Source organism: Thalassophryne amazonica, chromosome 16 (genome assembly GCF_902500255.1).
Source record: "Thalassophryne amazonica chromosome 16, fThaAma1.1, whole genome shotgun sequence".
Classification (NCBI taxonomy): domain Eukaryota; kingdom Metazoa; phylum Chordata; class Actinopteri; order Batrachoidiformes; family Batrachoididae; genus Thalassophryne; species Thalassophryne amazonica.
In genome coordinates, this window is record NC_047118.1 from 33,395,797 (window position 1) to 33,517,692 (window position 121,896).

General features: G+C 42.7%; 3 protein-coding genes, 1 long non-coding RNA gene and 1 other non-coding gene across 7 annotated transcripts; 3 read left to right on the forward strand and 2 right to left on the reverse strand.

The window, feature by feature from the left end:
- The first annotated feature begins 32,075 nt into the window (after positions 1 to 32,075).
- Positions 32,076 to 37,447, forward strand: LOC117528636 (fas-binding factor 1-like). Of its 3 annotated transcripts, XM_034191263.1 has the most exons (13): positions 32,151 to 32,167; positions 32,306 to 32,329; positions 33,321 to 33,400; positions 33,565 to 33,771; positions 34,439 to 34,578; positions 35,122 to 35,198; positions 35,468 to 35,578; positions 35,683 to 35,814; positions 36,038 to 36,190; positions 36,280 to 36,396; positions 36,488 to 36,581; positions 36,687 to 36,781; positions 37,040 to 37,447. In XM_034191263.1, the coding sequence occupies exons 3-13, from the start codon at positions 33,327 to 33,329 to the stop codon at positions 37,070 to 37,072; spliced, it is 1,233 nt and encodes a 410-aa protein (XP_034047154.1). In that variant the 5' UTR covers positions 32,151 to 32,167; positions 32,306 to 32,329; positions 33,321 to 33,326; the 3' UTR covers positions 37,073 to 37,447. The 3 variants fall into 3 exon arrangements, with proteins under 3 accessions (XP_034047157.1, XP_034047154.1, XP_034047155.1); XM_034191266.1 differs by having other exon boundaries at positions 32,076 to 32,167; positions 32,306 to 33,400; positions 36,038 to 36,154; XM_034191264.1 differs by lacking the exon at positions 32,151 to 32,167 and having other exon boundaries at positions 32,203 to 32,329.
- A 787-nt stretch (positions 37,448 to 38,234) lies between these two features.
- On the reverse strand, positions 38,235 to 45,006 carry LOC117528084. Its single transcript, XR_004565672.1, has 4 exons — positions 44,843 to 45,006; positions 41,609 to 41,660; positions 38,742 to 38,799; positions 38,235 to 38,571 (listed from the first exon to the last, which is right to left on the reverse strand). It is a non-coding gene; the product is annotated as an uncharacterized LOC117528084 (long non-coding RNA).
- On the reverse strand, positions 38,888 to 38,958 carry LOC117528834. The gene has a single exon (XR_004565891.1). It is a non-coding gene; the product is annotated as a small nucleolar RNA SNORD49 (small nucleolar RNA).
- A 2,299-nt stretch (positions 45,007 to 47,305) lies between the features above and the next one.
- LOC117528433 (sphingosine kinase 1) lies at positions 47,306 to 101,699 on the forward strand. Its single transcript, XM_034191057.1, has 5 exons — positions 47,306 to 47,806; positions 74,596 to 74,745; positions 91,676 to 91,770; positions 94,545 to 94,660; positions 99,027 to 101,699. The coding sequence occupies exons 1-5, from the start codon at positions 47,380 to 47,382 to the stop codon at positions 99,913 to 99,915; spliced, it is 1,677 nt and encodes a 558-aa protein (XP_034046948.1). The 5' UTR covers positions 47,306 to 47,379; the 3' UTR covers positions 99,916 to 101,699.
- Positions 101,700 to 111,491: 9,792 nt separating this feature from the next.
- Positions 111,492 to 113,296, forward strand: aanat1 (arylalkylamine N-acetyltransferase 1). Its single transcript, XM_034190210.1, has 3 exons — positions 111,492 to 111,657; positions 112,060 to 112,214; positions 112,304 to 113,296. Exons 1-3 carry the CDS (start codon positions 111,507 to 111,509, stop codon positions 112,670 to 112,672), a joined length of 675 nt encoding a protein of 224 aa, XP_034046101.1. The 5' UTR covers positions 111,492 to 111,506; the 3' UTR covers positions 112,673 to 113,296.
- Positions 113,297 to 121,896: the final 8,600 nt, after the last annotated feature.

Genomic DNA, 121,896 nt, shown 5'->3' on the forward strand with positions numbered 1-121,896 from the left:
GCCTACAAGAGCGCCTGAGTTCACGAGTGTGCTCGTTTAGCCAAGGCTGTGCCATGGGCTTTAAGCGCTTCAGCCGTAAAGGAGCCACAGAGTCCAAAGCCTTTGTGCACGCACCATTAAAATAAGAAAGGAGTTCATCGGGAGTTGCGTTATCTGAGTCGTTTCTATACGTTTCATGAAAAGCATCAGAAAACAGGGCGGCTGACTCAGTATTGAATGTGCGCACCCGGCGCGCCATGGCGCACGGACTGACCACGCTCCGAGACAACGTTACAGAGAATAAAACAGCGAAGTGATCAGAGAAGTGGGTTTCACAAATCTCAGTTACATTAGGATTAAGACCAAAAGAAAGCACAATATCCAAAATATGCACCTTCTCATGCGTACAGCTTGACACAGACTGAGTCAAATTAAAAGAGTCAATCAAATCCAAGAAGTCTTTAACCATCGGCTTGGATTCGCAACAGACGTGGATATTAAAATCCCCAACAATCAGAAAGTGATCGTAATTCAATGATAAGCTGGCCACAAAGTCAGTAAAGTCCTGAATGAAGTCTTTATTTGGCTTTGGAGGTCGATACAGCAGCGCGCACAGGACTGGAATATCAGAGCTTATCACAAAAGTCTGCAGTTCAAAGCTGGAGAACAGATCTGCCGGTACCTGCCGACAGGTGTAGCTTTCTTAATATACAGTAGCGAGCCCATCGCCTCTGCCAGTCATCCAAGGCGTACTAAAGTAAGGGCATGCAGGGGGTAAAAGCTCGGAGAAAGGTGAAGACTCACCAACTTGGAGCCAGGTCTCTGTGAGCAGCATTATATCCAGTTTGCGCGATGTAAAGAAGTCTTTCAATAAAAACGTTTTGTTAGCTAGCGATCTAGCATTCAACAGGCCAAGGCGTAATGACACAGTTTCACAGACCCGCGAGGAGCAGCGGCACAGCGGCCGGAGGGCGCCAAAATCCACCCCGCGGCGATTCGCCCGGCGTTTGAGCTGAGGTGCTGCAAGCAGCAGATGACGCAGGCCGGTGTCCAAACGCGCAGGGAACACGGGCTGGATCCATCGTAACCCATACGATCTTCTAATTACTGGGAATCCAGGAGTCCGGAAGAGAGAGACTATTCCACGGTTGGACCTCCAGTGAGCCTTAATTTTCACAAGGACACCTCCGCGTTTCCCGCGCTTTGTGGGTCGCTTCCTCCGCGTGAAGACAGGTGAGTGCAGCAGGTAAGCAGGTACAGAGCTCAAGGGAGGAGGGAGTCTGGATGTTTGGTCCCCAAAACTGTTCCTTAAAACCAGCTCGTGAGAAAGTTTGAGATCAATGAGTGCCTGGCGATCATACACTAGCAATCCAGTGATGCTTTCACACAGAATAAATAACAATACAGCAATAGCCAACAGAAAACACAGAGTAAGTAGACAACTGCCGGTACACGCTGGCGCCATCTTGACCCAACATCTGTGTGTCTTATTACTTTCTGGATGGACTGTGAAACTATTTGATAAATGTGCACATCACAACTTGATCAAAATATGAATATGTTATAGAATGTTAAGTTACTATTTTTTATTTCAAAAAGCTTCCTGTGGAGACAAATATGTCTGTTTTGGGAAAGCCAGAGCATGTCTCCCACAAAAAGCAGGAAGGAAACAATAAGTCTATCCCCTCCAGTTTAGAAACACAATATCAAAAAACATATAGATACTGTCATCTTCAAAGTCACAACAAAAGGCATACAAGGTCTGTTAGAAAAGTAACGGACCTTTTTATTTTATGCAAAAAATATATGGATTTGATTCATATGTTTTTACGTCAGCCAAGCTTGAACCTTCGTGCGCATGCATGAGTTTTTTCACGCCTGTCGGTTGTGTCATTCGCCTGTGGGCAGGCTTTGAGTGAGCACTGGTCCACCCCTTGCGTCGTTTTTTCATTGCAAGGAAATGGCGGAATGATTTGGGCTTTGTTCCATCAGAATTTTTTCAGAAACTGTTAGAGACAGGCAGCTGGAAACCATTCGGAAAATTCAAATGGCTTTCGGTGAAAATTTTATGGGCTTCACAGAGATTAAGGAGTGTTACTACCGCTTTAAGGACGGCCCACAATGGCGCACGGCACCAGATCATTTCTAAACGGATGGCTGTGTGGAGCCGGGACCATCATGTGCAATTTCTCTGGTTATCACAAGAGCTGGACATCAGCCATTTTCCGGCAGATTTCACTTTTAACAAGAGATTTTGTCATGAAAAGACCCGCGGAGGCTTCGCGCGTCATGATGAAGCCGCTGATGGAGCGAGACAAAGAACACCTCCGTTTTGGAGTGTCAGAGGACAAGTTGGGACATGCCTATCTCGGCTTTCAGTGGCTTACCAGTCGAGTGAGTATAAGAGAAATTGTGGAGAGCTGGGCATGTCCCAACTTGTCCTCTGACACTCCAAAATGGAGGTGTTCTTTGTCTTGCTCCATCAGCGAATCCGTCATGACGCGCGAAGCCTCCGCACGGCTTTCTATGACAAAATCTCGTTAAAAGTGAAATCTGCCGGAAAATGGCTGATGTCCAGCTCTTGTGATAACCAGAGAAATTGCACACGATGGTCCCGGATCCATACAGCCATCCGTTTAGAAATGAAATTGTCGTTTCAGCCTGTCGATCGCGGCTCGGAGCACGGCGCACCCTCAGCCGCTGTGGGCCATCCTTAAAGCGGTAGTAACACTCCTTAATCTCTGTGAAGCCCATAAAATTTTCACCGAAAGCCATCTGAATTTATCGAATGGTTTCCACCTGGCTGTCTCACACGGTTCCTGAAAAAATTTTAATGCAACAAAACGGCAGTCGTTCAGACATTCTCCTGACAATGAAAAAACGAGGAGAGGGGTGGACCAGTGCTCACTCAAAGCCTGCCCACAGGCGAATAACGCAACCGACAGGCGTGAAAAAACTCACGCATGCGCACAAAGGTTCAAGCTTGGCTGACGTAAAAACATATGAATCAAATCCATATATTTTTTGCATAAAATAAAAAGGTCCGTTACTTTTCTAACAGACCTCGTATTGATGACAAGGAACTGATTAAACTTTATCTTATAACAAAAAGCAAGTGTGCTTTGCTTCTGTAACATCCCACACACACACATATAAATATATATATATATATATATATATATATACATATACACACACACACACACACAAGGTTGGGTAGGATTACTTTGAAATGTAGTCCAAAAGTAATCAGATTACAAGTAATCCAAATGTATGTACATACATACATGTAATCTACATGTATTCTTTCAAGGTAATCCTACCCAACTTTGTGTATATATATATATATATATATATATATATATATATATATATATATATATATATATATATATATATACGAGGTCTATTAGAAAAGTATCCTACCTTATTATTTTTTTCAAAAACCATATGGATTTGAATCACGTGTGATTACATCAGACATGCTTGAACCCTCGTGGGCATGCGAGAGTTTTTTCACGCCTGTCGGTTACGTCATTCGCCTGTGGGCAGTCTTTGAGTGAGGAGTCGCCCACCCTCTCTTCGATTTTTTCATTGTTTAGGAATGGCTCAGAGACTGCTGCTTTGTTTGATCAAAATTTTTTCAAAACTGTAAGGCACAACTGAGTGGACACCATTCGATAAATTCAGCTGGTTTTCGGTAAAAATTTTAACGGCTGATGAGAGATTTTGGTCTGGTAGTGTCGCCGTAAGGACGGCCCACGGCGCCTGACGGCGATCTGTGCTTCGAGGCGGCAGTGTCTCGCTGTTTCAAGTTGAAAACCTCCACATTTCAGGCTCTGTTGACCCAGGAAGTCGTCAGAGAACAGAGAACTTTCAGAAGAAGTCGGCATGAGGAGTTTATTCGGACATTCCATTGTTAACGGACATTTTGTAATGAAAGAATGTGCGGGCAGAGTCGCATGTCGGGCCGGACCCGACCGCGGGGGGTCGCGACAGGAAAAACACCTCCGTTGGAAACCTTAACAGGCAAGTTGGAACATGCCCAAGCTGTTAAACAATTTCTCAGTTACTCACTTGTTGAAAGCCATCAAAAGCCGGCTGAATTTTTCAAATGGTTTTCAACACGGAGGTGTTTTTCCTGTCACGGCGCACACACAGAAATGACTCGGCGAATTTGCGCGCACGTCTTTCATTAAAAAATGTCCTTAAACAGTGGAATGTCCGCATGCCGGCCTCTTCTGAATCTTCTCTGTTCTCTCACGACGTCCTGGGTGAATTAAGCCTTAAATTAGGATGTTTTCAGGTCAAAACAGGCCGACGACGGCGCCTGGAAGCGCTGCACGACGTCCCGCTCCGTGGGAAGTCCTTGCAGCGACAGAAACACCCCATAATCGCTCATCAGCCGTTAAACTTTTCACCGAAAACCAGCTTAATTTCTCGAATAGTGTCCACTCGAATATTCCTCACAGGTCCAGAAAAAATTTTGATAAAGTAACGCGCGCTGTCTCGAGCAGCGTGTGAAACAAAGGAATTCAGCCGAGAGGGTGGGACCACATCTCACTCAAGGCCTGCCCACAGGGAAATGACATCATTGACACGCGTGAAAAAACTCACGCATGCGCACGAGGGTTCAAGCATGATTGGTGTAATCGCACGTCATTCAAATCCATATAGTTTTTGAAAAAATAAAAAGGTTGGTTTATTATCTAATAGACCTCGTATATATATATATATATATATATATATATATATATATATATATATGTATGTATGTATGTATGTATGTATGTGTGTACGTGTGTGTGTGTGTGTGTGTGTGTGTGTCCCCTGCTGGACAAGGAATAATGTTACCATCACACAGATAATGGAAATTGAGAGCAAATCTCATGGAAGATACTTTACAGTTTGAATGGAGCTTTGTCATTTTCTTTCATTTCAAAATCTGCACCGATTCTTCTAAACAAAATTGACATTCTTTTGTTTTTTCTTCTTTTCTTTTCATTTATTTATATGTTGACTTTTGAGACTCTAATCGTGGTCTTCAGCTCCACACTGACAGGATGTAAGGGTTGGACACAAATGCAAGGCTCAGTCAGGCAGCTCTGGTTGGAAGACTTTAGTGAGGATAAAAGCAAAGGTCGGTACACGGGAAGGCAGTCCAAGAAACACAGCAAAAGTACAAAAAACATCAGGCTAAGACATGGTCGGATTACACAGTCTGGAGGTCGAGAACACGATGAGGCTGGTAGTACAAGGGAACACTGGAATGAGAGCTGGAAAGAAGGCACAGGGCACATCAATCCAGTGAAGGAACAGAGCAAAATGAGCAGTATAAATACATCCCAGTAATTAACAGCAGGTTGACAGCAGGTGCACAAGGAGGAGCCCAAACCAAGGGCGTGGTCAGGAGAGGAGAGACACACCCACCACCACGAGAGACAGAGAAACCAATACAGGAAAAGATCACACAGAGGAACAGAAAAACCGGAGAGCAACCAAAACAAATAAAGACACAACCGAGCAAACTCACATCCTGACACACACAGATAAACAAAAACATGCTGCATATAGGTCCTGGAGGAATGTGGGAAATCTGGGATTTCAGTGGATTCATAAATAATATCAACATAGAAAAGATGCATTTCTTTAACAGAATATTATGTCACTGCTCAATTTGAGCATATACAGCTATTAATTTTAGTCTGTAGCTACACTAGCCTATGGACTAAGTAAACCACCACTAGGTGGTAGACTTGTTCTGCTGGGAAAAACATAACTCGTCCATATAAACACTGTATATTTTCTGTTTTCACAGAATGATAGGAAGACAACTGACAATATTGTAGCACATTACCTTTCCCCTCGTCCTGTTCCTCCTCACAAAATACAGACCCAGGGCCTGCAGAGCAAACAGTGTCCCACCAGGAATGCAGTTGAGAAAGGTAAGAAAGCACGACAGCCTTTACAGTAGGTACACTGTGCTTTTTAAAAAAATAAATTCACCACACCTTTTCATTTATCAGAACTAGTTACCAAAATCATGATGATAGTTGGTCTGATGGTAGCTTGTTTTCTGATGTGGAACCAGAGAAGAAGTAAGTGAAAAGCTTCTTCAGTGATTTTTATTTTCTTGATCCAGGGCATAAGGCAGTTACAAACCAAAGACGATCAGTTTAAGAATTTCTGTTTGTTCTCATGAAAGACCTTTCTCTTATTTTTCTACTTTGCTGTTGTTTTTCAAATATTGCAGTGGTTTTGTGTCTGTTTCTGTGATATGTATTTTATTGTGAACAAACAGCAGAGAATGTAAGTAAGGACAACGAGTGCACAAGAGTTCCATGATATTTACATTATATAACAGAGGAAAAAGTGGTGAATAACATTAACTTTAAATGTGTATTTTATATAATCTGCATAAAGTTAGATCTGCAATAGTCTGATAATGGTACAGGAGCAAAACAGCAAAAACACACGACAAATTACACATAATGTGCAGAATTCCACTGTTTAATGCAAGACATCACAACAGAACACAAAATCATACAGGAGAGTTTGTAGAGCAGAAAATATATAAGAAACAAGTCCTAAATGTGTAATCTATTCCTCAAATGTGTTTATAGGACCAAAGACCCTCTTCACTCATTAGCAAAGGAGACCTCAAGTGTGAAAAGTAAGAAAATGTTTTAGTTTGTGGCTTAAAGCCGGCTGTGTACCACACAACAATAAGACACGATGCTGCCGTATCATAAACATATCAATGTAACACAGCAGTGCACTGCAAATAGTTCAAAACAAAACAAAACAATGACACAGCAGTTTGCAGATGGCTGCCATCTTGGATTTTATTTTGTTTCATGAGCTGGACAGAGCAATCACACCTCAGTAGGATTTCAATGTGATTAAAAGTAGACACATTTTAATGTCAGGTGTAAATGTAATCAGATTTAAATCATATATGTAACCTGAATAACAGACATTTTAAAGTCAGGTGTAAATGGGGCCTTTAGTGTTATGGTTCGGGGTGGATGAAAGACGAACCCAAAAGCAGGGAGCAGAAAAGGTACGTTAGAAAAGAGATTTATTTACAATGAGTTCAAATACTCAATCAATCAATCAATTTTTTTATATAGCGCCAAATCACAACAAACAGTTGCCCCAAGGCGCTTTATATTGTAAGGCAAGGCCATACAATAATTATGTAAAACCCCAACGGTCAAAACGACCCCCTGTGAGCAAGCACTTGGCTACAGTGGGAAGGAAAAACTCCCTTTTAACAGGAAGAAACCTCCAGCAGAACCAGGCTCAGGGAGGGGCAGTCTTCTGCTGGGACTGGTTGGGGCTGACGGAGAGAACCAGGAAAAAGACATGCTGTGGAGGGGAGCAGAGATCGATCACTAATGATTAAATGCAGAGTGGTGCATACAGAGCAAAAAGAGAAAGAAACAGTGCATCATGGGAACCCCCCAGCAGTCTACGTCTATAGCAGCATAACTAAGGGATGAGGTTAATGAGTCAAGTGTGCGGCAATCTAGCCGCATGGAGACCGGCCCGCTCAGCGGTGGAACCAGGGGAACTGCAGCCCAGATGTCTTCAGTTCAGGTGGAAGGAACCCGAAGCCAGGTGGCCGCCTGCAAGCTGTCGACGTGACTGGGGAGGAGAGACAGGAATGAGTGCTGAGCCGATCACTTCCAGAAGTGATTCTCACAGTCACTCATTGACAAACTATCACAGCTGGTCCAGGAGTGCAGTTGTTAGACAGAGTGATACAGTTCAGATTCTTCAAGTTATATTTTATCATAAAAGTTCACAGTTCAGCTTGAATCAGTGATAACTGATTGCAGCTGGTCCAAATAAGCAGACGGCCAGAAAATCGTTCAGTTGCTTCTTAGTGTTTGTTATCAGGAAAAAGTTCACTGTTCAGTTGTATGATATTCCAAGCAGAGTTCAGTGTGAAGCGGCACGTGTGAGCAGAGGAGAACAACCACTTAGCTGGTAGAAGCAGAGTGTGTGAGCTCCGCGCACAGGCTGCAGGTCAAGCTGGTCTCGGTGCGGCAGCAACGAGGACGAAGTCAGCTCTAAGCTGAGGCTCAGACAGGTGGTGTATGGAAACACCCAAAAAGTCAGCAAAATTCTATTTCTGGAAAAAATAGAGAGGCCAAGCTTACCGTGGAAGATTAGCGGAGATTCTGGCGAAGATGGAATGAGGAGCCGGGGTTCTTATGCAGGTGCTGTATGCAGGTGCTGATTGGATGGAGATCAGGTGTGTCGATCAGCTTGCAGCGTACCACCTGTGCAGAGGGGGAAATAGGAGCAGCAGGAACAGAGCAGGCAGCCCACAACAGTACACCCCACCCCCACCCCCAATGGGAGCCTCCAGGCAACCTACCAGGACGACCAGGATGGTCCCGGTAGAAATCACGGATGAGGGAAGGGTCCAAGATGAGCCCCCGCCGGACCCAGGAGTGTTCTTCAGGGCCATAGCCCTCCCAGTCCACCAGGTACTGGAAGCCCCGCCCCCGACGGCATACATCCAAGATCTTCCGGACGGTCCATGCTGGATGACCATCCACCATCCTGGCAGGGGGTGGCGAAGGAGCAGGAGGACACAGAGGACTAGAGTGGACAGGCTTCAATCTGGAAACGTGGAAGACCGGGTGGATCCGCATGGAACTAGGAAGACGGAGCTGGACAGCCACTGGGTTGACCACCCGGTCTACAACAAAAGGTCCGATGAAGCGAGAAGCCAGCTTCGGAGAGTCCGTAGCCAGGGGAATGTCCCGCGATGAGAGCCACACCTCCTGCCCGGGATGATAAGCAGGGGCGGGAGTCCGATGCTGGTCCACATGGCCCTGTGTCCAGGTCCGGGTCTTCAGCAGGGCAGAGCGGGCCGTCTTCCACACCCGACGGCATCTCCTGAGGTGGAGCTGCATAACCCAAAGAGGCCTCAAAAGGTGAGAGTCCAGTGGCTGAGGATACCTGGGAGTTGTGTGCATACTCCATCCAGGGCAGGTGTTGACTCCAGTCAGTCGGGTGGGCGGCGGAGATGCACCGTAGGGTGGACTCCAGGTCTTGGTTCACCTGCTCTGCCTGCCTATTGGTCTGAGGATGGAACCCAGACAACAGGCTGACCGAGGACAACGAGAGTGGCACAGAAACGCTGCCAGACTTGCGAGGTGAACTGAGGACCACGGTCAGATACGATGTCCAGAGGTATGCCATGCAGCCAGACGATGTGGAGGACTAGAAGGTCCGCGGTCTCCTGGGCCGTTGGTAGCTTCGGCAGGGGCATGAAGTGGGCAGCCTTGGAGAACCAATCCATGATTGTGAGGACGACTGTGTTACCCTGGGATGGAGGTAATCCGGTGACAAGGTCCATCCCGAGGTGTGACCAAGGACGTCCAGGAACCGGGAGAGGTTGCAGGAGACCAGCGGGAGGTTGGTGTGAAGTTTTTCCACGAGCACAGACCGAGCAGGCTTGGACAAATTCTCTCACATCGACCTGTGCAGAGGGCCACCAGAAGCGGCGGCAGAGGAGGTACGGGGTACGGTGGACCCCGGAATGACAAGATAGGTTTGAGGAATGACAGAATTGGATGACTTGAGACCAGACCTCAGGTGGAACAAAAAGCCGACCGGGCGGCCCTCCCCCAGGGTCTGGATGGTGGGTGAGGGCTTCCTGGATGGCTCGCTCGACATCCCAGGTCAGTGCCCCCACAATCATGGATCGAGGAAGGATGGTCTCTGGAGTCTGAAGTGGTTCCTTGGTGGGAGAGAATTGCCGAGAGAGTGCATCAGGTTTGATGTTCTTGCTGCCGGGAAGGTAGGAAATGGAAAAGTTAAATTGTTCAAAGAACAATGACCACCTGGCTTGCCGGGAGTTCAAAGGTTTGGCAGACTGGATGTACTCAAGATTGTGGTGGTCTGTCCAAACGATGAACGGAACTGTGGCCCCCTCCAGCCAATGTCTCCACTTGGGTAGCACCTCCTTAACGGCCAAGATTTCCCGGTTACCGACGTCATAGTTTCTCTCAGTGGGGGTCAGACATCGCGAGAAATATGCGCACGGATGTACCCGATTGTCTGTGTCCAACCTCTGAGATAACATGGCTCCTAAAGCTGTGTCCGAGGCATCAACTTCAACGATGAGCTGGCGATCCAGGTCCAGCTGTGTGAGGATCAGTGCGGTGGCGAATTGTTCTTTTAGCAAAGAGAAGGCGGCGTCAGCCTGAGGTGTCCACTGAAAAATGTTTTTTGAGGACATGAGTGCAAAGAGAGGAGCTGCGATCTGACTAAAACCACGAATGAAGCATCGGTAGAAATTTGCGAAGCCCAGGAATTGCTGTAATTGTTTAATACTGGACGGAACTGGCCAGTCCACGACTGCTTTGACCTTGTCTAGGTCAGGTTTGACCTGATTGTGAGAAATGATGAAGCCCAAAAAAGACAGTGTCAAGGATAAACTCGCATTTTTCTGCCTTGACAAATAACCTGTTCTCTAAAGCTGCGTTCACACTGGGCACGACGCGAGCGACTGCACCAACAGGTTGCCATGTAATCCCTATGTAAGGACGTGTTTTGGCGCCAAACTGCGCAGCGCGACACGATGGACGCGAGTGAAGCGATGCGAGTGAAGCGATTTTGAGTGTTTTGTGCGTTTGTGGCGCGATATTGCGTTGCATCACGTCGCGTTGCCCTCCTCCCCAAGTTCAAAAATCTGAACTTTTTCGTCTCGTCGCGCCGCGATGACCAATCAGGGACTGAATATGTAGTGACGTGGAGATGTCTGGAGTTTGACTGAAGATGTGAACATGTCCTGTATCTGGTAGCAGCCTGTGAGCAGGACTTATGTCTCTTTTGTCCTTTATTTCACAATCATGACAGAGTTTTTGGAGTGAACAGCAGCACCACAGCAGCGGGGAGCAGAGTTTCTTTTTATTTTTATTTTATGTGCGCGCGCGCGAATCATCCTGGAGATTATTTTACTTATTAACTACACAGCTCTGTAATAAAGCAAATGGTGACTGGTTTCTAAACACAATTATGACAGAGTTTTTGGAGCGAGCAGCAGCCCTACTTTCAGCAGCGGGAGCGGAGCTTTTTCCTTTTCTTTTTTTTACGTGCACGCGCGCGAATCGTCTGTAGAGAATATTTTATTAATTAATTACACAGATGTATAATAAAACAAATGGTGACTGGTTTCTAAACACAATTATGACAGTTTTGGGGGGGAAGAGCCAGCTGCAGCAAGCAGCGGAGTTTCTTTTTTTTTTTTTTTTTTTTTTTTTATTGTTTACATGTGTGCACGTGAATGGGACAGTTGGTCCTCAAACTGGGTCCCGCAGAGGCGGAAGGACCGCTGAAAGCGGCCGTCACCCAGACACAGCTCCTGCAGCAAATAATGATACTAGCTTTCCACAGCAACTCGCTCCGTGTGATCAAGGTCCGTCATGTTAGCTTGACTGACAACTGGAGCCAGCGAGCGGAATGGAAGCTCCTCCTATTTGATGATGCACCGGGGCGAATTTTCACAGCGAAAGTTCACCCAAGCAGAGCGACACACCGGGCGAAGGAGGCGCGTCCGTCGCCTGGCGACCCACGTGAATTTGTAGCGTCTGATCGCGCCCAGTGTGAACGTGGCATAACAGTCGCTGGAGTACCAAGCGCACATGTTTAGTGTGGGCTTGAAGGTTCAGTGAAAAGATCAGGATGTTGTCCAGGTAAAAGGAAAATAAAACGATTTAGAAAATCATGCAGCACATCGTTGACGAGTGCTTGGAAGGTGGCAGGTGCATTGGTGAGACCAAAGGGCATGACCAGGTACTCAAAATGTCCCAAAGGCAGTTTTCCACTCGTCCCCCTCCTTGACACACACCAGGTGGTAAGCATTGCAGAGGTCCGATTTGGTGAATATGGTCGCCCCATGCAAGGAGCTAAATGCCGAATCAAGAAGTGGAAGTGGGTACCGATTGCGGACCGTGATGGCGTTTAGCCCCCGGAAGTCATTGCAGGGGCGAAGGGAGCCGACCTTCTTAACAACAAAGAAGAACCTGGCCCTAGGGGGGACAAAGAGGGTCGGATCAGCCCAGCGGCCAAGGAGTCCCGGATGTAGGTCTCCATTGACTCGCGTTCCCAGCGGGAGAGGTTATACAGCCTACCCAAAGGAAGCGGGGCACCAGGAAGCAAGTCAATGGCACAGTCATATGGACAGTGAGGAGGAAGTGAGAGAGCACGATCCTTACTGAACACTTCACCAAGGTCGTGGTACTCAGGAGGAACTAACGACAAATCGGGAGGTGGATGGACCTGGTCCTTGACCACAACGCTGGGGGATACCGAGGAACTAAGACACCCCCTATGACAGGATTCGTTCCATCGAGTGATAACACCGGACTGCCAATCAATTCCAGGATTGTGTTTGACGATCCAAGGGTGGCCTAGAACCAAGGGGGATGAAGATGGGATAACATAAAACTGTATATTCTCTCTGTGATTACCTGACACCACTAAAGTGACTGGAACAGTGCGGTAAGTAATGGTAGGAAGGGGCGTGCAATCTAAAGCATGCACAGACAGTGAGGAAGGAAGTGCTTCAAGTGGCACCTAGCCTTGGAAGCAAAACTAGCATCGATAAAATCACCTTCGGCTCCCATGTCAATGAGCGCAGGAACCGAAAGTGTTTCACCGCCAAAACAAAGAGTGGCTGGGATTTGAGTGCGGCCGGAACCCACACCCATGAATTTAGCTTGGCTCACTCACAGCCCGGATCCTACGGGTGAGCATTGGCTTTTGGCCAAACAGGGCATGTGCTAAGGCTGTGCCCCTTAGCACTACAATAGAGACACTCCCCAGCAGCCAGTCTCCGTTGTCGTTCTTCAAGGGGCAATTTAGCCCTGCCGAGTTGCATCGGCTCGCCGGCAGGGGGAGCTGTTGTGTCAGGGGAGGACTCGATGGAGCGTGGTAGAGGCGGTCCTGGTGTATGCCGAGGGGAGGGGCGAGCCCGATGGCCCTTATCCGGCGACGCTCCCTCATGCGGTTATCCAGCCTAATTCACTGTCACAGTTACTCCTCACATGCTGTAATACGTCACGTGTTTCTCTGAAATCTTGCTGTAACAAAGATTCGTATTGTGTCATGTAGTGCAAGTCCAGCTTTAGTAACACTGAGTGAGCACTTTTTAAAGTGTTTCTTTGTCACCATTTGCCAGAGCCAAGCATCAAAGACACAAAGGATATGGACAAAGACTTCATGTCATATAAGCCCTCTATGATATAATATGTTTTAGGTTTATATCTAAAGTTCACCCTGCTAGCTAGGTTATGGATTGCTACTATAGGAAGGCAAATTCCATATTCTACATGCTTTCTAATGGAAGCCCCAAACTTAGATACTATCTATTGATATCTATTAACCAGTCCTTTAAACTTGTAACTACTCTGGTCTGCTCAAAAGGACTTCACGCTCCTTACTGATGTCCACAGACATTTATTTCTTTTATTCAGCTCGTGAAACAACCATGGAACAGTCGTGGAACACCCGTGGACCACCGTGAAAACAGTGTTCAGTATCCAGCACACTATGGCCTCCACCTCTGGATCTCACATTAACAGTTCTGGCGTGCTTTGCTCTGTTACTATCTCTCTTTCCCATAAAAATTTGGGACCTGTATGCCAGTTTGAGCTGATAAGGTCAGCTACCTTTAGGCCACGTGAGGCATGGTCAGCTGGATTTTCTGCAGTGGCAACATAATACCACTGTTCTGGGTTTGTAGCTTGACAGATTCTCTGGACACGATTGGCTAGAAAGACATGGAATCTTTTGGCCTCATTGTTGATACAACCTAGAACTACCTGTGACTCTGTCCAAAAGTATTCCCTGTCAACTTTGAGCTCTAGTTCTCTTTCTAGCATACAGCACACAGCAGCTGAAGTTACGGCCGCTGTTAGTTCTAGTCTTGAGATAGTGACTATTCTGGTTGGTGCAACCCTTGCTTTGCCCATGACTAAAGTGCAGTGTACTTGTTGGTCACTCACCAACCTGAGGCAGAAGCACTGGCCATACCCTTGACTGCTTGCATCAGAGAAGTGATGAAGTTCAACTCTCAGGACTTCACCAAAGTTTGTGGGTTTGAAGCATGTGGGGATCTGGATCATTTTGAGATTTTCGAAATCTTTCATTCAACCCTCTCACCTTAGCTTCAGTTCAGTTGGTAGCGGATCGTCCCACCCAATGCCTTTCTGGCACATTTCTTCCAACACTCTCTTTCCTTCTAAAATGAAAGGGGCCAAGAACCCTAAGGGATTGTAAAGAGATGCTACAACAGAGAGAATACCGCGGCGTGTCAGTGGTTTCTTATCGAACGTCACCTGGAAGAAGAAGTTGTCATTTTCTACGTTCCATCTTATGCCTAGTACTAGTTGCACTGGAAAGTCATTGTAGTTGAGGTCCACATCCTTTATCTCAATTGCACATTCTGTTACATCGATTAAGTCTAGGACGTCTCTGCTGTTGGAAAGAAATTTGTGAAGGTGCAGCTTCACTTTGGCACATAAAGCTTGGGCCTCTTTTAGAAGCTCAATTGCCTCTCCAACATTTTCCACACTTATGAGGCCAACATCCACATAAAAATGCTTTTTGATTAAATTAGCTGCTAGTTGGTACTCTCTCATTTTCATTGTCCAGATGTTTCATACCGTAATTAGCACAAGTTGGGGATGAGGATCCTCCGAAGAGGTGGACTTTCATGCGGTATTCTGTGGGCTCTAAGTCTTTGTTCCCATTTTTGCACCAGAGAAACCTCAAATAGTTTCTGTCCTCTGAGCTGACATGGAACCTGTGAAACATCATCTCTACGTCACACATAAGTGCAATGGGGTGCTTATGAAAACAACACTGCTGTGAGGCCATTTATGAGATCAGGTCCTGTCGTTAAGTGGTCGTTTGAAGCTGTCCCTTCAAACTTTGCAGAGCAGTCAAATACCACCCTGATCTTGCCTGGCTTTCGCGGGTGATAAACGCCTTGGTGTGGTATATACCAGACATTTCCTGTCATCAGCTGTGAGTCTGCCTTTTCAGCATCGCCATCTCTGAAAACTCTTTCCATGAACTTCATATAGTCACTTTTAAACTTAGGATCTCTGTCCAGTTTCTTTTTGAGGTGCTTTAAATGGACTAGAGCCAGACTTTTGTTGTTTGGGAGTTGGGGGCGTGCCTTAAAGGGAAGGGGCATTTCAAGATGACCATGCTCATTTTGATGGATTCCTTCTTTTAGGATTTGGAGGAACTGGATATCTTCTTGTGATATATCACTCTAGTTTGGTTTGGTATCTGCAAAATCTGACTCGAGTACTTTAATGATGGCAGATGGGGCTACAGGGGGTATCTCTTTCACAGCCACACAATGACACATTTCATCCTGTGCATTTGCCAATTGTGGTGCCCCTTCTACGATGCTCCAACCTAGGTCTGTTCTAACAGCATAAGGCTCGTTGTCATCGCCAGTGATGTCCTCTCTGGGAGCTAAGGCTGTAGAACAGTCGTAGCCTATCAGCAATCCAACTGCACAGTCCATTAAAGGGGGAATCTCTTGAGCAATTTTTGTGAGATGTTTCCATCTGCTGGCTGTTTGACAAGTAGGAATGTGTGTGCGCTCAAGTGGAATGAAGTCTCTTGTATAAGCTGGAGGTAGGTCAATGCACGCATTGGAGAAGAATCCTCTGACTTTAAGTCCTTGTGCTCTTTGACTCTTCACAATAGTGTCCCTTTTGACCATGGTTGCAAGCTTTAGTTTTCCTGGCTCTGACACTGCCTGCAGCTTTTCACACACTTCCTAATCAACAAACGTGTGGGTGCTTTGTGTATCTAATAGAGCATACACCAAGGTTTCACTGCTAGGAGAATTAGTTGACGAAATCCACACTGGCACAATCATTGAGGTGCTTCCATTCTTACCTCCTTCCACTGAACAAGAGAGTGAGGCCATGTTTTCATCTGCTGTATTTTGTGCAGGTTTGTCTGCTAGAGAGCGACCTTCATGCAGAGGAGTTGGATGGCTTCTTTTGCATATTCTGCACATGGCTCTGTTTTTACAGTCTTCAGAGCTATGGCCTTTCCTCAAGCATGCAAAGCAGTTTGTTTTCATGAACATATTTTTTCTTATCATCCTTGGACATTTACGTATGGTGTGATTTTCTCCACAGCAAATGTACTTGGTTGTGCTGGAGTTTTGTGGTGGTATGTCTCTTTTCTTTTGCTTATCATTGTCTCTTGTCTTCATTTCCTCTGTTAGGCTTAGTTTTGAGGGTTGCGGTGTCTGAAGCCTTTATGCTGCATTCACACCGGATGCCACGCGAGTGATGGCGGTGAGAGGTTGCCATGTAATCCCTATGGAAGGACGCGATATCGCGCCACAAACGCGCCAATCACTCAGTCATTTTATTCGCGTCCATCGCGTCGACCTCTTCCTCAAGTTGAAAAATCTGAACTTTTTTGTCTTGTCGCGCCGCGATGACCAATCGGGGACTGGACATGTAGTGATGTGGAGATGTCTGGAGTTTATACTTGATGTGGACGTGTCCTGTTTCTGGCAATCAGCCTGTGAGCAGGATTTATATCCCTTTTGTCCTTTATTTATAACACAATTATGACAGAGTTTGAGGGGAGAGCGATGAACTGCAGCAGCAGCCAGTTTTTTTGTTGTTGTTGTTCACATGTGTGCGTGTGAACGAATCGTCCGTGAAGATAATTTTATTAACTACACAGATGTATAATAAAACAAATGGTGACTGGTTTATAGCACAACTAGAAGCACTCAGAGAGTGCAAACCTCTGCCAAGGCCATGGGGTCACTGACGCCATAACATCTACACGCCGTGGAATCATTGAACCTAAAAAAAAGTCTAACAATGATGTTTACTCAGTAGTAAAAAAAGTTTCATCTGCTGTGATTGGATAGCATGTATCCTTAGTGCTTGGTATCACAGTTTATTGCAACTTGCACCTTTCCCAGAAGCTACTGTCATCTGAGCACTGATATTGATATTGCATGTGCTTATAGACAAAAACAAATAAGAGACAAAAATTCAATTTATTATTCAACTAAGCTGCAAATATATGAATTTTTTAACATTTATGAAACACTTCTCTAAACAAGGCCATAGGGTCACTGACCCTAAAGAGATTCCCTCCTTGGCACAGTGATCTATTTCTTTTTGTCTCTTTCTCTAAAATTGTATATAATAATCATTAGATTGTTAATATATAAACAAAATAAATGTAAGAAATATTACAACTTGAAAACAAATGCACCCGAACGTGATGACAGCTGCAACTGCTTAATGCTAACTTTTAACATTGAAAATGCCATAGACATGCTAACACGTTAGCATCGGGATCCGGATCATGATCTGGATCACCACTAAAATTTAATCACTTGTTCCTCTTGTCATTTCCAACCTCCTTGGCGGAGGTAAAAATAAATTTAAGAAATATTACAATTTGAAAATAAATGCACCCGAACATGATGACAGCTGCAACTGCTTAATGCTAACTTTTAACATTGAAAATGCCATAGACTTGCGAACGCATTAGCATCGTGATCTGGATCGTGATCTGGATCACCACTAAAATTTAATCACTTGTTCCTCTTGTCATTTCCAACCACTCCACAAAATTTCATCAAAATCCGTTCAAAACCTTTTGAGTTATCCTGCTGACAAACAAACAGACAAACAAACAAACAAACGCGACCGAAAACATAACCTCCTTGGCGGAGGTAATTATGAGGAGAGAGCGAGGAACTGCACCGGCAGCCAGTTTGTTTTTTTTTCTTTGTTCACATGTGTGCGCGTGAACGGGACAGGAGGTCCTCAAACTGGGCCCTGTAGAGGCAGAAGCACCGCTGAAAGCGGCTGTCATCCACACGTAGCTCCTGCAGCAAATGATGAATTTGTGGCATCCGGTGTGAACACGGCTCAAGCAGAGTGACACACCGGCGATGGTGGCACGTCCATCGCCAGGCGTGGGACGCGAATTTGTGGCATCGCGTGGCGTCCAGTGTGAACACGGCATCACACTGGTAACAAAGGCATTTGCTTTGGTGCGTTTTGTTTCTCTCACTAGGATTTCTGCAGGTGGCTTTAAAGCATGTAGGGACGACACTGGGTTACAAGCTTTGCGTGCCTCCTTAGAGATAAAGGAAGCAAAGTCTTTAAAGCTTGGATAGTCCTTACGTTTATCCAGCTGTTCTGTTACATAGCGATTCCACCTGGACGTTATCCAATCTGGGAGTTTGACCAACAACTTCTGGTTCTCCTCACAATCATCTAGCACTTGTAGACATTTTATATGAGGCATTGCATTGCTACGTTTGCAGGAAATCACTGAATTCTCTCAGTTTGACATACTCTTTTCCACCAATTTTTGGCCATTTGTTGAGTTTCTCTCTGAAAGCGCGTTGCACAACAAATGAATGTCCATATCTTGCATTGAGCCTATCCCATGCTTGTTTATAGGCTTCTTCATCTTTACGGTAGAAACTGCCTTTGAGAGTAGATTTAGCTTCTCCTGCTATGTATTTTTGCTGATAAATAGTCTGTTTGCGGAATTTGAGCGTTGTCTATCTATTAGAGCCTTAAAGCTTGTGTTGTATTCTATGAACTTTAAAGGGTCACCGTAAAATACAGCAGGCTCTGGAACAGGTAACCGAGTGAGAGCTATTAACTCTTGAACTGCCTGCACAATGGCTGACTCATTTTTTGTGATTGGCTGATGATCACGTTCAATGTAAGAGGTGGACAACGTAGGGCTTACTTTGCTGTGTGCACCTCTCTCACTTTTTTCTTTAATCTCCTCTTCAGTGTAGACTTTCAGCTTTGCCTGCATTACTTCAGTGTCTCTTTGGTTTTCAAGTTTTTTCAGTTGTTGACGATGAGCTTCAATAGTTTATTCCATTTCGGCTTTCTTTGCAGCTAGTTGTGCGGCCGTCTCTGCTCTCTTGTTTGAGATGCTAGGTGACTCAGAGAGATGGTCAGAATGAAGGCTGTGTGCAGGGCGGTAGATCCATATACTGATCTGGCATATTCATTATCAAGGAGCATATGTAATCTTGCCTTTTCTGCTACAGCATCAAACCCATTTTCTTCTTCTATTAGTCATAGTCTCATTAACCACAACAAGTCCAAAGTTACAGCAGAGCATGCATCAACTTTCCTCTGAATTTCTTGACTTGGGGCTGTTTACCTTCGAATGTTGTCATAGGTTTCTTTCTATTCGGAATCAAGCATTTCAACATCATACATCATGTCACACAAGTCTTTTCCTGGGCATGCTTCCTTTAATCTTGTGTGAGTGTTTCTTACTTTAATTTTCCACTTGTCATACAGTGATTGCTGTTAGGTATTGAGCTGGGGTCTCATTATTAAGTTTGGCCCTATTAGGCTACTGTAACCTCCCGAGGCCCTCTGGGCTGATTTCCTGTATACTGTTCAGTTCAGCCTTCAGTAAACGAACAGCAAACACACTCCATGTAGGTCTCCTCATTACTGATTTAAACTTAAGGTCAGTACATAACAACTGGCAACGAGGATGCGTCTGATCTCACGTGAAGAAGTTTGAGAGTGTTCATTTTTGTAAATAGACGTTTTGTTTTCCAAGTTAGTCGCGTAGTTGATTAGTTCATTGCTTAATGAGCAGTGCATCGGCGACAAAAGCACGGGAGGTAGCATCGAAAGCTTACCTGGAAACAACACCGAACAGGAAAGTTCATCTGGAGGGCCAGACAACAGACAGTCGGACGAAGGACAGCGCAGGGAAAATCATCCTGCAATGGCTGCTGTATTGGGGAACATTGGACCGTTTGATGACACGGTGGAGCAATGGAGCGCATATACAGAGCGCTTCGAATTCTTCGTCTTGGCCAACGGAATCAGCGCAGAGAAAAAGGTAGCTACATTCCTAACAGTAATGGGCGCAAAGACTTTCAATCTGTTCCGAGCACTGGCACAGCCCAAGAAGCCAGGAGAGTTCACATATGACCAAATTGTTAAAACTCTAAGTGCACATTTCTCGCCTAAGCCCTTAATGATTGCTGAACGGTTCAGATTTTATAAACGGAATCAGGAGGAGGGGGAAACTGTGACTATGTTCGTTGCTGCGCTCAGAAAGTTAGCGGAGCACTGTGAATTTAAAGAGGACTCGCTTAATGATGCCATTCGTGACCGGCTGGTATGTGAACTGTGCAACGAGGCCACTCAGAGAAAACTGCTAACTGAGGACAAATTAACTCTGACCAAAGCAATTGAAGTAAGTGTGTCAATGGAAATGGCTGCAAAGGAGGCACAACAGTTGAGTGCAGCCACGGCTAAGGTGTTGAAGGTAGTTAGTACAGAGGACAGCTCGACAACGAGGCCATTTTATCGCTGTGGCCAACAAGGCCATCCAGCAGCAGAGTGCTGGTGTAAAGAATTGGAGTGCCATGCCTGTGGAAAAAAAGGTCACATTGAAAAGGACTGTCGTAATAAGAAAAAGGGAACTCAGTCAATGCAGAAAAACACTAACAAACAAAAGAGAGCTGCTGCACATAAGAAAATGGTGCATGTGATGGAAAAAGAAGCTAGTGCCAGTGAATCCACAGATGACGAGTTGCCCCTGCACATTCTTTCGCTGGACGACACCCTTGCTGGAGGGCAAACCAGTGCGGATGAAAATTGACACCGGGGCAGCAGTGTCACTTGTTTCAGAGACAGTGTATCAAGAACACTTACACCACTTGCCAATCCAACCAGCACGGGTGGTGCTGAAGACCTATACGGGGGAGACAGTGGCTGTCAAGGGCTGGGTCAAGGTCAAAGTGGAGCTAAATAGACAATGTGTAAAGCTGCCCTTATACGTTGTTCGAGGCAATTACCCGTCCCTGCTCGGCCGATCATGGATGGATAAAGTGCAGATGGACTGGCCTACCGTCCGCATGTTGAGCCAAGGAGTGACAGCTCTAGAAGCTGTATTAACGAAACACAGTGAACTCTTCGCAGAAGAACTAGGGCACATGAAGGGTATCACTGCAAAGCTGACCCTGAAAGCAGGGAGCAACCCCAATTCATTAAAGCAAGGCCGGTCCCATACGCACTGCAATCAAAAGTTGAAAAGGAGCTGGACAATCTGGTGAATAGTGGGGTGCTCGAACCGGTGCCTGTCAGTGACTGGGCTACCCAAATCGTGCCTGTCCTTAAGAAAAATGGAAGCCTACGAATTTCAGTGGACCCCGAGTCCAAAGAGCTACTGACAGTCAGCACGCATAAGGGCCTTTTTTGGTACTGCCGTTTGGCTTTTGGAATCACGTCAGCTCCCACACTCTTTCAAAAGGCCATGGATCACATTCTGGCTGGGCTACCAGGGGTACAGTGCTACTTGGATGATATCCTCATCACGGGGAGGGACAATGCCGACCACCTCCACAACCTGGACATGACACTACAGAGCCTGAGGGAATATGGACTGAAAGTCCGCAAGGAAAACGCACCACAACCAGCTGCAGTCCACCCATGGGAATGGCCAGCTGAGCCCTGGCAGCGCATACATATAGACATTGCTGGACCATTCAAGGAGAGAATGTTCCTGGTGGTCGTGGACGCGCACAGCAAATGGCCGGACGTGGCCATCATGAGGTCTACAACTACCAGGAAAACCATCAAGAGACTGGAGGAAATGTTCAGCTGGTATGGAATACCAGAACAGCTGGTGAGTGACAACGGACCCCAGTTTGTTGCCAAAGAGATGGAGGCTTTCCTCAGAATGAATGGAATTCAACACATTAGGTCAGCACCTTACCACCCGTCTACCAATGGTCTAGCTGAGAGATTTGTGCAAACTTTAAAGCACAGTCTAAAGGCATCATTGTCCCAAGGCTTCCTTCATCAGCGACTCCACAGTTTCCTGCTGACTTACCGAAACACGCCACACAGCACCACCAAGGCGTCCCCCGCTGAACTCCTCCTGAAAAGAGCGCTGCGCACCAAACTGGACTGCATACGTCCTCCAGTGAGGAGCCAAATCATGCTGAGCAGTCAGCAAGAACAGAGTCGACGTAGGTCAGTCACGCCACGGTCTTTCCATGTAGGAGACCCTGTTCTAACTGGTAATTACCTAGAGGGTCCCAATCAATCAATCAATTTTATTTATATAGCGCCATATCACAACAAACAGTTGCCCCAAGGCGCTTTATATTGTAAGGCAAGGCCATACAATAATTATGTAAAACCCCAATGGTCAAAACGACCCCCTGTGAGTAAGCACTTGGCTACAGTGGGAAGGAAAAACTCCCTTTTAACAGGAAGAAACCTCCAGCAGAACCAGGCTCAGCGAGGGGCAGTCTTCTGCTGGGACTGGTTGGGGCTGAGGGAGAGAACCAGGAAAAAGACATGCTGTGGAGGGGAGCAGAGATCGATCACTAATGATTAAATGCAGAGTGGTGCATACAGAGCAAAAAGAGAAAGAAACACTCAGTGCATCATGGAAACCCCCCAGCAGTCTAAGTCTATAGCAGCATAACTAAGGGATGGTTCAGGGTCACCTGATCCAGCCCTAACTATAAGCTTTAGCAAAAAGGAAAGTTTTAAGCCTAATCTTAAAAGTAGAGAGGGTGTCTGTCTCCCTGATCCGAATTGGGAGCTGGTTCCACAGGAGAGGAGCCTGAAAGCTGAAGGCTCTGCCTCCCATTCTACTCTTACAAACCCTAGGAACTACAAGTAAGCCTGCAGTCTGAGAGCGAAGCGCTCTATTGGGGTGATATGGTACTACGAGGTCCCTAAGATAAGATGGGACCTGATTATTCAAAACCTTATAAGTAAGAAGAAGAATTTTAAATTCTATTCTAGAATTAACAGGAAGCCAATGAAGAGAGGCCAATATGGGTGAGATATGCTCTCTCCTTCTAGTCCCCGTTAGTACTCTAGCTGCAGCATTTTGAATTAACTGAAGGCTTTTCAGGGAACTTTTAGGACAACCTGATAATAATGAATTACAATAGTCCAGCCTAGAGGAAATAAATGCATGAATTAGTTTTTCAGCATCACTCTGAGACAAGACCTTTCTAATTTTAGAGATATTGCGTAAATGCAAAAAAGCAGTCCTACATATTTGTTTAATATGCGCTTTGAATGACATATCCTGATCAAAAATGACTCCAAGATTTCTCACAGTATTACTAGAGGTCAGGGTAATGCCATCCAGAGTAAGGATCTGGTTAGACACCATGTTTCTAAGATTTGTGGGGCCAAGTACAATAACTTTAGTTTTATCTGAGTTTAAAAGCAGGAAATTAGAGGTCATCCATGTCTTTATGTCTGTAAGACAATCCTGCAGTTTAGCTAATTGGTGTGTGTCCTCTGGCTTCATGGATAGATAAAGCTGGGTATCATCTGCGTAACAATGAAAATTTAAGCAATACCGTCTAATAATACTGCCTAAGGGAAGCATGTATAAAGTGAATAAAATTGGTCCTAGCACAGAACCTTGTGGAACTCCATAATTAACCTTAGTCTGTGAAGAAGATTCCCCATTTACATGAACAAATTGTAATCTATTAGATAAATATGATTCAAACCACCGCAGCGCAGTGCCTTTAATACCTATGGCATGCTCTAATCTCTGTAATAAAATTTTATGGTCAACAGTATCAAAAGCAGCACTGAGGTCTAACAGAACAAGCACAGAGATGAGTCCACTGTCTGAGGCCATAAGAAGATCATTTGTAACCTTCACTAATGCTGTTTCTGTACTATGATGAATTCTAAAACCTGACTGAAACTCTTCAAATAGACCATTCCTCCGCAGATGATCAGTTAGCTGTTTTACAACTACCCTTTCAAGAATTTTTGAGAGAAAAGGAAGGTTGGAGATTGGCCTATAATTAGCTAAGATAGCTGGGTCAAGTGATGGCTTTTTAAGTAATGGTTTAATTACTGCCACCTTAAAAGCCTGTGGTACATAGCCAACTAACAAAGACAGATTGATCATATTTAAGATCGAAGCATTAAATAATGGTAGGGCTTCCTTGAGCAGCCTGGTAGGAATGGGGTCTAATAGACATGTTGATGGTTTGGCTGAAGTAACTAATGAAAATAACTCAGACAGAACAATCTGAGAGAACGAGTCTAACCAAATACCGGCATCACTGAAAGCAGCCAAAGATAACAATACGTCTTTGGGATGGTTATGAGTAATTTTTTCTCTAATAGTTAAAATTTTGTTAGCAAAGAAAGTCATGAAGTCATTACTAGTTAAAGTTAATGGAATACTCAGCTCAATAGAGCTCTGACTCTTTGTCAGCCTGGCTACAGTGCTGAAAAGAAACCTGGGGTTGTTCTTATTTTCTTCAATTAGTGATGAGTAATAAGATGTCCTAGCTTTACGGAGGGCTTTTTTTATAGAGCAACAGACTCTTTTTCCAGGCTAAATGAAGATATTCTAAATTAGTGAGACGCCATTTCCTCTCCAACTTACGGGTTATCTGCTTTAAGCTGTGAGTTTGTGAGTTATACCACGGAGTCAGGCACTTCTGATTTAAAGCTCTCTTTTTCAGAGGAGCTACAGCATCCAAAGTTGTCTTCAATGAGGATGTAAAACTATTGACGAGATACTCTATCTCACTTACAGGGTTTAGGTAGCTACTCTGCACTGTGTTGGTATATGGCATTAGAGAACATAAAGAAGGAATCATATCCTTAAACCTAGTTACAGCGCTTTCTGAAAGACTTCTAGTGTAATGAAACTTATTCCCCACTGCTGGGTAGTCCATCAGAGTAAATGTAAATATTATTAAGAAATGATCAGACAGAAGGGAGTTTTCAGGGAATACTGTTAAGTCTTCTATTTCCATACCATAAGTCAGAACAAGATCTAAGATATGATTAAAGTGGTGGGTGGACTCATTTACATTTTGAGCAAAGCCAATAGAGTCTAATAATAGATTAAATGCAGTGTTGAGGCTGTCATTCTCAGCATCTGTGTGGATGTTAAAATCGCCCACTATAATTATCTTATCTGAGCTAAGCACTAAGTCAGACAAAAGGTCTGAAAATTCACAGAGAAACTCACAGTAACGACCAGGTGGACGATAGATAATAACAAATAAAACTGGTTTTTGGGACTTCCAATTTGGATGGACAAGACTAAGAGCCAAGCTTTCAAATGAATTAAAGCTCTGTCTGGGTTTTTGATTAATTAATAAGCTGGAATGGAAGATTGCTGCTAATCCTCCGCCTCGGCCCGTGCTACGAACATTCTGACAGTTAGTGTGACTCGGGGGTGTTGACTCATTTAAACTAACATATTCATCCTGCTGTAACCAGGTTTCTGTAAGGCAGAATAAATCAATATGTTGATCAATTATTATATCATTTACCAACAGGGACTTAGAAGAGAGAGACCTAATGTTTAATAGACCACATTTAACTGTTTTAGTCTGTGGTGCAGTTGAAGGTGCTATATTATATTTCTTTTTGAATTTTTATGCTTAAATAGATTTTTACTGGTTATTGGTGGTCTGGGAGCAGGCACCGTCTCTACAGGGATGGGGTAATGAGGGGATGGCAGGGGGAGAGAAGCTGCAGAGAGGTGTGTAAGACTACAACTCTGCTTTCTGGTCCCAACCCTGGATAGTCACGGTTTGGAGGATCCAGATTTCTAGAAATGAGAGCTGCTCCATCCAAAGTGGGATGGATGCCGTCTCTCCTAACAAGACCAGGTTTTCCCCAGAAGCTTTGCCAATTATCTATGAAGCCCACCTCATTTTTTGGACACCACTCAGACAGACAGCAATTCAAGGAGAACATGCGGCTAAACATGTCACTCCCGGTCCCAAGTGGGTGCCAGTGGAGATAGTTGCCATCACCGGTCCGATGTCATACCAAGTACGCACCAGCAAAGATGCAGTGGTCGTCATACTGACCAGCTGTTGGCCAGCAAAGCCCCCCCCCATGGAGCTGATGGGCTCTCCAGCACTTGACATCGCAAGCCAGGCAGACAGAGTGGAGGGCCTGACTGCCTGCGAAAACCTGCCGGCCACACTTCAGGAGAATGACGCTACAGACCAGGTTCCCCAGGCTCCATCGATGGCGGAACCAGTGCCGCCGCCGCCGTCTCCGGTGACTTACCATCCTCGCCGGTACCCCACTCACGAGCGGTGGCCTCCAGACCGCTTGGACTTGTAATCCTCGCTGTAGAAATGTCATATCCTTTTTTGAATGCTATGTTGTGTTGTTATGTTATACATTCTAATTGTTATGTTATCTTCAGTGAACATTTGGGTTAGTCTTACAGAATAAGGGGGGAGGAAATGTTAGGTATTGAGCTGGGGTCTCGTTATTAAGTTTGGCCCTATTAGGCTACCGTAACCTCCCGACGCCCTCTGGGCTGATTTCCTGTACACTGTTCAGTTCAGCCATCAGTAAACGAACAGCAAACACACTCCATGTCAGTCTCCTCATTATTGATTTAAACTTAAAGTTAGTACATAACAATTGGAACTTTTCTTTCCTTTTGGGCTAACTCTTGTTCCTTGAGTTCTTGCAGTTTAGGTGTAAAATGTCTTTCACGGGAGGATTTTGTTGTTTCTCTTTCAGACTGATCAGTTACAGCATATTTTACATTTTCCTTTGGTCTTACATCTGCCTCTGTACGTACTTCCCCTTGTTCTTGAGGCTCATGGTCGATTTGGTTATCATTTTGTAACAAGGGATTATCACTGGAGTCATTTTGTATTTTTCTTGCTTTACCTTCTGTCCTTTTGTCATTCATTTGACTCTTTATTTATCCATCAGTAGCTGTGGCCATTTATAATTGCACAATTTGACCTTAAGATGCGCATTTGCACTTGGTCTTGCCTCACTTTGAACTCTGAAGCCTTGGCTTGCTGCAGGATGCGATGAACTCTAGCGCCACCTTGTGGGTGCAGGATGAAACAGCCTCAGTGCGATGGATAAGGTCACGTTTTCACTGTAACTACTCTGGTCTGCTCAAAAGGACTTCACGCTCCTTACTGACGTCCACAAGATCTTTTATTCAGCTCGTGGAACAGTCGTGGAACACCCGTGGAATATCGTGAAAACTAAAATGACAAAATGCTACATTTCAAACTCATGTTCATATCGACATTAAACCTAAATCACACATTTTGGTTGTAAGACAAAAACAGCACTATAAAATAACTCTTATCATGTGCGCCTGTTTGACCAGCAGTAGAATGATATCATAAGCAGATTTCGTGTCTTTATCTGAGTTTTACGTACTGCTCTGACTTTTCTCATCTTTTTCTCTCCCGCTCTAAGCACATGCACTTCCGGGTCTAATGTTTGTATATGGATGCATATCTTTTTGTGTGTGTGTGTGTGTGTGTGTGTGTGTGTGTGTGTGTGTGTGTGTGTGTGTGTGTGTGTGTGTGTGTGTGTGTGTGTGTGTGCGCTCTCTCTTCTTTTCTTCTTTTGTTAAATTACCAGTGCTTTGTAAACCGCACTAGAATGTTTCAAATTGTTAAATGCCAAGATGGTTTGTACATTTAATTCTTTAAAAAAAAAAAAAGAAAAAAGCGCCCGGCTTCAGTTACAACCAATCAAAATTTCGTATCATATTCCTGTTGTCGTGGTAACCTATATACAATTAATTTTGGTGTCAGTTACAAAACTGAAGAACCATTAAAGATCTACATTTAAAATAAAAGTGCAAATCCCGAAAGTAGGCTAACTATAGCCAGATGAGCTACCGTTAATTTAGCTGTTAACTAGCTTAGCGCACCTTGCTAGCCAAGAATCATGTAGAGACTGATTTTATTTCTACATTTATGATTCCTGTAGTTGTATGACGGTACATGTAGGAACTCTGCTGCAATAACCAACATTTTAATGTCGGGTGTAAATGGGACCTTTAGTTCTGTCTCACCAGTACACAGGATCCTGTCACAGTTACTCCTCACATGCTGTAATATGTCACGTGTTTCTCTAAAATCTTGCTGTAACACAGATTCGTATTGTGTCATGTAGTGCAAGTCCAGCTTTAGTAACACTGAGTGAGCACTTTTTAGTGTTTCTTTGTCACCATTCACCAGAGCCAAGCATCAAAGACACAAAGGACTTGGACAAAGACTTCATGTCATATAAGCCCTCCTTTGGACCTTCAGCTCAAGGATGTCAAAGGCCTGTCAGGTGGGTCTCACAGTCTGCTTGTTTCTTGTCTTGTAGAAATGCATCCAAATATTTTCTTCTTCAAAGAGAGGTCCATCCACAACATTGAGCATTAAAGAGGTAATTTTTTTTTTGGTTTTTGGTTTGTTTTTGTTCTTCAATCTTCACAGATTTGATGCAGGTGCCAGTACAACACCTACAACCAGGAGGACAGACGTCTCCACTCCTCAAAAGAAAGAGGAGGGAAAAGATGAAGATCAGCAGTTTGAAGAGATTCTCAAAAACAAGAAGATAACACTGGAGGGTCGAGAACACAATCAATGGGACATTCATTTGGGCCTGAAAGCAGAGCCAGCTTGGAGGTTTGTTTTTGATTCTCCAGCTGTCCACCCTGAGAAGACCAAGCAAGGTACTGACTTAGTCACTCATTCACACAGTCATGTAATTGTAGAGGCTGATTTTATTTCTACATTTCTGATTCCTGTAGTTGTATGATTGTACATGTAGGAACTCTCCTGCTATAACCCACATTTTAACATAAAAAGCCCCTTTTAGACTTCTGTGACATATGTAGCAGAATCGGATTTATCCTTGTTAATCTGTGAGACACACCCACATGGTCTGTGGGAGAGACATGCCCCCCAGTGGGGAAAAAAGGAGAGAGGGAGTGGATAATTTCAAGTTTCCAATCCACCTAACCTGTGCCTCTTTGGATATGGGAGGAAGCCGGAGCACCCGGCGAGAACCACGCAAACACGGGGAAAACACGCACACTCCAAACAGAAAGCCCATAGGTGGGAATCAAAACCCATGACCTTCTCGCTGTGAGGCAACAATGCTAACCACTAATCCACCGTGTTGTCCAGGTCATTTCTGAGAGAGCCAAAATGTGTTTATTATTTTGTGAGATCATTTCCATTGCAGGATTAATCATCTCTGCTTGGGTAGGACAGTTTTGGGTTAAAATCTTGATGTTTTAACCTCCTGAAACTCTGCCTCTACATATCAGGACATTATTTTTTTTTTACATTATCCTACTAAGAAGTCATATGATATGGCCCTTTAATGTATGATTGTTAGTGGTCCAGTTAAGCTGTTAATGAATGACTTGATCTGTGGACTGTAAGTTGTCCTGGAGGGGAAAAAAAAAACATCAAATGTCACACGGAGTTTTAGAGAAAATAATATTTTCCACTGTTGGTCTTATGTCCTGTACAGTGTGCACGTATGAGTGATTAATTGTTTTCCATCATTTTTACAGTTCCATACCAACAAGCTGCACCTACTGCTGTTCGACAACAGGTATTTTTGCTTTTTAGCACAGTGGTTGTTTCCTCGTGTATATATGATGAGTTTTGGACCTCATGTTGCTGCTCTTTTCTTTAAAATGATGCAGTCTGAGTTGCTGAATCGCAGCAGTGTTGCAAACAGAGAAGCCTTCCATCCTGCAGAGAGACATCAGCAAGCTACAGAAATTCTAGCTTTGCAGGCTTCTTTTGCAAAGTTGGAGGAGCAGGTACGTGTGCATTGTTGTGATGAGTTGAACATAAAATATAATAATTTTGCACTTTTTTTGTTGTTATTTTTCAGGAAGACTGATATTCTTGACTAATGTATTGTGCATTGGAATATGTGTTAATAGTGAATCATATGCATGACTTTTTTTCCCCACAGATGAAAACCAAATACCAAATAATGTCATTAAATCTAACACTGGAATTAATTTCACAACATCTCATAAATAGCTGAGACTACATAGTTTCTTAATTTCTCATGCTGCTTCCACTGCGTGCACTCTAATGCTGATTAATATAGAGCAGTGGTGTCCAAACTATTCCAGCAAGGATCGAGAGGGTGCAGGTTTTCTTTGCAGCCACTGATGTCAGCAGGTATATATCTATACTGATACTTTTTCAGATTTAACGTTCATAGATCCAAAGGATCCAAAAGACCTAGGATAGAATTTCGCCAAACATTGTACCTGACAACAAAATACTTTATTATCACAATCAACATTTTTGTTTAAAAAAAATATCACTCAGCACAACTTAAAACAAAATCTCCTGAGGTAGAGGGCTGACAGACCACAATACAACCCCTGGCAAAAATTATGGAATCACTGGCCTCGGAGGATGTTCATTCAGTTTTTTAATTTTGTAAAAAAAAAAGCAGATCACAGACATGACACAAAACTAAAGTCATTTCAAATGGCAACATTCTGGCTTTAAGAAACACTATAAGAAATCAGGAAAAGAAATTGTGGCAGTCAGTAATGATTACTTTTTTAGACCAAGCAAAGGGAAAAAAAATATGGAATCATTCAATTCTGAGGAAAAAAATATGGAATCATGAAAAACAAAAGAACACTCCATCACATCACTAGTATTTTGTTGCACCACCTCTGGCTTAATAGCTTGCAGTCTCTGAGGCATGGACTTAATGAGTGACAAACAGTACTCTTCATCAATCTGGCTCCAATTTTCTCTGATTGCTGTTGCCAGATCAGCTTTGCAGGTTGGAGCCTTGTCATGGACCATTTTCTTCAACTTCCACCAAAGATTTTCAATTGGATTAAGATCCGGACTATTTGCAGGCCATGACATTGACCCTATGTGTCTTTTCGCAAGGAATGTTTTCACAGTTTTTGCTCTGGCAAGATGCATTATCATCTTGAAAAATGATTTCATCATCCCCAAACATCCTTTCAATTGATGGGATAAGAAAAGTGTCCAAAATATCAACGTAAACTTGTGCATTTATTGATGATGTAATGACAGCCATCTCCCCAGTGCCTTTACCTGACATGCAGCCCCATATCATCAATGACTGTGGAAATTTACATGTTCTCTTCAGGCAGTCATCTTTATAAATCTCATTGGAACGGCACCAAACAAAAGTTCCAGCATCATCACCTTGCCCAATGCAGATTCGAGATTCATCACTGAATATGACTTTCATCCAGTCATCCACAGTCCATGATTGCTTTTCCTTAGCCCATTGTAACCTTGTTTTTTTTTCTGTTTAGGTGTTAATGATGGCTTTCGTTTAGCTTTTCTGTATGTAAATCCCATTTCCTTTAGGCGGTTTCTTACATTTTTGAGACATATTGCTTTAAGTTTTCTGTCTTGACGCTTTGATGTCTTCCTTGGTCTACCAGTATGTTTACCTTTAACAAACTTCCCATGTTGTTTGTATTTGGTCCAGAGTTTAGACACAGCTGACTGTGAACAACCAACACCTTTTGCAACATTGCATGATGATTTACCCTCTTTTAAGAGTTTGATAATCCTCTCCTTTGTTTCAATTGACATCTCTCGTGTTGGAGCCATGATTCATGTCAGTCCACTTGGTGCAACAGCTCTCCAAGGTGTGATCACTCCTTTTTAGATGCAGACTAATGAGCAGATCTGATTTGATGCAGATGTTAGTTTTGGGGATAAAAATTTACAGGGTGATTCCATAATTTATTCCTCAGAATTGAGTGAGTCCATATTTTTTCCTTCTGCTTGGTCTAAAAAAGTAAGTTTTCCTGATTTCTTATAGCGTTTCTTAAAGCCAGAAAGTTGCCATTTGAAATGACTTTAGTTTTGTGTCATGTCTGTGATCTGCTTTTTTACTACAAAATTAAACAACTGAATGAACATCCTCCGAGCCCGGTGATTCCATAATTATTGCCAGGGGTTGTACAAGGGTGCGCTGCTCCGTGTTGTGTGACACAGTGCAGTGCTACTCTTACAGACAGAGAGTAGACTTTGATGAATCTGCATGCACAGCAGTCAGTGCGTGCGGGAGAGAAAAAAGCTTGAGTATCTATCTTTTTACATGGGGATTGTTCAATATCAATACCAGCGTTCGTATCAATATTATCGATATTAGGATCGATCCGCCCTCCTCTATTGATTATGGCAAGCCAACACTGAAAGTGGCGTATTTGTGACACTCTTGGCTTGCCATACTTAATAACACCTCTGAACATATTTCGCGGACGTTAGCTTGGTGACGTCACAGGCTGATAGGTAAGTGCTAAACTCTTTTGTTTGTGTGTCCTCTTTATCAATATTATGTAAAAGCTAGCAAGAAATAAATACTTTTAAAATCTAAAACACCGTTTTTGGAACCTAATAACACATGTGAACTTATTTCGCCGACGTTAGGTTGGTGACGTCACAGGCTGGTAGGTAAGTGCAAAACTCTTATTTCGTTTGTGTGTCCTCTTTATCATATATTATGTAAAAGCTAGCGAGAAATAAATACTTCTAAAATCTAAAACGCAGTTTTTGGAACCTAATAACACCTGTGAACTTATTTCGCTGACGTTAGCTTGGTGACATCACAGGCTGGTAGGTAAGTGCTAAACTCTTATTTCGTTTGTGTGTACTCTTTATCATATATTATGTAAAAGCTAACGAGAAATAAATACTTCTAAAATCTAAAATGCAGTTTTTGGAACCTAATAACACCTGTGAACTTATTTTGCCGACGTTAGCTTGGTGAAGTCACAGGCTGGTATGTAAGTGCTAAACTCTTATTTCGTTTGTGTGTCCTCTTTATCATATATTATGTAGAAGCTAGCGAGAAATAAATACTTCTAAAATCTAAAATGCAGTTGTTGGAACCTAATAACACCTGTGAACTTATTTCGCTGACATTAGCTTGGTGACATCACAGGCTGGTAGGTAAGTGCTAAACTCTTATTTAATTTGTGTGTCCTCTTTATCATATATTATGTAAAAGCTGGCGAGAAATAAACACTTCTAAAACCGAAAACGCCGTTTTTGGAATCTAATAACACCTGTGAACTTAAGAGATATATAGTGAGAAATAAACACTTTTGGGAAATATTCACGTAGCCCCACCTGGTGGCAAAGTGTTGCAGCTAATGAATGCCTCCTGCATAATAGCAAGTACTTTAATAGATCTTTGTATTGATAAAATATGGCACACAAGTCTTTCTTGTTAATAACTTTAAATGCACAGAGGGTGACCCACAAATAATCCTTGATTTGCACAACATGAACAAATGATTTGATTTGAACATGTATAAATTGTACATAAGACAATAGGATCTTAAGTAATTAAACAACTGCAAATTATAAAGAACACAATGTTCATACGGCCGAGGGTATTTTAGCGTTGTGTTATATTTTTTCTTCTGCTTTGTTGCTCCAGGTGAAGATGCAGCAGCTGCAACAAGACCAAGAAAGCAAGAAGCATAAAACAGAGCTGGAACTCATGGAGAAGACATTCAGGTACTTTAACCCCTATGTTCATCACACTTCACCTCGAAGAAGAACCCGTGTGTGTGTGCGTGTGCGTGCGCGCGTGTGTGTGCGCGTGCGTGTGTGTGTGGAGAAACATATCTTTTACATCATTCAACACACTTTAAGAATCTTATGTCTTTCTGCTTTTTCAGTGAACGCATCAAGCTGCTCGAACAATCTGCAGCTCAGAAGGAGAACGAGTCTCAGCGAGAATGTGCCGAGTTGAAGAAAGACCTGGACACATTTAAACAGGCGGCTGAGCAGGAGCGCTCAGAGCTGCAGGCTCAGTACGAGCAGAAACTCACCCAGGCCCTGAAAGACAGAGACCAGGAGGCAGAGAGTCTCAGAGAACTGCAAAGGTAAAAAAAAAAAAACTCTTCAACTATTTAATGTTCTAATGCAGCAGTAAAATACAAGACGGTATTACAAATCTAGATTCTGGGTGCAGTTATACAAAAACTACAGAACATCCTGCACTGTACATTTATACAGGAGCAGCCAAATGTCACCAAAAGAGCAAGAATTAAAAACAATAAGATCAAATCTGAAGTATCACTTCCACTGATACAAGAAGTGAAAGATAAATATTACTGATTTATTTTTGCTAAACCAAAATTACCTCAAAAGTCTTATACTGTATGTTGAATTGATGTGGCATAATATTAAAAATATCTTCCTATTATATACTTTACAGTCATCCAAACATTATTCAACATTAGATCATCCAACACTAATGTTGGATGATCTCCAAATGAAATAAAATTGATCACTTTTATTGATCCCCCCCCATGTCTGACACTGCACTTAAGTTCCTCCTGGAGGCTTTTAAGTTCACTGAGAAGAAAAAAAAAATATATGCAAATTTTAAACTTATTAGAAAAATGAACATCTACTCAATGTCATTTAATTTCATTTACCAGTTAACGTGAACTGATTTTTGTTGATTCCTAACAGATTTTCAAATTTGGCCTGATCCTGATCAGGACTTTTGTAATCTGGACTCAGCAGTCTGGTTTCTTTGTGCAGGTCTGTTGCAGCCAGCATTGACCAGATGGGGCAGTTCTCCTCTCGGGTGGGAGAACTTTCCTCTCATGTGGAGATCCTTCAGCAAAATGTCGCTCAAGACCTGCAGCAGAGGCCACAGTGGAGAGACGAAGACTCCCTAAGTAAGTCTCACACACACAAAGGCTTAGTTACAGGGAAAAAAAGTGAAATCTGCAGAAGTACAATCAGTATGTCAAAGGCTTTGGTGTTAAACGGTTATAACGTAGCGTGTTTGTCTTTTCATTTGCTGAAGACTAACTGAGGAGTTAATATATTAAAATAATTATCCTATTAATGTACGTGAGCACGATTTCACACCGTGTGTGAGAATCCAGAATAACGAAACTGCCAAACCAAATTTCTCTATTCTGGTTCCAATGTCAGAGGCAACACAAAGAAAACTTTTATTAAAATGTAGAAAGTCTCTACAACTCATCATTCTTTAACATTTTTTGTTTTGAGGTTAAAAAAGGTCCAAATGCTTTCTCATCTTAAACCAGGATACACTCACTAATGTTCACAGGAGTACCAGTAAGCTTTTATTAACAAACAACACAAAATTCTTCACATTCACAACCGAGTGTGAGCTCAGTGTCTGGACCATCCATCCAGATGGTTTTGTGTTCTAAGTGGGCTAACGTTCCTTCTCTCAACATGTGTTTCAGATATGCAAAATCAAATGAAGGAAATGATGGAGAAGATTGAAACTTGGTTCACTGAGTTGAAGAAACAACGTGAGGAGGTCAGAAAAAAGGACAGACCTGAGATCCAGGTCACAGACCTGAGATCCAGGTCACAGACCTGAGATCCAGGTCACAGACCTGAGATCCAGGTCACAGACCTGAGATCCAGGTCACAGACTGTTTTAAGGCACTTACACTGGCGTTTTTTGTTTTGTTTTGTTTTTTGCTTGTTTTTTGCCCTGTCGAACAAAAGATCTGAATTTTTTTAAAAATACATTTTACCTCAAACATTTCAATGGTAGGTTATGTTCTGTCTTGTGCATCCCAGGAATGGAGTAAGTTTGCAGCAGACCAGGCCAAAGTGGAGTCTACACGGAAAGCCCTGGAAGAAGAGCATCTGCAGAACATCGCAGAGAACAAGCAGCTGCAAAAAGAAATGGTGAGGCCCAAAAGATTTCCAGTATCCATGTTTGTGTAGGTTAATGGAGATGATTTCTACTTTACTTCCATGACTCTCCTCCTAACAAACTCTCCTTCCATCAGATGGGGTTACTGAAGGAGCAGATGTCAGTAATGACATGCTGTGCAGAGGAGAGGAGTGGTCTGGCTGCCGAGTGGAACCAGGTCTACGCCAAGGACAAGGAGAGGCTTGAGATGGTTCTAAAGGAGGTGCAGGTGAGTTTCAGAGCACAGGAGGCAGCACATTTTGTACCAGCAGCCCTGTTGGTTCAGATTCAGATCAATCTTTGTACTTTTCCATAAAATATCACAAAATCACCTTAATTTTTCTTAATTTTTTTTTTTGACATACAACTTTCCAAAGACAAAAATATTTGTCCTGCTGTGGCTCAAAGCTGGAATAATGAGGTGGATTTTTCCCTCTTTCGTTGTGTTTTAGAAACAGGCCGACCTGAAACTTCAAGCTGCAGAGCTGAAGGTTAAAGAGGAGTCTCTTACAAAAGAGAGGGCGACTCTGTCAACATTAAGGGACGAGCTGGACAGAGAGAAGGAGCGAGTAAATATCAAAGCCCTCCAAGTCATACTGCAGGAGGTCTTCAATAAGATAAATTAACACTGCACATCCTTCTGTGCACTGTGGACAAGAACTTCTTTCATTTACTTCAACAATCTGCTTTAAAGATGGCTGTCGAAAAATACAAGGAGGCGAAACGTGTGGAAGCTGAGCACACAACCAGACTGCAAGAAATACATATGCAAAGTCAGAAGCTGCAGAAGCAACAGCAACAAATTTATCAGGTAATCATCAAATCTCAGTTCATGATTCAATACCCCACTATCCTGCTCCAGTTCACCAGGGAACTTAACGGAAAATGTTTTTTTTTTACAGGACCAGATCAGAATGAGTAAGATTCAGACAGAGAAAGAGAGACTAATTCAGAGACCTCCAACTGCATCCATCTCAAAAACCAAAGATTTACCAAGTAAGGAAAACTTTTCAACAAATAATTCATCAAAAACTTCTTTCTTTTATAAGTTGAAATTGTAAAACATTTTACCTTCAATGTCATTTTTTAAAAATGTTCCAGTTGCAGAGACCGATTCAGGAGTGCCCTTACTGCTTGAGGTTAAGAGGATAGAAATGAAGACGAAACTGGCCATCCAGGAGTTCCGCGAACTTAAGGTAACATGAATCTGTTTGCAACAGCAGTTTAACACTTCCTGTTTAAAACTACGTATCTTTAAAACAAATTTTGACATTTCAATACTGTTTCGAAGAGAAAGAGTTGGAGAAAATAAAGAGCAGAGCTGTCGGGCTGAGGGAGGTCTTCAGCGACAAAACAGAACAAACAGTTCTGCTTCCAGTATCAGTGGAACAAAGATCATTCATTTACTGTGACACGTGTCATGAATTTGCCGTCTCTTTATTTTCCCTCTGCAGGCTAAGGGGCCCTGCCTCCAACCCACCAGATAGAGCTCAAGTGATGGAGATCCAGTACCATCAAGTGACAGTGACATGAAGACACCATTTCCATTGTTGCTTAACACCACCAACTTCAAACGTGATAATAAACTGGACTTTGACATTTCAATACAACTTACAGTGTTTACATTAACTTTTGAGACAGATTTAAACACTAACCACGAAAAGTGATTCACGTTGAGATTTTCTGACTTAACCAAGCTGTTATATCATTATAAACACCAGTATTTGTTTTGTATTCAGTTACATTTATAAATATAAACGCAACACTTTTGGTTTTGCTCCCATTTTGTATGAGATGAACTCAAAGATCTAAAACTTTTTCCACATACACAATATCACCATTTCTCTCAAGTATTGTTCACAAACCAGTCTAAATCTGTGATAGTGAGCACTTCTCCTTTGCTGAGATAATCCATCCCACCTCACAGGTGTGCCATACCAAGATGCTGATTAGACACCATGATTAGTGCACAGGTGTGCCTTAGACTGTCCACAATAAAAGGCCACTCTGAAAGGTGCAGTTTTATCACACAGCACAATGCCACAGATGTCGCAAGATTTGAGGGAGCGTGCAATTGGCATGCTGACAGCAGGAATGTCAACCAGAGCTGTTGCTCGTGTATTGAATGTTCATTTCTCTACCATAAGCCGTCTCCAAAGGCGTTTCAGAGAATTTGGCAGTACATCCAACCAGCCTCACAACCACAGACCACATGTAACCACACCAGCCCAGGACCTCCACATCCAGCATGTTCACCTCCAAGATCGTCTGAGACCAGCCACTCGGACAGCTGCTGGAACAATCGGTTTGCATAACCAAAGAATTTCTGCACAAACTGTCAGAAACTGTCTCAGGGAAGCTCATCTGCATGCTCGTCGTCCACATCGGGGTCTCGACCTGACTCCAGTTCGTCGTCGTAACCGATTTGAGTGGGCAAATGCTCACATTCGCTGCCGTTTGGCACGTTGGAGAGGTGTTCTCTTCACGGATGATGCGAAGGAGATGTGTTGCACTGCATGAGGCAAATGGTGGTCACACCAGATACTGACTGGTATCCCCCCCCCCCAATAAAACAAAACTGCACCTTTCAGAGTGGCCTTTTATTGTGGACAGTCTAAGGCACACCTGTGCACTAATCATGGTGTCTAATCAGCATCTTGATATGGCACACCTGTGAGGTGGGATGGATTATCTCAGCAAAGGAGAAGTGCTCACTATCACAGATTTAGAATGGTTTGTGAACAATATTTGAGGGAAATGGTGATATTGTGTAGCTATTGTAAGACAAATATGAATACAAAATAATGTATTTGCAATAACAACAGAAGTTAAAGATACTGAATGTAAAATAGATAAATTTAAGGCAAGACTGGTGTTAATATTAAAATATATATCATGCATCAAACAGAAAATCAAAGCACACAAAGCTTCAGGGTTCTGGACCAGCTGTCAGTTGGTTCTGCATCCATGTCATCATTCACTTCACCTGTCATTTACAAAAAAAAAACAACTGTTAAATTAGAATCACCATCCATTTTTTTTTCAACATGACACATCAAGCCTCAGGTTCCAGAACTCCACACTCGTGTTCAGACAGGGATAACATGTATCATCACTGGCTTCCTTTCGCTGAATGTTAATACACTGAGCACTTACCTGTTGAGGTCATCTCAGAGCTTCTGTGCCTCTCTCTCTCTCTTAATCACCATTTGACCTAAGAAAAAAAAAGGGAGGGGGGTATTGTTACATGGTAAATGAAAAGTTTTCAGATATCCACCAAGTCCCTTAGACTTAAAGATACTTCTCAGAACAGCTTTTGCTATCGGCAGTTATCGCATCAGACGGCACTTCCTATGCAGCAATTTCATCATCAAGTGAGTGGCATTGTACAACCCCTGGCAAAAATTATGGAATCACCGGCCTCGGAGGATGTTCATTCAGTTGTTTAATTTTGCAGAAAAAAAAAGCAGATCACAGACATGACACAAAACTAAAGTCATTTCAAATGGCAACTTTCTGGCTTTAAGAAACACTATAAGAAATCAGGAAAAAAAAATTGTGGCAGTCAGTAACGGTTACTTTTTTAGACCAAGCAGAGGGAAAAAAAATATGGAATCACTCAATTCTGAGAAAAAATTATGGAATCATGAAAAACAAAAGAACGCTCCAACACATCACTAGTATTTTGTTGCACCACCTCTGGCTTTCATAATAGCTTGCAGTCTCTGAGGCATGGACTTAATGAGTGACAAACAGTACTCTTCATCAATCTGGCTCCAACTTCCTCTGATTGCTGTTGCCAGATCAGCTTTGCAGGTTGGAGCCTTGTCATGGACCATTTTCTTCAACTTCCACCAAAGATTTTCAATTGGATTAAGATCCGGACTATTTGCAGGCCATGATATATTGACCCTATGTGTCTTTTTGCAAGGAATGTTTTCACAGTTTTTGCTCTATGGCAAGATGTATTATCATCTTGAAAAATGATGATATCCCCAAACATCCTTTCAATTGATGGGATAAGAAAAGTGTCCAAAATATCAACGTAAACTTGTGTATTTATTGATGATGTAATGACAGCCATCTCCCCAGTGCCTTTACCTGACATGCAGCCCCATATCATCAATGACTATGGAACTTTACATGTTCTCTTCAGGCAGTCATCTTTATAAATCTCATTGGAACGGCACCAAACAAAAGTTCCAGCATCATCACCTTGCCCAATGCAGATTCGAGATTCATCACTGAATGACTTTCATCCAGTCATCCACAGTCCACGATTGCTTTTCCTTAGCCCATTGTAACCTTGTTTTTTTTCTGTTTAGGTGTTAATGATGGCTTTCGTTTAGCTTTTCTGTATGTAAATCCCATTTCCTTTAGGTGGTTTCTTACAGTTCAGTCACAGACGTTGACTCCAGTTTCCTCCCATTCGTTCCTCATTTGTGTTTGTTGTGCGTTTTCAATTTTTGAGACATATTGCTTTAAGTTTTCTGTCTTGACGCTTTGACGTCTTCCTTGGTCTACCAGTATGTTTGCCTTTAACAACCTTCCCATGCTGTTTGTATTCGGTCCAGAGTTTAGACACAGCTGACTGTGAACAACCAACATCTTTTGCAACATTGCGTGATGATTTACCCTCTTTTAATCAATCAATCAATTTTTTTTTTATATAGCGCCAAATCACAACAAACAGTTGCCCCAAGGCGCTTTATATTGTAAGGCAAGGCCATACAATAATTATGTAAAACCCCAACGGTCAAAACGACCCCCTGTGAGCAAGCACTTGGCTACAGTGGGAAGGAAAAACTCCCTTTTAACAAGAAGAAACCTCCAGCAGAACCAGGCTCAGGGAGGGGCAGTCTTCTGCTGGGACTGGTTGGGGCTGAGGGAGAGAACCAGGAAAAAGACATGCTGTGGAGGGGAGCACAGATCGATCACTAATGATTAAATGCAGAGTGGTGCATACAGAGCAAAAAGAGAAAGAAACAATGCATCATGGGAACCCCCCAGCAGTCTACGTCTATAGCAGCATAACTAAGGGATGGTTCAGGGTCACCTGATCCAGCCCTAACTATAAGCTTTAGCAAAAAGGAAAGTTTTAAGCCTAATCTTAAAAGTAGAGAGGGTGTCTGTCTCCCTGATCTGAATTGGGAGCTGGTTCCACAGGAGAGGAGCCTGAAAGCTGAAGGCTCTGCCTCCCATTCTACTCTTACAAACCCTAGGAACTACAAGTAAGCCTGCAGTCTGAGAGCGAAGCGCTCTATTGGGGTGATATGGTACTACGAGGTCCCTAAGATAAGATGGGACCTGATTATTCAAAACCTTATAAGTAAGAAGAAGAATTTTAAATTCTATTCTAGAATTAACAGGAAGCCAATGAAGAGAGGCCAATATGGGTGAGATATGCTCTCTCCTTCTAGTCCCCGTCAGTACTCTAGCTGCAGCATTTTGAATTAACTGAAGGCTTTTTAGGGAACTTTTAGGACAACCTGATAATAATGAATTACAATAGTCCAGCCTAGAGGAAATAAATGCATGAATTAGTTTTTCAGCAGAAGATTAAGAGTTTGATAATCCTCTCCTTTGTTTCAATTGACATCTCTCGTGTTGGAGCCATGATTCATGTCAGTCCACTTGGTGCAACAGCTCTCCAAGGTGTGATCACTCCTTTTTAGATGCAGACTAACAAGCAGATCTGATTTGATGCAGGTGTTAGTTTTGGGGATGAAAATTTACAGGGTGATTCCATAATTTATTCCTCAGAATTGAGTGATTCCATATTTTTTTCCCTCTGCTTGGTCTAAAAAAGTAACCGTTACTGACTGCCACAATTATTTTTCCTGATTTCTTATAGTGTTTCTTAAAGCCAGAAAGTTGCCATTTGAAATGACTTTAGTTTTGTGTCATGTCGGTGATCTGCTTTTTTTCTACAAAATTAAACAACTGAATGAACATCCTCCGAGGCCGGTGATTCTATAATTATTGCCAGGGGTTGTACATGACAAGAAGCAGTTTGTACGTACCTCATTTCTCCAAGTCAGCGAAGTACACAGCCGGAAAGGAAGAACCGCAACCCTGTTAAGGAAAAACACCTTCAGAGAAGCTCCATGCAAATATCATAAGGTGGGCCAAATGGGAAGCATCTGTTCTTCTGAAGCTGCCTGTCTGGAACCAGAACAATGCATCCAGGGACACAATAAGTAATCCCCAGCATTCTGAGCCTCTGTTTACTTTTTGAGCATGTCTGTGCATCAGCAGCAGGAAAACATTTCCCACAATACCCTGCGTGACCAAAATCCAATATAGACAATTCCAATACAGTCTGTGGCCTCTTCTAGAAGTGGACCAATTGTGATCATGCTGCCATTTGATGGCTGCAACAAATATCAAAGAATTCATTATTATTATTTTTATTAGTACGTGAAACCTGGCCAACAATTTAAGAAAGAAAAAAAAAACAGTTTTCAAAAAGTCAATCAATCAATCAATTTTTTTATATAGCGCCAAATCACAACAAACAGTTGCCCCAAGGCGCTTTATATTGTAAGGCAAGGCCATACAATAATTATGTAAAACCCCAACGGTCAAAACGACCCCCTGTGAGCAAGCACTTGGCTACAGTGGGAAGGAAAAACTCCCTTTTAACAGGAAGAAACCTCCAGCAGAACCAGGCTCAGGGAGGGGCAGTCTTCTGCTGGGACTGGTTGGGGCTGAGGGAGAGAACCAGGAAAAAGACATGCTGTGGAGGGGAGCAGAGATTGATCACTAATGATTAAATGCAGAGTGGTGCATACAGAGCAAAAAGAGAAAGAAACAGTGCATCATGGGAACCCCCCAGCAGTCTACGTCTATAGCAGCATAACTAAGGGATGGTTCAGGGTCACCTGATCCAGCCCTAACTATAAGCTTTAGCAAAAAGGAAAGTTTTAAGCCTAATCTTAAAAGTAGAGAGGGTGTCTGTCTCCCTGATCTGAATTGGGAGCTGGTTCCACAGGAGAGGAGCCTGAAAGCTGAAGGCTCTGCCTCCCATTCTACTCTTACAAACCCTAGGAACTACAAGTAAGCCTGCAGTCTGAGAGCGAAGCGCTCTATTGGGGTGATATGGTACTACGAGGTCCCTAAGATAAGATGGGACCTGATTATTCAAAACCTTATAAGTAAGAAGAAGAATTTTAAATTCTATTCTAGAATTAACAGGAAGCCAATGAAGAGAGGCCAATATGGGTGAGATATGCTCTCTCCTTCCAGTCCCCGTCAGTACTCTAGCTGCAGCATTTTGAATTAACTGAAGGCTTTTTAGGGAACTTTTAGGACAACCTGATAATAATGAATTACAATAGTCCAGCCTAGAGGAAATAAATGCATGAATTAGTTTTTCAGCATCACTCTGAGACAAGACCTTTCTAATTTTAGAGATATTGCGTAAATGCAAAAAAGCAGTCCTACATATTTGTTTAATATGCGCTTTGAATGACATATCCTGATCAAAAATGACTCCAAGATTTCTCACAGTATTACTAGAGGTCAGGGTAATGCCATCCAGAGTAAGGATCTGGTTAGACACCATGTTTCTAAGATTTGTGGGGCCAAGTACAATAACTTCAGTTTTATCTGAGTTTAAAAGCAGGAAATTAGAGGTCATCCATGTCTTTATGTCTGTAAGACAATCCTGCAGTTTAGCTAATTGGTGTGTGTCCTCTGGCTTCATGGATAGATAAAGCTGGGTATCATCTGTGTAACAATGAAAATTTAAGCAATACCGTCTAATAATACTGCCTAAGGGAAGCATGTATAAACTGAATAAAATTGGTCCTAGCACAGAACCTTGTGGAACTCCATAATTAACCTTAGTCTGTGAAGACGATTAGCCATTTACATGAACAAATTGTAATCTATTAGATAAATATGATTCAAACCACCGCAGCGCAGTGCCTTTAATACCTATGGCATGCTCTAATCTCTGTAATAAAGTTTTATGGTCAACAGTATCAAAAGCAGCACTGAGGTCTAACAGAACAAGCACAGAGATGAGTCCACTGTCTGAGGCCATAAGAAGATCATTTGTAACCTTCACTAATGCTGTTTCTGTACTATGATGAATTCTAAAACCTGACTGAAACTCTTCAAATAGACCATTCCTCTGCAGATGATCAGTTAGCTGTTTTACAACTACCCTTTCAAGAATTTTTGAGAGAAAATGAAGGTTGGAGATTGACCTATAATTAGCTAAGATAGCCGGGTCAAGTGATGGCTTTTTAAGTAATGGTTTAATTACTGCCACCCTAAAAGCCTGTGGTACATAGCCAACTAATAAAGATAGATTGATCATATTTAAGATCAAAGCATTAAATAATGGTAGGGCTTCCTTGAGCAGCCTGGTAGGAATGGGGTCTAATAAACATGTTGATGGTTTGGATGAAGTAACTAATGAAAATAACTCAGACAGAACAATCGGAGAGAAAGAGTCTAACCAAATACCGGCATCACTGAAAGCAGCCAAAGATAACGATACGTCTTTGGGATGGTTATGAGTAATTTTTTCTCTAATAGTTAAAATTTTGTTAGCAAAGAAAGTCATGAAGTCATTACTAGTTAAAGTTAATGGAATACTCAGCTCAATAGAGCTCTGACTCTTTGTCAGCCTGGCTACAGTGCTGAAAAGAAACCTGGGGTTGTTCTTATTTTCTTCAATTAGTGATGAGTAGAAAGATGTCCTAGCTTTACGGAGGGCTTTTTTATAGAGCAACAGACTCTTTTTCCAGGCTAAGTGAAGATCTTCTAAATTAGTGAGACGCCATTTCCTCTCCAACTTACGGGTTATCTGCTTTAAGCTACGAGTTTGTGAGTTATACCACGGAGTCAGACCAAAAGTGATCTTAAAACACGAAAAGTTCAGGTTCTGTGTTCTATGCTGTCAAAGATCAACTAAATCAAGTAGTTTTGGAGGACTAATTTGCAGCACATCAGAATCATGGATTTCCACACGTCATTCAGACAGGGATAACAAACTCATCACAGGCACTGCAGACCAAGAGCCACAAAAGAGACTGATACTCTCATTCACTGGGTTATCAAAAACTGACTGGACCAAAATTAGTCACATGCTGGACTTGTTATATCAAGTTTCAAAAGCAAAGCGTGTAGTTTAAACCTGTGCATTATTGGTCGAAATAACAAAGACCACACCACGTGTCCCCCATGCTAATGTAACAACTAGCTAGCGCCTCGTACGGAAACTTTACACCATCTCCACTTACGCTTTCATAGTGGATGAACTGCCGCGGGTTCTAGGCGGTTGTTTTCGGCCGCATTCCTATATAAATACTTTAACATATGAGAAACCTGTTGATAAGACATAATTTCTACTGCAGTACACCGACGATTGAACAGACGAAAGGACAAATATTCTCGCGAGACAGCATTTTATTCGATGGTAACGTCACATACCACGTGACCACGGGCAGGGCGTGATATCCCAATAAGCCGCAGAGTAACCATTTTACCACTCCCTCTGTGTCCTCAAAAACGTAAATGTTGTGTAAAACTTCACATTAATACATGTATAATAATGCATATTCTTAAAATTATATGAACATAGGTACATGCTGAAATTACGACGGCGTTTTAGGGCCACATTGATTTTTTTTTAGACTTCGAGAATAAAGTCGTAATATTACGAGAATAAGTCGTAATTTTAAGACTTCGAGAATAAGTTAAGTAACTGTATAAAGTAACTAAAATACACACACACACACACACACCTATATATATATATATATATATATATATATATATATATATATATATATATATATATATATATATACATATATATATATATATATATATATATATATATAACTGAATGTAACTAATAAAATAACTAGTACTCTAACTTGGTTATTTTTATGATTGAATATTCAGAAAAGTAACTATTAGTTACCTTGCTGAGTACTCAGTTTAAGAGTAACCAAGTTAGATTACTATATAGTTTACCTTCTTAGTTGCATTACTTATTAGTTACAAGTTGTCAACAGCTGCTTATATATATATATATATATATATATATATATATATATATATATATATATATATATATATATATATATATATATATAATGTGTGTGTGTGTGTGTGTGTGTGTGTGTGTGTGTGTGTGTGTTTTATTGTGCATCTGGAGGACCACATTTTCATTCAACTCAACTCAAATATTTTATTCAGGACACAAAAAAACAGTCCACAGCACAAAAGAGACAGAACAATACAAGAGGCAAATACAACAAAACAGTTAGAAATCCACAAAATAACAAGTATAAATGTTTCATCATCATGTGAGTGGCTTGTATAAACCTGACCGCATTCATTGCAGGGTTCACTAATATTGTAATTATGTCGGATGACTCAGATAGTCTACACATACACCTACACATGAGATTCCTGAGTCCAGCAGCACAGGTGGGGACACCAACACTGACAAACATCTGGCTCGCACTGCTCCATCGTGGCACTTTAAGCAGCATTCTCATGCCGTCATTACATGCCACATTAAGTTTCTGCATGCTGCTTTTCTGCAGTGCTGCCATAAGTGAGCAGTACACACTGGGGTGCTAAAAGCTTCTTTTTTTTAAAAAAAAAAAGAGTGGTCTTTACAGATGGTTAACACATACTAAATTTGCAGTTCAGAATATTACCTTGTACATAATTATACAACATTGTCTGTAAATGTCCTTATCATCAGACAGGTCATGTCATCATAATGTCCTAAATATTTAACCTTGTCACATATTTTAAGGGCAGCACCAGAAAGAGAAAACAGGAAACACAGATGTACTGTCCTCGTTGTTTCGAGCACTCGTAATATTACTCTTCTTTGCATTAGAATTAATGTCAAAGTCTATAAGTCTATATTGAGAGCACATCCATAGTGAGTGTTGAAGACCAAAACTATATGGACCAAAAATAAAAAAAAATAAAAAAATCACCAAATCATCTGCATACATCAGGTGATTGATGATGGTGTTACCAACCTTACAGCCTGTTCTACGGCTGTTTAACTGTTTGGATTGTCAGAGAAGTCAAGACAAACTGTTCCAGCCTATTCAGTATAATCCTCTCCAAGACCTTCCTTGGAAAAAATACTGGTCAGCGCTATAGGCTGGTAATTATCCAGGCTGTTGATTTTGCCAGTTTTGTCTTTTATAATTGGCACTAAAATAACCAATAAAATAGAATCTGGTAAGATACCATGATGTAAAAAGCCAGTAAAACAAGCAGCAAGAAGGGGACAGAGTGTTTTTCTTGCAAGTTCTAAATGCACAGCAGGTATCCATACCACCACATGCCTTATATATTTCTTGTGGGGAAACAATCACATCTTCATTACTATTAATGTGACACACTGTAAAAGAGTTACTTTTAACACAGCTGAACAGCTCATAATAATGTTTCTGCCACAACTGAGTAACTTCCTCTTCACCACTTTCACTATCAATATTTGCTGGTAATAATGTTTTACAACTATTCACTCTTCTGATTTCTTTCCAGAAATTATGAAGACTATTGTTTGGCAGCTTCCTTGCAAACGAGTCAGACCTCATTGTAATTTTCTATGTGTATGATATCGCCAAATAAAATTAAATTTGTAAAATTATGTGTTGTCATTCCGGCTTCAGTCACTAGGGGGAGACTGTGAACTAGGAGAGCGTCTGCTGCGGGTCCCGCAGCCGTCGGGCTGCGCTCTCAGTCCGTCCAAACACCGGCCTGTGGGACGCGTCGCCCTCTCTCTCCATCCGGGATGCAGACAGACGGCTCTCCGGGGGTCCCGTCCCGCCAGCGGAACGGCTTCGTGGACGTCCTGTACGGGGAGTTCACCGACACGCTGAAAGACGCGCTCCGGTACTCTGTGCGCCTGACGGAGAGCGCGCTGACCGTCCGGAGGATCTGCTCGTCACCCGGACGGACTGAGGCGGTTTTTAACTTGTCTGACTGTGTCGGCTGCCGGGCTTACAGGGGGGCGGACGACGGGGACGTCGGCGCCTACTTTTCGGCTTATTTCTACCCGCTGAAGCGGCGCTGGATGAGCGCCGGAGTGACCCGACAGAGAGTGGAGCAGAGTTTTCGGGTGGCGCTGGTCCAGGAGCCGCTCATCAACCTGCAGGAGGCGGAGAGGTGGGCTCGGGCCATCCGGGACGCGTCTGCACAGCAGGCACCGCGGAGACACGGTGAGACCCCGGTCAGCTCGGAAAACCCACAGCCCAACTTTCCCAGCCCCTGGGTGTCTCACCCTGATTTCCAAATCCCCCTGCTGAACCCACAGCTAATTAATCAGTGCTCAACCAATCAAAAGCTGACAAACACCAAAGTTAATTAATCAGGTGTGAGGAGAGAGCGCGGACACAAAACATCTTTTCACTTTTGGGTTCATGATTTAAACCCAAACCGACAGCTCAATTAAATTTTATTACTTGGATGTACTTTAAGTTGGGGTTGCATATTATTGTTTGATGAAAATTTCTCTCCAAATTGAATTGAGTTTAACTAAATAAGTGATTTTTACCTCTGTTGGTTCATTCATTTATTCTTTTTTTTTTTTTTTGGCCGCTCTTACCTGATCCAGCTCATGGTGGCAGCAAACTAAACCGCTCCTCCCTCACTTCCCTAATTCCTGGTTCTTCCCTTGGGTCTCCTCCCAGTTGGATGTGCCTGGACAACCCAGTCTCATGACATGTCGTGATTCAGCAGCATGAAATATACATTAATCTATTGGTTCGTCATATTGTCACGAAAAGTGCAAAATTTTCATCATGGGAGCGCAAAGTTATTCTAATTCATTCCATGATGGGTGCACGTAGTTAAAAGTGCAGTGGGGAGGAGGGGTGGTTATGGTTAGGGTTAGGGGAAGGAGTGGGGTTAGTAATAGTGAGTTTAAAAAAACAGTCACGAAAATTGGGAGGACAAAAAAAAATGTGAGACTGGGCTGGCCTGGAAGACCTCCCTATAGGGAAATGACCAGGGAGGCATCCTCAGCAGATGTTCAAACACCTGAACGGGATCCTTTCAGTGCAAAGAAGCAACAATTCTTCTCTGAGTCCTTCTGGGATATTCAAGTTTCTCACCCAGAGGAACCTCATTTCCAGTGCTTGTATCCGTGACCTTGTTCTTTCATTGATTATCCAAAGTTCATGACCATAGGTGAGGATAGGCACAACTCGACTGAAGGCTCGCCTTCTGGATCGGTTCTTTCTTCACTGCAATGATTTGGTGCTTCATCTGAAGTCCTGCAGACACAGCACCAAGCCATGTCTTGATTTCACACTCCATCTAACCCCACTCAAGAACAATACCCTGAGATACTTGAAGTCCAATCAAGGGTCACAAGGAAGCTGGAGCCTATCTCACCATGGGGTGGAGTACACCCTGGACAAGACATTTATTCATTTATTTTAAGAAGCATGTATGGCAGCAGTCACCCAAAGAACTATCCTTCTGAGAGATGAAAATAGAATAGAACAGAGCCTTTATTGTCTTTGTACATATATATACATACAACAAAATTTGTCCTCTGCATTTAACCCTAACCTAATTATAGTTAGACACAATCCAACCACTAGGAGCAGCCCGGAAAGCTGTGTCTGTCTGGACACTGGACACATCCAAGTCTCGGCTGTTGTCTGTCGTCTGTTGTGTTTTTTTGTTGTTGTTGTTGTTGTTTTTGTTTTTGTTATGACTGTTTTCTGTGCTATGGGGTTTTTTTGCTCTCCAGTGGTGCTGCGGGAGTTCAACGCAGCAGCAATGGAGGTTTTTCTTTTCCCAAGTCTTTCCTTGTGTGTGCTTTTATATGTGTTCATGTACCGGACCAGCTTATGTGTGTTGTTGTTTGTTAAGTGTATCATGAGGCCGGTCAAGGTTTGCTCATCCCTTCTCGTGACCTAGGGCAGGGATATACATCTGGAGCTGGGTCCCCGGGCGCCAAAAAGGCAACCTCTGCTCCTAACTGGCAATTAGGATGGGTAAAATGCAGTAAACACATTTCATTGTGCAGGGAACATGTTCCTATGTGCATATGACAATAAACTTCTTTTGAATCCTTGAATCCTTGAATCATACAATACCATACAATTGTATATCATATTTAGACACATTAAAGATGGGAAATTGTTTGAGTCAGAGGTTTTCCTACTGTTGTAGAGATTTATTCCTCAAGGTCTAGCAAATCAAATATATTGATTCTAAAAAAGGTCTAGCAAATCAAATATATTGATTTTAAAAAGATCTAGCAAATAGCATGATGCTGCAGTTGCTGATGGATGACATTTGAAGAAAATGTTTCTATGACACATAATATCTAACCACCCAACTGAGAGATCATATATATAATATTTTGGCTACATTTCACTATTTCATTCCTCAAATTATAGATGTCTCTTCACTCTTGTGTGAGAATTTATTATATTTCACGCGCTTTTTAAACACCTGATTTGTCATGGTAAAAGCAAAATAGTCCTATGCTGGGAGGACAGGTCTGTTCTTTTTTTGTTTTGGCTTTTATCCATCAGAGGGTAGATTGGTGCCAAATACTCTCTTCTCCCAGAATGGTAACATCAGTCCAGGATTTCTGACATTTATCACTGTAGCTGCTACAGGGTAACACCTGTGTGGAAAACTCAGTTGTCACCAAATGGTTCCACAATGAGAGCAGAAACTCTTGATAACCTGGAGGATGGTGCACTCGATAGCATTTGTAACTTAATGACAGAAGTTTTGCCAAAGCAGTTGGTCTTGTGAGCTGACTGACCAGCTGTGCAGAATCATAAGTCAGCCGGACGCATTTCTTTTCTTAGTGTTAAACTTTGTTCACATCATTTCCTCAGCTGGTAGATACAAAACATCAAAAAAAAAGTGCTCGATAACAAGAAAGATGAGAAATCTTTCACCAGTTTCCTCATGTAACGTGATCTGTCTGTGAGGGCAGGATGCTTCAACCACCCAGCCCACCCCAAGGATGGTCAGTCTGAAGTAATATACAAGCAGATGTTGAGGTGGACAGTCCATCTCATCGACTGTACAACTGCCTTTATACTGCCCCCACAGGTGATGCTGATATTGCAATTTATGATGAATGTTTGAAAAGAAAACTTGACATCATGCATAAGGTTTACAGCTGCATTATCAAAAGAAAGTATTTGAAATATTATATTTACCTCCGCCAAGTGTTGTGAAAAGTGTGATGACACAGACCCACAACAGGGGGAGTAAATGAATGGTCAATGGGAATGCAAGAATAACAATTTAATGTTGTGAAATGTGAACAACGAATACAGATACAATCAATACTACAGTCAATCTCAAGTTGGTGTAGTGTGGGCAGGCTCGAGGATAGGAGACGCCCGTCCAGAGAGGAGTCGGAACCCACACGATTTCCACCGCCAGTGGATCTGGAACACCCCGGAGCCGCCAATCCTGAGTCCCCAGGTGGCCACCGTTTAGACCCGGAAGGAAGAGGGACGGCTCGTGCCCGGTCACGCCCCTCGCCTCACTCCCGGCGGTGTTCTTCTAGTCGGTTGTCTAACCGTATAACTAGATCGACAAGCCCATCGAAATCCCGCGGCTCATCCTTCGCCAGCAAATTCTCCTTCAGGACCGGAGACTGTCCGTTTACGAAGGTGGCGCGGAGCGCAGCGTTATTCCAGCCAGACCTTGTTGCCACGAAGTGGAAGTCGACTGCATATTCGGCTGCACTCCGACACCCCTGTCTCATCGACAGCAGCACGTTCGAAGCGGTCTCGCCTCTATTGGGGTGATCAAATACTTGTTTGAACTCCCGCACAAACCCAGTGTATGTTGTTAGGAGCCGTGAGTTCTGCTCCCAAAGCGCCGTAGCCCAGGCGCGTGCCTCTCCTCGAAGCAGATTTACTACATAAGCCACCCTGCTAGCGTCAGACGCGTACATAACCGGACGCTGTGAAAAGACGAGCGAACACTGCATCAAAAAGTCAGCGCACATCTCGACACAGCCTCCGTATGGCTCTGGAGGGGGTTCGTTGAACAGCCACTGGAATATCAATATCAGGCCCTCGGGCAGCAGGAGGAGGTGCCGCAGCAGCGCCCTGCGCGTGCGCTTCCACCTGAGCGGTGAGAGCCTCCATCCTCCAATTGAGGATAAAGTTCTGCTCGGTTACCAAGTCCAACCGAGCAGTGAAGGCGGTTAGGATTTGCTGCAGCTCACCTAGTACGCCTCCTGCTGGCCCCCGTGCACCCTGCATTTCCATTGGTGGTTCACTTGACGGTTGACGCCCCTCGGGATCCATGACGTTGGCCGAGAAATCCTGTTGTGAAAAGTGTGATGACACGGACCCACAACAGGAGGCGTAAATGAACGGTCAATGGGAATGCAAGAATAACAATTTAATGTTGTGAACTGTGCACAACGAATATAGATACAAGTTGGTGTAGTGTGGCCAGGCTCGAGGATAGGAGACACCCGTCCAGAGAGGAGTCGGAACCCACATGATTTCCACCGCCAATGGATCTGGAACACCCCGGAGCCGCCAATCCTGAGTCCCCAGGTGGCCACCGTCTCCAGCTGTCAGATCGGGTACTGCTGGCAGGAAACAGAAACAGTTAAGAGTGAGTGTGAGTGAACACCCCCAGCATACAGTCAGCAAATGACTCCTTTTTGGGAGGAGAAGAACGCCTCCACCTCCTGCTTTCACAAGTCCTGTGAGTTACTGTGCAGACCCAGTATACACTTGTTGAGTGCTGGAGTGCAGAGCAGAAACGCCGGCTCCAACCAACTCCCTCAGACTCAGACACAAGTGGAATAAACTGCAAACTCAAAAAGTCACTGATATCAGCTACCAGCTCAGATGCAATGAACGTCACAACAAAAGCTTAGCTGTGAAGACGGCTGAGAGTCTACCTGTACGGGTCGACGATTTCTCGGCGTGGGTGTGGTGTCTTCTCCAGGCTTTTATGGGTGCGTCATGATGAGTGGATGAGTGTCAGCTGTCAATCCGAGTTCCAGATGCTCCAGGCGGCGACTGCGCCCTCTGGTGCCTGAAGCCCGCCTTCATGCAGGGTGCCCTCTGGTGTTGGCCAGCAGTACCTCCTCTTCGGGCGGCCCACACAACACCAAGGAGGTTATGTTTTCGGTCACATCCGTTTGTTGGTTGGTTGGTTGGTTGGTTAGCAGGATTACTCAAAAAATCCTCAACGGATTTCAATTACATTTTTACCAGGGGTGTATCTTGGCCTAACTTAGAAGTCATTAAATTTTGGTAATGATCTGAAACACGATCCGGATCCAGTAATATTTAAGGATTCTTTATCATTGCAGGATAGGGCCAATTTCAACATTTTTGCATCTAACTTCATGAAGACGGGTCACAAAGGCTGAACAAAAATTAAGTTACAGCACAACAATAATTTAGCATTTGTTTCTCCTGATTGAATAAACTTGTTATTAGAAAATAAAAAAAAACTTATGCAGTTCATGCAGTTTCTCTTTATAAATACATTTGCTGAAGATCTAAGGGTTTAACCACTGAATCTGAAACATGATGGTAGATGCATGAAACGACATGGAATAAGTCTCTTTGCCAAAGGGTATTCCATGTGACGTCAGTGACCCTATGGCCTTGGTGGAGGTTTGCGCTCTCCGAGTGCTTCTAGTTACATCTTGAAAAGTGTGAGTGATGATTCCATACACGAATAAGCTCTTTTTTTAGCAAAAGATCTGCAAATGCACACAAGATGATCAGTTTACATTTTGCACTGAACTTGTATGAGCAGCGAGTGTAACGTCTGCCTCATTATTTCTTTCCCACTGAGAGTTTATTGTTGACGGGGTGGAAATTCACGTCGCATAAAGCTTGTTTTTCATCCTGCATCGCAGTAGCTATACGTCTAATTAGGTCTCATCATGTCTCCTGTTTGAAAGGAGCATTGTCCTCTGGCTCCTTTGTCTTCTGAGCTCATTATCTTCCATGTTCTCATATGCAGTGAGACAGTTATTAACATGAAGACACTGCGAGGACTGTTTATTCGGCTAATTAGGGGGAAGACGCCTTTAGGAGGAGCGATGCTGTGATTTGTACACTCCACGTGCTAATTTATTCACCTTGAAGTTATGCAAATAAATGCAGTGCGGATGATCATAGTAAAGAGCAGATGTGGGAGTCACCATCAAGTCACTCTCAAGTCATGAATCTGCAAGTCACACGTCAAGTCTCAAGTCAGCTTGCAAACACTTGGTGGTCATTATGACTTGAGACTTGCTGATTCATGACTTGACTTGATGGTGACTTAAGGTGCCCTGACACTTGCACGACTTTGAGCCGCGCACTTGCACGCACATCGTTGTGACAATCTCCACCTGCTGTGTTCCCAGCTGGAAGCCGTGCTTTGTTCCATTGGCTGCCACGCATTGGGCCTCATGTATCAATGTTGCGCACTTGTGACATAAATTTACATCGTAAACTTGAAATACACCAAAGTCGCCGTGACATGTATCAAGCAGTGCGCACCTGCCCATTTCTGGCGTATGCCTGACGTGATCTTGATAAATGCGGCAGGTGGAAACGATCGTAATTATTATAAACATGCCCATAAATATTCCGACTCTGCTTCAGACACACCCTCATTTTACGACATGGAAGCCGGGAAGACGGCAAAGAAAAAGAACTCCACCAATCACGACGCGTGCCAATAGAGCGTCAAAAGCGGCTGTCGTATCAATTGTTTTGTAGTATATAATCAATAAAGTGTTACAGTGGTCCCTCATTAATCGCTGGAGTTACGTTCTAAAAAATAGCCCATAATACGCGAAACCGCGACGTACTCAGTGTTATTTTTTACAATTATTATAGACGTTTCAAAGCTGTAAAACCCCTCACTACACAGTTTATACACTTTCTCAATCAGGCATGAACATTTTCTCACTTTTCTCTCGTGTGTAAACACTCTCAAAGTTCAAACCTTAGTAGGAAAATAATGCCAAACTGTTTTCAGGCCCAAACATTTGTTTGAGAAATAAAAATAGAACGTTTTCCTATAAATAATTATGATGGCATTTAGAACCAACGAATTAATTTTAACGATCAACGAATGAGGTCGGACATATAAGAAAGTAGTAATAGTGACTCACCAGTATTTCACAGATCGGGCCTCTGCGTCCTGACGCCGTGCCTTTTCCCACTCACACCTGGCTGCAGCAGGTGTTTGTTTCCGTGTGACAAACACAGTTATGAGTAGTTGTTGGCGCTCTTTTCTCTTCTGGGCAACAAGATTCTTATAAACAGATACGCAGAACACAGAACACTGTAAAAAAAAGGCATGCAAAATTGGACTAAATACTCTGCGAGACTCCGAGGCCAGGACAGGTGAACGGCGTTATAGCGAGGGACCACTGTATTCTCTTTTCACATGTCAATAATTCTTGACATGTGGATATTTGCTCGCTCAATTAATAAGACACACCTAATCTGTCAGATGTCTTTATTTTTTAAATGTATTTCTGTATTTATTTTATTGTGACAACCGAATGGAGACGAGAAAACCTGGCTGCAGTACGGGTGAATTAAGGTAATGATGAAACTACAGTTGTTATTATCAATTTCATTGTCTAAAACAATCACACCACATGAAGTTAAGCTCAGCGCTGCTCTGGCTCCAGGCTCGAAGTCTGGAGAAAAAGGCGAGCAGCGCTTTCTTTGCAGTCAGCGCTGTGGCCACGGATCGTGCTCCATAACAATCCCGCAAAGGCGGGATTTGTATTGATTATTATGTAGTATAATCAGGAAAGTGTTATTTATGTAACATATGCATTGATTTGTATAATTGGTGTATAATTTACACCACCTCTCGACCTGGTGTATATTTTCAGCGCAGCGTACGCCAACGACCACATTGATAAATGCCAAGTAGCGCAGCCGTTTCAGCGTACACCCCATATACGCTCAAATATCGCCGTACGCAACGTTGATAGATGAGGCCCATTGTGCGCTGGATGCTGCATATATAAAATAATTATTTTGTAGTGGATAATTAATTTTCTGTCTGAGTTGGCTGTTGATAACGCCTCTAATCGCTTCCGGAATCACAGAAGAGTGCTCCAGCTGCTGCTTTTCTCGCGTGCGCTTAATGAGGTGGAGAATGTATTTGGAACCATCTAAAAAGGTAATTTTTTTCATGTTTATATTGTAATAGCTTGATAAAACAGTTGCATGTTCATCCCTTTTTTGTGACCAGCTGTAAAAGTACATTTCTAATAGATTTAACATCTCGTTATAATCGTTCAGACGAGCTGTGCTGTGATGCACTGACGCACTCACACGCAGTGTTTTTGAATTGTTTGCGTAATGTTCACGTGAAGTTCACGTCATTAATGCATGATGGAGATTTTGAACATTTCAAAATTTTCTTTGACACATGGATGAAGCCGCACACAGTTTACAATGACTTTGAGACGAGTTTACTCTTGTGCACGGCACAATGCATGCAATTGCGCGGATCAAAGTCACGCAAGTGTCAGGGCACCTTTACTCCTACCTCTAGTAAAGAGTATCATGTCCCCTAAAACATATATTTAGGGGACAGTGCAGCATGGTGGACTAGTGGTTAGCACTGTTGCCTCACAGCAAAAAGGTCATGGGTTTGATTCCCACCTGTGGCCCTTCTGTATGGAGTTTGCATGTTCTCCGTGTGTTTGTGTGGGTTTCCTCCGGGTGCTCCAGTTTCCTCCCACATCTAAAGACATGCAGGTTAGGTGAACTGGACACATTTATAATTGTCCAGGTCTCCCTTGCAAAGAGGTCTCGATCTCAATGGGACTAACCTGATTAAATAAAGGTTTTAAAAAAATAGACACTTAAATCAGTTTCAGAACTGTTCCAGAAGCAAAGATATGTTCAAAATAAAAGTAAAACCTGAAAAAAGTGGCCATTTTGGACACCATCCTGAGATTTTTGAAAATACCATAAAGAGGATTTTCTGGGACTTTCAGTATGTGATTCCACACATTTTTCAGGACCTATTCTGAAAATTTCCATTATTTGATCAGTTTTGAGCCAAATGCATTTGGAGAGGTCTGTCGGCCTTAATTGTTCCACAAAGAAAATTGATAAGGAAACTGAAAAATAATAGGACCAATAAGGAGTATCGATACCCAGCCCAGTCTCGCATTTGTTTTTGTTTTGTTTTGTTTTGTTTTGTTTTGTTTTCATGCTCCCGTGGCGAAATGAGTCAAATTTTTGTGGTGGGTTTTTTAACTCACTATTGCTAACCCTACTCCTACCTCCGACCCTAACCTTAACCATAACCTAATCTTACTCTTTCCCACCACCCTAACCATAACCCCCCCCCCGCTTAACTTTTAATTTTGTGCAGTTATCACGGAATAAATTAGAATGAATTTGTGCTGCCGTGACAAAAATGAGGCACTTTCAAAAAAATTGGAAATCTATAAATGTTTGCATGGAATATGGAAATATACACGGAATAAACCATAGCAGGATAAATTTTGGGTCATTTGGTTCCAAAAAACCATATAGATGGAGCGTTTGAAAATTTCAAGTAACGCGTGTGTCGTATATGTACTGTTGATGTAGAAAACCACTCTGTTTCTTATAATTAGTTTATTGTGGCCATGTCATTCTTTACGTGATGATTATACTCAGCTGATGTTCCTGAAATAAAAACTACATAGATTTTGTTTGTTACAATTGATCGTAACATATGTACTGAAAATAGTTTTTTTTTGTCAATTACTCTTAAAAACACCAGATAGGCTTATTGTTACTATAGAAGTTGAACATAAACTTGGGGTCAAGCAACATTTGGAGCCAAATTTCAAGTCTCTAGGTGCAGCGGTTCTCAACATATGACATTGTCGTCAATATTTCTGGCGATTTTTGAACCCGATATCTTCACTGGCTCCGTCCATATGGGTTTTTGGAACCAAATGAGGCAGCTGATATTTGAGTTGGCAGTGACTGATTTGGAACACTGGGTGCTGCTGGTATTTTTGTGGGAGAGAGAAGAAGGTCATCTCCTCTTAGCAGGTGTGCACTGTGGGCACGCTGAGAGGATAAGAACACACTCTTATGTGATGAGCAGCATCCAGCCTCATTCTGGTCTGCAGCCCCTAACGGTTTGAGTTTCAGACAAGCAGATAGTAACCAGGGAGGTAACTGTCACCGCCTTCAGTGCGCTCATCCAGGGACTCCTGCGTGGTGACGTCTAAAGCAACAATGTGGAGGATTTAGAGATATTTATTAGCAGAAATGCAATATAGCATTCATAACCATCTGTACAAGCACATATAATGCAACTGGAAAGTTTATGTTGCAGCCTTATTCCAAAATGGAGTAAATTATTTTTTTCCCTCAAAATTCTACTCACAACACCCCATAATGACAACATGAAAAAAAATCTAAATTGAAATTTTTGGAAATTTATTAAAAATAAAAAACTAAGAAATCACATGTACATAAATATTAACAGCCTTTGCTCAATACTTTGTTGATGAACCTTTGGCAGCAATTATAGCCTCAAGTCTTCTTGAATATGATGCCACAAGCTTGGTGCACCTATGTTGGCCAGTTTTGCCCATTCCTCTTTGCAGCATCTCTCAAGCTCCATCAGGTTGAATGGGGAGTAGAGCTGTTCATGTTATAAAGTGAAAAAATAAAAGTTGTGAGAGACTTCGGGCCACATGTTGCATTTGTTCCACTTGAGGTTTCATAGGTACAGACCAAATTTGAACTCAGTCAGGTAAGATTTAGAGGTCCTCCAGAGTTGCTTGTTTGGAGAAAATTGTTGCTTTGTGGGGAACCCTAAAACATGTCTAATTGCAATAAAATTAGGCACAGATCACACAACATGTGACCCAAAAGATTTTGTAACATTTGACATTTTGAACAGGACATTTTGAACATGATGTCTGGATTTGACGCCCAAGAGTTCAATCTTTGTCTCATCAGACCAGAGAATTTTGTTTCTCATGTTCTGAGAGTCCTTCAGGTGCCTTTTGACAAACTCCAGGTGGGCTGCCATGTGCCTTTTACTAAGGAGTGGCTTCTGTCTGGCCACTCTACCATACAGGCCTGACTGGTGGATTGCTGCAGAGATGGTTGTCCTTCTGGAAGGTTCTCCTCTCTCCACAGAGGAATGCTGGAGCTCTGACAGGGTGACCATCAGGTTCTTGGTCACCTCCCTGACTAAGGTCTTTCTCTCCTGAATGTGAGGCATTGTTTGTAAAGCGCTTTAAGCATCTGAGGCAGATGGAAAAGCACTATATAAATGCAGTCCATTTACCATTTGGTCACTTCCCTGACTAAGTCCCTTCTCCCCCAGTTGCTCAGTTTAGATGGGTGGCCAGCTCCAGAAAGAGTCCTGGTGGATGTGAACTTCTTCCATTTATAGATGATGGAGGCTACTGTGCTCATTGGGACCTTCAAAGTAGTATAAATGTTTCTCTACCCTTCCCCAGCTTGGTGTCTCCAGACAATCCTGTCTTGGAGGTCTACAGACAATTCCTTTGAATTCATGCTTGGTTTATGCTCTGACATACACTGTCAACTGTGGGACCTTATATGTAGACAGGTATATGTCTTTCCATATTATGTTCAATCAACTGAATTTACCCCAGGTGGACCCAAATTAAGCTGTTGAAACATCTCAAAGATGATCAATGGAAACAGGATGCACCTGAGCTCAATTCTGAGCTTCATGGCAAAGGCTGTGAATACTGATGTACATGTGATTTCTTAGTTCTTTTATTTTTAATAAATTTTCAAAAGTCTAAAAAAAAACTTTTTCACATTGTCATTATGGGGTACTGTGTGTAGAATTTGAGGGGGAAAAAATGAAGTGCTGTGAATACTTTCCAGATACACTGTATGTTGCTTATCACAAGAGAAGACATGAGAGCATGAATCCCCATTGCCATACAAACAAAAACATGAAGGGAAACAATAGCATGACCAGTGACAGCATAATGCAGTCTGCAATATCACCATTAGATGGCACTAAATCCAACACATTGTAGCTTTAATTTTTTTGTATAGGCTCATTTTTTTCTGCTTCTATAGATGAGATTCTATAGATTGTTCTAAATTCTACTTCGGCTCATGCGATCACATTGTATTTAACACTAATACTGTGTGTTTGTGTGTGCTGTTGCATTACTGCCTCGTTGTGAAGGGTGTATGAAAGTCAGTGTGAGCCATTAATCCCTTGTAGCGTATTTTCCTTCCCGAGTTAATTGTGTGTCATCTCAGTCTGGCATTGCAGATGGAAAGGTTGGATTAAGAGTGCAATTACTGCACAAGATTTGTGTTTAGTCAGAGAATGAAGCTGCGATGTGGTTTCTGTATAAGCTGAACAGCAAAGAAAGGTTGTGTGAGGCTGTGATTTGTTCTTTTTGAACATTGTTTAGCTCGTGTCCATTTAGATTTGAAAGCTTTTTAACTCTCTGTCTTCCAAGGCTGCAGGTGTGTTGTTGTCACATCCAAAACTTTCAGGATGTGTTCATGTCCGCCTGTTGATTTTGATATCAGAAGGTCAAATGTCAGTGGATGCAATTTTTTTAAAGCCAAAGAATGTGAGTGGAATAACTTCAGCTGTACATACTGTATTGTTTCACAATTTCATATGTGTCAACGAGGGCGGATCTAGCTTCAGGTGAAGGCGGGGCGGGGTCCAGAGACATACCTCCGGTCCCCCTTTTGGCTTTTTTCCCATATTCTAAGGCAATCTGTTAAGCTAATTACTGGCTCTCTAGTCATTGTTTATAATGCTTAATTTTTATTTAAAACACTGGAAATCTTATTCTGCATGCAGCCTTTGTTCATGCAAGACTGTATATTTTATCACACATTTGGTTAGTGGCTCAGGGCAGGGGGAGGGGTTGCAACCCCTTCAACTACCACTCTAGGTCTGCCACCAGTGGTGGGCACAGCTAACCAAAAAGTTTGAAGAAGCTTCGATAACAGTTAATCTGCTAACTGAAAAGTTAACTTTTATAAAGCAAAACCAATAAACCCCTAAACAATTTAGCGGAAGTTACAGATAAAAGCTGAAGCGATAACTTTCAGTACTGACTTCAGTACACTAGCAGCTGCTTCTATGTCAGATCAGCCTTCTCTCAGCAAGAAATCTGGTGACCAGAGAGAAAGGAAAGAGAAGCGCAAAAGATAGAGAGAGGGAAAAATAAAGACAATTTCTCTTCACACCATACAGACCCGCTGGCATATCATCCAAGTCATGCACAGGCAGACAGTTTTGACTTATGGTTAAAATTTTGAACAAATTTGTAAGGATTTAGCGTTTAGACACACATGCCGCAGTGCATTATGGGTAAATTAGTTTCCTGATAAGTGGTGTGTGTAAACGCTAAAACCTTAAAAATTAGTGCATTACTTTAAAACTAAAAACATATAGCTGCTATTTTCACTTTATAAAATGACAGACGTGACGTTAATTTAAGTAACCTGTCCGGAATTAGTTTGTTTAAAATTTTAAAATTTGGGTGATATGCCAGCAAGTCTGTATGGTGTGAAGAGAAATTATCTTCTCCCTTTTCCTTTCTGCCTGGTAGTCAGCTCTCCTCTGCCTGCAGAGGATAGAGCTGTACCTCTTATAGCTCTGTGTCTGCTACAAAACATGTAACAGGCAAGCACTAAAATCTTTGATTTCAGACTTCACAAATGTTTTTAACTGTTAACTTTATTCAGTATACCCACAAAAATATGTTAGCGGTCTAAGAATTATCGGACGTAAAATTAACGGAAGCTAATTGGTCCGCTGATGGTTTTCAAAGTTACCTGACAAGCTTATCCAATAACGAAAACATTAGCTTTGATAATTAGTGATTAGTGGAACTGTACCCACAACTGTCTGCCACTGATCATATGAACAGTGCATCCAGAAAGTATGCACAGCACTTCCCCTTTTCCCACATTTTGTTATATTACAGCATTATTCCAAATTGGAGTAAATTTTTTTTCCCATCAAAATTCTATTCACAACACCCCATAATGACAACATTATTTTTTGGCAAATTTATTAAAACTAAAAATACAATAAAAATGAAATAAAATAAAAAGAATAAAAATAACTCTTCCTGCATTGATTATTGCCAAATTCAATATGAACTGTTTGTCACATTGCCAAACTCCAAGAAGCCTATTAATTTTGGAGTCAGAAGGTCAAGGTCAAATGGAAAGAATTTTTATTTTGGGGCAGTAATTGCTTGTCTAAAGTATATAAGATCAAGGTTAGAAGAGAGGGGGTGGGTGGGGGGGTGCCTAAAAGTTTCTTGTGAACATGATATCATCTGCTGTTCATACCTGATTGTTGCTATGGCCTAACTTACACAACCCTGTCATAGCTACCAGTATTAATTGTAGGCTGAGAGTTAATTTATTCAGTCTGTGATGTCGACTTTTTATCTTTGCTCCAAGTGTAATGAATGAGCTGTAAATAATGAAGCACATAGACCCGCTGCTGCACATGACTGGTCTGTGGTGTGCTCTCTTTCTTATTCTCTTTCTCTCTCACTCTCTTCCATCCTCAGAAGCTGTAAAATGAGATTGCCCACCATGGAAAGAAATGACATTTACTTGCTTTGGCTGCTTACTAATATTCCTTCCTGTCTGAAGCTTGTCTGCTTTCAGCTGGGAAGGAGATATTAATGCAATTTATGCTATCATGTCGTGATACCAATATTAATTTTCCAAACAAATATTATTTCCCAAAATTTTTTTTTCTCCTTATGTGTGAGAGCCAATAGCATTTGCAAAATCCTGTAATTAATTATTCCAGTTAGAGCCCGACCAATATGGATTTTTGGAGCTGATACTAATTCCGATTTTAGGGAGTAAAAAAAAAAATTCTGATACCACTATATCTGTTAAATTGTCTTATTTATGAGTTTTTTGTTGTTGTTGAGTCTATGTGCTGAATAAATTCATTCATTCATCTGTCGAAATATACTTTAAAAAATGGCAAACATTTCTAATGTTTCATTATCAAACCCTTCTAACAAAGAAATGTAATTGAGTTTTGATGTTTTGCAGTGTAAACTTAAATTTTGTTATAAATGACTATAAATATAACCAACAACCAACCAACGTATGTCACGCTGCTGTCATGTAGTCCCCGTGTCACATCACTCAACATTTGTATAAAACAGACAGTTCTTGACAGATCCTTAGCCTGGTCCGATGGCTGGGAAATCCCAGAGGATCAGGGTTACAGATGATGGGACCAAGGGGTGATGGGGGTCCCAGTCATGCTTGACAGCATTGTTTATAGAGCATCCTCTGCCTCTGATGTTAAACTATGTACTGACACCATTTGCCAGAGCCAAAGTGCTTTTCTGCATTATTTATTAAGGAAAATTAAAGTTTCTATATCCACAAAAATAACACCGATACCATCTGTGAAAGGCTCATATCGGCCATTGGCCGACTGATATATCACTCAGGCTCTAATTCCAGTGTGTGAGCATGACTCCAGCACATGTTGTGTAAATATTTATGTTTTCACAACTTTTCCACGCAGTGAGGTGAGCGTTTGCATAAAAATGACTGTACGGCCCTGCAGCCTGCATGTCAGGTGGGCCAGTTTGCGATCTCTCCTCCTTGGGGCCCCACTGAAGTCATCGTGCTTCAGAGGGTAAAGTAGACACGAAAGCTGCACGCGTCACCAGCCGACCTCTCACCCTGACCAACGTGTCGGCCCCCCCGGAGCGCCGTCTCCTGCTCTGTGACACACACGTGTGAGGGTCTGTCAGCCAGCTGGAACCTCAGAAGATGGTGGTGTTTGAACTGCCAACCCCTCCCCTCACCTACACCAAACACTCATCCAACCCCAACATCCATCAAGCTTTAGTTCACATTGTCCCCCCTCTGCCCTTATTTTTGTCAAAGAAACACCTCCTATGTTACCATGTGACATCCTTCTTTTCCTGACACTTTGTAGAAATCAGAAATCACCATCTTTAATATTCTTGGTGTTTTGTTTTTTTAACTCATCACATTGGCATGTCTGTCACTGCTGCATGCACACTCACCCGCTCGGAACAGAGATTTTCTTTGCAAGCGGCACTTTTAGCTTTTCTTTGCGGTGCAGTGTGAGACGGACACGTCCGTCCACATGTTCATGTGTTTATGTCAGACAGATTTTAAAGAACCCATATTTATGTCACTCACACACTGTCTGGGAGGAAAAGTCACATCAGAGTGGAAAATGTTGGCATGTTTATGTACATGTGAGTGAGTGAGTGAGTGAGTGAGTGAGTGAGTGAGTGAGTGAGTGAGTGAGTGAGTGAGTGAGTGAGTGAGTGAGTGAGTGAGTGCCTTCATCATGCTATAATTTGAGAAACAATTGTTCGTCTACTCCCCCAAGGTGCTTGTGCCAATTTGCTGTGTCCATGTAGGTTGACCCCAGAATTGCCCTTCAAGGGTTTGTTTTGGCAAAGTTTAAGGTTGCTGGGCTCAAAGGTCAACATTTGGGGTTTTATTCCGATGTCTACCAAACCTGCTCCACAAATGGAGGTGGGTTCTGGAATTGTCCAGGCAAAGTCAAACTTGCCAAAGGTGTATCATTGGTGTTCTGTGTGTTTGTTGACTTACGTACTACTGCAGTGTTCTTTTGCTGATTTGCGTCAAACTTCATATCAGTGAAAGATGACCCAAAACTGCCCTAAAGACTTAATTTTGGCAAAAGTTAACGTCAAGGAACTTTGGTGTTCTGTTTGTGTCATGTTTTGTCCTGTTTGGGTTCCAGTTTTATTCGTCCCCTTTTCTTTTCCTTCCGTTTACCCTGGTCTTGACTTTATAGTTGTTTTCTTTTTTGCCACTTGATTATTTTCATTCTAGTTTGGTTCTGATTATTCTGGTCCATGCATTATTCTGTGTCCCTGGTTTTGGTTTCTTATTGTATTCTTGGTTCACTCATGTATTGCATTTTCGTTTCAGTCGTTTATTGCTTTTCTATCTGTATGCTTTCAGTTTGTGTTCAGTCTGTTATGGATAAGACGTGGATTGAGGAGCGGTCCAGTATCTGACTGAACCCAGCATGAAATAATCAGAAGCAGTTCCAAAAAGAAAACACATTTATTTTCTCCCTTTGTGCTATACATGAAATACTAAATGATTAGAGTTCTGGTGAGGTGAAAAGGCGGCACGCTCTCTCAGCGTCTCAACAGTCCGAACATTCAGGACTCAGGAGTTCCGCCAACACCCCCAGGTGACTTTCCCAGACTGTACTCTGCGAAGGAGGAACAGAGATGAGATTATTCAACGCTTATTACTATGAAATATTGTTTAGAGGCAAACTTATCAGCTACACGTTTAGGTCTGGTTTCAAAACTTAGTTCAAAGAGGCTGCTGCTCACAGCTAGTGGAGGATCATTAATCCGCACGCCACTGCCATGAGGAGCACGCCGAACAATTTCCACCAATAATTACTTATAGCTGCGTATAAACGCCAATTTACATTCACGGATAAACTTTTCAGAATATTCACCTCTGTCGTGTGCTGACAACGTTTGCCTCTCACCCTCGTCCTCCTTCACAGGCGCGATGTCAGACTCTGAAATGGCCCTCAGCGTCCCCACACGGTCGTCACAAGGTCGTATTCTCCGGCCATCTTATCCAACTCACTGCTGGTTTAAATGTAGTTCTTCATCACTACATTGGTACCAGCTGGAAGTCCTCAGATCTGCACGTGAACATCACAGGTGTCGTGGATTGTCCTGATAGAGAGCCGCACGAGAATGCAACAGGTGCAGCCAATCATCGTAACAGAGGCGAGAGACTCTTCTGCAGCACATTTTCCTCAGAGAACAGCCCCAAATCACCTGGGAAGGAAAATAAACACAAAACAACCCAAGCTTGTCCAGCCAAACAACCCAACCTTGTCCAGCCAACCCCCCCCAACACACAACAGTACCCCCTCGTCAACGGGAAGCCTCCCGGCGACTGCACAAACCAGACCCAAAAACCACCCCACACATCAAAGGCCAAAGCAGGAGGAGGGCAGAGATCACAGCAGGCAGCAAACCCGGGAGATGCGGCAGAAAGGCTGGCCAGCATCAAAACAACAAAAACATCCTGAAACAACCCCAAACACAAAAACAAAACACAAAAAAAAAGGCCCCCAGCATCCCCCCCCAGAGAGTACCACAAACATACCCCAGGGAAGCACACCGGGGTAAACACAAAAGAAAAACACAATACCCAACCCAACACCCCCCCCCCATCAAACCCTGGGGAGGAACAAAAAACACACAAACCCAAAAACCCCAACAAACCCCCCAACACACTAGAACACTGGTCAAAGGAAAAAACAAACAACACCCTCCCCTAACATGTGGAGCCCGACTTCCCCCAGGGGACCTCATCGTCAACCCCAGGAGCAACGACCACAGCAGGAGCCATCCAGGAATCCCCAGGCATACACGGGAGCCTTAACGTCCCCCAGAGGACCGTCCCATCAAACCCCAGGAGACACCCCCACAACCCAGGAACCCCACCCCAGCCCAACACGGCCGGTCGGCCCCACAGTCAGCCTCCCCCCCAGAGGACCGTCCCATCAAACCCCGGGGGGAAACAGGAGGAAACAAAAACCCCGCTCGGACACTCGCCCTCTCTCGTCCACGCTCCTTAATCCGATCGTCTAGACGAATAACCAAGGATATTAACTCATCTAAATCCTTCGGTTCATCACGGACGGCTAGCTCGTCTTTCAGGGAGTCATTCAACCCGTCTACAAACACCCCCCTCAAAGCAGCAGCATTCCAACCAGACTGAGTGGAAAAGACTCGAAAATCCACAGAATAATCAGCTACGCTTCGTCGCCCCTGTCGGAGGTTCAGCAATCATTGAACCACGATATTTGTTTTCATCGGATGATCAAAAACCAAATGAAGTTCACGGGAAAATTCATCAAAGGATTCTAGCAGTGATGATTTATTGCTCCCGAATCATCTCCAGGTGCTTCTGGACTTTCTCCTGAAATGGAACTGCTTCTGCCGCTGGGTCGATATTGGTTTGGCCGGAGAATTCTGTTATGGATAAGACGCGGATTGAGGAGCGGTCCAGTATCTGACTGAATCCAGCATGAAATAATCAGAAGCAGTTCCAAAAAGAAAACACATTTATTTTCTCCCTTTGTGCTATACATGAAATACTAAATGATTAGAGTTCTGGTGAGGTGAAAAGGCGGCGCGCTCTCTCAGCGTCTCAACAGTCGGAGTCCGAACGTTCAGGACTCAGGAGTTCCGCCAACACCCCCCCCCCCCCCCCCCCCAGGTGACTTTCCCAGACTGTACTCTGCGAAGGAGGAACAGAGATGAGATTATTCAACACTTATTACTACGAAATATTGTTTAGAGGCAAACTTATCAGCTACACGTTTAGGTCTGGTTTCAAACTTAGTTCAAAGAGGCTGCTGCTCACAGCTAGTGGAGGATCATTAATCCGCACGCCACTGCCGTGAGGAGCACACCAAACAATTTCCACCAATAATTACTTATAGCTGCGTATAAACGCCAATTTACATTCACGGATAAACTTTTCAGAATATTCACCTCTGTCGTGTGCTGACAATGTTTGCCTCTCACCCTCGTCCTCCTTCACAAGCGCGATGTCAGATTCTGAAACGGCCCTCAGCATCCCCACACGGTCGTCACAAGGTCGTATTCTCTGGCAATCTTATCCAACTCACTGCTGGTTTAAATGTAGTTCTTCATCACTACATTGGTACCAGCTGGAAGTCCTCAGATCTGCACGTGAACATCACAGGTGTCGTGGATTGTCCTGATAGAGAGCCGCACGAGAATGCAACAGGTGCAGCCAATCATCGTAACAGAGGAGAGAGACTCTTCTGCAGCACATTTTCCTCAGAGAACAGCCCCAAATCACCTGGGAAGGAAAATAAACACAAAACAACCCAACCTTGTCCAGCCAAACAACCCAACCTTGTCCAGCAACCCCCCCCCCCCCCCCCAACACACAACACAGTCTTAGGTTAGTTTAGTTTTTTTACATTCTTTGTATTATGCTTTAGTCACAGGTTTTTATTATTGTATTTATATTCAGTGTTTCGTCTCTGATTATGTTCCATTTGTGATTCATTGCATGCTCTGTTTATCAGTTATTTTATATTTACATCTTATTATCGGTTTTTGCATTTACTTTTACACTTTATTCAGTGTCAGTTCTGTTCCAGTTTTGATTAGTATTATTGATCTTTTTGTTTCCTGCTTTTTAGATTACTCACATTATTTCCTAGTTTTTTTCAGCTTTTGTTTTGCTCACATTAATTATTGTCTGCCTTAAGAAAGTCACATTTTCCACCGTTAGTTTTTCCAGTCACTTCGTTCTCTTGGTTCTGTCTGCATTGTGTTTTTCCTTCCCTCACTCTCTTGTAGTATGGAGCTAAATCAAGGCCAAAAGTTTTGTAATCTGAAAATAAAAAAAGATTTAAAAAATGAATTTTGAAATTGAAAATTAAAGTTTTGGAATCTGAAAATAAAAAAGATTGAAAAAAAATTTTGAAACTGAAAATTCAATGTTTGTTCTTGAATTTTATAATCATTTAAAAAGTATTATCAAAATAAAAATAAGTCTAAGATATATATATATTTCAGTTTAAATAAATTTTGATTCAGCTCTGTCATTTTTTTGACCAAATAATTTTTTTCATTCATATTTCTTTTTTTCACCTTCAGATCTTTTTTTTCACTTTCAGATCTTATTTTTTCAGTTTCAAACTTTTTGCCCCTTTCTGGCGTGGGAGGGCATGGCTTCAATTGAGAGGGGCGTGGAATTGTGAGTGACAGCTGAGCAATCAGTCCTCACATGATGTTGCTTTCAGGAAACGTGGGCACTTTGATAGATAATGACTGTGCTCCCGTCTCCATCGTTTATTCACTACGCGGCTGGCACGTGAAAGAAAATAGAGAGAATAAAAGCTTATTACGAGGCTTTAAACGCTCAAGATAAAGCTGTTTATTGTGATCGATGTGTAGCAGTTGGTGCAGTGGATCTGTATGTTGTACCGGATAGTGAATTTAATGACAATGTAACAAAGTTGACGCCCGTAAATCCAAATCCAAAGCCGCCCGGAAGAGCGCTCCGACTAACGGCAGTGTGAAGAAGCCTCGCCGTTACAGGCCCGGCGCTGACAGAGATCCACCGCTACCAAAAATCCACTGAGCTGCTGATCCGCAAGCTGCTGACCACGTGCCTCGCCGGCCTCCTGCAGAGCATCACAGCGGAGCTCTGAAAGTGGAGGTCGGTCTTGAAGTCGGTCTTTTTTTTTTAACTGTGCTCTTTACCGGATCCCGCCTTTTGCCTCAGCTCTGAAAACCCAGTTTGCTTGTGTACTGACCCTGCTTGTTTATCATCCTCTGTCTCGCCCGTGCCTGGTACTTTTGCTTTGCAGTCTGCCTTCCTGAATACCGAACCCTTGCCTGTATTAAAGACCATCATTTTTACTCATCCGTCCTGCTTGAGAGCCTGCATTTGTGTCCAGCCTCTGTCTGTGCCTCACCTCAGCTCAGCCTGACAGTTTGTCGACCTACGTACTACTCCAAGATTCTTTTGCTGATTTCTGCCAAGTTTCCTATCAGTGAAAGTTGACCCAAAATTGCTCTAAAGACTTCATTTTGGCAAAAGTTAAGGTCAAGGAACTTAATTTCCAATGTGATTTGGACAAAATGTGGCACACACACTTAGATGGATTCCAGAATTTCCCAGGCAAGGTCAGCCGGAGGTCAAATGTTTGTGTGAAGGTCAACGGCATTGGGGTCAAATCATGCACATGGGTGTTGTTACCTCACCATGGCCAAAGTGTTGTAGCTGACATGTCCAAACGTGAGGCAGTTCACGTGGGTGGGTACCTGGAACATCCTTTTCCCTTAGCAAGGCAAACTGGGTCAGAATTTGTTTCAAAATACACTTTGAGAGCAGAGGAGCTTTTCCTCCCAACTCACTTTGAAAGGTCACATATGCAACTAAATCCTGTTTAGTGGCAGGTGTAATAGCATCAAACAAGGCAATTCACGCCATTTTCATTAGTTGAATTACCTTGTGAGCACAATAACTCATTAACAACATAAGGTAGGCATGTAATACCTACATAATAATTACCGCCTGAAGAGTAGTTGAGCCAATTAGATTTTAAGGCTATTTGGGTGCATATATTTGCAATTTGATGAATCACAAGAATACTTTATAATTGGGAGTTCATATTCAATCAATCAATCAATCAATTTTTTTATATAGCGCCAAATCACAACAAACAGTTGCCCCAAGGCGCTTTATATTGTAAGGCAAGGCCATACAATAATTATGTAAAACCCCAACGGTCAAAACGACCCCTGTGAGCAAGCACTTGGCTACAGTGGGAAGGAAAAACTCCCTTTTAACAGGAAGAAACCTCCAGCAGAACCAGGCTCAGGGAGGGGCAGTCTTCTGCTGGGACTGGTTGGGGCTGAGGGAGAGAACCAGGAAAAAGACATGCTGTGGAGGGGAGCAGAGATCGATCACTAATGATTAAATGCAGAGTGGTGCATACAGAGCAAAAAGAGAAAGAAACAGTGCATCATGGGAACCCCCCAGCAGTCTACGTCTATAGCAGCATAACTAAGGGATGGTTCAGGGTCACCTGATCCAGCCCTAACTATAAGCTTTAGCAAAAAGGAAAGTTTTAAGTCTAATCTTAAAAGTAGAGAGGGTGTCTGTCTCCCTGATCTGAATTATGAGCTGGTTCCACAGGAGAGGAGCCTGAAAGCTGAAGGCTCTGCCTCCCATTCTACTCTTACAAACCCTAGGAACTACAAGTAAGCCTGCAGTCTGAGAGCGAAGCGCTCTATTGGGGTGATATGGTACTACGAGGTCCCTAAGATAAGATGGGACCTGATTATTCAAAACCTTATAAGTAAGAAGAAGAATTTTAAATTCTATTCTAGAATTAACAGGAAGCCAATGAAGAGAGGCCAATATGGGTGAGATATGGTCTCTCCTTCTAGTTATATTCAGGTTACGTGTGAAGTTTTAGGATAATATATTGGAAATAAGATATTTGAGCTGCTAATTTGCAAAACACATTCAAACTGCAAAAACTCAAGACTGCTTGAGAAGAAACATCATATTCAGAATATGTATATGTTGACTGTGTTGACATAGATATAGTCAGGCCCATCAATATTTGGTCAAGTATAATTTTTTAAATGTTGTCTGTGTATACCACCACAGTGGAGTTAAAGAATCAAAGTGTACTTGTAGTGTAAAGTTTCACTATAATTCAAGCTGGTGTGACAAAAATATTGCATTAATCATTGCAGAATTATAGCATTTCTCCACACAGCCCCTCCATAAGTTGTTGGACAGATCATTTATACAAGAAGGAAACTAGTGAGGGAAGCCACCGAAAACCCCCATGACAATGCTGAAGGAGTTTTGTAGCTGTAACTGGAGAAACTGTGCATAGTGTAGATTGTGTCTGTTGCATCACCAGTTATACAACCCCTGGCAAAAATTATGGAATCACCGGCCTTGGAGGATGTTCATTCAGTTGTTTAATTTTGTAGGAAAAAAAGCAGATCACAGACATGACACAAAACTAAAGTCATTTCAAATGGCAACTTTCTGGCTTTAAGAAACACTATAAGAAATCAAGAAAAAAAGATTGTGGCAGTCAGTAACGGTTACTTTTTTAGACCAAGCAGAGGAAAAAAATATGGAATCACTCAATTCTGAGGAAAAAATTATGGAATCACCCTGTAAATTTTCATCCCCAAAACTAACACCTGCATCAAATCGGATCTGCTCATTGACATTGACCCTATGTGTCTTTTTGCAAGGAATGTTTTTGCAGTTTTTGCTCTATGGCATGTCTGTGATCAGCTTTTTTCTACAAAATTAAACAACTGAATGAACATCCTCTGAGGCCGGTGATTCCATAATTTTTGCCAGGGGTTGTATACGTTCCTGGTGGAGTGTCACAGAGTAGGATTATTTATTTATTTATTTATTTATTTTCAAGAAGATGTGAAATTTCAGTTTGTCAGAAGGCACACTGGAGACTGGAGCCTAGATATGATCTATTTTCTATTTTCTCTGAGAAATCTTGCATCAAAGCTGGACCTGGTGATGCCACAGACAAAACATACAATATGCTGTATTTTCTGTCACATTCACAGAACCCTATAACTCCCTTCGAGTGGTCGTGGGTGTCTTGTGGCTCCCTCACTACCCCCTTCTTGTAGGCCACTAAGTTTTTGAGAACTGCCTATTGCACACAGATTTACCATGTAGTACCACTCTGTCCGTCTTAGTGATTGATGGAAATAGTGTCCAATTCAGTGACTTTAAAATGTTTGTGTGCCCATCCCCTATGATTATTTGTATTAAGAATATTCCTTTTATTTAGCTTGTCCACTTACTTATGGTGGACTCTGAAAAAGGGAGGACTGTGTATAAACATAGCTGTAATTTCTTAATGTTAGTGCAATTCTTTTGTCAAACTCATTTAATTAAAGCTGACCCTCCACATTACAAGCAAATCTTGACTGATTCGTTGCCACTGCACTGTGGTGGTGTACAGAGTGTAACAGTGAGAACAAAGTTGTGACCCCAGCACAGAGAACAAACAAGATGACTAAGTACAGAGTTCTTTCTTGTAACAGTGACAGGATCAATAACAGATGATCAGTTCAAACAAGTGGCAGCCTTTCAGAGGGGGTCAACAAAGTGCTAAGGCCCGGTCCCACTGGGGAGAGGATTAATTGTGCATGAATTGAGTATACAAATTACGGGCGTTCGTTGTCGTCTGAAACAAAATTGGGCAAAAATGACAAATATCTCAGTATGAATTACAGATATGTTAATAATGTATAGCAAATATATGACAAGCAATCACGGATGTATTACGGATGTATTGAGAATGCATCGCTCACGTGTGGCGGCAACAGCGGTTGTATTGCGCGTGCGCGGCATCTGCATTGCGGTCATAACAGAAACACACTCGGGCCTGTCGGCATCACTATTCACACCAGCACCACAGCCTCTGGAGCAATTGCTGGACTTGGACACGTTGATTGGTATGTTGTTGGATGGCAGCAACTATCACACTACGGCTTTGGGGATCCATAACTACATCTGTACGTCTCCACAGCCGGACTGGCAATGACTGGCAGGTATGTCGATTTCTATTTGTTATGCATTTGCAAATTGTCCGCAAATCAGATCCAAAGCAGACATAATACAAATGGTTTATTTGTAGCCAATCTGTATGCATTCGCCACAACTTATTTTAGTTTGTGATGTGGATGTGATAGGCACGCTATATATCCATTTTACACACTGTCCCAGTCCGCTGCCAAGCCGCAATACCCCATCAGTTGCGGCTATCAGCGGATAATGGCGGATATACAGCGCATAGATTGAGCAACCAAAATTTTGTGCAGCTCAAAAATCCTGGCAATAGAAATACGTGCCTCTGCGGATATTTGCGGACGTGTGCAGATGTCGGCCGACTCATACAAGCATGTTTCACGGATATTGTAGATGTTTGGTGAATATGAACCAATTTTGTGTGCAATTCATACTCAATTCTTCCTAAACGCCAGTGGGACCGGGCCCGAACCAAAAACAGGCAAAGATTCAATAACTAAGAGTTCTCATGCCAAATGATCAATCCCAAAATGACAGGCAAAAAAAAATAAAAATCAGGAGCGCAAGACATCGGCAATGGTATTTACAGGAGAGCAGTAACTTAAAACATAATAGGAGAGACTGGAAAACACAAGGAACACGCTTAACAATCCAGTAAATATGAGAACTGAGAAAAACACTAAAACACTATGACAGAAGATGACAAATGGACTCAGCATTTGAAATTATTGATTGAGCATATGTGAGATGGGATGAAGCAAGAGAGCACAAGAGGGAGGCAGAGACCTGATAGAGAGGGAGAAAGTACGCGAACCCAGAGGCCAGAGAATAATGAAAGACAGGAATAGCAATATGCCAGACTTTTAACAGCAAGGCAGAATTAACCAGATAACACGTATGGTAAATAATACTAGAGACAGAACAACATGGAGATCAACCAAAAACATCTGCCATGCCTCAGACTTCTGTTAATGTCCATATACTTAAGGACCTGACTAATTATGGCTGATTTGCAAAAACTACATTTTCATTAAAATTCTTTTTGTCCCAATTATGCCCTTTTTGTTCCTCTGTAAAAGCAGCAGTTCCATTGTGTTTCTCACTGAAGTGTGACCTGCTTCATTTTGGTGCCTTTGGTGATTTACTATTGGACATCCATCCTGGAAATGTGTCCTTGAGCAAGGCAATAAATCCTTCCTGACTCCAGGAGTGACACAGTGCCCCTGCATCTCCACATCTGTATTCTGTTGGGAGAGAAAAGCAATGGTAACTGTCCTAGTAAGTAAGTCCCTTCGGCTGCTCCCTCGTTTTTGTACTCGGGGTCGCCACAGCAAATCCAAGGTGGATCTGCATGTTGAATTGACACAATTTTTACGCCGGATGCCCTTCCTGATGCAACTCCACATTACATGGAGAAATGTGGTAGGGGTGGGATTCGAACTGGGAACCTTCCGCACTGAAACCAAGTGCCTTAACCACTTGGCCACCACCCCTGTAACTGTAACTGTCCTAATGGAGATGAATAAAATATCTCAATTTTGTTATGAATAATCAATCAAATCCTGACAACAAATCTCACACAGGCGTGCCACATTAACATTTAGCATCATCCGTCTGAGCTTTACACTATGACTATTGTTTGATGCTGTTTTCATGTGAATGTCTGTGCTGACGGACCCCCAGGGCCCTGCCGCATCTCAAGATGTCTGACATATTTGTGCTGCAACAAAAATTCACCCAAATATTAACACAAGGTTTCCTTCTTTTTTGTTCTCTTTCGGCGCCGGCACAAACACACGGTTTCCCTTTCTGTCTGTCAGGTGCGGTGTACGCAGAGGTGCGACGGCCGTGCAGAGTCATGGTGCTGGTGAACCCTCACAGCGGGCGTGGCCAGGCTCTCCAGCTGTTCACTGGTCACGTGCAGGGCATGCTCACGGAGGCTGCTATTCCCTATACACTTGTCATCACAGGTCAGTAACCTTCACACAATCGTGCACTCGCACACACACACACACACACACACACACACACACACACACACACACACACACACACACACACACACACACACACACACACACACACACACTCAGGATGCCGAGACAGGTCCATCGCTATGTGTGTGTATATGAACACTTTAAAATTGCATGACTGGTATGATGCATCACGCAAACACGTTCTGCATGTTCCACATGCACACGCTCATCTACAGCACACAAAATGTTCTCACAGACTGAACGGTCCCCCCCTAAAAATTGGTGTGGCCTGCCTTTACTGCACATGCGCCATTTGGGACCACAACAGTTCGACTGAGACTGACTCTCTACACCCAAAGTGATCTAAGGGAATAATGTGATTATTAACCATCAAGGTGCCCTGACACTTGCAGGACTTTGATCTGTGCACTTGCACGCACATCATTGTGATGATCCCATCCACTGTGTTCCCAGATGGGCGCTGTGCTTTGTTCCACTGGTTGCCACGCATTGTGCGCTGGACGCTGTGTATATAAAATAATTATTTTGTAGCGGATTAAACAATTTCTGGCCAAGTTAGCTGTTGAAAACGCCTGTAATCGCTTCCGGAATCACAGAGGAGCACTCCAGCTGCTGCTGCTTTTCTCACGCGCGTGCACTGAATGAGCTGGAGAAAGCATTTGGAGCCATCTAAAAAGGTAATTTTTTGTCATGTTTACAAAAACAGTTGCATGTTGTTTCCTTCTTGTGTGCAGCTGTAAAAATATGTTTGTGATAGATTTATCATCTTGTTATAATCGTTCAGACAAGCTGCGATCTGATGCGTTCCGCTGACGCAACCATCACTTCTTCTTTACTCAACTTGATAAGTTGCACATAGTGTTGGCGAGTAGATCGCGCAATGTTCACTACCACTTCATGTTTGTTGCATGACATTTATGTGTGAAAGATTTTTTGAACATTTCAAAATTCTCTTTGTGCAATTGCATGCACCAGCGCCCCTCTTATGTTTAGTCTACACCCGTTAATGATGAGTTTACTCTCCTGCATGACACAGTGCGGGCAAGTATGTGCATCAAAGTCGTGCAAGTGTCAGAAGGCCTTCAGATGACAAGTTAAAACCTCTTAAATCATTCTAAAGTCAGTTTTAAGCAGAAATGAGGCCATTTTAAGCAGAAACGAGGCAATAATCGGTGAGTCGCTACTGACGCTTTGAATTGATGGAGGCGCAGTGAACACATCAGCTAGCAGCTCCTCTGGCTGCTGCTCTCTAATCGCTTCCTCTGTCTTTTATGATAAAATATTGCTGAATTTATGTGGAAATGATTGTTGTACAAAAGCTTCAGATATCTGTCGCTGAGATAGATGATGACTGGAGTGCAGTTTGAAGCAGAAATGAGGTGATAATCTGCGAAATGCTGGTGACACACAGAAATTACGCAAGCGCATTGAAGGCAGGGCGGACTGCTTTTTAGCGGGGCACCATTCGGTTTGCGACAGTGTTCTTTCCAATGCCAGCGCTGCATGTTTGGTTGAGCTTCTGGGGATGTTTTATGACCTTAAACAGTGCAGCATGATGGTTTCTCACAGCGTTTGCTCTGAACTCACTGTGACCTTTCTGTGAGCGCTGAGGAGCTGCTGCCAGCCAAACAAGCCAGCCAAAAATCTGAGAGATTCATGCATAATATTACTTCCCCCTCCGGATTCATCTCCCAGCACCCAAACACTCCAACATGAGCAACAGTTTGACAGGTTAGAATAAACCGTTTCCTCCAGCATCGTCTTAGCAGAGCATCCCCTTTTATTTTCGTAACAACAGCTCAAAGTAAGATGGGATGTGACAGCTAATACAGAGGGAGAACAGGAAAAAGCTGCATGCAGAACGAGAAGCAGCACTGATGCGCAGGCACGCTGAGCAGGCTCCTGAGAGGGAAGAAAGGTGAGCAGCTGGGATGGTGATGAGACAAGTAATTATTGATTTTCAGCCCAGCTGAAGAAGATAACAGCAGAAGAAGGAGAATATGGGTCACTAAATGGTTGTGGTCTGTGAGTGTGAACAACTCAACCGGCACCGGTTACCAGCACGACGAGTGTCTCACAGGCTGCTCGAGGAAGAACAAGTTTGAGGTTTTTTTACATACGTATAATGGTCTGAGGTTTATTTAGCCCTGTCCACATTCTCAGTCTTTCATCAGACCTGTTCCTGGTGGGGGTTGGACTCTGCCCAGGGCCGCCCCTTATCACCAATCCTGTTTGTGATATTCATGGAGAGGATTTCAAGGTGCCGTCAGGGATTTAGAGCGTGTCCAGTTTGGTGATCTCAGAGTTGCATCCCTGCTTTTTTGGGATGATGTGCTTCATCAGCCTGTGACCTCTGATGTGCACTGGGCAGTTGTGAGGGGACTGGGATGAGAATCAGCACCTCCAAATTTGAGATCATGATCCTATGTCAGAAATGGGTGGATTGTCCCCTCTGGGTCAGGGGAGAGTTCTTTCCGCAAGTGGAGGGGTTCAAATATCTCTGGGTATTGTTCAGTAGTGGGGGTAAGATGGTGCGTGAGATTGACAGACAGATTGGTGCTGTGTCTGAGGTTCTGTGGAAGCTGTACCAGACTGTCGTGGTGAAGAACTAATGACTTCATGACTTTCTTTGCTAATAAAATTTTAACTATAAGAAAAAAAATTACTCATAACCATCCCAAAGACGTATTGTTATCTTTGGCTGCTTTCAGTGATGCTGGTATTTGGTTAGACTCTTTCTCTCAGATTGTTCTGTCTGAGTTATTTTCATTAGTTACTTCCTCCAAACCATCAACATGTCTATTAGACCCCATTCCTACCAGGCTGCTCAAGGAAGCCCTACCATTATTTAATACTTCGATCTTAAATATGATCAATCTATCTTTATTAGTTGGCTATGTACCACAGGCTTTTAAGGTGGCAGTAATTAAACCATTACTTAAAAAGCCATCACTTGACCCAGCTATCTTAGCTAATTATAGGCCAATCTCCAACCTTCCATTTCTCTCAAAAATTCTTGAAAGGGTAGTTGTAAAACAGCTAACTGATCATCTGCAGAGGAATGGTCTATTTGAAGAGTTTCAGTCAGGTTTTAGAATTCATCATAGTGCAGAAACAGCATTAGTGAAGGTTACAAATGATCTTCTTATGGCCTCAGACAGTGGACCCATCTCTGTGCTTGTCCTGTTAGACCTCAGTGCAGCTTTTGATACTGTTGACCATAAAATTTTATTACAGAGATTAGAGCATGCCATAGGTATTAAAGGCACTGCGCTGCGGTGGTTTGAATCATATTTATCTAATAGATTACAATTTGTTCATGTAAATGGGGAATCGTCTTCACAGACTAAGGTTAATTATGGAGTTCTACAAGGTTCTGTGCTAGGACCAATTTTATTCACTTTATACATGCTTCCCTTAGGCAGTATTATTAGACGGCATTGCTTAAATTTTCATTGTTACGCAGATGATACCCAGCTTTATCTATCCATGAAGCCAGAGGACACACACCAATTAGCTAAACTGCAGGATTGTCTTACAGACATAAAGACATGGATTACCTCTAATTTCCTGCTTTTAAACTCAGATAAAACTGAAGTTACTGTACTTGGCCCCACAAATCTCTTACTCTGGATGGCATTACCCTGACCTCTAGTAATACTGTGAGAAATCTTGGAGTCATTTTTGATCAGGATATGTCATTCAAAGCGCATATTAAACAAATATGTAGGACTGCTTTTTTGCATTTACGCAATATCTCTAAAATTAGAAAGGTCTTGTTTCAGAGTGATGCTGAAAAACTAATTCATGCATTTATTTCCTCTAGGCTGGACTATTGTAACTCATTATTATCAGGTTGTCCTAAAAGTTCCCTGAAAAGCCTTCAGTTAATTCAAAATGCTGCAGCTAGAGTACTAACGGGGACTAGAAGGAGAGAGCATATCTCACCCATATTGGCCTCTCTTCATTGGCTCCCTGTTAATTCTAGAATAGAATTTAAAATTCTTCTTCTTACTTATAAGGTTTTGAATAATCAGGTCCCATCTTATCTTAGGGAATCAAAGTACCATATCACCCCAATAGAGAGCTTCGCTCTCAGACTGCAGGCTTACTTGTAGTTCCTAGGGTTTGTAAGAGTAGAATGGGAGGCAGAGCCTTCAGCTTTCAGGCTCCTCTCCTGTGGAACCAGCTCCCAATTCAGATCAGGGAGACAGACACCCTCTCTACTTTTAAGATTAGGCTTAAAACTTTCCTTTTTGCTAAAGCTTATAGTTAGGGCTGGATCAGGTGACCCTGAACCATCCCTTAGTTATGCTGCTATAGACTTAGACTGCTGGGGGGTTCCCACGATGCACTGAGTGTTTCTTTCTCTTTTTGCTCTGTATGCACCACTCTGCATTTAATCATTAGTGATTGATCTCTGCTCTCTTCCACAGCATGTCTTTTTCCTAGTTCTCTCCCTCAGCCCCAACCAGTCCCAGCAGAAGACTGCCCCTCCCTGAGCCTGGTTCTGCTGGAGGTTTCTTCCTGTTAAAAAGGGAGTTTTTCCTTCCCACTGTCGCCAAGTGCTTGCTCACAGGGGGTCGTTTTGACCGTTGGGTTTTTTTACGTAATTATTGTATGGCCTTGCCTTACAATATAAAGCGCCTTGGGGCAACTGTTTGTTGTGATTTGGCGCTATATAAATAAAATTGATTTGATTTGATTGAAGAGAGAGCTGAGGCAAAAGGCGAGGCCCTTGATTTACCAAGCTCCTATTCTCGCCTGTGGTCATGTACTTTGGTGTAATGACCAAAGGAAGCAGATCGCACATACAAGCAGTGGAAATGAGGTTCCTCCGTCGGTATCTGGGCTAACACTTAGACACAGGGTGAGAAGCTTGAATATCTGTAAGGGACTGTGAGTAGGTACACTGCTTCTTTGCATCGAAAGAAGGCAGGTGAGGTGGCTCAGGTATCTGGTGAGGATGCCCCTGGTTGCCTCCCTGGGGTGGTTTTCCAGGTATGTCCAGCTGGGAGGACGTCCTGTGTTATATTTCCCAGTTGACTTTGGAATGCCTCTGGATCCCACAGAAGCTGTTGGAGTACTTGGGTGATGATAGGGAAGTGTGGAATGAGCTGCTTAATCTCTTGGCACCAGCACTGGACCTGGATAAGTGTCAGAAAATGAATGAATGAAAAATTACTTTAAAATACTCGGCTGCCCTTTGAATAAAAACCTTAAAACCTGCCGTAAACAGCAGTAGCCGCCAAAAAAAAAGTGGCAATTTTCTTGATAAATGACTTTGTGTAATTCATTGGGCACATATTTTTCTGTGGCATGGGTGCCCTCCATTGGCCAAAGCCACACAGCAGGGAGATGCTAACAAGTCCTTGTAAAAAAAAAACAACTAACAATTATGCAGTAAAGTGTAACAAAATAATGGGCTGCATCTCATTCATATTGCAAGAAGATTTATTCAGGGAGAAAAACAATATCAAAAGATGATTAAAAATTCATCTGGTCTGAAGATTTAATTTTTAATTTTATTTATTTATTTAAGCTCTGGTGTTAATATGAATGTAAATTTCAGCCCGTGTCTGTGCAGCTCAGTGAAGAGTAAAAATCAGCATTTCATTGTGACTGTGATGACTGGGTGACATATAACCTACAGGCTGCGTGCATTTGCACCTGGGATTGTGTGCACACGTGTGTTTGGCAGTGACCCCTTGTGCAAGGAAACTGGGAAGTACAGCATCAGCCTGAGTCCTGGCAGGACCAATAAAGTGCTGAGTCAGCTGTGCCGTTCAGTCTGTCAGCACAGCAACACATCACCGCCTCCAGCCTCCCCCGGCACACGCCAAGAGCAACAACACGGGTGCAGCGCCGGGACGGAGAGAGAGACACCCAGGAGACCAGTAAGGAGGCAGGTGGAGGTTGTGCAGAGTGAAGAGTTTCTGTCATCTTTAGCTTCGCCCCTCGATCAATACATCAACCCAAACGGAAAATTATGGCCTTTGTGTAGACAGTGCATCAATATTTGCTAATGTGTCTCCCATCCGCCTTCTTCTCTCTCTTCCTTCCACACATGCACGCTGCTGTGCATGTGTGAGTCTGGACTTTAATGATGGCAGGATGAGTCCACAGAGACCCCCTGCAGGGGGACCCACTCAAGGACGCTTCCAGTAAAAAGGGAGGCTGAGCAAGCAGCTCGGCGCTCAGCCAGCGCATTAACCAACACACACACACACACACACATTTGTTATTCACAGATGTTTGTAGTGAGGCTAAGCTGGCTGGGAGCTGTTGAGTGGCCACTAGATGGGCTAATGTGATATGTCTGAACTGATAAGGGGAAATTGAGTCTTTTTTCTCCCTAATCTCCCTGATCCAACCCCAGAGGCTGACGATGAAGGGAGCACGTTGCTTTCTGTGTCCTTCAATATGTGTCTATGCTGCCGCCGTGGTCGTAGCATGCACGCCATTTAGTCTTTTTGCTTGGATCTGTGTATGTGGATACGCTGTTCTGAACACAACAACATTAGATCAACGCATGTGAGACATTTGATATTTACAAAATAGATAGCTCCGGGGAAGTAGATGAGCTCATCAGATTTTCAGATTTTTGGGACGTAATGTGCATAAATGTGCACAGTAACAAGTGCTTATACGAGGTCTATTAGAAAAGTATCCGACATTATTTTTTTCAAAAACCATATGGATTTGAATCACGTGTGATTACATCAGACATGCTTGAACCCTCGTGGGCATGCGAGAGTTTTTTCACGCCTGTCGGTTACGTCATTCGCCTGTGGGCAGTCTTTGAGTGAGGAGTCGTCCACCCGCTCGTCGATTTTTTTCATTGTTTAGGAATGGCTCAGAGACTGTTGCTTTGTTTGATAAAAATTTTTTCAAAACTGTAAGGCACAACTGAGTGGACACCATTCAATAAATTCAGCTGGTTTTCGGTAAAAATTTTAACGGCTGATGAGAGATTTTGGTCTGGTAGTGTCGCTTTAAGGACGGTCCACGGCGCCTGACGGCGATCTGCGCTTCGAGGCGGCAGCGTCTCGCCGTTTCAAGTTGAAAACTTCCACATTTCAGGCTCTGTTGACGCAGTAAGTCGTCAGAGAACAGAGAACTTTCAGAAGAAGTCGGCATGAGGAGTTTATTCGGACATTCCATTGTTAACGGTCATTTTGTAATGAAAGAACGTGCGGGCAGAGTCGCATGTCGGGCTGGACCCGACCGCGAGGGGTCGCGGCAGGAAAAACACCGTTGGAAATCTTAACGGGCAAGTTGGAACATGCCCAAGCTGTTAAACAATTTCTCAGTTACTCACTTGTTGAAAGCCATTAAAAGCCGCCTGAATTCTACAAATGGTTTTCAACACGGAGGTGTTTTTCCTGTCGCGGCGCACACAGATTTGCCGAGTCGTCACGGAAACGACTCGGCGAATTTGCGCGTACGTCTTTCATTAAAAAAATGTCCTTAAACAGTGGAATGTCCGCATAAATTCCTCATGCCGGCCTCTTCTGAATCTTCTCTGTTCTCTCACGATGTCCTGGGTGAATTAAGCCTTAAATTAGGATGTTTTCAGCTCGAAACAGGCCGACGACAGCGCCTGGAAGCGCTGCAGGACGTCCCGCTCCGTGGGAAGTCCTTACACCGACAGAAACACCCCATAATCTCTCATCAGCCGTTAAACTTTTCACAGAAAACCAGCTTAATTTCTCAAATAGTGTCCACTCGGATATTCCTCACAGGTCCAGAAAAAATTTTGATAAAGCAACGCGCGCTGTCTCGAGCAGCGTGTGAAACAAAGGAATTCAGCCGAGAGGGCGGGACCACATCTCACTCAAGGCCTGCCCACAGGGAAATGACGTCACCGACGCGTGAAAAAACTCACGCATGCGCACGAGGGTTCAAGCATGATTGGTGTAATCGCATGTCATTCAAATCCATATAGTTAAAAAAATAAAATAAAAGGGTCGGTTTATTATCTAAGAGACCTCGTAGAAGGAGTCTTGAGTTGTGTTAATTTCATATTTCATGTTGCTTCCACATGAGGTACTCATAAGGAGTGAATATTTCTACCAGAAAGACATCAAGTGTTTTACAAAAGCAAACATGCAATAAAATAAAAGCATGCGATAAAATCAATTAAAATAATGATAATTATAAGTAAGAGCAAAATGTTAATTTTTTTATCACTGGCGGATCTAAGGAGAGGGAGGTTTACAGGGTTAAACCCCCCCCGAGCTGTGTCAAAAATGAAATGGCTATGTTACAACTGGCCATCCAAAAGCTTAACCCTCTGGAGTCCAGGTTATAATTTTTAACTAGTTTTGGTTTTATCTTCATAATTTACTTTAAAAAAAACTGTTTACTTTGCCTTGCGTGGTGTCATTTTTTTTTCAGCACGACCTCACCTGTGTAACTTTTCTTTCATCTGGCATACTGTATTAACACAATGAACCTAAATTCACACAAAACATAAAATCCAAATAGAAAAGTTAGCTTTTTTAGTGTGAAAACCACAAACATGTTTAAAAAAAACTGTTTTTTCAAGATTCAAACAACTTTATTGATCCCTAAAAGGGCAATTCATATCACACCCAATTACCCTCAGACAAAAATACAGCAATTAATCCACAATTGTTACTAGTTGAACGTAATAATGGCACACATCAGAATTAAAACAACCGCACATATACATTTGATTGAACAGTCATCCAAATTGAGGTAATGTGAGTGTGGGGGGGGCCGCTGCAGCTTTTATAACTTTGAATGCATATACAAATTATAAATTTCAACAACATATGTACAAATGTATGCGTAATAATATCTCCAAATAATGATGTGCTATTTCCATCTTTCTACTTGGCTGCCTGGTTGTTAGTGTGGAATCTGATCATTATGCAGAGTATAAAACGATACTGTGACATTTGATGTCAGAAACTGAATTCATTTTTTATGTATCATCCATCTCAACTTGTTAATAAAATGATAGCAATTATCTGCTCTGCAGTGGGGCAAAAAAAGTATTTAGTCAGTCCCTGATTGTGCAAGTTCTCCTACTTACAAAGATGAGAGAGGTCTGTAATTTTCCACATAGGTACACTTCAATTGTGAGAGGCAAAATGAGAAAAAAAAATCCAGGAAATCACATTGTAGGATTTTTAAAGAATTTATTTGTAAATTATGGTGGAAAATAAGTATTTGGTCAATAACAAAAGTTCAGCTCAATACTTTGTAACATAATCGTTGTTGGCAATAACAGCGGTCAAACATTTCCTGTAAGTTTTCACCAGGTTTGCACACACTGTAGCTGGTATTTTCCTCCATGCAGATCTCCTCTAGAGCAGTGATGGTTTGGGGCTGTCGCTGGACAACATGGACTTTCAACTCCCTCAACAAATGTTCTATGGGGTTGAGGTCTGGAGACTGGCTTGGCCACTCCAGGACCTTGAAATGCTTTTTATGGATCCACTCCTTTGTTAACCGAGCGGTGTGTTTGGGATCATTGTCATGCTGGAAGACCCAGCCACGTTGCATCTTCAATGCTCTCACTGATGGAAGGAGGTTTTGGCTTCAAATCTCATGATACATGGCCATGTTCATTCTTCCCAGATCAGTCGTCCTGTCCCCTTTGCAGAAAAACAGCCCCAAAGCATGATGTTTCCACCCCCATTCTTCACAGTAGATATGGTGTTCTTGGGATGCAACTCAGCGTTCTTCTTCCTCCAAACATGACTAGTTGAGTCTTTAATAAAAAGTTCTATTTTGGTTTCATCTGACCACATGATATTCTCCCAATCCTCTTCTGGATCATCCATATGCTGTCTGGCAAACTTCAGACGGGCCTGGACATGTACTGGCTTAAGCAGGGGGACACGCCTGGCACTGCAGGATTTGAGTCCCTCTCTGTGTAGTGTGTTGCCTTTGTTACTTTGGTCCCAGCTCTCTGCAGGTCATTCATCAGGTCCCTCCGTGTAGTTCTGGGATTTTTGTTCACTGTTCTCATGATCATTTTGACCCCGCAGGATGACATCTTGCATGGGGCCCCAGATCGAGGGAGATTATCAATGGTCTTGTATATCTTCCATTTTCTTACAATTGCTCCCACAGTTGATTTATTCACACCAACCTGCTTGACTATTGTAGATTCACTCTTCCCAGCCTGGTGCACATCTACAATTTTCTTCCTTTGACAGCTCTTTGGTCTTGGCCATGGTTGAGTTTGGAGTCTGACTCTTTGAGGCTGTAGATAGGTGTCTTTTATACAGATCTGGCAACTTGCTGCTGACAGATTGTTGATGTGACGCCACTCTGAACTTCACACGGTTGTATACGCTTCTTTTATTTCTGTTTAGCACTCTTCTGGTTATTAATTGTATCTACTCTGAACGTTATTTAACAACAGTCCTGTTGTGAATCGCTAGCAGTTAGCATTCGCTAGCGGTTAGCTTTTGCTAGCTAGGTCGACACCTCCCCTCTCCATTGTTACTTTTTATAGCTGGTTTTTTTCTACCCGTTTAATACTTCTGTTCATTTTTCAGTTGAACTGCTGTGAATTTTAAGTAATTTTTACTCCTGTGTATAATCTTAGGAGCGGCTAGCATTTTCACTAGCGGTTAGCTTGCGTTAGCTATTTCTGACCCTTCTCATCATTTTTTCATTTCATTTTTTACACTCCTGTTAGTTAATTAACTGTTTAGTGTATTTTATAGCTGCTGCTTTTTTTTTTTTACCTGTTTAATACTTCTGTTAGTTTTTCAGTGTAACTGCTGTGAATTTTAATTCATTTATCTGCGTCTGTGTGAGCCTTAGGAGTGGTTAGATTATTCATTATTGGTTAGCTTGTGTTTGCTTGGCTACATTTGTGAATTTCTTAGTGCACAAAGTACACTACTTATTATACCCTCCGTAAATCCTGCGTGATGTTGGAAGATAGGGTGGCTCTCTTAGAGAGCCGTGTCTGTAAGTTAGAGTAGCTTCTTAGCGCAGTGGAGTTAGATGTTACGGGCACTCCAGATGAGGTTAGTGTTGGGCCGGCTAGTGAGCCCATTAGCATCAGCTTAGAAACGCCGGCTGTGGAGGACGGCTTTCGGACTGTGGCTAGGCGGAGGAAGCCCCGTAGGGCTTGGTGCCCGGTTGTGGCACCCCGATCACACTCGCCTGTGCAAACTGTGAATCGGTTCTCCCCCTTGGATTTGCCAGATGTGAATTCTCTGAGCCCACGAGTGACTTCCACTCCTGTCTCCGGGCCGAAACACTGGACTTTAATGATAGGGGATTCTATCACCCGCAAAGTCAGGTTACAGACGCCGGCTGACATTAAATGTATTCCTGGGGCCAGAGCTCCCGACATTGCATCTCATCTTAGGGTGCTGGTGCTGCAGAAGGGAAGTCAGGCGAAGGAACATGACATGAGATATAGTCACATAGTTATTCACGTTGGCACCAATGATATCAGGATGAAGCACTCAGAGGTCACAAAAATGGACATAGAAAGGACTTGTGACCTTGCCAAAAAGATGTGTCGGCATCGATTAATAGTCTCTGGTCCCCTCCCCTCCCGGGGTACTGATGAGGCGTTTAGCAGGCTGACATCATTAAATAGGTGGCTGGCGCAGTTTTGTAGACAGCAAGGTTTTAGCTTTATTGATAACTGGCCTTCGTTCTGGGGCCACCATGGCTTGCTGATGCCGGACGGCCTCCACCCTACTGGGGAAGGCGCCGCCATCTTGTCTGCGAACATAGATAGAGCTCTACAGGGAGGGTAACATTAGGAATCTACAGCAGGCCACAGAGCAGGTGATTAGAGACCCTGCAAGGCTTATGACGAATGTGGGTGTGGAATCCATTAGCTTAGCGGGAAATTTAGTGCAGAAAATCCACTATGGTGATAGTGCAGTTTATTTGCCAGGGAGGGAATTTCAACAAGTTGAGACTGTGGCCTGCTTCCGTAGTTGTGTCCATAAAAATCATAGAGGGATATGCTTTCCAAACTTAATACCCATTACTATATTGGATGATGTTGAAATTGAGGATGGCCCAGTGGTTGTTCCAGCAATAGCAAAGATTTCGTGTCTGCTACCTACAACACACGTGGAATGTCTTAAACCCAAACCTACTTCTAGGCATCTTATGTATGCTACTCTGGAACCACCCCTAAACCCAAACAGTTCAACTGTCAACCCCACTGAGGTCCTTAGACTGGGTCTCATTAACATAAGATCACTGTCCTCAAAATCATTGTTGATCAATGATCTAATTATTGATCATCACTTAGATATGATTGTGCTATGTGAAACCTGGCTTAAACCTACAGCTGTCCTCCCCTTAAATGAGGCCTGCCCACCAGCATATACATTAGTCACGTCCCTCGTGATGTGAAGCAAGGCGGGGGTGTTGCTCTTATTTATAAATCTAGGTTTAGCTTATTACCTGTTGGGGGTTACAAATATCACTCATTTGAGCATCTGATTTGCCGCTCTGCTCAGGATATTACACATTGCCAAGGTCAGAAGAATAAAAATCAGTCGTATTACTTTGTCACTCTATATAGGCCTCCTGGCCCATATTCTGAATTCTTAGATGAATTTGGTGCGTTCATCTCTAACTTGTCAACTAGTGTAGATAACATTCTGATCATTGGTGACTTTAACATTCATATAAATAAGCCTTCTGATCCCCTCTGCAAATCATTTATGGAAATTGTGGATGCATTAGGATTTCGCCAATGCATTCGGGATTCAACGCACATTAGTGGAAATACCCTGGATCTGGTTCTCGCACGTGGTATTGCTGTCACGAATATTGACATCATGCCTCTTACATCAGTGGTGTCTGATCACTCACTTATTAAGTTTACAGTTTTGCTGCCATGTTTAGTGGAACAACAACCTTATATATCTTTACGGCGATGCATCAACTCCTCAACGAAGACTGAACTCGAAGCTAGACTGCCTGATGTCTTAGCTTCACATTTGACAAATACCCAGTCAGTAGACAGACTTGTGGATAGTTTAAACTCAGTGCTCAAAACTACACTCGACATGATTGCACCACCTGTGTTAAAACCGCGCTCCCCCAAATCACAGTCACCTTGGTTCAATGATTATCTGCGTGACCTCAAGCATAAAGCAAGAGGTCTAGAACAGAAATGGCGTTGTTCAAAATTAGAAGTATTTCACCTTGCGTGGCGTGATGCTATCTTAGACTAAGCATGCATTATTGGCTACAAAGTGGACTTACTACTCTGATTTGATCAACAAAAACAAGCATAACTCAAAGTTCTTGTTCGACACGGTGGCAACACTTTTGCATGGACAACCACCTGTAGTTCGCTCTCCTTTTGCAGCACAAGATTTCCTGGATTACTTTGGGAAGAAAATAGAAGACATCAGGTTAAACATATCCCGGCATGCCTTAATCCAGCCACTACACCCTACTATTGATGTGGGTGCCACTACTGAGGTACTACCTAGATTTACAGAATTTGACAGTATCTCACTAGGCATGCTGACAAATCTCGTAATGTCAGCAAAAAGCACAACCTGTTTATTTGATCCTATACCAACAAAACTGTTTAAGGACCTGTGGCCCACTCTTGGGCCGACTGTGCTGGAAATTATTAATCTTTCTTTAACTTCTGGATCTGTTCCTAAATGTTTCAAATCTGCAGTGATTAAACCATTACTTAAGAAACCTAATCTTGACCCTAGTGTATTGACAAACTATTGGCCAATATCAAATCTATCATTTTTCTCTAAAATTCTGGAAAAAGTGGTGTCACGGAAGCTCGTAGACTATCTTACTGAGAATAATCTCTTTGAGCCAGTGCAGTCTGCTTTTAGAAAATATCATTCCACAGAGATGGCTCTCACTAAAGTGGTGAATGATCTTCTGCTTACAATGGATTCAGACACCACTTGTTGTGTGGGCCGCCAGAAGAGGAGGTACTGCTGGCCCACCACCAGAGGGCGCCCTGCCTGAAGTGCGGGCTTCAGGCACGAGAGGGCGCTGCCGCCACGGACACAACCGGGAGTGACAGCTGTCACACATCAACTCATGACAGCTGTCACCCATCTTCATTTCATCACTCCATAAAAGCCGGATGTCATCTCCACCTCGCTGCCGAGATATCATCTACCTGTGAAGGTACTTTTCTCTGCTGACCTAAATCATTGAATAATAACTTCTTTGCAGCCGTATTCCTGTGGCGTTTCATTATCTGTGGATTGGCGTTTGGTGTGAACAGCGACGGCTTCACTTCACACCCAAACCAGATAAGTGGTTAGACAGGAGCTGCACGAGTGTGTGATTAGAGGTGGAGGTGACTTTCCACCTTCTGACTGTTTTTGTTACTGGGTGTGCACACACCCACATCTCACTGTTTGTGCTCCTCGCCAGCAGTACCAGATCCGACAGTCGGGGACGGTGATCACCTGGGAATTCGGGACTTGGCCGTTCCAGTATTCTCCGGGTTCTGTGGTGGTGGAAATCGTGTGGTTCCGGCTCTTCTCAGGACAGACGTCTTCTATCCTCGAGCCTGCCCACATGTCACCTTGGTGTATTGACTGCTATCCGATTCTGTGATTGTCTGTATAATCGTTGTGCACATTCACAACATTAAATTGTTACCTTTTGGCTCATCTATTGACCGTTCATTTGCGCCCCCTGTTGTGGGTCCGTGTCACTACACTTTCCCCAACACCACTACGGTTCTATTGCTGTTAGATCTCAGTGCTGCATTTGATACAGTGGATCATCATATTCTACTTGATAGGCTTGAAAATCATTTTGGGATTACTGGGAGTGCCCTTGCATGGCTGACGTCATACTTGACCAGTCGTTCTCACTGTGTTTTGTACAGTAACACTACCTCTAACCTTAGTGACATGAAATTTGGGGTTCCACAGGGGTCTGTCTTAGGCCCCCTGCTTTTCTCCCTTTATATAGCACCCCTTGGGCACATATTGCGGCGTTTTGGGATTACCTTTCACTGCTATGCAGATGATACTCAGTTATACATGCCAATAACTGCTGGTAATCTCGTTCACATAAAACCCTTAGAAGATTGCCTTGTAGCAGTGAGAAGTTGGATGTCTAGAAACTTCCTACTTTTAAACTCTGATAAGACTGAAATGATGGTTCTTGGTCCAGTGACATCAATTTGACCAGTTAATGCTCAGCCTCAGCTCGTGTGTCATACATCACACTGACAAAGTGAGGAACCTTTGGCCTCCACATTAGAAAAACTGCTTTCTTCCACCTGTGAAATATAGCAAAGATTCGTTGCATCCTGTCTATGGCTGATGCTGAGACCCTGATCCATGCATTTATCTCTTCTAGATTGGACTACTGCAATGTTCTATTTTCTGGTTTACCGCAGTCTAGCATTAGGGGTCTCCAATTGGTTCAAAATGCTGCAGCCAGACTTTTGACACGAAGCAGAAAGTTCGACCACATTACACTCATTTTGGCATCCCTTCACTGGCTTCCTCTCCCAGCAAGATCAGATTTTAAGGTTCTGCTACTAACCTATAAAATTATTCATGGACTGGCACCCTCCTACCTAGCTGACCTAATTAAACCTTACATACCAGCCCGGGCTTTACGTTCTCAGGGTGCAAGACTACTTTGTGTCCCTAAGGTGAATAAGAAGTCTGCGGGTCACAGAGCTTTCTCTTATCGTGCCCCTGTTCTGTGGAATGATCTCCCTGCGTCAATAAAACAGTCAGATTCTGTGGAGACTTTCCAGTCCAGACTTAAGACGCACTTATTTTCCCTTTCATATGGCTAGCATACTGGTACAGTTTTGTTTTACGCTTTTTACTCTTTTAATTCATTTAGTAGTAATTGGAGCGGGCCGCGGCCTCAACTTTACCTAAATTCTGGGTCTTTTAGTGAAGTTTAGGGCTAATGGCCGGCAATCACCTTAGTATTTCTCTGTTTTTCTTGTTGTTTAATGCTGACACATTATGTAGTATTTCTTGTCTTTCTGATGCCTGATTCTGTTTTTTCTCTCTGTTTAAGGTGCAGCTCCATCCAGAGATGAGAGTTGTGTTCGTGTTGGCGATCCTCCTGTCCTGTGCACCAATTGCATTTCTTGTATATTCGTCCGTGAATTGTTCTGTTAATTGTTCTGTAATTTATGTTTTGTAGCATGGCCCAAGCAGAGGGTCACCCCTTTGAGTTTGGTCTGCTTGAGGTTTCTTCCTCAGAGGGAGTTTTTCCTTACCACTGTTGCTCTGGGGGTTAGTAAGGTTAGACCTTACTTATATGAAGCGCTTTGAGGCAACTCTGTTGTGATTTGGTGCTATACAAATGAAAATAAATTGAAAATTGAAATTGAATTGAAATTTGAGGCTGTAGATAGGTGTCTTTTATACAGATAACGAGTTCCAACAGATGCCATTAATACAGGTAACAGGTGGAGGACAGAAGAGCTTCTTAAAGAAGAAGTTACAGGTCTGTGAGAGCCAGAAATCTTGCTTGTTTGTGGGTGACCTATGATGAAAATTACAGACCTCTCATCTTTCTAAGTAGGAGAACTTGCACAATCAGGGACTGACTAAATACTTTTTTTACCCCACTGTAAATGTCCACAATACGTACTTGAATTGCCTGAGATTGCAGGAAAATGTATCGTTAATTTCAAAGAAAGCTAGTAGATCCGCCCCCATGTATCCTGGTTACCTCATGTGAAGTGCGCTTTACAACATGACTGGTGTTATGTTATATGCATACGAGTGTGGAGAAACAACTGGTGGTGAACACTGTGCACTTGAAGTGCGTCTTGTTTTTCCTCCACTCTGTATCATTTCTGCTTTAGTCACTCTGTTTTGAATCGCAATCTCGCCCCCGTTTCATCCTATTAGCAATCACTGCCATCTGTGTATTTGTCTACCAGAGCACCAGAACCACGCTCGGGAGCTGGTGAGGAAGGCCGACCTGTCGCAGTGGGACGCACTGGTCATCATGTCTGGAGACGGGCTGCTCTTTGAGGTGCCCTCTGATTCTGCACACATTGTTGTGGCTATATGATAGGGTGAAGGAGGAAAGGAAAGGAAAGGTGGTGAGAAATGTTGAAGTTAATGTGTCTATTCATGGCATGTTTCAGAATAAGTTTAATGATATAATCTACATTTAGAAACTTTATCTTCAGGGCATTTAGAAACTTCATTTTCAGTATTTTAGTGTGTTAAATTCCTTTATTTTGTTAGTATTTTTTTTGTTTTGTTTTGTATTTTTTTAGTAAAGACAAATACTGTCCTTGCCAGAATATACAGTAGTGTTCACAATAATAGTAGTGCTATGTGACTAAAAGGATTAATCCAGGTTTTGAGTATATTTCTTATTGTTACATGGGAAACAAGGTACCAGTAGATTTAGTAGATTCTCACAAATCCAACAAGACCAAGCATTCATGATATGCACACTCTTAAGGCTATAAAACTGGGCTATTAGTAAAAATAAAATAGAAAAGAGGGTGTTCACAATAATAGTAGCATCTGCTGTTGACACTGCAAACTCGAAACTATTATGTTCAAACTGGTTTTTTAGCAATCCTGTGAATCACTAAACTAGTATTTAGTTGTATAACCACAGTTTTTCATGATTTCTTCACATCTGCGAGGCATTAATTTTGTTGGTTTGGAACCAAGATTTTGCTTGTTTACTAGTGTGCTTCGGATCATTGTCTTGTTGAAACACCCATTTCAAGGGCATGTGCTCTTCAGCATAAGGCAACATGACCTCTTCAAGTATTTTGACATAGTCAAACTGATCCATGATACCTGGTATGCGATATATAGGCCCAACACCATAGTAGGAGAAACATGCCCATATCATGATGCTTGCACCACCATGCTTCACTGTCTTCACTGAGAACTGTGGCTTGAATTCAGAGTTTGGGGGTCGTCTCACAAACTGTCTGCGGTCCTTGGACCCAAAACAACAATTTTACTCTCATCAGTCCACAAAATAGTCCTCCATTTCTCTTTAGGCCAGTTGATGTGTTCTTTGGCAAATTGTAACCTCTTCTGCACATGTCTTTTATTTAACAGAGGGACTTTGCGGGGATTCTTGCAAATAAATTAGCTTCACACAGGCGTCTTCTAACTGTCACTGCACTTACAGGTAATCCAGACTGTCTTTGATCATCCTGGAGCTGATCAATGGGCGAGCCTTTGCCATTCTGGTTATTCTTCTATCCATTTTGATGGTTGTTTTCCGTTTTCTTCCACACGTCTCTGGTTTTTTTTTGTCCATTTTAAAGCATTGGAGATCATTGTAGATGAACAGCCTATCATTTTTTTCACCTGCATATAAGTTTTCCCCTCTCCAATCAACTCTTTAATCAAACTACGCTGTTCTTCTTAACAATGTCTTGAACGTCCCATTTTCCTCAGGCTTTCAAAGAGACAAGCATGTGCTGGCTTCATCCTTAAATAGGGGACACCTGATTCACACCTGTTTGTTCCACAAAATTGACGAACTCTCTGACTGAATGCCACACTACTATTATTGTGAACACCCCCTTTTCTACTTTTTTTTTTACTAATAGCCCAATTTCATAGCCTTAAGAGTGTGCATATCATGAATGCTTGGTCTTGTTGGATTTGTGAGAATCTACTGAATCTACTGGTACCTTGTTTTCCATGTAACAATAAGAAATATACTCAAAACCTGGATTAATCTTTTTAGTCACATGGCACTACTATTATTCTGAACACTACTGTAAAACAGTTTTTTTTTGTTTGCTTGTTTGTTTGTGAATGAGATGCCGTCATTTGCCCAAAACACAAACAAAATGGACAAAATGTTGAAGACAGGCTGGCTCCACACATCCTGCGATAGACAAAAAAAGCAACACGCTGCACAGTAAATTCATCCAATGTGAATAACAATTCACAAAGTTTAATGGAAAAAAGCAAGTTTACATTTACACTTTGTGTCACAGTGTTAAAGTGACTGACAGCAGCTCTCTGCTGCTCACACATTAAAGACAGTGTACCAGACTCATACGCACACACAGTTGTGTTCAAAATAATAGCAGTGTGTTTAAAAAAGTCAGTAAAGCTCAAATAATAGCTTTTATTTCCATACACATAAATGCATTGTGAACACTGCATATTCTATTCCAAATCAAAACTGATCAAACTGATACAAAAAGTGAATTAAGTCCCTTCATCTGCTCCCTTGTTTTCACTCGGAGTCGCCACAGCAGATCCAAGGTAGATCTGCATGTTGATCTGGCACAAGTTTTACACTGGATGCCATTCCAGACCAAATTCCACATTACCTGGAGAAATATGGCAGGGGTGGGGTTTGAACCAGGAATCTTAAACTTAAACTAAGCATAGCAACCACTTGGCCACCACCAGTGAAGAAAAAGGAATATTAGGTTGTTCAAAAAACAGCAGTGTCTCCATTTTTCTTTGCAAACTTCAACATTTACTGTATAAACTGAAAAATACTTGAAGATTTATCTTTCCTGTGAGTCACTGAGCTAATATTTACTTGTATAACCACTGTTTCTTAGAACTGCTTCACATTTGTGTTGCATAGAGTTGACCAACTTCCGGCACCTGTGAACAGGCATTGAAGCCCAGGACGACTGGTCTACATTCTACAATTCGTCTACTTGGTTTTGCCGTAGAAACAGCATTTTTTTTAAGTCACCCCACAAGTTTTCTGTTGGATTAAGGTCCGTTTGGGTGGGTGAGTGTGTTCCCATTCTGGTTGTTTTTTGTTTGTTTGGTCTGGTTTTTGTTTAGGTGATAAATGGTCTAATGGACAGAGAAGACTGGCAAGAAGCCATACAGACACCTCTGGGTATTCTACCAGGTGGCTCAGGCAATGCCCTGGCTGCCTCCATCCACCACTACTCACAGTGAGTCCATTAATGAGTCATTTAAATGCATGGATCAATGGTACAAAAGAAGAGTCAAGAAATTACTTCCTTGACCTAAATCGGGGCGATTAGTCTCGTTTCTGAGGCTGTAATTATGCAGAAGGCTGACTGGGCACCTCGTTTTTCATGCGGACTGCTCGTCAGTACAGTAGGAAGTCATTTCAGGCCACTGATAACTCTCCGAGGAGTGAAGTAATGGGTTTAGAAAGTCAACACTTTATGAGTGATTATACAACCCCTGGCAAAAATTATGGAATCACCGGCCTCGGAGGATGTTCATTCAGTTGTTTAATTTTGTAGAAAAAAAGCAGATCACAGACATGACACAAAACTAAAGTCATTTCAAATGGCAACTTTCTGGCTTTAAGAAACACTATAAGAAATCAAGAAAAAAGATTGTGGCAGTCAGTAATGGTTACTTTTTTAGACCAAGCAGAGGAAAAAAATATGGAATCACTCAATTCTGAGGAAAAAATTATGGAATCACCCTGTAAATTTTCATCCCCAAAACTAACACCTGCATCATATCAGATCTGCTCGTTAGTCTGTATCTAAAAAGGAGTGAACACACCTTGGAGAGCTGTTGCACCAAGTGGACTGACATGAATCATGGCTCCAACACGAGATATGTCAATTGAAACAAAGGAGAGGATTATCAAACTCTTAAAAGAGGGTAAATCATCATGCAATGTTGCAAAAGATGTTGGTTGTTCACAGTCAGCTGTGTCTAAACTCTGGACCAAATACAAACAACATGAGAAGGTTGTTAAAGGCAAACATACTGGTAGACCAAGGAAGACAGAAAACTTAAAGCAATATGTCTCAAAAATCGAAAATGCACGACAAAACAAATGAGGAACGAATGGGAGGAAACTGGAGTCAATGTCTGTGACCGAACTGTAAGAAACCGCCTAATGGAAATGGGATTTACATACGGAAGCTAAACGAAAGCCATCATTAACACCTAAACAGAAAAAAAACAAGGTTACAATGGGCTAAGGAAAAGCAATCGTGGACTGTGGATGACTGGATGAAAGTCATATTCAGTGATGAATCTCGAATCTGCATTGGGCAAGGTGATGATGCTGGAACTTTTGTTTGGTGCCGTTCCAATGAGATTTATAAAGATGACTGCCTGAAGAGAACATATACATTTCCACAGTCATTGATGATATGGGGCTGCATGTCAGGTAAAGGCACTGGGGAGATGGCTGTCATTACATCATCAATAAATGCACAAGTTTACGTTGATATTTTGGACAATTGAAAGGATGTTTGGGGATGATGAAATCACTTTTCAAGATGATAATGCATCTTGCCATAGAGCAAAAACTGCGAAAACATTCCTTGCAAAAAGACACGTAGGGTCAATGTCATGGCACAGGGTCAATGTCAACGAGCAGATCTGATATGATGCAGGTGTTAGTTTTGGGGATGAAAATTTACAGGGTGATTCCATAATTTTTTCGTCAGAATTGAGTGATTCCATATTTTTTTCCTCTGCTTGGTCTAAAAAAGTAACTGCTACTGACTGCCACAATCTTTTTTTCTTGATTTCTTATAGTGTTTCTTAAAGCCAGAAAGTTGCCATTTGAAATGACTTTAGTTTTGTGTCATGTCTGTGATCTGCTTTTTTTCAACAAAATTAAACAACTGAATGAACATCCTCCGAGGCCGGTGATTCCATAATTTTTGCCAGGGGTTGTAGAAACCGTTGACCCAGCACACTCAGGCCCTGCTGTTAGAAGTTATCTCCTGACTCTCTTAACACCACAGAAGAACTTAGGTCAAAATACTTCCAGTATTGGCCTTTTGGTGGATGCTTCTGACTGATTCCTCATTGTTCAAGGATACGCTCATTTCTGGAAAGTGACTTGATTCCTCAAACCTGTGCTGCAACCTCTGAGCCTCTTTCCTGGAAATAGAAATGTATCCTTGTCCTCTCCAATAGATTACTTTGAGTGTTGGATATTTCATCATTCTTAGAAATAAAAGTAGTAAAAGTAGTCATTGTTCATGTCAGGGGACATTGGAAATCAACCTCAGTGGAAATATGTACATTCAGTTGTCTCTGTAAATAGAATATTGATGCATTGAAAGATACATTGACTAGGGTCGAATCCCTATTGATGATTTTTGGCCTCAATTTATGACCTGATTTCAAAATTGAGGAAATCGGGCCCAATTTTTTAAAACAGTAGGCAAAATTCATATTACCTATTATCTTTTTTATCCCCCTTACATACGAGTGCAAGCACGTATTGCCGAATACACCCAAGCACGTATGATTCCTATTACACTGTTGTTTTTGAGAAACTCTACTGCCGCATGTTTCCCAAACTTTTCCAAAAAGCCAAAATGTTAACGTCTCAAAACTGTGATATGTTGAAGAGCGCAACATTCTTTTGATGGGATTCATATTACAGAGGAGAATCAGAAGGAGGCTTCCGCTCAGAGAACAGTACAACATATTGTACCCACTTGTGCACTTTCACTTACTTTTACACAACTATACTCCTGAGCTATAATGCTACTGCGATGAGAGACCGCCTTTACACAGTTCTTTGAAACATAATTTGTTCATGATTTATCCTTAAATTGCAGGAAAATCATGCTATCTGAATTAATGAATTACCCAACTAGCCAATGAGAAGAAATGTAGTCGACTAGTTGGGTACGAGCTTGTCATCATCGAATATTAGGACTAATCCTCCCAACCCCAATTATAGCACACACAGAGGGAGTATTGCTTAATTCTTTGCATAGGATGCCATTAAACTACTATATTTCTATTTGGAAAATTATAGTTGGCTGCTATCTTAATATATAAAACGCATTTACGAGGTCTGTGAGAAAAGTAACGGACCTTTTTATTTTTTCAAAAACTATATGGATTTGATTCATATGTTTTTACGTCAGCCAAGCTTGAACCTTCGTTTGTATGCATGAGTTTTTCCACGCCTGTCGGTTGCGTCATTTGCCTGTGGGCAGGCTTTGAGTGAGCACTGGTCCACCCCTCTCGTCGTTGTTTCATTGCGAAGAAATGGCGGAATGATTTGGGCTTTTTCCATCAGAATTTTTTCAGAAACTGTTAGAGACAGGCAGCTGGAAACCGTTAAAAAAATGTATCTGGCTTTCGGTGAAAATTTTACGGGCTTCACAGAGAATAAGGAGTGTTACTACAGCTTTAAGGATGGCCCACAATGGCGCGTGGCGCGCTCCGAGCCGCCATCGAGAGGCAGAAATCACCACATCATTTCTAAACGGATGGCTGTGTGGAGCCGGGACCGTCGTGTGCAATTTCTCTGGTTATCACAAGAGCTGGACATCAGCCATTTTCCGGCAGATTTCACTTTTAACAAGAGATTTTGTCATGGAAAGCCGCGCGGAGGCTTCGCGCGTCACGACCGATTCGCTGATGAAGCGAGACAAAGGAACACCTCCGTTTCGGAGTGCCAGAGGACAAGTTGGGACATGCCTATCTCGGCTTTCAGTGCTTACCAGTCGAGTGAGTATAAGAGAAATTGTGGAGAGCTGGGCATGAGAAATTGCACACGACGGTCCCGGCTCCACACAACCATCCGTTTAGAAATGATGTGGTGGTTTCTGCCTCTCGATGGCGGCTCGGAGCGTGCCATTGTGGGCTGTCCTTAAAGCTGTAGTAACACTCCTTATTCTCTGTGAAGCCTGTAAAATTTTCACCGAAAGCCAGATAAATTTTTCGAATGGTTTCCAGCTGCCTGTCTCTAACAGTTTCTGAAAAAATTCTGATGGAAAAAAAGCCCAAATCATTCCGCCATTTCCTCACAATGAAACAACGACAAGAGGGGTGGACCAGTGCTCACTCAAAGCCTGCCCACAGGCGAATGACGCAACCGACAGGCGTGGAAAAACTCACGCATGCGCAAGAAGGTTCAAGCTTGGCTGACGTAAAAACATATGAATCAAATCCATATAGTTTTTGAAAAAAATAAAAAGGTCCGTTACTTTTCTCACAGACCTCGTATAGCACTGTTAAGAATCTTTGCCTGTCTCGGCATCTGTGTCGTCATCTGTCATGTCCCGTCAACAAGGCCAACCATAACTGAGAGAATATTTTGTGACTTGTTTCTGAGACCTGTGATCTCCCAGGTCAGCCAAAGGGAAATCCCAAGCTGATAAAAGTGCTTATTTTTAGGTGTCTGGGTAAATAGACGATAGTAAAAGTTTGATTTATGTTCAAGCTGATCGACAACATTTATACTAAATGTGATTGATCTTTTCACAGGTTTAAGTTTTGCTGTATTTATTCCACAGGTAACTCATTCAACCAGTGATTGTTTTCAGTTCTCCATTTGTGTTTCAGGTCACCTCCGGCATGGAATGAGGAGCTTCTTTTGAGCTGCGGCTTCATGCTGTGCAAAGGTCTAGTCGGCTCAATGGACTTGGTGTCAATCCACCTGGCCTCCAGGCAGCGCATCTTCTCCTTCCTGTCCCTGGCTTGGGGATTCGTGGCCGATGTCGACATTGAGAGTGAAAAGTACCGCCATGTCGGGGCAATTCGCTTCCTGATGGGCACCTTGGTGCGCCTCACCACCCTCAGGGTGTATCAGGGCAGGCTGGCGTACCTCCCTGTTAAGGAGATGTCACAATTTTCAGGAAGGAGAATCAAGGCAAATCCGATGCCCTCGACCCCTCCCCACCCTTCACTCTGCTCCAACCTTCCCTGTCAGCTCAACCCCAGTACCTCCCCGAACCAGAATTCTCGACACAACAGCACAAACTCCAACCGCAACACCAATCCCACCATCCACAGCAAGAGCTTGGAGACCCAAAGCAACAGTAAGACCAGAGAACCATTGGATTCTCTCCTGGATTCTCTGGACCAGCCAGTCCCAGACAGCTGGACTGTGGTTAAGGAGGAGGACTTTGTCTTGGTGTTGGCTGTTTACCAGTCTCACCTGGCAGAGGATCTATGGACAGTTCCCGGTGCTTTGGCAGATGACGGGCTGATTCATCTCTTCTACGTGACAGCAGGGATCTCCCGCCCTGCCCTGCTGCGCCTCTTCCTCGCCATGGAGAAGGGAGCACATTTGGCATGTGGCTGCCCTCACCTGGTGTACGAGAAGGTGAAAGCGCTGCGGCTGGAGCCTGTCTCTCCACAAGGCGTAATCACTGTGGATGGAGAAATGGTGGACTACGGGCCGGTCCAGGCACAGATTCACCCGGGGCTGGCCAGACTCATATGTCTATGAACCTGGAATGTCTCCATGAATTTGTCTTTGTTGTAACAGCAGCGTTTACTCGATTGTGTGTGTTTGTGTTTTGTTTTTAGAAGTGCCAAAGACTTTTATCAGCCTTTGGAAAATCCTCTATTTTTTTACAGGGTGTTCATCCTACTTTTTACAGACTCTGTTCCTGCATTTCTGTCACTGTTTGATTCAGGGTCAAAACCATTGTTGTTTGTTTTTGTTGCTGGCTGGTTCCAGCTTAAAGATGTGTGTAGGAGGGAGGACACAAATGTATGTGTGTGTATGTGAGTGTGTGTGTCAGAGAGAGAGAGAGAGGCTGTGGTGCACTCTGCTGTCAGACCTCATGAACGTGACACATGTGAAGAGAAGCACATTCGCCCCGCGAGGTTCCGGCAGGCCGACAATCTTCAATGTGAGCTCCTCTGAGGATTTTGGGCCTGACTGTGCTGCCTGTTTCCTGCCTGGCAGTGTCAGTTTTGAGCCTTCAGTATTATGGAGAATCATCTACAGCTCCCATCATAAAACAGCATCCCCAAGCTGAAACTTGGTTTCACTGCAAACTGATTAAAGTGCAGGCGAGGCACCGGGAGACCAGGGGCCTCATGTACAAAGCGACTTTACTCACAAAAATGTGTACATTCTTCTTCACGCTAACATTCCGATGTATCAAAAGTGAAATGACAGTGGAAATGTGCGGTGCATCACGCAAAAATCCTGGCTTGTGTACATACGTTTCTACTGCTGTTGTTCCACTGTCGACACATGGATATGATGCTGGGAAACTGTTAATAGTGTGAAAACATGAGATCATCAGAGTGATGTGCACACCAGAGACATACTGATGAACAATTAACACACTCTCGTGTTTAGAATTATATAGGTAGACATAAAAGCATGTGCAAAGTAATGCGTAAAATGGCACAACAGTGGCTGCGTTAGTGCTGTTAGAGGACCTTGCAAATGGTGCAACCAGTAGAACATGCAGATTTATTTGCAAATGATGATAATTGGCTCATATGCCAATTTCCTTTACCAAGGCCACTGTCACTGAAGTTGCGCGCAGAACTGCGGGCAGCCCAGGAACGCAATCATCTCAGTGTCATCCATGTACATCACATTCCAACATTAAAGCATAATTTGCAGCGAGAGCCGGTTTCCCTAATGTAATCAGAGCTATTGACTACACACATATTGCTATAAAAGCAACATCACATGATGAATTTGTTTTTGTTAATATGAAACATTTTCATTCCATCAGTGTTCAAACCATATGTGATGTGCAAATGCATCTAACTAACATTGTGGCTAGGTGGCCTGGTTCAACGCATGACTCATTCTTCCTGATTAACAGTGTGGTTGAGACAGCCCAGTCTCACGCTTTGTTTTCATGCTCCTGTCACAAAATGAGTGATATTTCCATGAAGCGTTTTTTTTTTTTTTTTTATTTTGCTATTATAACTCTAAATTCTATCCATAACCTCTCCACCACCACCCCACCAACCCCACATTTCATGCCCCTGTCTGGCACATGCGTGATGAGTAAATAGTTTATTCACGTAATTGTTCTGAACTAAAGCAGCGTGGGCACATTTGGGCATGTGTGCATTCAAATACATTTTTTTTATTATTATTTTTGTTTCTTAATCGTGAAACTAGAGCTTCATAACAGGGGTGGCCTAGTGGTTAAAGCATTGGGCTTGAGACCAGAGGATCCTCGGTTTAAAAATAACTAAGGGCCCTTGGGCAAGGTCCTTAATCCCCTAGTTGCTCCCGGTGTGTAGTGAGTACCTTGTATGGCAGCATCCTCACATTGGGGTGAATGTGAGGCATTATTGGTAAAGCGTTTTGAGCGTCTGATGCAGATGGAAAAGCGCTATGTAAATGCAATCCATTTACCATTCTTAACAGGGCCCCAATTTTCTCCCTGTGTTCAGTATTTGTCAATAAGCGCATGTGTAATGTTGTGAATGTCACACACTGTCCACCGCAGGGCCCCTCACTGTTTTAACTTCAGTGTGTGTGTGTGTGTGTGTGTGCGTGCGTGCGTGCACTGCCCTGAGCCCACAGCATTGCGGCCTCACACACGCTCCTACTAAAGCCCCTTTCACACCAGGGCTGCTCCCAGTTGCTCCCTGTGGCGTCATGATGACACAGGAATGTCTGCATCAGGTGCGTGCAGCAGGGGGCAGAGAGGAGGTGAGAACGCACCCTGCAGGTTCTGTGCACAGAGAAGTCAGAGTGCACAGTTCGGCTGCAGACAGACTGTGCACTCTGACTTCTCTTCTACTTGTTTTTGTGCTGAGCTGCAGGGCTGCGCTCTGAGATCTGTTATAGTTTATCTTTCCTCCTTTGACCGCGAGATGTACGTGCATGCGCGAACAAACTGTAATGAGCAAATGTGGAGATGTCTGGAGTTCTACTTGATGTTGACATGTCCTGTCTCTGGCAATCAGTCTGTGAGCAGGACTTTTATGGATTTTATTTAAACACATTTGTGAGAGAAGAAGCTGCAGCTGTTTCACAGTGCCTCTCTTCACCAGACAGCACCACACAGAGAGGAGCAGCAGCTGCAATCAGCATTTTTTTTCCTGTGGTCTTTTTTTGTTTTGTTTTTACTGCATTGAGTACACGGTATAAAACAATCCTGCGTCATTTATACTTCAGGAACAACGGAACACAGCAGAAATCATAAATTGGCATCGAGTAGCGTGGTCTTTCGAGGGCATAGCTTCCGAGGCACATGGAGTAACGCCTCTTTGCCCCGACTTGCGCTGGAACCACTTCCTTTCTGCGTCAAGCACAGGACGCCAAAAAAATTAAACAGGTTTAATTTTTCGGTGCCCGACTTTCTTCCTCCTTTGCGTCCCTCCGTAGCTGCATTGTCTTGGCACTGAGTTGCTTCCATGCGGCATTGTCATAATGACGCACAGCGCAACTGGGAGCAACCAGGAGCACCCCCGGTGTGAAAGGGGCTTAACTCTTTTACCAATTCATGTTTTTTCCATGTGCAAGGGTCCCAAATAAACTATCCCTGTGTGTCTCCATGTCATGACCAGTCATCTGCAGCACACACAGTATAATTTCTTTTCTGTGTTCACGTTGACTGTTCTGACAGAGAGGAATTCCAAGCTCCCAGGGCCTATTTACATGGATTTACATATTTAAATAGGGGCATGGAAATCGAGGAGCTTGGTGTGTGTGCATGTGTGCTCAATTCCACATTCAGTAGGATGTAGCCAAGTGCTTGCTCACAGGGGGTCGTTTTGACCGTTGGGGTTTTACATAATTATTGTATGGCCTTGCCTTACAATATAAAGCACCTTGGGGCAACTGTTTGTTGTGATTTGGCGCTATATAAAAAAATTGATTGATTGATGTACAAGAGAAACATGCTTGGATCCATGCGTATGCACACATTGATACAGCTGGATAATTTTGTGCTTATGCCAGTTTCAGGGTTTTGGCGTACACCATGTTTCAGTAGGAAATCCACGCAAGTCTGTGTACATGAGGCCCCAGGTCACACCTCTTGTCCATTTCCTAAAATGCTTCATTTGCGCACTTTACACTCACACCCAAATGCAGACCGTCACTTTCGTTTCCCATCCCCCTTCCTACTCCCCTTACAAGTATTCTCTTGCATCTCTGCAGCACTTAGTGTGGAGGAGCGCAGCGGTCGACCATGCATTTGATCTCCTGTCCTTTCGAAGATGTGCTCTCCCCTCCCAAGGACAGGTGTGGTGCTAACTAAAGCCCTTTACGACTTGGTGAGCACTTACATTCAAATGCAAAATCTTAACAATAGTAATTTTCATCATCTACATGCAGCTTCCCCAAACACATGAAGGTGAAGGTCACCCGTGCAGAGCAGGATTTCATACTGGGTCAGTCAGCAGTGTGCGTGAAAATGCTTGAGATTAATGTGATCAAGTGCTTTGCGCCGCTTTTTTCACCAGTTAAGGGATGCTGCAGCGAGAAATGTCACTCCAGCAGAGCAAAGTGGAATTGGTGGCATTATCCTTCCTCACCCCTCTGTCTCATGCAAATTCTATCACATGGTTATTTCATGTCACCATGACCTCAGCAGTGAGAGCAGCAGAGGAGATCCAGTGAGCTCATCGTGCACATAATTATCTCCGCCACTGAGGTTTTCAACCGTGTCTGTTTGCCTGTTAGCTGGATTACTGAAAAAGTCGTGGCAGCCAAAACGATTCCAAAGCCCGACCAATGCAGATGCCACATATCCAGCTCTCCTACGATATCCTGTAAAGCTGCGCCCTCCAGAGTCAGGTGACATCAGTGCACTATCCAGTTGAACAGCAGTGTGCTATCCAATTTAGGTTTCATGTAATACCTGATTCAGCAGTAGTGCTATCCAGTTGGGTCGTTGTCACTGTCAATAAGCAAAATGCAAGTGCGCATTACTCGTGCACATGCCTGAAAATCGGCCTTGCACAATGGTCATATCAAACCGTCTTCCAAACACATGGCAGTACAGTGAGAGTAAGCAGAGTGATCAGATGGTAAATGAACTGCATTCATATAGGGCTTTTCCATCTGCATCAAACGCTCAAAGCGCTTTACATTAATGCCTCACATTCACCCCGATGTGAGGGTGCTGCCATACAAGGTACTCACTACACACCAGGAGCAACTAGGGGATTAAAGACCTTGCCCAAGGGCCCTTAGTGATTTTCCGGTCAGGCTGGAATTTGAACCGAGGATCCTCTGGTCTCAAGCTCAACGCTTAACCACTAGACCATCACCTCTCCATCAAATCAGGCATGTATTTTAAACTCTGTAAGCGCTCAGGAGATGTAATTAAAAACAACAGGTGCACATTGTGCTGTTTCTGGTTGAGTAAACGGTTGCTGTAGCATCAGAGCATGAGAGTGTAAAATGTGTAAAGACAGTGGTTGCGTACATTGAAACAAGTGATGTAAATGTGATGCACCATTCACCCTGTACAAGTTTCAAACTCAGAAGAAGGATCCAGAAAGAAGGAGAAGGTTTCATATCATTGATCAGAATAGGAGTCTATTGATGAAAATATTTAAACGAGAACACTGCGCTGACAAACCTCCACCAACACTAGTTTCCAATTCCACAAATTTTTACCTTGGAAAAAGATTTCACCATCCAGCTGAACACATTACATTCAGCTGGATGTGTGGCATTTTCTTTGGTCAAGCTTTTTCATTAAGCAAGAAAATGAAATAAGTGGATGAGGTTGAGAATGACCCAGAGTGGACTCCATTAAAGGGGTTATATTATACACATTCATAAAGTTACAGCTGTTTTCTCTCACTGTGTATTTCTTATGACACATTTTGTATGATATCATACTAAAAGTAAAGCGTGATATTTTGTGTAGGGGAAGCCGGGGCACAGTGGACCAGAAATGTTGTTTTGTGGCAGCATAAACACATTATGCATAGGTTTAGGTCATGCTATCGTGGATTTAATACAGCAAGTTATTGTTTATAAGGCTGTGTAATTTATTTCTCCCAAAGTGTAATTTACAGCTGTTTAAAATCAATTTTAAAATTTTTGATTCACTGTGTCCCGGACACTAATTCGCGGGGCACAGTGAATCAGTGTCCAGGGCACAGTGAATCAGCTTAAAATATAATGAAAAAACACATGATTATAAAGATTTCTTCAAAATTATTAAATATCTGCTGATGCATATACAAACTATAATCCAGCAAACCAGCTATGTAATGTGTGAGTGTCTTATATAGTGATATAAGTGGACTCAAATCTCAAATCTCGTTGCAATGCAAATTACAATGACAATAAAAGCGATTCTGAAAGTCCTTTAGAAACTATTATAAATACAACTGTCAGAATTTCTGTTCAAATGTGAAAACAATTGTTTATATACATAAATTATAGAAATAATTCATGGAAAAATAAATGTATCTTCAACAAGTAATATTCCCTGTCATCCCTTGATACTGGGGCTTAGTAAAAATCACTTTCTAGATTGATTCACTGTGCCCCGGGTGCATGTGACACATGAGTCATGTTATCAAATAGCTGATAGTCTGGAGAAGACATAACACATATTCATCAGTTGGACAGGTAGTCTTCTAACTAATAATTTTTTTGGGCCACCTTTCCTCTGTTGTGAGAAATAAGTACAAAGACACTGACATCCACAAAATGTACTTTTGATAGGAAAAAAACTGACTTCACTTGCCACTTAGTTTTACCGTTAATGTATCCAAAAACAAAACACTAATTTATAAGGGGGATGTCTTTATGCATAAAAATATGGCATAACTGCTGCAAATATATATGTAGTATTGCAGATATACCTACTGATTCACTGTGCCCCGTGATTCACCGTGCCCCGGTTTCCCCTATATTCCTACAAATTTCCATGCGCAATCTGTGTTTTGCATTTAACATTCAGAAATGTGCATTAGGGTTAGAGTAAGAACACTAATACAATGAAACAAATTTCTACCTTTTTTCCAGATGGACAATCTGCCGTTTTTATTTATTGTTTTGTTTTTGTTTTTTCTGCTGATGTCATCACCACCTGCTGGCTGACAAATGCTTGATATGTGCATGAATTCTGTTGGATAACTTTTTGTACCTTTTACTACATGAAGATAATCTGTTTCTCTAATAGTCAAAATTATCTCATAAGAAGTGATGCATGTAATTTATTTTAAAAAATGTATTTTGAAGAGGAGACGTTTCTGTGCCTCTTATTCACTTTAAATAGGAAGAAGCTACTGCTTGCAGGACCCTCTCTAAATCAGAGAAGACGCCTGTCAGTCTGTGAGGCCGTGCCAGATCAGTGGGCGTGTCTCACAGACTGAGCAGAAGTCCATATATGGCCATTTGTAATGTACGTCACAGAAGTTCAAAATGAGCAGTTTCAGGTTTAAACTTTCTTCAAAGCAATAGAGATTCTAAATGCACAATCACAGACCTGTGGAACTTTGAAAATGTGTGAGACAAAATCACAAACATAAATGTAAAAAAATATATTTTACTCAATGACCCCTTTAAATTTGGGAGTAGATAAAGATAAAGTGATGGAGCCAAGAATGTTATTTGATTTTTCTCTGACATGTTAGGATTTCTTGAGATTCAAATTCTCAAGAAATTATGCATGATTTGCAACATAACTGTGGAATAGTACACATCCAGCCACAAGCCTATCAGAATAAATGGAACAATATCTTGATTATCTACAGAGTGAAGGGAATGGACGCATGTTCATGTGTACTTTTGAGCAAATCCTGAGCATTCTAGTGATCTATTGATCAGGTCTAGTGGTCAAAAAGCATGGAGAGGTTTCTTCATCTTCTTCTTCTCCTACTCCTTCTTTATAAAGCCCCGGTCACACGGCACAACGAAGTCCAAACGAAACAAGAAATCTGGACTTTTGTTAACTTTCAGAGGCATTGTTTAACCTTTGTTCAGCTTCGTTCCTGCAGCTGGCGCTTCGTCAGAATTTTTAAACTGTTAAAAAATTTAAACGAATACCGACAACAACCTCAGTTCGTCCGTATTTTGTTTTGCGTTCATGTTTGACGGTTTCAAATGGTTGCTTAGTTTTTGTAATGTTAGCATTTCATTTGACTTTTGTCCAACTTTGTTCAACCTCCTAAGTCTGACATATTGAATGAAGGTTGACAAACCCGATATCTGAATGAATCAATAACTAAAGCTTCGACAAGCTGAACGAAACATCCTTGTATCGCTAATGAATTGTTAATTTTTGGGAACGAAAAAGCAACGTTTTTCATACAGAAACAACAGCGTTAAGAACATTTATCAACTACTTTAACTATTTATGCATGTTTAAGCCGTTTGTGGCGGGTCTGTGTGTGCGTGTCTTCGGGAGTAGCCTTCGTCTGACACAGACAGTTAACCGTGGCTGATGCCATGGACTCGTCAGAGGTACTCGTTAGGACAAGTACTATCACAGATAAAGTGTACAAGGTATAGACACGCCGCCAAAACTCAGAATGTGAAGACATATGAAACTTCTTCTGAAGACAAAAAAAAAAAAATCTGGCACCTGCAAGTCCTGTGGAAATGAGGACAAGGCTGGCTGCGCTTGGTTTTATACCCGCTTTCGGTCATGTCATTGTGGATGTTTCGTTTCAAGTGTGGAGGTCGATGTTCGCTTTCCTTTCATTCATTTTGTTCTGTTTGAGTTCGCTTGACTCGCAGGCTTTTCGGTGATGGGAAGAGTGCAGGATCTTTCATCCACCTTTTCTTGGCGATTTTTACTTTTTATCCTTTGTCCAGCTATCGCCGTGTGTCGTGTGTCCGGACATAAGAACTTCAGCCTTTACAGAGCTATGAAATCTAAGGAGTTCCCTTCAACATTCCTTTTTTGTTGTTTTTGGGCCCCCTACAGGTGACTGCTGCATAAATATTACTTTAGCATATTTGTCACATGAATAAGGGTGCGTTGCTTCATGGGCTGTAACATACTGGAAGTTGTCTGTTGTTTTTTACTGCAGTGCCGAGTTCTGCTTACAACTTGACATTTTATTTTTTTTATGCATTTAGTTTTTGATATTTTCTGTATGACAGTCAAAGAACAATCTGTAAACCTTCATCCTCAGTGACATCATTCAGGTGCTGTGAAATGCATTCATACATTCTGCAGCCTGCTTTCATGAAGTTGTTCCTGCAGCCGCCTCTTCATAAATAAGTCTGCATGGGAGCAACGGTAGAGATAAGCTATGCAAATGCTTTGTCATGGCTGCACATTTGTGGACTGATGGGTCCCTCTGCTGGATCTGGACTAAACATTTTATCCTGCTGTACAATGCAAACTGTTTAAACCTCCCAGCTTCATTAGCTGCAATATCCAAACCAGACATTGTAATGTCTACGTGCAAACCTTCATTAATCCAGCCTATTGTAGTTAAATAGATCAGATTTTAACACATTTAAATACACCCTTGCAAAGACCTGCTCTGCAACATGAGTTCAACATGTTCAGGTAGGAAGGAGTTTTAAAATGCTTTTATTAGAACTGTTAAATTGTACACTGACTGCTGTAATAGTAGTTTGTTGATTTGGATCCAAAACTATATATATGAATATTTGTGTTTGTCATTGGTGTTGTGACTTTTAATGAATGACTTATTCCTATTCAGTCTATATTTTTACAGAGATACATTTTATAAGGATCACAAAAGAATATGCAAAATATTGTAATCTCAAATGCGTGACTCATAATAAATGAATAAATAATTGATATACTTGCCTGTAGTACTTTGTATATTTTGTTTCCATTCAGTTAGAAAGTGTTGTGGTGCATATAGACAGTCTATGTGGTGCATCACCTGAGAAGAAAATGACAAAAACAAATCGGGCATAAAAACTAGGAGAGAGAGCAGTCACAGCCCTCTCTGTGCATGTCTAATCCAGATCAGGATGTCTCGCTTGCAAATCCTCACCAGAATTTCCCAAGATACAAAGATTTCAATGCAACGTGCAAAGCTGTACCCACAGATATTTTGTTGCATATTTATAGAAGTAATTTGAGCCAGACGGAAATAAATAACCTCACTTGTAGTTTGAAGTAGCATTAAGCTGATACAAATGCTCATAAAAAGTAAGACCCTTCGGCTGCTCCTTTGTTTTCACTCGGGGTCGCCACATCGAATCCAAAGTGGATCTGGATGTTGAATTGATACGTTTTACACTGGATGCCCTTCCTGACGCAACTACACATTACATAATTAAGTTAAAATTATTAGTAGTAGTAGAATTGATATAGTATAGTAGTAGTATTGATGCTGTTATTTTAAATAACAATAATAATCGTGATCTGTCTTAATAATATCAACCCCTGTGATAGACTGGTTTCCTGTCCAGGGTGTACCCCGCAGCTCACCCTACACAGCAAGATCACCAGTGTAAAACTAACACTGACAGTGTACATATGGTCCTACTCTGCTCAGAGTGGGGTCATATGTTCACTGTCAGTGTTAATTTAACACTGGTGATTTTATTGTATATGACTCCTGGAATAGGGTTCAGCCCCGCCCTCAGACCCTTGATTGGAACAAGCACATACAGAAAATGAATGAATGCATAATAATAATAATCACCATCATCATCATTCATTCAATGATTCATTTTCTGCTACTTATTTAGGTCTGGGTCACAGTGGCAGCAGACCAAGCAGCTCATCCCACACTTCCCTACCCTCAGCCAAGTCCTCTAACTCTAATGATATTAATTATTATTATTGTTATTATTATAACTGGAAAGAGTTTATGCAGTCATGTGGTCAGAAGTGTTTGGTGAAATTACAAACACTAAACATAATCCATCCATTTTCTATACCTGCTTACTCCAACTAAGGGTCACTGGGGGGGCTGGAGCCTATCCTACAAGTCATAGGGCATGAGGCAGGGTACAACTAGGACAGGACCCCAGTCTGTTGCCACTAAACATAATTTTTAATACAAATTATGACCTTTACAGTTTTCTTTAGACAAGTCAGGGGATGGATACATGAACATTTCCAAGTTATTGAAAATGTCTTGGATTTTATTTACATCAATCATTAAAACATATAAATAGTCCTTCTTGAGTAGGCAGTTCTCAAAAACTGAGTAAATGTGCAAGAAGGTGGTTAGTGAGGGAAGCCACCAAGACACAGAAGGCACATGAGAGACACAAACCTAGATTTGAACGGTGTTCTATGAATGAAAGCCAACACTTCCAGTAAATCTTGATAAATTTTTTTCTAAATACTTATGGGCCTGACTGTACTACTATTATAGTGGGGGGGGCTTGCCAAAATATTTACCTCCCTGAAAGAAAGAAAAAAAGTTCTCTGCCCATGCATCCACCTTAGTTTAAGTTTTCAACATTTCCTCAGCACTAAAGGAGCATTGTGTTGACTGGAAGTGATGCGCAGAGTTGTGACAACTTGTGTAATCCTTCATTGTGTGACTCATAGTAATAATCACTCCATAATGACAGGAGACGTCTGCAGAGCAGCAGGAGAGACGGAGGCGCGCAGAAGGAGAGCCGCTCCGTAAACCTCGATCTGCTCCGGTAAGTTTCACCGCCGGAACACAAACTATAATGTGTGCGTGCGTGTGCGTGTGTTTAACATAATTGGAACCTTAAATTGTCTATTTTGTTGCATATTGGTCAGAAATGATGGAACACAATTGTACTCCCAGTACACTTATCGCCAAAGAGTTTGGAAACGCAGTGAATTCATCCTGTACTCAGTGTACATGTTACAATAGAAGTATGAGTACTTTTAATAAATGGTGCCGCTCTCGCGCGCTTTTACCAATGTAATAATCGTAATAATGATTTGAAAAAGCTGCATTTTTCATCGTGAACAAACAGGCCGCATGTGGTGATTCAGTTCAAACGTTTTAAAATGATCTGCCAGAAACAAAAAGGCCACAGTGGACGCGTTTAATTGCAGGGTTCGTTTACTTTCATAGATGTGAATCACAGCTGCCTCCAAAGACCTTTGTTCTTTTGTGCTCACAGGGCCTGACGGAGGCGCAGCTCCGGAGACGAACACGAGCAGAGAGAAAGAAGTTTTTGGGGGAGACTAACGTCATAAGATGTCCATGTTGGGCGCGCAGCCTTTCATCAAACCGATGCAGACGTCACCTGCTTCACCTGTCATCCAGAGGAGACACACTCTTCCAGCCAGCGAAGTCCGACCGCTCAACACGCAGGACGCCATCAGCGTCTTTGAAATTGAGCGAGAAGGTGAGTGGCACGTGGGGGGGAAACCCCGACTGTCATATTCACGAGCTCATATACCTTTTTAAAAATATATATATTTACGTGAAAAATTGATTTTGACTTGCACGATTAACTCGAGGATGCGCTGAACTGTGCGTAAAAGTAAAAGCAAACCTTTTTACGCATGGATCGTTCAGCGCTCTCTCTCTCTCTCTCTCTCTCTCTCTCTCTCTCTCTCTCTCTCTCTCTCTCTCTCTCTCTCTCACTCTGTATGCTCATATACCTTTTTAAAAAATGAATATTTATGAGAAAACTTGATTTTGACTTAACTCGAGGATGCGCTGAACTGTGCGTAAAAGTAAAACCAAAACTTTTTACGCATGGATCGTTCACCTCTCTCTCTCTTGCTCTCTCTCTCTCTCTCAGCATTTATCTCAGTGTCGGGGGAGTGTCCCCTCCACCTGGATGAGGTGCGTCACTTCCTCACTTTGTGTCCAGAGTTGTCCATGGGTTGGTTTGAGGAGGGTCGGCTGGTGGCTTTTATCATTGGTTCTCTGTGGGACGGAGACAGGCTCACTGCAGTAAGACTTCCCATCTTTGTGATCCTTTCATAGTATTTTGTGCAATTAAAACACATCAAATTGGAATTAAATGTCCAACTTTGCCTCAGGAAGCGCTGACGCTCCACAAGCCCTGCGGCTCCACAGTCCACATCCACGTCCTCGCCGTCCATCGCACCTTCAGACAGCAGGGCAAAGGTCCAATCCTGATGTGGCGTTACCTACAGTATCTCCGTTGTCTGCCTAACGTGCGCCGAGCAGTGTTGATGTGTGAAGATTTCCTCATTCCCTTTTATCGCAAGTCAGGCTTCAAGGTTCTGGGCCGATGTTCCATCACGGTGGCCAACCTGACCTTCACGGAGATGTGGTACCCCATCAGCGGTCACGCTTACATGAGACGCAACAGTGAAGCAATCCGGTTCCCGCAGCATCCACTGACTCTGCCACTAGCAAAGACTGATGAACATGTTGATGTATGACAGGTTCGTCGAAAACAGTGATGTCACTGTGCATGGCGAGGGGTCAAGAGAGCGCAGGATTTTGTCCTTTTTTGCTGGGCGATGAAACCCTGCACCCTTTCAGGCCTTCTTGGCTCATGTTTGACTCACTGATTTAAAAAACTTGCATGTGTTTTAATGGGAAATTTTCCAGCGTGACAATAACATGAAGCAGAGTCTGCGTTCTGTGTGCATCGCCCGCCTGTGAAGGGAATACGAGCATTCGACGAGTCACTAAGTGCCACTTGCATTCGTGGCTGTAAGCTGTCTCCTGCTGATCACCTGCCTGGCCTTCCCACATCTATGGACTGACGTCAGTGACCAGGCTTTAGCTGCTCCACCTCTATTAGGGGGCTTTAGCTTAGAAGATCCACTTATCGGTCAGCAAGAAGATCCAAGGACTTCACCAACATCTAACCTGGTGACTTAGGGTGTAAATAAGTGATCCAGACTTGGTTTTAAAGGTGTTTCCAATATGTGACTGGTTGATCTCCTGCTTTTCTCTCATCGTATCACAGCTTCAACTAAATGTTTTTGTTTTTACTGTGGTTTTTTTTAGATTAAAACCTGTGTGCACTTTGTATCCGCTGCTTTATTTTTATTACATGAAAATATTTATGTCAATATCTTGTTAGCCTGAGAGGCCTTCCCGCATCTCCTCAGTTAGACACACGCAGCTGAAGGAAGCCTTTCACTCTTGAATGTAGCGTTAATCCACTACATGGCTCGTTGTAATCCACTAACGTGGCACGGTGAGTAACTGTCACTGTTCTGAAGGATGGACCTCAGTGTAAAAATGAGCCATGAGGCCAACAGGCATCAATGAGTTAGTCTGACTGAAAGCAGCAGAAAACTGAAAAGCCATCAACCAAAAATCAACATTTTCATTTTAAAACTGAGAAATGACACACAAAATGGTTCACTGTTTTGTTGACTGAGACAAAATGATATTTGGTGTTGATTGACAGAAAGTGTGTAAAAAAAAAAATCCTCACTCACATCACTTTACAGTCATTCACACATGCATCAGTGTTAGTGTGCTGCAATTTAATATGCTCAGTCACCCACCAGAAACAACTTGGGGATTAAAGGAGACCTGCATTGAAAAAAAATGCAGTCAGATTTTTTGAACAAAAAATGACTTACATTTACACATGAGATCCTTCTGAATGTAGTAAAGTAAATCTGGAAGCCCAGATCTGTCATTCAATGGCGAAATCTTCATTTGAAAATGAGAAATTTACAGCTAACATTTAGCCCTCCGCAAATTGTCGCTCTCATCATGGACGCTGCTGAGACGTCACGAACAAGACCCTCTCCCAGCATGCATTGCGCCAATTGTCATTTGTGGATTTACGTCAGTTTGCATCTGCACCTTTTTCTTGTCTTATACGGAAGGATCTACTTTTTTTAAAACTTCATATTGTCTTGCGGCACGTTTGGTGAGTACACATTTCTTTTATTTGTGCTTGAAAATTATTTTGGGGGACTTTTTCATACGCCCGTTTGATTGAGTGGTGTCGCAATGAAAATCTACTGTCTTTCGCCTCCGGTACCATCACGGGATATAGAGGCGAGACCCGCAAAGAATCCCAGTCATTAAAAATATATAAACCTCTCTCAGCATCCATGGAGCTCTGGGGCTCCGATTGCCGAGACGTGCGGTGCTGTAGATTTTGCCGCAAGAAGTCTGTCCTTGCAGCAACAGGTGTACCGGCCGCTTCGCATTAAAACAGCAAGCGTAATCTCAGGACTTGTGCCAAGTGTGCTGCAGCTCCATTCAGTAGACAGAGAGGTGATGCCGGCGGCTGCAAAGCAGACACGGGCGGTGTGAGTGGCCCGCGTCGGCGGTTAACGAGCTCGTTAACGAGCCCGCAGACTTAATAAGTGCAGCGGAGGCAGAGAGCGGGAGAGGAAGAACGGCGCCCGCTGTCGATGTCGTTGCTGATCTGAGCACACAGATCTGTATCTCACATTCATTGCAGCTTACTTTTGGATGTTGAAACCAGGACGTGTATAAGTAACATTACTAACATAAAATCAATTTCAATGCGGGATCGGACTGAAGGCGGGAGCGCGTCGTCTTGTCCCTGACATCATGGAAATGATACAGCTGTACAAACTGTTTTCACAGAGGGCTAAATTTTAGCTGCAAATTTGTCATTTTTAAACAAAGATTTCTCCGCTGAATTACAAATTTGGGCTTACAGATTTACTTTACTGCATTCACAAGGGTCTTATAAATACATATCACCTATTTCTTTCTGAAATCTGACCACATTTATTTCAATGCAGGTCTACTTTAAGGACTTCGCCCGAGGCCCTCAGCAATTTTCCATTCTGACAGGGATTTGAACTGGGGAGCTTCTGGTCTCTCAGGCCCACTACTTTAATCCTGAGACCAGGACTGCCTGAAGATGTTCCTTGAAGGCACTTGTCACATGTTTGTATCTTTCTATACTCCACCCACAGCTAATTAACTCTGTGGTTATACTCAGCCAATCAGGAGCTTGAAAAACAGCATAATTAAATGTGAGTAACAGCACAACACGTGCCTATCTGGGATGTCCTGCTTTAGACCATCACCTACCCAACATTATGGTTAAAGTTAAGTTTGGATTTAGGGTTAAATTTAGGGTCTGGGTTAATACAAGGGTATATTTTAGGTCACAGTTAGAGCGCAGCGCTCTGCAGAGAACTCTGAGAGGCATGAGCACAGGGTTAGTGCTAAGGATAAGGATGGGGATAGGGATATGTTTCAGGTTTGGGTTCATGTTAAACTTAAATTAGGGTTGGGGTGAGGTTAGGGAAAAAAGAACAGAAAGGACCCCATTGACCATTCAGTGCACACAGAACCCCAAAACAATGTTTCAGAACACTCTGGAGCAGTGTTTCAATTTGTTCATCACTAATCTGCAGTACCAACAAAAAGTACAAGTGGATCCCCAGCCACACCTTCTATCACACTTTTTTCGTGCCCCCATCATGAAATGAGTCATCTTTTCATGATGCGATTTGCAATTTCTAATCCTCCCCCCTTCTCCTAATGCTAAAAGTAACGTAAGTCTGTCCCTTCACCTAACCATAACGCCCTCAGACCCCCTGTGTCTGAGGGGGTCATAAAGCATGCACTTTTCATAAGAGTATCACAAACTACAGATTAATTTACTTTCCATAATGCCATCACAAACTGCCGTGAGATTGAGTTGCTACTCTTCATTTCAGGTTTTACTTGCTTATTCTGTTGCATACCTTGTCCCGTATTTGCTTATATCATGGGCATTATGTTTCTCCCTATGGTTGCTATCTTCAAAGGTTAGGGATAGGCTTGTTAACTGGGCAGAGTCCATGACATACCCAGTGTTCAGGAGGTGAATAGAGCACAAGTACATTCAAAACACAGCTGTTTGAAATTCATCCAGCATCTACCAACCATCCAGTAGGTGGCAGAAAAGTCTATCCATACATCCATTCATTTTGTACACGCACTTACTCCATTCAAGGGTTGTTGGGGGGGTCCAACAACCCTTGTATACCAGCGGTCATAGGGTGTGACCCTAAATAGGATGCCAGCATGTCGCAGGGCCACATACGAGGTCTGTTAGAAAAGTATCTGACCTTTTTATTTTTTGCAATAACTTTATGGATTTGAATTACGTGTGATTGCATCAGCCAAGCTTGAGCCTTCGTGCGCATGCATGAGTTTTTTCACGCCTGTCGGTTGCGTCATTTGCCTGTGAGCAGGCTTTGAGTGAGCACTGGTCCTCCCCCCTCGTTGGATTTTCATTGTGAGGAAAATGTCTGAACGGCTGGAGCAGCGCTGCATCAAATTTTTCCAGAAACTGTGAGAGACAGCCAGGTGGACACCATTCGGAAAATTCAGATGGCTTTCAGGGACGATTTTATGGGCATCACACAGATTAAGGTGTGGTACAGCCAGTTTAAAGACGGCGCACAATGGCGGAGGGCGCGCCGCGCTCCGAGTGGCGATCGACAGGCTGAAACGACCAGATCGTTTCCAAACTGAATGCTGTGTTGATCCCGGACGTCGTCTGACTACCAGAGAAATGGCAGAAAAGGTGGACATCAGCACTTTTCCGGCACATTTCACTGTTAAAGGAGATTTTGTCATGAAAACAGGAGCGGAGGGATTCGCCACGGAGCCGCTAATGGCGCGGAACGAAAGCACTTCCGTGTTGGTCTCACAGGACATGTGACATGCTCAGCTCTTCGACAATTTCTCGGATAATCACTTGCCTGAAAAGCCACCCAAAGCCGTCTGAATCTTCCGAATGATGGAAGAGCTGGGCATGTCCCGTGAGACTTCCAACACGGAGGAGCTTTTTGTTCTGCGCTATTAGCGGCTCCGTCCTGACGCGCGAATTCCGCCGCACGTCTTTCATTACAAAATCTCCTGTAACAGTGTAATGTGCCGAAAAAGTGCTATGTGCACCTCTCTTGCCATTTCTCTGGTAGTCAGACGACGTCCCGGATCAGCACAGCGTTCACTTTGGAAATGATCTGGTCGTTTCAGCCTGTCGATGGCCGCTCGAAGCGCGGCGCGCCCTCAGCCACTGTGGGCCGTCTTTAATTCAGTTGTAATGCTCCTTAATCTGTGTGATGCCCATTAGATCTTTACCGAAAGCCATCTGAATTTTCGAAATGGTTTCCACCTGGCTGTCTCTCACAGTTTCTGAAAAAATTTTGATGGAGCAAAGCGGCAGTCGCTCCGCCATTTTCCTGACAATGAAAATCCGCCGAGGGGGCTGGACCACTCCTCCCACAAAGCCTGCTCACAGGCGAATGACGCAACTGATAGGCGTGAAAAAACTCACGCATGCGCACGAAGGTTCGAGCTTGGCTGATGCAATCACACGTGATTAAAATCCATATGGTTTTTGCAAAAAATAAAAAGGTCTGTTTCTTTTCTAACAGACCTCGTATAGACATACAAACACATTCATACACACACCTACGGACAATTTACAGTAAAGTTTATATAGGAGGAAGCTGGAGCACCTGGAGAGAACCCACACAAACACAGGGAGACCATGCAAACTCCACACAGACAGGCCACAGGTGGGAATCGAACCCATGATCTTCTTGCTGTGAGGCAACAGTGCTAACTACTAAGCCACCATGCTGCCTCAGAAAAGTCTATGAGATATTAAATAGGCAAAGCACAGTTGCTTTTTTGTTTGATATGATGCTTCAAAGGATGGCAAACACCCAGGCAGACAACTGGTCCATCCCCCAACTCTCAAAAGCAACCATCTATCTGTCACAGCTACGTAGATGAAGCGTGGGCCTCTCCTTGGCCTTTTCCAGCCACTAGGATTCTCAAAACTCAGGCACCTATGTGCTGGAGAATCATGCCAGATGGCCAAAATGTTGAAGCTGATGCTCCCTCACAGTGCAAGTGATATTCCTCAGCTTTTCTCTCTTAGTTACTGCTCGTTTGATTCAAAGTCAGTCCAGCTGTACCCAAGGATTCTCTAAAAGGCCTAGTATCAAAGACACCCAGCCATCACCTTAGGTCACTGGATAGCATCAAAGTCTTACAACCACACAGAAAAGACAAGAAGTACCAGGACTGTAAAGACTTGGACCTTCATTCTCCTGCAAAGATATCTGCATCGGCAAACATCTCTGTCCAGTGACCCCATGACTCCATAAGCTTTTCACTGGACAGTGTAGGAGCCAGAATGTGTCAATGGAAAAATTCAAAGTCCGTGCCCCCACTCTGTACAACATTCAAATGCTCATGATTGAGGTTTAATCATCAGTGCTGTAGCCTGTTATTATGAAAATAATACAAAAACAAAAAGGAGTTTTTCTGCAACATGTATCACAAAGACAAATTGCGCCAATAAATCATTTGTGTTTCTACTTCCCCTTGCCACATTGTGTGTTGTTAAGCATTTCTACGTCATTCATCACAAAAGAGCCCTTTGTGATTTTAATTCTGTTTACAACATTAGTGCCAAAAATATCACAACTTGTAACAGATTCCACAATAAATGCTGCACATTTTAGTTTTGGATAATCTCTTCCGATTGCCTGTTTCAGTCTTTAACACAACGATATAGGCCAGTGGTGTTTACACAGGGATGGTTTTAACATTAAAGTATCATGTCAGACTTTACGTCAACAGAGAGAACATCCTTCACCCCCCCCATCAGACTCGGAAAGGGGCCACTTCAGACAGGCTCATGTGCAGTAATCCCACAAAGCCCTTCCAGCCACCCAGTAATCTGGCAAGCAGACGTCGGTCAGAAGCAGCCCATTCCTGATCCAACACCGTTTACTGTGTACGCACGCTGTGGTGGTCACCTGGGATGTTCACCATCTCAAATCACCTTCCAGCTTTTGATGCAATAGATCCCATGTATTTTTGCACTCAGAGTCAGACAGACAGCTCCTGGAAGACTCACGCTCCACCAAATTCCACCAAACTGTAAGATTCTCACCAACCTTGCATCTCCAGAAGATTAAACCTTGATTGGTACAGACTGGTGAAAGGTCAAGCAAAATGTAGCCCAATGAAAGGCATCATAGAGTTTATGTATGCACACTGAGATATACATTTAAGGTGTTTTTTTAAGTATATATACACTCACAGCCACTTTATTAGGTACACCTGTTCAATTGTTTGTTACCACAAATAGCTAATTAGCCAATCACAGGACAGCATCTAGACGAGGTGAAGACGACTTACTGAAGTTCAAACCGACCATCAGAATGGGGGGAAAAAGGGGGATTTAAGTGACTTTGAAAGTGGCATGGTTGTTGGTGCCAGACAGGCTGGTCTGAGTATTTCAGAAACTGCTGATCTACTGGGATTTTCATAAACAACCATCTCTAGGGTTTACAGAGAATGGTCCAAAAAAGAGAAGGTATCCAGTGAGCGGCAGTTGTGTGGACAAAAATGCCATGCTGGTGTCAGAGGTCAGAGGATAATGGGCAGACTGGTTGAATTGGGGACTGTGTGATGCCATCATGTCAATATGGACCAACATCTCTAAGGAATGTTTCCAACACCTTGTTGAATTCATACCACAAAGAATTAATGCAGTTCTGAAGGCAAAACCAGGTCCAACCCAGTGTCGCAGACCGAACGGCTCCCCCTAATAATCGGTCCCCACTGCCTTCACTGCGCATGTGTCAACGGATTATCACCTTGTTTCTGCTTCAAACTGCACTCCAGTCATCAGTGACAGACATCTGAAGCTTTTGTACAACAATCATTTCCACATAAATTCAGCATTATTTCATCAACATTTAGAAAAGCCTGTGAAATACTGAGAGAATATAGTCTGATCAGATGAGACTGAAATGTCTCTGCACATCACCCCAGTTTGGAGGTGGGAACATCATGGTGTGGTGCTGTTTTTCAGCATACGGCACTGGCAAATAATTGAAGGAAGGATGAATGGAAAAATATACCAAGACATTCTTGATAAAAATCTACTGTCATCTAGCAGGAGGATTCAAATTCAATTTCAGATTTATTAATTTATATAGTGCCAGTTCATGATGAGATCGCCTCAAGGCGCTTCACACAACAATAAAAACAAAGAAAACTAAACTAAAAACTTAAAAATGCAATAAAAAGACAAAACCATAAAAGAACACAAGAATAAAAACACATCATAACACAATAAAACTAATGATAAAACAAGGAAAACAAATAAGTAGTTAATGTGATTTAGAAGTCTCCACAGTATCCGACAGTCGTATGTGTGCTGGGAGATCGTTCCACAGAGCTGGGGCACGGTAGGAGAAAGCTCTATGGCCAGCAGACTTTTTATTCACCCTGGGAACACATAAAAGTCCTGCACGCTGCGAACGCAGGGCCCGAGCTGGTACATAGGGCCTTACCAGGTCAGCCAGATATGGAGGTGGAAGCCAGTGTAGGGATGCTAAAATGGGTGTAATGTGGTCAAACTTTCTGCTTTGTGTCAAAAGTCTGGCACACAGCATTTTGAACCAGTTGAAGACCCCTAATACTGAACGGCAGTAAACCAGAAAATAAAGCATTACAGTAGTCCAGTCTAGAAGAGACAAATGCATGAATCAAAGACTCAGCATCAGCCATAGACAGGATGGGACGAATCTTCGCTGTATTTCGCAAATGGAAGAAAGCAGTCCTCGTAATGTGGAGGTCAAAAGACAACGTAGGATCAAGAATTGATGCCGATACCTCGCTGGACCAAGAACCATAATTTTAGTCTTATCAGAATTTAGAAGTAGGAAGTTACTAGACATCCAACTTCTCACTGGTGCAAGGCAATCTTCCAAAGATTTTATGTGAATGAGACTACCAGCAGTTATCAGGATGTACAAGTGGGTGTCATCAGCATAGCAATGAAAGGCAATCCCAAAATGCAGCAGTATATTTCCAAGGGGTGCTACATAAAGGGAAAAAAGCAGGGGGCCTAAAACGTAATCCTCCAGAACCCCAAACGTCATGTCCCTAAGATCAGAGGAATTGCCATTGAACAACACAAAGTAAGAACAACTGGACAGGTAAGACGTCAACCACGCAAGGGCAGCTCCAGTAATTCCAAAATGATTCTCCAGCCTATCGAGTAAAATATGATAATCCACGGTATCAAATGCAGCACTAAGATCCAACAGCACGAAGACTGTAGTGGTATCCAAGTCCATTGCTCGGAAACGGTCATTCACAACTTAGTAAGTGCTGTTTCTGTGGAGTGATATTTTCTAAAAGCAGACTGCAGTGGCTCAAAAAGATTATTTTCAGTGAGGTGGTCCACGAGCTGTCGCGAAACCACTTTTTCCAGGATTTTAGAACAAAATGATAGATTTGATATCAGCCTATAATTTTTCAATACACTAGGGTCAAGATTAGATTTCTTAAAGTAATGGTTTAATCACTGCATACTTGAAACATTTAGGAACAGATCCAGATATTGAGTTATTGAGAGATTTATAATTTCCAGCACAGTCGGCCCAAGAGTGGGCTATAGATCCTTAAACAGTTTTGTTGGTATAGGATCAAATAAGCAGGTTGTGCTTTTTGTTGCCGTCACGAGCTTCGTCAGTGCGCCTCGTGAGATACCATCAAAATCTGTAAATGTGGGTAACACCTCAGTGGTGGCATCCATCTCCATAGCAGGATGTAGTGGTTGGACCAAGGCCTGCTGAGATATGCTCAACCTAATATCCTCAATTTTCTTCTC

Excerpts from the sequence above, each read along its gene's own strand:
- LOC117528636 (XM_034191263.1), top strand. The coding sequence starts at position 33,327 with ATGCAGCAGCTGCAACAAGACCAAGAAAGCAAGAAGCATAAAACAGAG. Across the intron at positions 33,401-33,564 it reads CTCATGGAGAAGACATTCAG|TGAACGCATCAAGCTGCTCG; the intron begins GTACTTTAACCC and ends CTGCTTTTTCAG. Across the intron at positions 34,579-35,121 it reads GAGAGACGAAGACTCCCTAA|ATATGCAAAATCAAATGAAG; the intron begins GTAAGTCTCACA and ends CATGTGTTTCAG.
- LOC117528433 (XM_034191057.1), top strand. The coding sequence starts at position 47,380 with ATGCAGACAGACGGCTCTCCGGGGGTCCCGTCCCGCCAGCGGAACGGC. Across the intron at positions 47,807-74,595 it reads GCAGGCACCGCGGAGACACG|GTGCGGTGTACGCAGAGGTG; the intron begins GTGAGACCCCGG and ends TCTGTCTGTCAG. Across the intron at positions 74,746-91,675 it reads CTATACACTTGTCATCACAG|AGCACCAGAACCACGCTCGG; the intron begins GTCAGTAACCTT and ends TTTGTCTACCAG.
- aanat1 (XM_034190210.1), top strand. The coding sequence starts at position 111,507 with ATGTCCATGTTGGGCGCGCAGCCTTTCATCAAACCGATGCAGACGTCA. Across the intron at positions 111,658-112,059 it reads CTTTGAAATTGAGCGAGAAG|CATTTATCTCAGTGTCGGGG; the intron begins GTGAGTGGCACG and ends TCTCTCTCTCAG. Across the intron at positions 112,215-112,303 it reads ACGGAGACAGGCTCACTGCA|GAAGCGCTGACGCTCCACAA; the intron begins GTAAGACTTCCC and ends ACTTTGCCTCAG.